The following is a 144,179-nucleotide window of genomic DNA, read 5'->3' on the forward strand; positions in this document are numbered from 1 at the left end:
GATGGTTAAAAAAACCCCTAGAGACTTCATTCACACAGGCTTCCCCCCCCCCCCTCTCCAGTACTCCCGACTGTTTCTTTCGTTTACACCTCAAGTTATTTTTCTTTATAGGGATAATCGTTTATCAGGATAAGCCCAGAGCTAAACATTTCGGAAACGAACCGGTAAGGCATCGAGAGGCGTCTCTTAGGCTCGAACGAAGTGGGTCCGGCGTAGGTGACCTGAAGAGAGGGGCTTCTTTGAAGCTGATTGACGGTTCGGAAGAGAAATCGGGTTTGGCGAGTAAGGGGCGGGACAGATAACCCGCCACCTGATTGTCCGCACCTCGGGGAAGGCTTTCCCACCAGCGCTTTGCCTGTGTTGGGACTCGCCACATCCTCCTCATTGGGCCGTTCCTCCGCTTGAGTATAAAAGCAGAGATCTGGGGATCTCCGGGGTTCCGAAAGGGAGCGGGGTCGTTTCTGCTTGCCACGAGAGACAGCGCCCAGCACGTCTGACGGCCCCAGCCAAGAAGATGGAAGCCACGCTGGGCTACTGGAATATCCGAGGGGTAAAGAATCCGCGTGGAGGGAGGCGGGGTGGCCAGCAGGACCCGACCGGCCTCGCTCCTGCCCAGGACTCGGCGCTCTCCGCCTTCGGATCGATCGAGGCCAAGAGGCTGCAGGCGGGTGGGCGAAGCCAGGCGGGCAAGAAGCGTTTTCTCGACGGCTTCGGCCATCGCTGAAAACAAAGCGGAGAACTCCGGCGGCGACGGGCCTCTTGCAGCGCGCATGCCCCCTTCGGGTTCATTCAACCACCGGTGGTAGGAGGATTGGGACCGTTTTGGTTTCCAGGTAGTTCTCGATTTACAGCCATTTGTATAGTGACCGTTCAAAGTTTCATGGGCACTGGGGAAAAAAGTGACTTATGATCGTTGTCCAGACTTACGAGGGTTGCAGCATCCCCGTGGTCACGTGATCAAAACTTTGAACACTTGGCAACCAACATATAAAACAATTGGCAGGTTGCTACTTACTTAACAACTGCAGTGACTCACTTAACCACTGTTTCAAGAAAAGTCGTAAAATGGGGCAAAATTCATTTCACAACTGTCTCACTTAGCAATGGAAATTTTGGGTGGGCTCAGTTGTGGTTATAAGTTGAGGAGTACCAGTAGTGATTAAAGGATCAGCCTAGGAATCAGGAGACCAAGAGTTCAAGTCCTGCCTTTGAGGGCAGGATGAGAAACCTTGATGGGAGGAATATCAGGAAACCTGCCTGTTTCCTTTGGCCAATCATTTGGCTTAGCTAAACCAGAGAAAATTGCTGCTGTTAGAGGCTCCTGCCGTCAGTTTCCAAACCAACCTACTTGTCTCTCTCTTCTGCTCACAGCAGTCAATTTAGGTGTCTCACTAATGAAGGTGAATATAAACGTCCCAGGATAATGTTGCAGGATCCAATCTGGGTCCAGACTAGGACCAGAGATTTTGTTTTCTGAGCTTTCGGACTCATGTTGGATGGGCTCCAGCATCAGTCCGAAAGCTCGGAAGAAAAAACCTCTGGTCCCGGTGACCGACCCAGATTGGATACTGCAATTTAGGTGTCTGTTGGAAACCTATCAGCAGCACAAGAGCAAAGCAACACATGCTGCTCCTCACTTAATACTAGAAACTAATCGAACTATTTCAATTTTTTATAAGGCTGTCTTTGGGGCAATTATGAGTACCTATGAGTACCTAGTCTTATTTACCATATTCTTTTCCCTGCAGTTGGCTCATTCCATTAGACTGCTCTTAGAGTATACCAAGACCCCCTATAAAGAGAAACGGTATGTTCTCGGTGGAAAAGGTAAGGAACTAAACAGAGGTCTTGAACTTCAAGATGGCTTGACTTAACTTTCTGGGAGAAGGATGCTGGGCTCACCAGAGTATTTTCTGAACTGGCATGTTGGCTTTTTCCAGGCTTAGAAATGTTGAGCAAATATTGGCTATGTCTTAGCAGATTTTAATTTAGCAAATTTTAAACGATTCAGCAAACACCCAAAGCAGTGCTTCCAATTTTCAAGTATTAGAATTGCTTGAAAAAACAAAAGCTACTTGGTATCGGTAACACAAATAAACTTGCCAAAGATTTACGATTTCTATTTTTTACTATTGCTGATTTAGATACACGAATAAGAACAAAATGTCTGTTAATCTGTTTCAATGGCTACTCTATAAATATTTGTTGTTTTTAAACTCTGGTTGCATATTTGTGTAAAATTGTTGTGATTGCTTCAGTGTCACTTAAATCTAGGCACAGCATAAACAAATCCTAATCCTACCAATTGCCTTTCTTGTTCCCATTAAGTTTCCACCTTACACCCAGGTCAAAAGTGGCTTAAGTCGTCATTAGCTTATCAGTATAAAAATACTATTTTCCCCTTATTTTGACAATGCCCAGTGACAAAATCACTTCATTCCCTGGGAGGCAAAGTCAAAGTTGACCCTTTCTATTGTAAAAACAGTCCACAATTGGGACCGGCAAGTCAGTCATTAAGCAAATTGGTTGCTAAGGGAAATTTTGATTGTTCTTATGATCTTACTTCAGCTTTCCTTTGCTTTAAAGACCTGTGAAGGTTGTAAATGCGAGGACTGATTGCAAGATTAAGTTTTCATCACTGTTATAACTGTGAACAATTGCTAAATGAGGATTACCTGCATGTGTGAATGCAGATGTGTTTGGGAGTTCAAGGAGAGCTTACTCACTCTTCTCTGATCCCTACCCAGCCCTCCATGACTCCACCCAGAATATCTGTCCTGCCTTTGCCCTTTCCCCAGTAACATTTTGTTTCCTGAGTTCCTTTCATATCCGTCACCAACTCCTACCCAATTTTTCTCTAGGAGGCAGAGTGTACAGTAATCTACATTATTCTCAAAATGATGATTGTGCCATCATCACAATTACTGGCCTTATTATTTGCATCCCAATATCTGATGCAACTATGTTGACTTGTAACTTGCATTTTTGTCCTTGCCCCTTTTCCCCTGCTGCAAATTCTCATGTCTTCAGGTTTTCAATAAGGTGCGGGAGACTAGAATACACCAGTCTCCATCGCACTTAGGAAAGAATATAAGGAAACATGGTGCTTATTTGCCAGTTTCCCTGTATTTGCCAGTTTCAATCATGTTCCACCTGACTTCAAATGAGAAAGTTGGTTGTCCAGGATCAAGTCAGAGTTTCATTTCTACTGGACAGAATCTAGATAGTTAGCTGTGGCTGCTGCTTTTCTATATGGTTCTTTATCTTACTGTATTTCTCTCTTGGGAGTTGCACTCTGTAAAAAACCAGTTTAGAGAAGCTTGAATCCCAAAGACAGACCCAAGCTATTCTGGCTCCAGTGATCAGATTGAGAGAGATACCTTCTGCTAATTGAAATTCATATTCTTGATTGAACATATTGAAAGGAGATAGCAGCAAAGCCAGAGAAAAAGCTTCTTGTCGTGAGTTGTACACTCACTGATCAGGGTAATAATTAGCAACATTTTGGAAGAGATATTCTTGACACAGAACCAGGATTGTCAATGGGGCAGTAGAAATTTTGCAGGCACTGATTTTCTCTGACAGTGGATGAAGTAGGTTCACCGATAAAATCATGACCCATTCATAATGGATCACTTTTCCTGCCCCCACCCCTCAAGTTGGCCCAAGAAGCTGAAATGAATGCAGAATGAGGTTTTTAGTTTCAAGCAAAGTTGACAACTTGGGATACCATAATCACTTGGTTAGGTATTATTTGTAAAGGCATCTTCCTGGGAAAATGTATAAATAATAATGACCATTGTTGGAGTAGTTGTGGGAGGGGGGTTGTTTCATTTTTAGAAAGAAATTGTATCCTGGACAAACAATGGGTGAAATCATAGTATTTAGAGGCATGCAAAAAGTACATTTAGTGCCAACTAAACAACTTATATTGTTTAAGCTGTCTATTCAATATTTGCAAAATAGCATATATAATACAAATACATATATATTGATAAGTATACAATTGTATCTTAATGTGCATATCTAAATGCTGATGACTGTTATTTAAATATAAACATAATGTATCTTACCCTAGTGGAAAACAATGAACTGAAATCAAGAGTTGGAATGCTTGGCATTGGTGAGTATAGATTGGGAACAAAAATGTTTTTTTTTTCTCACTACAGAATACAGAATAACAAAGTTGGAAAGGACCTTGGAGGTCTTCTAGTCCAACCTCCTGCTCAGGCAGGAAACCCTGTACCATTTCAGACAAACAGTTGTCCAATATCTTCTTAAAAACCTCCAGTGTTGGAGCATTCACAACTTCTGGAGGCAACTTGCTCCACTGATTAATTGTTCTAATTGTCAGGAAATTTCTCCTTAGTTCTAGGTTGCTTCTCTCCTTGATTAGTTTCCATCCATTGCTTCTTGTCCTGACCTCAGGTGCTTTGGAGAATGGACTAACTCCCTCTTGTTTGTGGCAACCCCTTAAATATTGGAACACTGCTATCCAATAAAATAGGGAATCATGCAATGTATGTCAGATGTAAAAGCAATGGGTCATTCATCGTATTTCCATATTGGAAATATCCTAATAGTTGAATTTGTCTGCCATGAAACTACAAAAGGCAGTAAAACAAAGCTTTATCCAGCTTTAATTAGTCGGGGTGGAGAGGACTTAAGTCTCATCTGCTGTAAAACGAGGACTTCAAGTTTGTCAGCAAGGGAGCAATTCTGTGTTCAAGACAACGCTAGGAATACTATTTCAGAATAGCCAGCTTCAGCCTTAGCCTCTGATTCAATAGAAATGGGAAGGATTCCATTCCCAGCATGGAATGGAAAGACCAACTGCAATCAGGACAGGCCCTCTCTGCAGTTCCAGAGCTGCTGGGATGTCCAGGAATTCAATGTGCTGGATGGAAAGGTCAGTGCTGCACACCCCAAAAAAATGAACAATTGATTTTTGGCCTTTTTCTCACAGAATGGCTTTTGTGGAGAGGAGACAGAGCAGTGTGAGAGATGTAACAATGGAATTGGGACTTGACAAATCAACCTGAAATGAGAATGACCTTTGTTGGGATCTGCCGTAATTACGTTTTGCTGTAGAGATGTCAAAACAATGTGTCATATCTCTGCTGTTGTTGCAGCCACAAAATCTTCATTTTGCCCAATCTGTTTAAATGGACTTGCATTAACCATACCTGTATCTGCTTACAGTTCCTACTATGGATATGACTGAATGGACAAGTGTGAAGGAGAAGCTGGGCTTGGACTTCCCAAATGTATGTAGCAGTTGTGGACTAGATAGCGGTACATTCCTGTGGGTTGAGAGGGGATACTCAAATTCTGTATGGAAAAAGATGAAAGGACGGGGGGGGGATATTGAGAATGCTATATGCAAAAAGAATGTCTCAGGAGAACAGAATGAATAAGAATATGAGAAATAATTGGATATTTCAGTTTAATCTCGGCAGAACCCAAAAATTATTATTCTGGCCACTGACAACACTGTGCAAATGTGTTCTATCCTATGCAATGTGTGGTTATAAAATCATGAATTCAAGCCACTCTCAGAAAATCCTCCTCTTGGTTCATTCCTAGAATTTAAGAATTGTTCAAGGGACATGTTTGGACAATGTAATAATTCATAATATCTTTGCATCTTTACTCTTCTTCTTTTTCTTTCTCCCTAGCTCCCCTATCTTATTGATGGTGACAGAAAGATTTCCCAAAGCAACGCCATCCTGCGATACATTGCACGCAAGCACAAGATGTGTAAGTGGTTCAGACTCCCCTTTGGTGTTGCTTTAAAAATGATTTTCTTCAAATAATTGCAGATCCTTAGTTTTGTAGGACCTTGTGTTGCCACAGGTGGTGAGACTGAAGAAGAAATGATCAGGATGGACATGCTTGAGAACCACCTCATGGATTTCCGTATGGGCTTTGCAAAATTGTGTTACAGTCCAGATTTTGTGAGTGTTGTGCTTTCTGTCTTCCTTCAAAATGCTATCAGACCAGGGGTAGTATTCACTTACCTTCGCTACTGGTTCGCAAATGTGAACACGCGTGCCACCTCTGCACATGCACAGGGCCTTCCACGCATGCACAGATTGTCATAAATGGGACATAATGATGTCCAGGTGGATGGCTGGAGCCTCCCACAACCGCCGCTACCGGTTCACCTGAGCTGGGTAGAACCAGCTGAATACCACCACTGTATCGGACTGTAAAAGATGCCTGAAGATGAGTTTGGGCTTTTTTGGGATGAGCGGATAGATTAATTTGATCCTCTATTCCTGGGTAGGATGGAGAGAGAAAAGTTCTGCATTAGTGATTAAGCCGAGGGAAAAGAACAACAACAAAAAAGGGAAATTGCTAAATTCAAAGTTTTACAAAGATTTAGCTAGAACCCAGCCTGTACATAATCGTCTCTTTTTGCAGGAAAAACTAAAGCCTGAATATTTGGAATTACTACCTGGGAAACTCAAGCAGTTCTCTCAATTTCTGGGGGACAGGCAGTGGTTTGCAGACAGAAAGGTATTCATGTTCTAGGCAATTTACATCAAACTATGCTATTTGGCACATTTTATTCTTCCATTTAAAAATATTTTCCCACTGTTAATTTTTCTAGCTCACCTACATAGATTTCATTGCTTATGATGCGTTAGATGTACATCAAATGCTGGACCCAAAATGCTTGGATCAGTTCCCAAATCTGAAGGAGTTCCTTCATCGCTTTGAGGTGAAATGCATTCTGCTTTATACATGAATTTCTACCAACAATTACTGAAAGTTTGCAGTAATAAAGTGAATATGATTTTCATCCCAATAAAGCCAAGGTGTGTATCTAAGAGTGCTCAAATGGCACATAAGCCAGGATCTTGGCAGCAAAGTCAGCATGCAGCAGTTTAAGGGGAGAAACTGGGAATATTTATTGGGATCTATAGAAAAATGGAGCAATTTACAATCCTCCCAGCTCTCTAATTTCCATACTCAGTAACTGTAATTGCTTTCTGACCTTACAGAAATGTCACATACAACATAATCTTAAAATCCTTGGTAGATAATTTATCCTATACAAAGTTGTTTCAAAGATTGCTACTTAATAGAATAACAGAGGTCTTCTAGTCCAACCTCCCATTCAGGCAGGAAACCCTATATCATTTCAGACAAATGGTTGTCCAATCTCTTCTTAAAAATTTCCCGTGTTGAAGCATTCACAGCTTCTGGAGGAAAGTTGTTCCACCGATTAATTGTTCTGTCAGGAAATTTCTCCTTAGTTCTAGGTTGCTTCTCTCCTTGATTAGTTTCCATCCATTGCTTCTTATCCTACCCTCAGGTGTTCTGGAGATTAGGTTGACTGCCGCTTTTGCGTGGCAACCTATGAGATATTGGAACACTGCTATCATGTCACCCCTAGTCCTTCTTTTCATTAAACTAGACATACCCAACTCCTGCAATTGTTCTTCATATGTTTTAGCCTCCAATCCCCTAGTCATCTTTGTTGCTCTTCTCTGCACTCTTTCTAGAGTCTCAGCATCTTCTCCAACAATGCATTGGAGAATTGGGGCAAGAATATTGGAAGGCATTTCTATTTCATTATTTAGCAAAAACTATATCCGGAATATAAAAGAGTATAGAGAAATAATAAAAACCGATTCAGTAGTCTCTAGTTTTAGAAGGATCTAAGGGACGTGCATAAGAGCACCAGCGTGCCTACCGTCCCTGTCCTAATGTTTCCTCTATATGTATCTATTATATGTATCCAATCCATGCTTATATATATTACCTAATACATTCTTGACAAATAAAATAAATAAATAGGTCTTAAAATTATTCAGAAGGTATAAGGCAAATGAATAAATGTGCTGAGCATGTCCTCTCTTTGTACTGAAATGTGCATGTAAATAGAACTCTGTTTTTCTGCTTCATTTTGGTTCGGTTCTGATGACATTTTTGTAAGTTGCATTAAAAAGTATTGAAAACTTTGCCAGCTTTAATTTCTTCTGCAAATGGTCAACTCCTGCAGCAATGACAGAGCCAATAGTTTCCAAGACCTTCACAGGAGTTGATAACTTCACTGAGGTTCTTAAGGTCTCAGCAGGCAACAGCATCTGGTCACTCTCACCTGGACTCAGGAGCTAAGCTGAAATGGGACTATGGATGAGGGATCTCCAGCCAGCTTCAGGCAATCTCAAGGTTGTAGGTTAAACAGGGAAGTGAAAACACTCCAAAGGCGGCATCAAAAAACATTTCTTTGCTGTTGCTAAGAAAAGGGCATGATTGTGTGACAGTCAAACTTGATTCAACATTTATTGATTGAATTGATTGAATTTATATTGCCACCTATTTGCCCATGGCGACTCAAGGTGTCTTACAGAATATAAAACCTCATTTAAAACAATAAAACTAATGAAAAGAATCAATGTGCTGAGCACATTGTAAGCCACCCTGAGTCTTCAGAGAAGGGCGGCATATAAATCAAATTTAAAAATAAAAATAAAAAATTAATATAATATAATAAAATCACCCCCACCCCTGCGACAGCAGATCACACGAGCCATTTAATGGGCTCCATCCTGCTTTGGTTCCCCAGACCCGCTGGTAGAACCAGGTCTTCAGCGCCCTCTGGAAGAGTATTAGAGTGGGGGCCATTCTAATCTCTGTGGGAATGAGAGGGAGCCACCATGGAGAAGGTCCTTCTTCTGGGTCCCACCAGGTGTATCTCCCTAGGGGATGGGACCTGCAGCATGCCCTGCCTCCCCGCTCTGATGGGTCAGATAGATGTGACCGGCAAAAGACGGTCCCTCAGATAACCTGGTCCCAAGCCATGAAGAGCTTTAAAGGTGACAACCAGCACATTGAATTGCACCTGGAAGCAAATCGGCAGCCAATGCAGCTCCTGCAAGAGAGGCGATACATGTGTACACCGAGGTCTGCACAAAACCATGCAGGCCGCTGCATTTTGCAGCAACTGGATGCTCTTCAAGGGCAGCCCCATGTAGAGTGTGTTGCAATAGTCAAGATTGGAAGTGACTAGCTCATGAGTGACTGTAGGTAGGGATTGTTGGTCCGGGAAAGGGCATAACTGGCGCACAACCCACAGTTGCGCAAAGACCCTCCTGGCCACAACCACCACCTGCTTTTACTTTTAGAGATTGTCCCAAAGCTGCTTTTTCAAGAGGCAACTGGACTTTCTGGTTTTTCCTTGAAGACATTTCAGTTCTCAAAAAGATTTGACATACCATGGCTGGCTGAGGAATTCTGGGAGTTGAAGTCCACAAGTCACAAAAGTTGCCAAGATTGGAGACATCTTCCATAATGGATGAAATAGTGGCAAAGGACCTGATCAATTTGTGTTTTCTAAAGTTATATCTCCCATATTGCAAACACGTTGCCAATTGAAAGCAAGAGAAATATAGCTTTTCAGATATTAAGCAGAAATGTGTGGTTTTGTTCTGGTTTAAGCTATTGTGCTGTGTAATGACAACACTAGGCAATGACAAATATCCTTCTTTTGGCTTTCTCGGTAGGCCTTGGAGATGATTGCTCCCTACCTGGAATCAAGTCGCTGCATCAGAAGTCCCATCTTTTGGAGTTGTGCTACGTGGAACGGCAACAAAATCTAGAAGAGACCACAGGTTTTAGGAGGGTAACAACTGGAACTGCCATATGAAGGAGGGATCTTCATTAGTCCTCCATATTTCCAAACTTGATTATGATTCTAAGGCACGTGTTCACCTAATAAAGAATATAAGAAACTGGAAAAAAAATAAGTCTGTTTCTTAATCCCTCCTTGGTCTGTTTCCCCACTTTAAATTTGGGCTCCAATGTTGCAGCAAAGGTGGTTGCTTTTTATAACATGAATAGAAAAGTTCCTTAATAAATGGTGCTTAGGTAACCAACTATGTTACTCCATGTCTTTTTCCTGAGACTCGGCTTCCTGTAATAGGGAAAAGGCAGATCAAGCTCATGAGGAGCACTTTCAATCAGAATAGAGGTGGAAGGAACCTTGGAGGTCAACTAGTCCAACCCTCTGCTCAAGTAGGAGACCCTATACCATTTCAGACAAGTGACTGTCCAGTCTTAAAAACCTCCAGTGTTGGAGCGCTCACAACTTCTGGAGGCAAGCCGTTTCACTGGTTAATTGTTCTCACTGCTAGGAAGTTTTGCCTTAATTCTAGGTTGCTTCTCTCCTTGGTCAGTTTCCATCCATTGTCTCTTGTCCTGCCCTCTGGTGCTTTGGAAAACAAGCTGAGTCTCTCCTCTTTGTGGCAGCCCCTCAAATACTGGAATACTGCTATCAAGTCCCCAGAGTCCTTCTTTTCTCTAGACTAATCTTTCATACTACTAGTTTTGATTTCCCAGCCTCTACAGTTTAATAAAAGCCATCTGTCTTCACTTATTAAGTCAGAAGCACTGAGAAAAGGAGCAAGCCTCACTCCCCACCCCACCCCCCAGCTGCCCTAGTTCTTGCAACAAAGGAAAAAGATCCTCTTCTCTCTGTGCAGAAAAGAAACAAAAAAACTAGGCAGGTCGGACAAGAGAAAGGGCATATTGACAAAGTAGCATCAATCCCACCCTGTCTGTTCTACTGAGAGATAAGAAGAAAAGAATTGGATTTGCTAGACGGGTTGAAGCGTCAGAACAAGAGGGAAGGGGGGCTCCGTTTGCCTCTTTAAGGCAGCGAATCGGGTCCCCTCCATCACAGCATGCTTCTTTTATTTTTCATTATTTTAAGCTGGGAGGTGCCAGTGTGGAAGGAGAGGCAAACCAACCAGTCTAGATGGATCAAGGAAAGCTCTGTAACCAGACACTTCCCATTCCTGCTGTAGTACTCTAATGAGGGGGGGGGCGGTGTTCACCTTGTTGGCTGGTTGTGAGAGAAAAGTTACTTCTCAATTGCTGTGCCTATTAATGGCTTTTGGAATGGACAAGTGGGTGAGCCAATCAGAAGGCAGCTGATGGGTTTGAATCTCCAGGGCTTTTATGTTCCCTCCCCTAACTGTCACAATTGACAGTATAAAAGGAGATTTTTGACTGAAAACCGTTGGTGGTCCAGAAAGCAGTTCAGAAGGCAGATCAGTTGGCAGTTAGGAGAGTTCTGTTCAGCTCTTCTGTTAGAAAACTGTGGGCAGTTTGGAAGTCAGAAGGGCAGTTCTGATGGTTTACAAGACTTTCTTCTGAGGAAGAATAGCCAGAACTAACATCGCTTAGTGCGATTACATATATATGTAAATATAAAACATTTATTGTTAACTGCTTCAGAGGCTCATTTGTTAAAGTAGATCTTAATAGAGATAAAGGTTTACGGTACATTGATTTATTTCCTACACGACACTGATGAACTGCAAGACAGTGATGGCAGCAGAGCCAGGGGAGAAAGCTAACCCCCTCACCGGTTGGTCCACTAATACCCTCAGTCTCTTCTGATTAATAACAGCCTGCAACACTGGAAAACTGGGATTCACAGTAGGATTGCTAATTTCATGACAGCAGTGGGTAGATAGTCCTTGGATTCCACAATGGGAAAACTGAGCAGGCAATTTACATTTTTTCCCCAGGGATTGAGAAATCTGAAATCTCTTCCAAAGACTATAAAATGTGCCCCCCACCACACACACTTTTTGGGGAGTGCATGTTATAAAGCTGTTTGGGATACAGCATCTGCTTCTGATGCTGGGACTACCATGGTAAATTAGATGCATAGTTGAATATGATTTATAGAGTTTACCAGCAGTTTAAGATTTAATATAGCAGAAAATATCTCCCCCACTTCCCCCTCCTCCCAACCCCAAACAATTATTTCTTCTAATTGAAGATATTTTTTCCCATAATGTCTTCTAGAATTGTCACAAACAGTTAAAATCATTTTGGTTCTTTCTTTCTCTTTCTTTCTCTTTTTCTTTCTTTCTTTCTCTTTTTCTTTCTTTCTTTCTTTCTTTCTTTCTTTCTTTCTTTCTTTCTTTCTTTCTTTCTTTTTCTTTCTTTCCCTTTCCTTTTTTCTTTCCTTTCTTCTCTCTCTCTCCCTCCCTCCCTCCCTCTTTTTTTTTTTTGCATTTTGCTTGTTCTCTTTAGTCCATGTCATATCTTTGGCTCTGTGCCAAAACATGGTGAAATAATTAACCTCACTGAAATCATGTGCCACATTGTATAAAGTGGTGAGCAGCACTTTATACTGTTCACCAACACTGCTGGCAGACTGTGTCAATGAACAAGGGGAAGGTTGCTAGAGAACTAAACACCACACCAGTTCAAAGAACTCTCTGTCTTGGCTCAGTACTCTTCAATTTCTTCATAAACAATATAGATGAGAGGAGAGATTGGGTACTCATCAAATTTGCAGATGACACCAAGCTGGCAGGAATAGCCAACACTCCAGAAGATAGGCTCAAGATACAGAAGGATCTTGACAGACTATGCCCTATCTAACAAAATAAAATTCAGTGGTGAAAAAGTTAAGGAAAACCAAACGCACGGGTATAAAATAGGTGGTACCTGGTTCAATACTGGTGACTGCAAGAGGGATCTTGGAGCCCTAGTGGAAATTCAAATATGAGTCAGCAGTAGAATCAAGATCATGTGAAGTCTTGGAAGTGTTAGGATTTGTGCAGGCCAGAGTTCTACCGTACAGACCTTTGGATTAAAAATGAAAAGATAGAACAAAGGACCAATGATTCCATTTCAGCTGCTATTAGGCAAGTAGAATCATGCGGATGTGGGAAAAATGAGATACTGTAAAAACAATTTTGAAAATACCCTTCATTTAAAGTGTCACATTAAAGATCAACACGTAGCAACTCTGATTTAGAAAATGCAGCGAAACAGTCAAGCCTGGTTAGAGCACGTCTGCAGGCTATGCAAAAGAAAAGTCAAGATAATGGCTACAATGGTGCAATTGAAGTTCTGCTTCTTTATTTTTAATGTTGCATTAAAGATATACTCCCTTTTTATAACCCTGTGGTCTATTAAATTTCGGGTAGAGTCAGGGCAAATGGATGGAGGTAAGCATTTCCTGGCTGGATGCCCTTCCTGATCCTATGTGGCCTTCACAGCGTATCATTTTTTCTTAGCACCCAAGTAGAGAAACATCTGCTGCTACCTAGGATTGAACTCTCAACTGATTGAACTCTCAAGTGGGAGTCGAGCATCTTCACCACTAGACTGCCATGGCACCAAATATACATACTGTAAACATGGATGGTATTTAAATCAGACCATGAGGGGTGCTTGGTGCTCTCTGAATTTGCTTGTTTTCTTGCAGAGGTTTCATTACCCAAGCTAGGTAGCACTGATGATGTTACCTAGTTTGGGGTAATGAAATAAATGCCTGCAAGAAAACAAGCAAGCTCGGAGAGCACCAAGGACCTTTTATGTCAACCCCGAGCTACAAATATTCTACTTTGTACTTTGTATTAGATCACAGTCACACTATCGTGGTAACTGCAGACAAATTTCAAAACCTATGATTCAGTTAGGCTTTGGACCACACTTTTCTGCTTTCAGCCTTTGCTATTTTCAATCACAAATCACGGTTAAAATAACATAAAGCAAATCTGTTTAGGGGACTGGTGAAATCCAATTTTTTTTACTACCGGTTCTGCGGGCTTGGCAGGGTAAGGATACTGCAAAATCTCCATTCCCACCCCACTCTGGGGCCAGCCAGAGGTGATATTTGCCGGTTCTCTGAACTACTCAAAATTTCTGCTACCGGTTCTCCCAACTGCTCAAAAGTACGCTGCCGGTTGTCCAGAACCTGTCAGACCCTGCTGGAATTCACCCCTGGTTTAGGGAGAGGGAAGACTGGACGGCCACTTCTGCGGATCCCGGTCTCACCTTTGACTAGACCCAAAGCGCGGGCGCCAATCGCTTGCTCTGAGTTTCGTACCGAATTCACCCCCGCTCTAAGTTCTTCTCGGTCCGCGCACTTGGACGTGGCGTTAAGCAATCATGAACAGCTTCGGGAATGTTAGAAGCGGTTGGCGCTATTTCTCATTCAGCTCTACGGCACAACCAGCAGGCCTGCAAAAAAGGGCCTCTACCGATGGCGGATCTAAGGGGACTTAAGAGGGCAACTTTTCCGAAGAGCCGTTCCAATCCCAGCCAAACTCAAATCCCAAACTCAGCAAAAAGGCGCCCTTCCGAAGGGGCCGAAAGAGCAGCTGCATGTTGCAATGGACGCTTCTGGCATTGGGCTGCCGGCACACCTCACCCACCCCCGCTGCCTGGTTTGGCAATCGAGGCGGCGCTTGATTCGTTTCTGAAGCCCCTCCCAGACGGAGTCTACCTCCTTAGGTTGCAGAGCCCCGTTTCCCGCGAAGCGAAGAGTCCGCAGTGTTAGCGAGGGAGCCGAGGAGCCGCCAGCGCCATGCCGATGATTCTGGGCTACTGGGACATTAGAGGGGTGAGTTGCTCGGGCAAAAAACCAAAGACCGAGCTGGCTTTGCTTTCCCCGCTTGCCGTGCAGGACCTGCTGCTCTCTTCTCTCGCTGCTGCCACCGGCGGGGCTCCAGGTTGGAGCCGAGGCGTGCAGGGAAAGCGGCCGCCTCTCCTGCAGGGCGCCGTTTGAAAAGACGGCGAGATTCCCGCGCCCCAGTAAGGCCTTTCTCTGCCTGCGGGCGAATGGAAGGAGAGGCGGCGTTTCCGCGGGCTTCTCCTGACCTTTCTCCGGTTCCCGGCGGGGCCATTGAAAGCCTGGCTGCTTTGCAAGACCAGCTGGGTTTGTCTTACAGGCGGGCATTTGTTTCACTGGGGGAGGGGGAGGCCTGCTTCGGTCTCCTGCGCCTGCAGACCGAGTGAGCTCGCTGCCCGAAACGAGGTTTTTTTTTCCTCTTCCAGCGGGGCCCCTTCTTTGTCTCGGGGGGAGGAGAGGGGGTGAACCCGACCTATTGAATAAAATTGGCAGTTGGATCTAAATAAACGTTGCCGGAATTGCGGTGCGGAGGGGAAGCGATGGTTCACGGTTAAAGCCAGGGGTGAAATCCAAATTTCTTCCCTACCGGTTCTGTGGCCGTGGCTTGGTGGTCATGACAAGGGGAAGGATATTGCAAAATCTCCATTCCCACCCCGCTCCAGGGGAAGGATACTTCAAAATCACCATTCCCTCCTCTCCTGGGGGAAGGATATTGCAAAATCTCCATTCCTACCCCACTCCAGGGGAAGGATACTTCAAAATCACCATTCCCTCCTCTCCTGGGGGAAGGATATTGCAAAATCTCCATTCCCACCCCACTCTGGGGCCAGCCAGAGGTAGTATTTGAACCGAACTACTCAAAATTTCCACTACCAGTTCTCCACAACCTGTCAGAACCTGCTGGATTTCACCCCTGGTTAAAGCGGATTTAACATTTTCAAGGTGGCTTTTTTACATTTCCTCCTGCCCACTTGGTTGTCATAATGAAATCAGGTGGTCATTTCCGGAGGAATCCCTCTTCTTTTTCCTGTCCCGTAGATAAAGGGGTGGGAACGTTAGAATAGAATAGAATTCTTTATTGGCCAAGTGTGATTAGACACACAAGGTGCATTCGATCTCGGTGTACATAAAAGAAAAGATACCTTTGTCAAGAATCCTAAGGTACAACACTTAATGATAGTCATAGGGAACAAATAAGCAATCGAATCATATTAGGAAACAGTCAATATAAATCTTAAGGATACCAGCAACAAGGTTACAGTCATACAGTCATAAGTGGGAGGAGATGGGTGAGAGGATTTTCAATAAGTAAGTTCAATAAATTGAATAAACAACCTTCCAGACTGCGTATTACCTCCTGCCTTCCAGGATCACAGCTTAAAGTCCAGAAGGAAATCCTTTTTTTTTTTTTTGTTCCGTTATTCACAAAAGAAAATCTGCCACCCAAGAAGGACATTTAGTGTGACTCCTGGTCCAAAAGAGTTGCATGCCCCATCTATGTGTGAATACAATGGAATTGGAAAAACGGTGACTACTATGTGTTTTAAAATGTTTGGAACAGAAATCTCACTTATTTGTACTGATGAGATTGGAGGATATATAAGCCCTTGGTCTGAACCATTGCTCCCCTTGGTTCCCCCTATAATTTTTATATTGATAAAGAAAAATAAGTTTTGTTGGAAGCATTGGAAAATATTGAAGGAGCTCAAAGAACCATGAACAGGATTTAAGTGGCAGAGTTTCCTGTTCAAGTGGCTCTTGCTTATCCAGCCTAAATGGGGGTCAGGAGTTCAGTCCCAAGGAGGAAGAAAAATTGAGAAGAAACTCGAAATAACCCTGCCTTGATTTTCCTTGGTATGAGATGGAGTAGTGAGGAACTCTTGATAGAGGCTTTCAAAGTGCCTGTCATTCTACCCAGTAAGAATAAAGAGCATTCCTGAAATATCTACTGTGTCCATTTCTTGGCCCTGTTTACCTCAACGGGCTCTCATCAGATCTCTTCGCATCTTGTGAAAAATTACCCCACCTGTCTGATGGCTGGTTTGCTTCTTTTCTTTACAGCTTGCCCATAGCATTCGATTGATGCTTGAATACACAGGAACACCTTATGAAGATAAGTTTTACAGCTGTGGAGAAGGTTTGTGTGACTTGCCAAGTTTCATTTGTACTGAAGTCCTCTCCTCCCCCTTGTTTTCTTCTGTCAATATAACTTGTTGAATGTAAATATTAGTTCAACTCTTCATTCTTCGTTTCTAGCTTTTGAGTATTCCTAAGAATGTGGGAAATGTGTTCTTGCTCTACACGAATGTATAAATGGTTAGAGTAGAAGAAAAGCAGAGTAAATTATGTAAACATTCCTTAAGTTACCTAAGGTAGAGTGGTACGCGCACAATAATTAGATGGACCTGTTCATTGAAGGCTGGGCTGTTATACAACTATTGTATTGGAACTTTTCCAGATGATCTCTTAGTGCAATGATGGATATAACCTTTTTGCCATTGCATGCCAGGAGGGGGGGGGGCGGCGGCGGGTCGCGTGCACCTGTGCCTACACCGATAATTCTATGCGCCCTGGCCTGCGCACAACCCCCCCTCTCACCCCCCTGCTTCTGGCACGTGATGGCCTGGTAGGCCCATTTTTCTTTCTTACCTGGTTCCAGATCCTCTCTATTTATCTGGGAAGAGCAAAAACAGCCTTTCTCATTCCCTCGGAGGCCCTCCAAAGGCTCTAGGAGTCTCTGGAGGCTGGGGACAGCAAAAAACGTCACTTCCTGTCCCACCGGGAATTAGGAAATGGGCCGTTTTAGGCCTTTGAGGGCCTCCAAGGGAGTGGGAAAGGCTGTTTTAGTCCTCCGCAGATGCATAGAGAGGATCTGGAGCCACGTAAGAAAGAAAAACGGGCCTCCCCCACCCCCAGCTCCTCCGGAGGCAGGAAACAGCCTGTTTCCCTACTTCTGGTGGGCCCAGAAGGCCCGAAAATCAGCTGGCCAGCATGCGCATGCACACCAGAGCTCAACTGGCATGCCCACTGATATGGCTATGCGTGCCACCTGTGGCACGCATGCCATAGGTTCGCCATCCTGGTCTTAGTGCAATATTATGGGCCTCTTTCCAAAGCCATTAACTTAAGATATTGTTCCTTTATATAACAACAGGCTCCTTATAGCCATTCATCATCTCAGGCCGCTCCCTTATTTTGGCATATGTTGCCATTAGAACTAGGTTCATCCAGACTATCATCTCATTAGGGAGACCTCTGGCTCATAATGATGTTTGGGTGCCTATCGGTAAATGATTCTAATGTACCTATCGTTTTAGCTATTTGCTGCCAAAAATCGCAGAAATTATTACATAATAATTTTGTTCAGCATTGCACATTTCAGTGCTCTTGAGTTGGCTTTAGGCAAGTCCTATGGCGTATAATAGTGTTCTTCTAATGAAAGTTCAAGTCAAGGATGTTACATAATCTTTATCACTACAATTGCAGGCTTCTAATCCAGCAGAATATCTCCATTTATCTCTGTTGATTCTTGGTCTCTCTACCTGGATACTAAGGCACTCGAAGGCCTTACCTGTTTCCCATTCCTTCTCTCTAACCTTGCTCTTTTATATTTATGCCCATGCACTGCTCTGTAAGATTTCTTCGTTTTATTTGCAAGTTACTTTCAGGTCAACCTTAGTAAAATAGGTATTAAAGATGTGGGAGAGATTTTGGTGTTAATTCTGCGATAGCTTGAGGTGCTTCCTCCCCAGTCCCAGGGCCGGATTTTCCTATAGTCTAACTAGGCTTCAGCCTAGGGCCTCAAGATCAAGAGGGGTCTACACAGTGGTGGGATTCTGCCGGTTCTAAATTGCTGGCTCGCCCCGCCCCTTGCCAATAAATAGTGGGGGCGGGGCGGGGCGAGCCAGTAATTTAACAAACGGTTCGGTGTTTTTTTAATTTATTGGCCTGGCAGCAGTGGTGGGTTGCTGCTGGCTGGCCACGCCCCCGAACCGGTCCCACTCGCTCGCCCCAGCCGCCCGACGCTCGCTCGCCCTGCCCCCTCCACCCAGTCACTCCTCACTGATCCTGTGTGGGTCCTTCCTTGCAGCTTGCCTGCCTGAAGTACTGCGCCTGCCAGGTAAGCCTGCGAGTCTTGGCCTACCTAGCTGCCCCTGGCCCCCCTCCGCCCCCACCATCCCAACCTGCCTCCCCTACTCCCTTCCCCACAGCCCGTAGCCCTGCCATGGTTCCCTGCCTTCCATGTGGCCTTCCCAGTGTCCCCAAGACCAGCTTGCGAAGGCAGGGAAGCGGGCTTGGCTCCCGGGACCACCGGGAAGTCAGGCAAGCATGGCAGGGCCACCCGGCTGTGGGGAAGAGAGCTAGCAGCTTCCTTCCTTCCCCGAAGCTCTGCCATGCTTGCCTGCCTTCCAGGCTGCCTTCCAGGTGTCCCCAGCTTGCCATCCACCCCCACCCCGCTTCCCTTTTAGCTTTCTTTAACGCACCCCGCTTCTCTCCCCAAACCTTGGGAGGCGGCGTCCTCCACGCCGCAAAGCCCTCCGAGCAGCTGCAGGAGGGGAAAAGAAAAAAAACCCCTTGGCTTTTGAAGCCTTTGAAGGTGTGTGTGTGTGTGTTTGACTGCACTGAAGTGAGCCACGTGAAGGGAGCCCGCTGGGTAACAACGCCGGCTGCGATCGCTGCTGCCTCCACCTCTGCCTCTCTCTGCCAACAGAAGTCAGAGAGGAAAAAGGAGCGTTTCTCCGCATTTCATCCCAAGTCAGCCGCCCTCACTGGAAACACGGAGAAGCGCTCAGCAAAGCAACTGCTTTTTCCCCTCCGACTTCTATGGAGGCAGAGAGAAGGAAGAGGCAGAGGTGGCAGGATCGCGTGGCTCACTTCAGCATTGCCAAACACACACACTCCTTCAAAGCCTTTTCCTTTCTCCCCCCAACTCCTGCAGCCACCTCGAGGGCTTTGGGGAGGGAAGCGGGACACGTTAAAGGCTGGCTGACGAACTCTGGGAGTTGAAGTCCACAAGACTAAAAGCTGCAAAGGTTGGTGACCCCTGCCCTAGACCACTTTAGGAGCAAAATGGTGGGTTTTGCTGGCATTTCAGGAGGAAGGGGAGGGAGGGAGGGAGGGAGGGAGGGAGAGAGAGAAATAGAAAAAGAGACAAAGGAAGAGACAAAGAAAGAAAGAAGGAAAGAGGGAGAGAGAAAGAAAAGAGAGAGACAGAGAGAGAAAGAGAAAAAGAAAGAAAGAAAAAGAGAGAGAGAGAAAAAAAGACAAAGAAAGAGGAAGGGTGAGAGAAAGAGAGAAAGAAAGAAGAAAGAGAAAGAAAGAGGAAAGAAGGGGAGAGAGAGAGAAAGAAGAGGAAGAAAGGACCACAAACCCTGGCACTGTCCTGTTTCAAAGAAGACACTTTGAAACAGGACAGCAATCTAGGGCTGGAAGGGATCTTAGAGGCCATCTAGTCTAACAAATATTTTGTTCTAGATTCTAATCTAAGAATGAGTAAAAGATTTGAAAGTGGCGCTTGCAAACGCAAGAAAAAGAAGCTACAAGAGTATGAGGCAAAGAAGCTAACACCGATTACTGCTTACGTGCATGTGCCAACTAGTACTACTCAATTGGAAGCAATGCAGCACTTTGTATGTGAGGACACAGCCGTTGCACCAACTCAAAGTGAAAATATGGAACTAATTCAAGAGCAACTTACTGAACACGAATATACAAACGAGCCACAAGAAAACAATATGAATATTCATAATTTTTTTCAGACACCTAATGAGAAACACCATGTTCAAGATGTTGCAAATTTAGATAGTGATGTCAAATATATGTCTACTGTAACAGATGTTGGCTTGTGGACAAATTTATCGCAAAATGATGTATCATATTGGGTAGAGAAGGGCCCTTCTCAAGTTCAGTAACACTATGGACCATTTTTAAATTCTAAGCGAGAATATAAGAATCAGTCCAGATTTTGTACAAAAGCAATTTTTTATTCAACAAAAGCCAATGGAGAAAAATATACCCTAGAATGGCTTGTGTACTCTCCCTCAAAAGGCCGCGTTTTTTGCTTTGTTTGTCAACTCTTTCCAAATATTGCATCTTCTGCAACAGCATTAACTTCTGAAGGGTTTAATGATTGGAAAAACCCTGCTATCATTCAAACTCATGAAAATTCAGAAAATCATAGGAATGCTATGTTAACGTACTTAACAAGAGCAAAAGGGAAAACTTTAACTTCAAAGCTAGAGGAAGAAATAAGAAAAGAGCAGCAATACTGGCGTTACGTTATAGAAAGAGTTTTTGCTGTAATTTGCACTCTTGCAGAGCGAGGCTTACCATTTAGAGGAGACAATGAAAAGTTTGGAATTCCAAATAACGGCAATTACTTTGGTCTTCTAGAACTAGTAGCAAAATTTGATCCATTTTTAAGAGATCATATCGATCGATATGGAAATACTGGCTCAGGAAAACCTTCATATCTGTCTAAAACTATATGTGAGGAAATTATTCAACTTATGGCAAATAAAGTGAAAGACACAATTGTGGCGGAAGTGAAAAAGGCTGGCTATTTTAGCTTTTCAGTAGATTCCACTCCTGACATATCTCATACTGATCAGTTGACCTTAATTATTAGATATGTGTCACCTGAAGACGGTTTGCCAACTGAGAGATTTTTAACTTTCCTTGAGCTAAAAGATCACTCAGGGGAAAGCATAGCTGATTTAGTATTTAACTATATCACTACTGAACTTGAAATTGATTTCAGAAAATGCCGAGGACAGTCTTATGATAATGCAGCCAATATGGCTGGTAGATACAATGGGTATGCAGCAAAAAATTATCGAAAAAAACAAGTTTGCAAGATTTGTTCCATGCGCTGGTCACTCTTTAAATTTAGTAGGTCGTTCAGCTGTTGATTGTTGCCTTGATGCTGTTCATTTTTTTGGTGTTGTGAACAAAGTTTATATCTTTTGTTCGTCTTCCACAAAAAGATGGGCAGTTCTGAAATCACATTTGAAACCTCATTCTAAAGTGCCTAAATATTTATCAGACACTAGGTGGGAGGCACACGGAAAAGCTACAGAAGCTATTTTAGAAAATTACAATGATATCACCGATGCACTCAATTATTTACATTCAGATAATAATACAAAGGGTGATACTAGATTGAGGGCCAGCAATCTTTTAGAGAAGATGGAAGAATTTGAATTTGTGTTTATGCTCCATTTCTGGAATCGAATACTGAGACATTTTTCAAAAGTAAATAAAATTCTTCAAAGCCCTAATATTTTACTTAGTAGTTGTGCAGATTAGTACAGGTCACTTTTGGATATTTTACGTGGAATTAGGGAAGATTTTGATGCACTTGAGCAACAAGCAAAAAACACGTTGCCAAATACTGAATATAGAACCCCCAGAAGGATAATAAGAAGTAAAAGGCAAGGGAATTACGAAAATTCATCTGACCCTGATGCCTTAGATCAGCGGTTCTCAACCTGGGGGTCGCGACCCCTTTGGGGGTCGAACGGCCATTTCCCAGGGGTCGCCAAAGCCCTCTCTCGCCCCCCCACACCTTCACTCACCCTCACCCTCTGCCGGATCGCCCGGTCGCCGTTCTTTTACCCCGCCCACTCCCAATCTATTGCTGCCTCCGGAGTCCCAGCTGATGGCTAGAGGGGAAAAAAACTTTAAATTCTTGCCGCGGGGCTTCAAAGAGCCGCCCTACTCTCAACTGTTTTGCGGAGGGCTCTGTTGCTAGCTAGCTGCAAAGAGGTAAATTCCTGGAGCAGATTTTTTCCCCCCTAGCTATGCTGAGAAAGGGAAATTGAAAGTAAGCAGGGTCTTGGCTGCAACGACAAAATGAGGCAGAGAGATTTCTTTTTCCTCACCAAAAAAGGTAGGTGCAAACTGCAAACAATGGGAAATTTAGGGCAAGAGGAGGTTCAAGATTTTAAAACACAGAAGAAAAAAGCTCTATTTAACTAGGGAATTGTAATAATTGAGATACTATTAATTGTATAATTGTATATTGTGTTGAAAGCAGAAATGGTTAAGTTGTGGTTTGGAGAAATATAGGGGGGAAATAATTTGGTTTATTATTATTGGTAAATATAATTAATTGATTTGTAAGAAATTGGATTGCATGGAAATAATTGGAATATTCATGTTCATATTGATTAATATACAAAAAAGGTAGCTATATAACTAATTGATTTATATTAAAATGTTGAATTTGTATTAAACAACTGTATTACATAATTAACCAATGTGAGGATGGATATAAAAATAGATGACAATGGGAAGGGGTATAATATAGAATAGAAGGGAAAAATTGAATTTGATTAAGATTAGAGATGAGGATGAAGGGTAATATTGGTTTTTTAAAAAATAGATGAGGAATAAATATGGTAAAAAGGAAATATAAAAATTGTAAATTTAATTGAAATGACTAAATACTGTGTTGGAAGAAATATCCTTCTGGGTTCTGCTCCAAGTGGGGAAAAAGACACTGGAAACATGGAGACTGCTTGGAAAGATGGTTTAATGGTGGACAGGATCACATGGCTTGATGGGGCCCATTGTGTTAGTTTCTGTTGCTATTGTGTTGCAAATGTCCTTTGACAAAGGATTGAGTTTCTGCCTCTGGCCCATTAACAAAGGGTGGGGGGCAGGAAGGTGGGAGTTGCTTTGTCTGTAAAATATGCTTCTCCATTTCTCATCCAGGTAGGGAAATATAATATTCTGCCTTTTTAATATTTCCCAAAATATTTCATTCTTCTAGGAAAGGGGTGGATGCTAACCTCCTACAACTGTTTAAATTTGTGAACCGGCCAAATACTCTGTTCAAAGAAAATACGTTGTATGTTTGTATGTGTGTTTCTAATTATTGCTATTTATTGCTATTTGTTCTCTTTTATTCTTTAAAGTTTAACAATTCATTCTTTATCTTAATATCTTAATATTTGTTTGGGGTTGGCTTTCTTCCCTTTCATCTTTTTTATTGTACAGCAATCTTTCTCCTCAAACCTACCACCTCTGTCTTTTCTTTCTTACTTACTTTCTCTTCCCCCCTCTTCTTCTTCTCCCTACTTCCTCTTTCTTTCTCTTTCTCCTCCTCTCTTCCTCCCTCTCCTTCACTCCTACTCTAATTTCCCTTCCCTTCCTTCATCCCTCTCTATTGCTGTATCCTTTTATGCATATGGACTACTCAGAGGGCTGAAAAAGTTATTTTTGACTGGTCCTCGCACTTTTGACCAGTCCTCGAATTTACGACTGTCCTCACATTTTACGTTTTTTGCCCTATCTTATACCATGTTGAAGAGAAGCAGTTGTGAAATGAGTGACATGGTTGTTAAGAATGCTGCACAGGCATAAATGTGAGGATGGTCATAAGTGTGAGGATCAGTCAAAAGTGTGAGGACCTGTCAGAAATGACTTTTTTCAGCCCTCTGAGTAGTCCCTATACATATAGCCATGGCCACCCGGTCACATGACCAGCTAGCCACACCCACCCAGTCACATGACCTCCAAGCCACACCCACAAAATAAGCCACGCCCACAGAACCGGTAGTAAAAAAATTTAGAACCCACCCCTGGTTGGGGGTCACCACAACATGAGGAACTGTATTAAAGGGTCGCGGCATTAGGAAGGTTGAGAACCACTGCCTTAGATGAACTCACTTCAAGAGATAAATTTAGGATTAAATCATTTATTCCTATATTAGATGCACTAGAATCAAATTTAGGAAGAAGAGCTTCTGTTTATGATGATGTAGTGAAAATATTTTCCTTTCTTGCCGATCTTACATTATCAAAGGTAGAACTTCAAAGAGGTGTTGAGCTGTTAATGCAAGAATACCCAGAAGATGTCAACCAAAATCTTACTGAAGAACTATTTCATTTCCACACATATGTGAGACAAACGCGTAAGCCTTCAAAAAATTCCACATTGTCGCATACAGACTTGTATCAAATAATATTCAAAGAAAATATTCAAGTGGCCTTCCCCAATGTGGAATCAATCTTACGGCTGTTTCTCAGTTTAATAGTCACTAATTGTACTGGAGAAAGGTCATTTTCAAGACTTAAAAATATCAAAAATCAATTAAGAAGCACAATGACCCAGAAGAGGTTGTCTTCATTGAGTATTTTGTGCATCGAAAATGAGACCCTCAGAAAAATAGATTTTGATGAACTTATAGAAGAATTCTGTGTGAAAAAGTTTAGAAAGAAATTCTTCTAATCTACTATTTCGTTTTAAATGTATACTTGGATTAAATCAGTTCTTAAATAAAATAACTATTAACATAAAATTTAATATGATACACAATTTGATATTTTCTTTTTTGTGATCTGGATTTTGTTTGAATAAAGTTCCATTTTTGGTTTAGTTTAAGACTTAAAATTCATAATAATTCATACTTAAACTTTAAATGTGAATTATTATGAAATAAATTTATCTGAATTGAATTTGGTTTAATCTTCAATGTATTGAATATATTTAATTTAATTTGATAGAAAATATGATAATTTTTATTGCTTATTTTATTTTTGTAGTCAAAGATTTTCATTTGAATTTTGTTTCTTTGTAAATGTTGTGTGTTATGTTTGATTAGTTATTGTTACAAGTACTATATATGGTGCTGAGAATAAATGTCCAAATAAGTGTTCTCAACTTTTTTTTATTTATTATCCGTGCCACATTTTTTATAAAGGTTAGTACCAATCACAACATGTTTCATTTAACATATTGATATATATCACAGTAATGATGTATTTTATTATCTCTCATGTAATTTACAAACTTAAAAATGGGAGGTGAAAGGGGCCTCATAAGTGGAATAGCCTAGGGCCTCTCTTCATCTAAATCCGGCCCTGCCCAGTCCTCATTTACAGTGTTGTTCTGACATCTTCCCACAAGTTAATAGGGAAGCCTGTGAAGCTTGTAGGGAGAAAGGGGGTCCATGGGGGGTCATATGACCACAGCAGCAGTTCTGAGCATGCTGGTAGCCACCTCATATTATATTGGCACCAAATTCTCTTCAAATAGGGCCTCTAAATCTAAGAAATAAACCACTCTAATTATTTATTGTGCCAAATATTTATGGGGTTTTCCATTTATCCACCTGGGGAGGATGATTTCTTCATGTGGCTTGATCTTGCCAAATTGTTTCCTTGAAACAACTTGTAGAATGTTACATGATGTTCTGGGGAATATTCTTGATATGAAACCAAGAATTCAGATGACCCACAGAAGTCTCACAATATATTTAACCAGGTCAACTGAAGGCTTAATGGCTGTTAACAGCATGCTAAGCTTGGCTTGCTTACCTTTCTTTTCTTTTCTTTTCTTTTCTTTTCTTATCTCTTCTCTTCTCTTTTCTTTTCTTTTCTTTTCTTTTCTTTTAATTTGATTTATATGCCGCCCTACTCCGGAGACTCAGGGCGGCTTACAATGGGCTAAGCAATACGCTAAGCAATACCTGTGTTAATCTTTGTTTTGTGATTTGATGTGTTATATAAATCTAGTCCATTTAGTTACTTTATGGTTCAGTGCAATGGACAAACTCCAAAACTTGGATTAATTCAGTAGCCAAGCTATGCTTATCATGTAACGAGTCATTAAATGGCAGAGGTAAACTTGTCAGCATTTGGTGTGGTACTTGCTAAAACTGGGTCAGGAAAAGCATTCGCATTTTGGCATTTCCTAAAATTCATTGCTTTGTCTAGTGAAAGGTAAGCAGTTTATATCTTATTTAAATTTTCTGGCTGTCTGAACTTTCTATTTCCCATATTCTACCAGCTCCAGATTATGATAAAAGTCAATGGATCAATGAAAAAGAAAAATTGGGGCTGGACTTTCCAAATGTAAGTAACTGTATGTATAATGGTTGGGAAGAATATCTTATCAATATGCTGTTTTCTATGGTATTCACATATGAGGACTTGGATACAGAGGATAGCTGAAGGACAATTAGATAGAGAGTGATCATGTGAAAACCTAACATGGCAAAGATTTGTTCTTAAGCAGTTCATTCTGTCTACTTTCCAGCTTCCATACTTAATTGATGGCAAGACCAAATTGACACAGAGTAATGCTATTCTTAGGTACATCGCACGCAAGCACCATCTTTGTAAGTATACCTGAGCTCTTTTGGAAGCTGAACTGGCTGATTAAGACATGTTTCTGCTGCCCAGTATTTCTCAACTCACTATACTATCTGCAGGCGGCAAAACTGAGGAAGAACTTACCAGAGTGGACATGCTGGAGAATCAAGTGATGGATTTCCGTATGGGCTTGGGAATGATTTGCTACAATCCTGACTTTGTGAGTTGAGTCACCTTCATTTCCATTTTCTAGTAAACCGGAATAAAGAAATATTGCCGTGTAATGGTGTACGAACTAAAGACTGGATCCAATTATAACACAGAAAACCTAGTTACTGGGTGTGTCTCTGAAGGTTTCCTGTGGCACGTGTATAAAGGTGATGTGTAAACATCTGCCAATATCTCTGTCAGTTTTCTGGGAATCAAGATGGAAAGGGTTTTTTTTTAAGGGCTATTGCCTGTATTCAGGCATTAACGAATTTGGAAAAGTCTACATGTGAAACTTCCAGATATGAACCTCCCAGTTCATGATGTTGATCTCTGCACACACTTCCATGTTAAACTTAGATATCTGCTGATATTTGAAATCAATATGTGAATATCTGCAATGGGGAATTGTGTTGTGTGTTTGCATAATGCTCCAAATAATAAACATGTCAACTAGCTCTCTCAAAGTTAAAATGCTAAGGAATTTTCGTTCACTTTTCAGTAGAATTGCTGTAGAGATATGAGTTATGTTTGCTGGTCATACTTGCTGCTCACATTGCACATATTGCTATAGTGGTTGGACTGGAAGGAATACATTTTATGTGATCCAAAGGTACTGTCAAATAGTTCAGTATTGCTGTAATGCCATCAGAACGTAAGGAGTAACTTTGGCTTCCTCTGATGACTCTTGGATGGAGCATGTCAAATTCCATAACTGTTGGGTAGAAACAAGCAACGTTCTCAATTCCGTTTTGTCTACTTGCTTGTTTTGCAGGAGAAACTCAAGCCTGGATATCTGGAGCAGTTACCAGGGAAACTGAAACTTTTCTCCCAGTTTTTGGGAGATAGAAAGTGGTTTGCCGGGGATAAGGTACATGCATAGCCATACCTGGGTTTCTTTGGGCAGGTCTGATCTTTTTGGTGACTCACTATTTATTTTTCCTCCCAGATCACATTTGTAGACTTTCTCGTGTATGATGTACTTGATCAAAACCGCATGCTTGAACCCAAGTGCCTTGATCAATTCAAGAATCTTCAAGATTTTCTGACCCGTTTTGAGGTTAGCTTTGGCTTCATGAAATTTGCTGGCTTTGTGGATCTTGTGACTTAGTTTACTGGGTTTTGGCAGGAACTGACAGATTAACCCACAGCATTTATCAGTTGGCTAGATTGAGGCCCAAATTGGCACGGGCAGAAATATATGAAAAATACTATCCTTATATTATGGACTACTGTCCCTTTAGTATATGAAACAAGCACCAGAAGGCTTGGTGGTAAATTCCCTTCCATACTTTTATTTGACGTACATTTTCCTATGAACTGGTTGCTAAGAGTGCAAGGATTTTAAAGTCTACTACCAAGTGGTAAATTTGTAATTGGTATACATGTAAAGTAAAACAGACTACCATAATTGAATGATTTCAGAAGGTGCAGGTGGGAAATCTACTGACTGTGTAAATGCAGCTTTTTTTTTAGCTGCCCCCAAGCCCCTCCCTAAGACTGGATTTAAAATAATGAGTAACTATAAAAACCTGAAAGTTTCCCCTCCAATTCTGAGTGGAAAGCAAAATATAGTTGGCACTAAATCTAGCAGCCATTTGCTAACTCAGAGTTCCCCAAGCTTTCTGCCTTTGTGGGGGCAGGGGAGAAGGGATGTGTGCAGCTCCATTTGGCATGCAGGTGTGCATGCTCAACCTCTGCTCACACAAGTGGGGATGCGCTCGTGCTCATCCTCCACTTCTGTGGCCCCGGGGGCTGGGGACCCCTGCCCTAACTGGGTTTTAGACTTCATCCCCATCATCTTTCCCAACTAGGCATGGCAGCAGAGTTTGAAGGGAAAAGGTATGTGGAGGGTACTCCATTAATGTGGTTTCATCTAGAACAGGGATCTCCAAGCTTGGCAACTTTAAGACTTGTGGCTTTGTTGGCTGAGGAACTCTGAGAGTTGAAGTCCACAAGTCTTAAAGTTGCCAAGGTTGGAGACCCCGATCTAGAATGTATTTTTTAGTGTAGAAGAAATGTGTGTGGTTGCCCTGATGGTGGGTTTATTGGGTGGTTGGTAGGAGTATGCCTCCTTGAGCTTTTGGCTTACTAACAACTTCTCTCAGTCTCCTAAATATTTCTTTTGTCTGCATCCTCAGGCCCTGGAGAAAATTGCTGCTTACATGAGTTCCAGCCGCTTTATGAAAACTCCAATTAACAATAAGATGGCCAAATGGTGTAACAAGAAAGCATAAAGAAAAAAAACTTGGTTGCTGGATGAGATATCTCCCCCTTTTTCCCCGTTCTTCTCTTAGGTGGAGTTGATAAGAAAAAGAATGGTGTTTCTGTAGAATTGTGACATTTAGGTATTTGGAAGGCAGCGGTGCTCAATAAAGTATCTTGGAATTACTTTGTAATGTTGTCCTGTTTGTTACACTATCACATGAATAGTCTCTGGTAGTCTCTCACACCTCCTGTTTTATCCCTGTGTTTTAATGTAATTCACATGAATGTGCCTTTGTGAAGAAGTGCTTCATGCTGTGCTCAAAGCTGATTGGCTGTTGACCTTTGGCTAAAATGAGAACAGCAGAGAAGAAATATAAAAGGCTACTAATTTTATTTTCCATTACATATGAGAAATATTTAAATAAGATGGATTAAACAAAATAATAAGTTAGAAGAACACTAGCAGCCTCTGAAAACTGTATTCTGATTTACTTAAAGTGTGTTCCTGAAAATTGAATCATGAAATCAACTGTCCAATATTTTTTGCAAACCCAAAATTTACAAGCTGTCAAATCCTGGGAATAATTTCACATGAATACACATGCACAATTTGGAATTAATCGAACCATAATTACTTTCATAGAAGGGAAGTTCATTGATTATTTTTTAAACAATCACTTCATTTTTCTGCCCAACTTCTCTCTAACGTGTTCTAGCATGAATCAGTGAAAATACTTCTAAACTGACAAATGGAGAAATTAAAGTAAACTTGATATACTCATATTCATAATACACTCATAAAATGGTATATTTCAACCAGTAAATACATTGAATCATCTTCTTCATTTCTAATCCAGAAGTGTGAAAGAGCATCAGAAGGAATGAACAATCTGACTCTTCTATTTCCAAGCAAAATGCACTTGTCCTAAACTATGTTTGTACATAATGATGAAAGTTGGAAAGTAGGTGAATAGTCTTAAGACATTATGAGGAGGCACAATGGTTAGAATGCAGTACTACTTCTGACGGCTGGCTGCCTGCAGTTTGGCAGTTCGATTCTCATCAGGCTCAAGGTTGATTCAGCCTTCCTTCCGAGGTCTGCTGGAGCCTTTTCATTAAGTGGATAATCTGCCAATCCTTGGGAAAAGATCAATAATTGTTTTCAGAATATATTAATCTGTGTCTTAACTACAAATTTGGGGATGGAATACCTATTAATACAGTATAATATAGTCTTTTTACACTTTTAATCTTTTGTCCCCTGCTCCAATTATCCTCACTTGGAGAAGACAGAGTATTTCCAAATCAGATTCATTATTCAGAACATCCTGGCTACCTCAAAGTTATCTTTTCAAAGTTCTAAAATCTAAAGGATCCATTTAAGATTCTATCCTTCACAAATATTTCCTTGATTTAGTATCTTTTCACAGTCAAATATAGATGAGGTGGTCGATGATAAGGCCGGGCTGCAAGAATCAATGGCCCCTCTAAATGTCCCTATTCTGAAAGCCATAGCCCAATAATAGAAGAGTGTGTCACCACTGTAATAACAGTCATTTACAGATGTTCCTGAGATCATTCAAAAATGGTAAGCATGTTACTTGCTACAGCATTTACAGAAGTATCTTAAAGCCCTCTTGAAGGCTATTCTTAAACACAGCAATTACAAACTAACTGGAAAATTAGTGGACTGAAGATTACCATGCAACTAATAACATTTTCAGTGAGTTGTGCCATTGATGCAGTGATGATCTCTTCAAAATAGATGATGGAATGGGTTGGGAGATCTGCAAAAGCTAATGCTGAGTACCATTACTGTGAAAAGAAGAACTACACACTTTTTGGGGAGCGTATGTTATAAAGCTGTTTGGGATACAGCATCTGCTTCTGATGCTGGGACTACCATGGTAAATTAGATGCATAGTTGAATATGATTTATAGAGTTTACCAGCAGTTTAAGATTTAATATAGCAGAAAGTATCTCCCCCACTTCCCCCTCCTCCCAGCCCCAAACAATTATTTCTTCTAATTTAAGATATTTTTTCCTATGTTGTCTTCTAGAATTGTCACAGTTAAAATCATTTTTGGTTTTCTTTCTTTCTTTCCTTTCTTTTTTCCTTTCCTTTTCTTTTCTCAATGGTGCAATTGAAGTTCTGCTTCTTTATTTTTAATGTTGCATTAAAGATATACTCCCTTTTTATAACCCTGTAGTCTATTAAATTCGGGATAGAGTCAGGGCAAGTGGATGGAGGTAAGCATTTCTTGGCTGGATGCCCTTCCTGATCCTATGTGGCCTTCACAGCGTATCATTTTTTCTTAGCACCCAAGTAGAGAAACATCTGCTGCTACCTAGGATTGAACTCTCAACTGATTGAACTCTCAAGTGGGAGTCGAGCATCTTCACCACTAGACTGCCTGGCACTAAATATACATACTGTAAACATGGATGGTATTTAAATCAGACCATGAGGGGTGCTTGGTGCTCTCTGAATTTGCTTGTTTTCTTGCAGAGGTTTCATTACCCAAACTAGGTAGCACTGATGATGTTACCTAGTTTGGGGTAATGAAATAAATGCCTGCAAGAAAACAAGCAAGCTCGGAGAGCACCAAGGACCCTTTATGTCAACCCCAAGCTACAAATATTCTACTTTGTACTTTGTATTAGATCACAGTCACACTATCGTGGTAACTGCAGACAAATTTCAAAACCTATGATTCAGTTAGGCTTCAGATCACACTTTTCTGCTTTCAGCCTTTGCTATTTTCAATCACAAATCACGGTTAAAATAACATAAAGCAAATCTGTTTAGGGGACTGGTGAAATCCAATTTTTTTTACTACCGGTTCTGCGGGCTTGGCAGGGTAAGGATACTGCAAAATCTCCATTCCCACCCCACTCTGGGGCCAGCCAGAGGTGATATTTGCCGGTTCTCTGAACTACTCAAAATTTCTGCTACCGGTTCTCCCAACTGCTCAAAAGTACGCTGCCGGTTGTCCAGAACCTGTCAGACCCTGCTGGAATTCACCCCTGGTTTAGGGAGAGGGAAGATTGGACGGCCACTTCTGCGGATCCCGGTCTCACCTTTGACTAGACCCAAAGCGCGGGCGCCAATCGCTTGCTCTGAGTTTCGTACCGAATTCACCCCCGCTCTAAGTTCTTCTCGGTCCGCGCACTTGGACGTGGCGTTAAGCAATCATGAACAGCTTCGGGAATGTTAGAAGCGGTTGGCGCTATTTCTCATTCAGCTCTACGGCACAACCAGCAGGCCTGCAAAAAAGGGCCTCTACCGATGGCGGATCTAAGGGGACTTAAGAGGGCAACTTTTCCGAAGAGCCGTTCCAATCCCAGCCAAACTCAAATCCCAAACTCAGCAAAAAGGCGCCCTTCCGAAGGGGCCGAAAGAGCAGCTGCATGTTGCAATGGACGCTTCTGGCATTGGGCTGCCGGCACACCTCACCCCCCCACCCACCCCCGCTGCCTGGTTTGGCAATCGAGGCGGCGCTTGATTCGTTTCTGAAGCCCCTCCCAGACGGAGTCTACCTCCTTAGGTTGCAGAGCCCCGTTTCCCGCGAAGCGAAGAGTCCGCAGCGTTAGCAAGGGAGCCGAGGAGCCGCCAGCGCCATGCCGATGATTCTGGGCTACTGGGACATTAGAGGGGTGAGTTGCTCGGGCAAAAAACCAAAGACCGAGCTGGCTTTGCTTTCCCCGCTTGCCGTGCAGGACCTGCTGCTCTCTTCTCTCGCTGCTGCCACCGGCGGGGCTCCAGGTTGGAGCCGAGGCGTGCAGGGAAAGCGGCCGCCTCTCCTGCAGGGCGCCGTTTGAAAAGACGGCGAGATTCCCGCGCCCCAGTAAGGCCTTTCTCTGCCTGCGGGCGAATGGAAGGAGAGGCGGCGTTTCCGCGGGCTTCTCCTGACCTTTCTCCGGTTCCCGGCGGGGCCATTGAAAGCCTGGCTGCTTTGCAAGACCAGCTGGGTTTGTCTTACAGGCGGGCATTTGTTTCACTGGGGGAGGGGGAGGCCTGCTTCGGTCTCCTGCGCCTGCAGACCGAGTGAGCTCGCTGCCCGAAACGAGGTTTTTTTTTCCTCTTCCAGCGGGGCCCCTTCTTTGTCTCCGGGAGAGGAGAGGGGGTGAACCCGACCTATTGAATAAAATTGGCAGTTGGATCTAAATAAACGTTGCCGGAATTGCGGTGCGGAGGGGAAGCGATGGTTCACGGTTAAAGCCACGGGTGAAATCCAAATTTCTTCCCTACCGGTTCTGTGGCCGTGGCTTGGTGGTCATGGCAGGGGAAGGATATTGCAAAATCTCCATTCCCACCCCACTCTGGGACCAGCCAGAGTGGTATTTGTCGGTTCTCCGACCTACTCAAAATTTCCACTACCGGTTCTCCACAACCTGTCAGAACCTGCTGGATTTCACCCCTGGTTAAAGCGGATTTAACATTTTCAAGGTGGCTTTTTTACATTTCCTCCTGCCCACTTGGTTCTCATAATGAAATCAGGTGGTCATTCCCGGAGGAATCCCTCTTCTTTTTCCTGTCCCGTAGATAAAGGGGTGGGAACGTTAGAATAGAATTCTTTATTGGCCAAGTGTGATTAGACACACAAGGTGCATACGATCTTGGAGAAAAGATATGTTTGTCAAGAATCCTAAGGTACAATACTTAATGATAGTCATAGGGAACAAATAAGCAATCAAATCATAATAGGAAACAGTCAATATAAATCTTAAGGATACAGGCAACAAGGTTACAGTCATAAGTGGAAGGAAATGGGTGAACTTACAATAAGTAAGTTCAATAAATTGAATAAAGAACCTTCTAGACTGCGTATTACCTGCTGCCTTTCAAGATCACAGCTTATAGTCCAGTAGGAAATCCTTTTTTTTTTTTGTTCCATTATTCACAAAAGAAAATCCACCACCCAAGAAGGACATTTAGTGTGGCTCCTGGCCCAAAAGAGTTGCATGCCCCATCTATGTGTGAATACAATGGAATTGGAAAAACGGTGACTACTATGTGTTTTAAAATGTTTGGAACAGAAATCTCACTTATTTGTGCTGATGAAATTGGAGGATATATAAACCCTCTGTCTGAACCATTGCTCCCCTTGGTTCCCCCTATAATTTTTATATTGATAAAGAAAAATAAGTTTTGTTGGAAGCATTGGAAAATATTGAAGGAGCTCAAAGAACCATGAACAGGATTTAAGTGGCAGAGTTTCCTGTTCAAGTGGCTCTTGCTTATCCAGCCTAAATGGGGGTCAGGAGTTCAGTCCCAGGGAGGAAGAAAAATTGAGAAGAAACTTGAAATAACCCTGCCTTGATTTTCCTTGGTATGAGATGGAGTAGTGAGGAACTCTTGATAGAGGCTTTCAAAGTGCCTGTCATTCTACCCAGTAAGAATAAAGAGCATTCCTGAAATATCTACTGTGTCCATTTCTTGGCCCTGTTTACCTCAACGGGCTCTCATCAGATCTCTTCGCATCTTGTGAAAAATTACCCCACCTGTCTGATGGCTGGTTTGCTTCTTTTCTTTACAGCTTGCCCATAGCATTCGATTGATGCTTGAATACACAGGAACACCTTATGAAGATAAGTTTTACAGCTGTGGAGAAGGTTTGTGTGACTTGCCAAGTTTCATTTGTACTGAAGTCCTCTCCTCCCCCTTGTTTTCTTCTGTCAATATAACTTGTTGAATGTAAATATTAGCTCAACTCTTCATTCTTCGTTTCTAGCTTTTGAGTATTCCTAAGAATGTGGGAAATGTGTTCTTGCTCTACATGAATGCATAAATGGTTAGAAGAAAAGCAGAGTAAATTATATAAACATTCCTTAAGTTACCTAAAGTAGAGTGGTGTGCGCACAATAATTAGATGGAGGTGTTCATTGAAGGCTGGGCTGTTATACAACTGTTGTATTGGAACTTTTCCACACGTGCCTACACCGATAATTCTATGCGCCCTGCCTTCCGCGCAACCCCCCCCTCACCCCCTTGCTCCTGGCACGTGATGGCCTGGTAGGCCCATTTTTCTTTGTTACCTGGTTCCAGATCTCTATTTATCTGGGAAGAGCGAAAACAGCCTTTCTCATTCCCTGGGAGGCAATCCAAAGGCTCTAGGAGTCTCTGGAGGCTGGGGACAGCAAAAAAGTCACTTCCTGTCCCACTGGGAATTGGGAAATTGGCCATTTTAGGCCTTTGGAGGGCCTCCGAGGGAGTGGGAAAGGCTGCTTTCGCCCTCCGCAGATGCATAGAGAGAATCTGGAGCCAGGTAAGAAAGAATAACAGACCTCCCCCACCCCCAGCCCCTCCGGAGGCAGGAAACAGCCTGTTTCCCTACTTCTGGTGGGCCCAGAAGGCCCGAAAATCAGCTGGCCAGCATGCGCATGCGCACCAGAGCTCAACTGGCATGCCCACTGATATGGCTATGCGTGCCACCTGTGGCACGCGTACCATAGGTTCACCATCCTGGTCTTAGTGCAATATTATGGGCCTCTTTCCAAAGCCATTATCTTAAGATATTGTTCCTTTATATAACAACAGGCTCCTTATAGCCATTCATCATCTCAGGCCGCTCACTTATTTTGGCATACGTTGCCCTTAGAACTAGGTTCATCCAGACTATCATCTCATTAGGGAGACCTCTGGCTCATAATGATGTTTGGGTGCCTATCAGTAAATGATTCTAATGTACCTATCGTTTTAGCTATTTGCTGCCAAAAATCGCAGAAATTATTACATAATAATTTTGTTCAGCATTGCACATTTCAGTGCTCTTGAGTTGGCTTTAGGCAAGTCCTATGGCGTATAATAGTGTTCTTCTAATGAAAGTTCAAGTCAAGGATGTTACATAATCTTTAGCACTACAATTGCAGGTTTCTAATCCAGTAGAATATGTTCATTTATCTCTGTTGATTCTTGGTCTCTCTACCTGGATACTAAGGCACTCGAAGGCCTTACCTGTTTCCCATTCCTTCTCTCTAACCTTGCTCTTTTATATTTATGCCCATGCACTGCTCTGTAAGATTTCTTCATTTTATTTGCAAGTTACTTTCAGGTCAACTTTAGTAAAATAGGTATTAAAGATGTGGGAGAGATTTTGGTGTTAATTCTGCGATAGCTTGAGGTGCTCCCTCCCCAGTCCTCATTTACAGTGTTCTTCTGACACCTTCCCACAAGTTAATAGGGAAGCCTGGGAAGCTTGTAGGGAGAAAGGGATTCCATGGGGGTCATATGACCACAGCAGCAGTTCTGAGCATGCTGGTAGCCACCTCATATTATATTGGCACCAAATTCTCTTCAAATAGGGCCTCTAAATCTAAGAAATAAACCACTCTATTTATTGTGCCAAATATTTATGGGGTTTTCCATTTATCCACCTGGGGAGGATGATTTCTTCATGTGGCTTGATCTTGCCAAATTGTTTCCTTGAAACAACTTGTAGAATGTTACATGATGTTCTGGGGAATATTCTTGATATGAAACCAAGAATTCAGATGACCCACAGAAGTCTCACAATATACACTGCTCAAAAAAATAAAGGGAACACAAGCAGAAGACATCCGAGATCTGAATAAATGAAATAGCCTTATTAAATACTTTGTTCATTACATACAGTACTTTTGTGTTCCCTTTAGTTGTTTGAGCAGTGTATAAACTACTGTATGTAAAGAACAAAGTATTTAATAAGGCTATTTCATTCATTCAGATCTCGGATGTCTTCTGCTTGTGTTCCCTTTATTTTTTTGAGCAGTATATTTAACCAGGTCAACTGAAGGCTTAATGGCTGTTAACAGCATGCTAAGCTTGGCTTGCTTACCTCTGTTAATCTTTGTTTTGTGATTTGATGTGTTATATAAATCTAGTCCATTTAGTTACTTTATGGTTCAGTGCAATGGACAAACTCCAAAACTTGGATTAATTCGGTAGCCAAGCTATGCTTATCATGTAACGAGTCATTAAATGGCAGAGGTAAACTTGTCAGCATTTGGTGTGGTACTTGCTATAACTGGGTCAGGAAAAGCATTCGCATTTTGGCATTTCCTAAAATTCATTGCTTTGTCTAGTGAAAGGTAAGCAGTTTATATCTTATTTAAATTTTCTGGCTGTCTGAACTTTCTATCTCCCATATTCTACCAGCTCCAGATTATGATAAAAGTCAATGGATCAATGAAAAAGAAAAATTGGGGCTGGACTTTCCAAATGTAAGTAACTGTATGCATAATGGTTGGGAAGAATATCTTCTCAATATGCTGTTTTCTATGGTATTCACATATGAGGACTTGGATACAGAGGATAGCTGAAGGACTATTAGATAGAGAGCGATCATGTGAAAGCCTAACATAGCAAAGATTTTTTCTTTAGCAGTTCATTCTGTCTACTTTCCAGCTTCCATACTTAATTGATGGCAAGATCAAATTGACACAGAGTAATGCTATTCTCAGGTACATCGCACGCAAGCACCATCTTTGTAAGTATACCTGAGCTCTTTTGGAAGCTGAACTGGCTGATTAAGACATGTTTCTGGTGCCCAGTATTTCTCATCTCTCTATACTATCTGCAGGCGGCAAAACTGAGGAAGAACTTACCAGAGTGGACATGCTGGAGAATCAAGTGATGGATTTCCGTATGGGCTTGGGGATGATTTGCTACAATCCTGACTTTGTGAGTTGAGTCACCTTCATTTCCATTTTCTAGTAAACCGGAATAAAGAAATGTTGCCGTGTAATGCTGTACAAACTAAAGACTGGATCCAATTATAACACAGAAAACATATTTACTCGGTGTGTCTTTGAAGGTTTCCTGTGGCAAGTGTATAAAAGTGATGTGTAAGCATCTGCCAATATCTCTGTCAGTTTTCTGGAAATCAAGATGGCGAGGGTTTTTTTAAGGGCTATTGCCTGTATTCAGGCATTAACAAATTTGGAAAAGTCTACATGTGAAACCTCCAGATATGAACCTCCCAGTTCATGATGTTGATCTCTGCACACACTTCCATGTTAAACTTAGATACCTGCTGATATTTGAAATCAATATGTGAATATCTGCAATGGGGAATTGTGTTGTGTGTTTGCATAATGCTCCAAATAGTAAACATGTCAACTAGCTCTCTCAAAGTTAAAATGCAAAGGAATTTTCATTCACTTTTCAGTAAAATTGCTGTAGAGATATGAGTTATGTTTGCTGTTCATACTTGCTGCTCACATTGCACATATTGCTATAGTGGTTGGACTGGAAGGAATACATTTTATGTGATCCAAAGGTACTGTCAAATAATTCAGTATTGCTGTAATGCCATCAGAACATAAGGAGTAACTTTGGCATCCTCTGATGACTCTTGCATGGAGCATTTCAAATTCCATAACTGTTGGGTAGAAACAAGCAATGTTTTCAATTCCGTTTTGTCTACTTGCTTTTTTTGCAGGAGAAACTCAAACCTGGATATTTGGAGCAGTTACCAGGGAAACTGAAACTTTTCTCCCAGTTTTTGGGAGATAGAAAGTGGTTTGCTGGGGATAAGGTATATGCATAACCATACCTGGGTATCTTTGGGCAGGTCTGATCTTTTTGGTGACTCACTATTGATTTTTTCCCCCCAGATCACATTTGTAGACTTTCTCGTGTATGATGTACTTGATCAAAACCGCATGCTTGAACCCAAGTGCCTTGATCAATTCAAGAATCTTCAAGATTTTCTGACCCGTTTTGAGGTTAGCTTTGGCTTCATGAAATTTGCTGGCTTTGTGGATCTTGTGACTTAGTTTACTGGGTTTTGGCAGGAACTGACAGATTAACCCACAGTATTTATCTGTTGGCTAGATTGAGGCCCAAATTGGCATGGGCAGAAATATATGAAAAATACTATCCTTATATTATGGACTACTGTCCCTTTAGTATATGAAACAAGCACCAGAAGGCTTGGTGGTAAATTCCCTTCCATACTTTTATTTGACGTACATTTTCCTATGAACTGGTTGCTAAGAGTGCAAGGATTTTAAAGTCTACTACCAAGTGGTAAACTTGTAATTGGTATACATGTAAAGTAAAACAGATTACCATAATTGAATGATTTCAGAAGGTGCAGGTGGGAAATCTACTGACTGTGTAAATGCAGCTTTTCTTTTAGCTGCCCCCAAGCCCCTCCCCAAGACTGGATTTAAAATAATGAGTAACTATAAAAACCTGAAAGTTTCCCCTCCAATTCTGAGTGGAAAGCAAAATATAGTTGGCACTAAATCTAGCAGCCATTTGCTAACTCAGAGTTCCCCAAGCTTTCTGGCTTTGTGGGGGCAGGGGAGAAGGGATGTGTGCAGCTCCATTTGGCATGCAGGTGTGCATGCTCAACCTCTGCTCGCACAAGTGGGGATGCGCTCGTGCTCATCCTCCGCTTCTGTGGCCCCGGGGGCTGGGGACCCCTGCCCTAACTGGGTTTTAGACTTCATCCCCATCATCTTTCCCAACTAGGCATGGCAGCAGAGTTTGAAGGGAAAAGGTATGTGGAGGGTACTCCATTAATATGGTTTCATCTAGAACAGGGATCTCCAAGCTTGGCAACTTTAAGACTTGTGGCTTTGTTGGCTGAGCAACTTTAGTATTTGAAGTCCACAAGTCTTAAAGTTGCCAAGGTTGGAGACCCCGATCTAGAATGTATTTTTTAGTGCAGAAGAAATGTGTGTGGTTGCCCTGATGGTGGGTTTATTGGGTGGTTGGTAGGAGTATGCCTCCTTGAGCTTTTGGCTTACTAACAACTTCTCTCAGTCTCCTAAATATTTCTTTTGTCTGCATCCTCAGGCCCTGGAGAAAATTGCTGCTTACATGAGTTCCAGCCGCTTTATGAAAACTCCAATTAACAATAAGATGGCCAAATGGGGTAACAAGAAAGCATAAAGAAAAAAAAAACTTGGTTGCTGGATGAGATATCTCCCCCTTTTTCCCCGTTCTTCTCTTGGGTGGAGTTGATAAGAAAAAGAATGGCGTTTCTGTAGAATTGTGACATTTAGGTATTTGGAAGGCAGCGGTGCTCAATAAAGTATCTTGGAATTACTTTGTAATGTTGTCCTGTTTGTTACACTATCATATGAATAGTCTCTGGTAGTCTCTCACACCTCCTGTTTTATCCCTGTGTTTTAATGTAATTCACATGAATGTGCCTTTGTGAAGAAGTGCTTCATGCTGTGCTCAAAGCTGATTGGCTGTTGACCTTTGGCTAAAATGAGAACAGCAGAGAAGAAATATAAAAGGCTACTAATTTTATTTTCCATTACATATGAGAAATATTTAAATAAGATGGATTAAACAAAATAATAAGTTAGAAGAACACTAGCAGCCTCTGAAAACTGTATTCTGATTTACTTAAAGTGTGTTCCTGAAAATTGAATCATGAAGTCAACTGTCCAATATTTTTTGCAAACCCAAAATTTACAAGCTGTCAAATCCTGGGAATAATTTCACATGAATACACATGCACAATTTGGAATTAATCGAACCATAATTACTTTCATAGAAGGGAAGTTCATTGATTATTTTTTAAACAATCACTTCATTTTTCTGCCCAACTTCTCTCTAACATGTTCTAGCATGAATCAGTGAAAATACTTCTAAACTGACAAATGGAGAAATTAAAGTAAACTTGATATACTCATATTCATAATACACTCATAAAATGGTATATTTCAACCAGTAAATACATTGAATCATCATCTTCATTTCTAATCCAGAAGTGTGAAAGCATCAGAAGGAATGAACAATCTGACTCTTCTATTTCCAAGCAAAATGCACTTGTCCTAAACTATGTTTGTACATAATGATGAAAGTTGGAAAGTAGGTGAATAGTCTTAAGACATTATGAGGAGGCACAGTGGTTAGAATGCAGTACTACTTCTGACGGCTGGCTGCCTGCAGTTTGGCAGTTCGATTCTCATCAGGCTCAAGGTTGATTCAGCCTTCCTTCCGAGGTCTGCTGGAGCCTTTTCATTAAGTGGATAATCTGCCAATCCTTGGGAAAAGATCAATTATTGTTTTCAGAATATATTAATCTGTGTCTTAACTACAAATTTGGGGATGGAATACCTATTAATACAGTATAATATAGTCTTTTTACACTTTTAATCTTTTGTCCCCTGCTCCAATTATCCTCACTTGGAGAAGACAGAGTATTTCCAAATCGGATTCATTATTCAGAACATCCTGGCTACCTCAAAGTTATCTTTTCAAAGTTCTAAAATCTAAAGGATCCATTTAAGATTCTATCCTTCACAAATATTTCCTTGATTTAGTATCTTTTCACAGTCAAATATAGATGAGGTGGTCGATGATAAGGCCGGGCTGCAAGAATCAATGGCCCCTCTAAATGTCCCTATTCTGAAAGCCATAGCCCAATAATAGAAGAGTGTGTCACCACTGTAATAACAGTCATTTACAGATGTTCCTGAGATCATTCAAAAATGGTAAGCATGTTACTTGCTACAGCATTTACAGAAGTATCTTAAAGCCCTCTTGAAGGCTATTCTTAAACACAGCAATTACAAACTAACTGGAAAATTAGTGGACTGAAGATTACCATGCAACTAATAACATTTTCAGTGAGTTGTGCCATTGATGCAGTGATGATCTCTTCAAAATAGATGATGGAATGGGTTGGGAGATCTGCAAAAGCTAATGCTGAGTACCATTACTGTGAAAAGAAGAACTACACACTTTTTGGGGAGCGTATGTTATAAAGCTGTTTGGGATACAGCATCTGCTTCTGATGCTGGGACTACCATGGTAAATTAGATGCATAGTTGAATATGATTTATAGAGTTTACCAGCAGTTTAAGATTTAATTTAGCAGAAAGTATCTCCCCCACTTCCCCCTCCTCCCAACCCCAAACAATTATTTCTTCTAATTTAAGATATTTTTTCCTATGTTGTCTTCTAGAATTGTCACAGTTAAAATCATTTTTGGTTTTCTTTCTTTCTTTCCTTTCTTTTTTCCTTTCCTTTTCTCAATGGTGCAATTGAAGTTCTGCTTCTTTATTTTTAATGTTGCATTAAAGATATACTCCCTTTTTATAACCCTGTAGTCTATTAAATTCGGGATAGAGTCAGGGCAAGTGGATGGAGGTAAGCATTTCTTGGCTGGATGCCCTTCCTGATCCTATGTGGCCTTCACAGCGTATCATTTTTTCTTAGCACCTAAGTAGAGAAACATCTGCTGCTACCTAGGATTGAACTCTCAACTGATTGAACTCTCAAGTGGGAGTTGAGCATCTTCACCACTAGACTGCCATGGCACCAAATATACATACTGTAAACATGGATGGTATTTAAATCAGACCATGAGGGGTGCTTGGTGCTCTCTGAATTTGCTTGTTTTCTTGCAGAGGTTTCATTACCCAAACTAGGTAGCACTGATGATGTTACCTAGTTTGGGGTAATGAAATAAATGCCTGCAAGAAAACAAGCAAGCTCGGAGAGCACCAAGGACCCTTTATGTCAACCCTGAGCTACAAATATTCTACTTTGTACTTTGTATTAGATCACAGTCACACTATCGTAACTGCAGACAAATTTCAAAACCTATGATTCAGTTAGGCTTTGGACCATACTTTTCTGCTTTCAGCCTTTGCTATTTTCAGCCACAAATCACGGTTAAAATAACATAAAGCAAATCTGTTTAAGGAAGTGGTGAAATCCAATTTTTTTTACTACCGGTTCTGTGGGCGTGACAGGGGAAGGATACTGCAAAATCTCCATTCCCACCCCACTCTGGGGCCAGCCAGAGGTGGTATTTGCCGGTTCTCTGAACTACTCAAAATTTCTGCTACAGGTTCTCCCAACTGCTCAAATGTACGCTACCGGTTCTCCAGAACCTGTCAGACCCTGCTGGAATTCACCCCTGGTTTAGGGAGAGGGAAGATTGGACGGCCACTTCTGCGGATCCCGGTCTCACCTTTGACTAGACCCAAAGCGCGGGCGCCAATCGCTTGCTCTGAGTTTCGTACCGAATTCACCCCCGCTCTAAGTTCTTCTCGGTCCCCGCACTTGGACGTGGCGTTAAGCAATCATTAACAGCTTCGGGAATGTTAGAAGCGGTTGGCGCTATTTCTCATTCAGCTCTACGGCACAACCAGCAGGCCTGCAAAAAAGGGCCTCTACCGATGGCGGATCTAAGGGGACTTAAGAGGGCAACTTTTCAGAAGAGCCGTTCCAATCCCAGCCAAACTCAAATCCCAAACTCAGCAAAAAGGCGCCCTTCCGAAGGGGCCGAAAGAGCAGCTGCATGTTGCAATGGACGCTTCTGGCATTGGGCTGCCGGCACACCTCACCCCCCCACCCACCCCCGCTGCCTGGTTTGGCAATCGAGGCGGCGCTTGATTCGTTTCTGAAGCCCCTCCCAGACGGAGTCTACCTCCTTAGGTTGCAGAGCCCCGTTTCCCGCGAAGCGAAGAGTCCGCAGCGTTAGCAAGGGAGCCGAGGAGCCGCCAGCGCCATGCCGATGATTCTGGGCTACTGGGACATTAGAGGGGTGAGTTGCTCGGGCAAAAAACCAAAGACCGAGCTGGCTTTGCTTTCCCCGCTTGCCGTGCAGGACCTGCTGCTCTCTTCTCTCGCTGCTGCCACCGGCGGGGCTCCAGGTTGGAGCCGAGGCGTGCAGGGAAAGCGGCCGCCTCTCCTGCAGGGCGCCGTTTGAAAAGACGGCGAGATTCCCGCGCCCCAGTAAGGCCTTTCTCTGCCTGCGGGCGAATGGAAGGAGAGGCGGCGTTTCCGCGGGCTTCTCCTGACCTTTCTCCGGTTCCCGGCGGGGGCATTGAAAGCCTGGCTGCTTTGCAAGACCAGCTGGGTTTGTCTTACAGGCGGGCATTTGTTTCACTGGGGGAGGGGGAGGCCTGCTTCGGTCTCCTGCGCCTGCAGACCGAGTGAGCTCGCTGCCCGAAACGAGGTTTTTTTTTTCTCTTCCAGCGGGGCCCCTTCTTTGTCTCGGGGGGAGGAGAGGGGGTGAACCCGACCTATTGAATAAAATTGGCAGTTGGATCTAAATAAACGTTGCCGGAATTGCGGTGCGGAGGGGAAGCGATGGTTCACGGTTAAAGCCAGGGGTGAAATCCAAATTTCTTCCCTACCGGTTCTGTGGCCGTGGCTTGGTGGTCATGACAAGGGGAAGGATATTGCAAAATCTCCATTCCCACCCCGCTCCAGGGGAAGGATACTTCAAAATCACCATTCCCTCCTCTCCTGGGGGAAGGATATTGCAAAATCTCCATTCCCACCCCACTCTGGGGCCAGCCAGAGGTGGTATTTGAACCGAACTACTCAAAATTTCCACTACCAGTTCTCCACAACCTGTCAGAACCTGCTGGATTTCACCCCTGGTTAAAGCGGATTTAACATTTTCAAGGTGGCTTTTTTACATTTCCTCCTGCCCACTTGGTTCTCATAATGAAATCAGGTGGTCATTCCCGGAGGAATCCCTCTTCTTTTTCCTGTCCCGTAGATAAAGGGGTGGGAACAATAGAATAGAATAGAATTCTTTATTGGCCAAGTGTGATTAGACACACAAGGTGCATTCGATCTTGGTGTACATAAAAGAAAAGATACCTTTGTCAAGAATCCTAAGGTACAACACTTAATAATAGTCATAGGGAACAAATAAGCAATCAAATCATATTAGGAAACAGTCAATATAAATCTTAAGGATACCAGCAACAAGGTTACAGTCATAAGTGGAAGGAGATGGGTGAACTTACAATAAGTAAGTTCAATAAATTGAATAAAGAACCTTCTAGACTGCGTATTACCTGCTGCCTTTCAAGATCACAGGTTATAGTCCAATAGGAAATCTTTTTTTTTTTTGTTCCATTATTCACAAAAGAAAATCCACCACCCAAGAAGGACATTTAGTGTGGCTCCTGGCCCAAAAGAGTTGCATGCCCCATCTATGTGTGAATACAATGGAACTGGAAAAATGGTGACTACTATGTGTTTTAAAATGTTTGAAACAGAAATCTCACTTATTTGTGCTGATGAAATTGGAGGATATATAAACCCTCTGTCTGAACCATTGCTCCCCTTGGTTCCCCCTATAATTTTTATATTGATAAAGAAAAATAAGTTTTGTTGGAAGCATTGGAAAATATTGAAGGAGCTCAAAGAACCATGAACAGGATTTAAGTGGCAGAGTTTCCTGTTCAAGTGGCTCTTGCTTATCCAGCCTAAATGGGGGTCAGGAGTTCAGTCCCAAGGAGGAAGAAAAATTGAGAAGAAACTCGAAATAACCCTGCCTTGATTTTCCTTGGTATGAGATGGAGTAGTGAGGAACTCTTGATAGAGGCTTTCAAAGTGCCTGTCATTCTACGCAGTAAGAATAAAGAGCATTCCTGAAATATCTACTGTGTCCATTTCTTGGCCCTGTTTACCTCAACGGGCTCTCGTCAGATCTCTTCGCATCTTGTGAAAAATTACCTCACCTGTCTGATGGCTGGTTTGCTTCTTTTCTTTACAGCTTGCCCATAGCATTCGATTGATGCTTGAATACACAGGAACACCTTATGAAGATAAGTTTTACAGCTGTGGAGAAGGTTTGTGTGACTTGCCAAGTTTCATTTGTACTGAAGTCCTCTCCTCCCCCTTGTTTTCTTCTGTCAATATAACTTGTTGAATGTAAATATTAGCTCAACTCTTCATTCAAAAGAAACACACTTCGTTTCTAGCTTTTGAGTATTCCCAAGAATGTGAGAAATTGTTCTTGCTCTACACGAATGTATAAACGGTTAGAGTAGAAGAAAAGCAGAGTAAATTATGTAAACATTCCTTAAGTTACCTAAGGTAGAGTGGTGCACGCACAATAATTAGATGGACCTGTTCATTGAAGCCTGGGCTGTTATACAACTGTTGTATTGGAACTTTTCCAGATGATCTCTTAGTGCAATGATGGATAACCTTTTTGCCATTGCGTGCCAGGAGAGGGGGGGCAGCGGCGGGTCGCGTGCACACATGCCTACACCGATAATTCTATGCGCCCTGCCCTGCGCGCAACCCCCGCTCTCACCCTCCCGGCTCCTGGCACATGATGGCCTGGTAGGCCCATTTTTCTTTCTTACCTGGTTCCAGATCCTCTCTATTTATCTGGGAAGAGCGAAAACAGCCTTTCTCGTTCCCTCGGAGGCCCTCCAAAGGCTCTAGGAGTCTCTGGAGGCTGGGGACAGCAAAAAAGTCACTTCCTGTCCCACCGGGAATTGGGAAATGGGCCGTTTTAGGCCTTTGAGGGCCTCCGAGGGAGTGGGAAAGGCTGTTTTCGCCTTCCGCAGATTCATAGAGAGGATCTGGAGCCAGGTAAGAAAGAAAAATGGGCCTCCCCCACCCCCAGCTCCTCTGGAGGCAGGTAACAGCCTGTTTCCCTTCTTCTGGTAGGGAAATCAGCTGGCCAGCATGCGCATGCACACCAGAGCTCAACTGGCATGCCCACTGATATGGCTATGCGTGCCACCTGTGGCACGCGTGCCATAGGTTCACCATCACGGTCTTAGTGCAATATTATGGGCCTCTTTCCAAAGCCATTAACTTAAGATATTTTTCCTTTATATAACAACAGGCTCCTTATAGCCATTCATCATCTCAGGCCACTCACTTATTTTGGCATACGTTGCCATTAGAACTAGGTTCATCCAGACTATCATCTCATTAGGGAGACCTCTGGCTCATAATGATGTTTGGGTGCCTATCAGTAAATGATTCTAATATACCTATCGTTTTAGCTATTTGCTGCCAAAAATCACAGAAATTATTACATAATAATTTTGTTCAGCATTGCACATTTCAGTGCTCTTGAGTTGGCTTTAGGCAAGTCTTATGGAGTATAATAGTGTTCTTCTAATGAAAGTTCAAGTCAAGGATGTTACATAATCTTTAGCACTACAATTGCAGGTTTCTAATCCAGTAGAATATTTTCATTTATCTCTGTTGATTCTTGGTCTCTCTACCTGGATACTAAGGCACTCGAAGGCCTTACCTGTTTCCCATTCCTTCTCTCTAACCTTGCTCTTTTATATTTATGCCCATGCACTGCTCTGTAAGATTTCTTAGTTTTATTTGCAAGTTACTTTCAGGTCAACTTTAGTAAAATAGGTATTAAAGATGTGGGAGAGATTTTGGTGTTAATTCTGCGATAGCTTGAGGTGCTCCCTCCCCAGTCCTCAGTTACAGTGTTCTTCTGACACCTTCCCACAAGTTAATAGGGAAGCCTGGGAAGCTTGTAGGGAGAAAGGGATTCCATGGGGGTCATATGACCACAGCAGCAGTTCTGAGCATGCTGGTAGCCACCTCATATTATATTGGCACCAAATTCTCTTCAAATAGGGCCTCTAAATCTAAGAAATAAACCACTCTATTTATTGTGCCAAATATTTATGGGGTTTTCCATTTATCCACCTGGGGAGGATGATTTCTTCATGTGGCTTGATCTTGCCAAATTGTTTCCTTGAAACAACTTGTAGAATGTTACATGATGTTCTGGGAAATATTCTTGATATGAAACCAAGAATTCAGATGACCCACAGAAGTCTCACAGTATACACTGCTCAAAAAAATAAAGGGAACACAAGCAGAAGACATCCGAGATCTGAATAAATGAAATAGCCTTATTAAATACTTTGTTCATTACATACAGTACTTTTGTGTTCCCTTTAGTTGTTTGAGCAGTGTATAAACTACTGTATGTAAAGAACAAAGTATTTAATAAGGCTATTTCATTCATTCAGATCTCGGATGTCTTCTGCTTCTGTTCCCTTTATTTTTTTGAGCAGTATATTTAACCAGGTCAACTGAAGGCTTAATGGCTGTTAACAGCATGCTAAGCTTGGCTTGCTTACCTCTGTTAATCTTTGTTTTGTGATTTGATGTGTTATATAAATCTAGTCCATTTAGTTACTTTATGGTTCAGTGCAATGGACAAACTCCAAAACTTGGATTAATTCGGTAGCCAAGCTATGCTTATCATGTAACGAGTCATTAAATGGCAGAGGTAAACTTGTCAGCATTTGGTGTGGTACTTGCTATAACTGGGTCAGGAAAAGCATTCGCATTTTGGCATTTCCTAAAACTGATTGCTTTGTCTAGTGAAAGGTAAGCAGTTTATATCTTATTTAAATTTTCTGGCTGTCTGAACTTTCTATCTCCCATATTCTACCAGCTCCAGATTATGATAAAAGTCAATGGATCAATGAAAAAGAAAAATTGGGGCTGGACTTTCCAAATGTAAGTAACTGTATGCATAATGGTTGGGAAGAATATCTTATCAATAAGCTGTTTTCTATGGTATTCACATATGAGGACTTGGATAAAGAGGATAGCTGAAGGACTATTAGATAGAGAGCGATCATGTGAAAGCCTAACATAGCAAAGATTTTTTCTTTAGCAGTTCATTCTGTCTACTTTCCAGCTTCCATACTTAATTGATGGCAAGACCAAATTGACACAGAGTAATGCTATTCTCAGGTACATCGCACGCAAGCACCATCTTTGTAAGTATACCTGAGCTCTTTTGGAAGCTGAACTGGCTGATTAAGACATGTTTCTGATGCCCAATATTTCTCATCTCTCTGTACTATCTGCAGGCGGGAAAACTGAGGAAGAACTTACCAGAGTGGACATGCTGGAGAATCAAGTGATGGATTTCCGTATGGGCTTGGTGATGATTTGCTACAATCCTGACTTTGTGAGTTGAATCACCTTCATTTCCATTTTCTAGTAAACCGGAATAAAGAAATATTGCCGTGTAATGGTGTACGAACTAAAGACTGGATCCAATTATAACACAGAAACCGTATTTACTTGGTGTGTCTTTGAAGGTTTCCTGTGGCAAGTGTATAAAAGTGATGTGTAAGCATCTGCCAATATCTCTGTCAGTTTTCTGGGAATCAAGATGGAGAGGGTTTTTTTAAGGGCTATTGCCTGTATTCAGGCATTAACAAATTTGGAAAAGTCTACATGTGAAACCTCCAGATATGAACCTCCCAGTTCATGATGTTGATCTCTGCACACACTTCCATGTTAAACTTAGATATCTGCTGATATTTGAAATCAATATGTGAATATCTGCAATGGGGAATTGTGTTGTGTGTTTGCATAAGGCTCCAAATAATAAACATGTCAACTAGCTCTCTCAAAGTTAAAATGCAAAGGAATTTTCGTTCACTTTTCAGTAGAATTGCTGTAGAGATATGAGTTATGTTTGCTGGTCATACTTGCTGCTCACATTGCACATATTGCTATAGTGGTTGGACTGGAAGGAATACGTTTTATGTGATCCAAAGGTACTGTCAAATAGTTCAGTACTGCTGTAATGCCATCAGAACATAAAGAGTAATTTTGGCTTCATCTGATGGCTCTTGGATGGAGCATGTCAAATTCCATAACTGTTGGGTAGAAACAAGCAACGTTCTCAATTCCATTTTGTCTACTTGCTTGTTTTGCAGGAGAAACTCAAGCCTGGATATTTGGAGCAGTTACCAGGGAAACTGAAACTTTTCTCCCAGTTTTTGGGAGATAGAAAGTGGTTTGCCGGGGATAAGGTACATGCATAGCCATACCTGGGTTTCTTTGGGCAGGTCTGATCTTTTTGGTGACTCACTATTTATTTTTCCCCCCAGATCACATTTGTAGACTTTCTCATGTATGATGTACTTGATCAAAACCGCATGCTTGAACCCAAGTGCCTTGATCAATTCAAGAATCTTCAAGATTTTCTGACCCGTTTTGAGGTTAGCTTTGGCTTCATGAAATTTGCTGGCTTTGTGGATCTTGTGACTTAGTTTACTGGGTTTTGGCAGGAACTGACAGATTAACCCACAGCATTTATCTGTTTGCTAGATTGAGGCCCAAATTGGCATGGGCAGAAATATATGGAAAATACTATCCTTATGGTATGTTCCTTTAGTATATGAAACAAGCACCAGAAGGCTTGGTGGTAAATTCCCTTCCATACTTTTATTTGACATACATTTTCCTATGATGAACTGGTTGCTAACAGTGCAAGGATTTTAAAGTCTACTACCAACAGTGCAAGGATTTTAAAGTTTGCTACCAAGCAAAGCTGGCTGAGCAACTCTAGTATTTGAAGTCCACAAGTCTTAAAGTTGCCAAGGTTGGAGACCCCGATCTAGAATGTATTTTTCAGTGTAGAAGAAATGTGTGTGGTTGCCCTGATGGTGGGTTTATTGGGTGGTTGGTAGGAGTATGCCTCCTTGAGCTTTTGGCTTACCAACAACTTCTCTCAGTCTCCTAAATATTTCTTTTGTCTGCATCCTCAGGCCCTGGAGAAAATTGCTGCTTACATGAGTTCCAGCCGCTTTATGAAAACTCCAATTAACAATAAGATGGCCAAATGGTGTAACAAGAAAGCATAAAGAAAAAAAAACTTTGTTGCTGGATGAGATATTTCCCCCTTTTTCTCCATTCTTGTCTTAGGTGGAGTTGATAAGAAAAAGAATGGTGTTTCTGTAGAATTGTGATGTTTAGGTATTTGGAAGGCAGCAGTGCTCAATAAAGTATCTTGGAATTACTTTGTAATGTTGTCCTGTTTGTTACACTATCACATACTTTTGACTTGTAGTCTCTCACACCTCCTGTTTTATCCCTGTGTTTTAATGTAATTCACATGAATGTGCCTTTATCTATGAAGAACTGCTTTCATGTGTGCTCAAAGCTGATTGGCTGTTGACCTTTGGCTAAAATGAGAACAGCAGAGAAGAAATATAAAAGGCTACTAATTTTATTTTCCATTACATATGAGAAATATTTAAATAAAATGGATTAAACAAAATAATAAGTTAGAAGAACACTAGCAGCCTCTGAAAACTGTATTCTGATTTACTTAAAGTGTGTTCCTGAAAAGTGAATCACTTGCAAACCCAAAATTTACAAGCTGTCAAATCCTGGGAATAATCTCACATGAATACACATGCACAATTTGGAATTAATTGAAACATAATTACTTTCATAGAAGGGAAGTTCATTGATTATTTTTTAAACAATCACTTCATTTTTCTGCCCGACTTCTCTCTAACGTGTTCTAGCATGAATCAGTGAAAGTATTTCTAACTGACAAATGGAGAAATTAAAGTAAACCTGATATACTCATATTCATAATACACTCATAAAATGGTATATTTCAACCAGTAAATACATTGAATCATTTTCTTCATTTCTAATCCAGAAGTGTGAAAGAGCATCAGAAGGAATGAACAATCTGACTCCTCTATTTCCAAGCCCAATGTCCTAAACTATGTTTGTACATAATGATGAAAGTTGGAAAGTAGGTCAATACTCTTAAGACATTATGAGGAGGCACAGTGATTAGAATGCAGTACTACTTCTGCTGACGACTGGCTGCCTGCGGTTTGGCAGTTCGATTCTCACCAGGCTCAAGGTTGACTCAGCCTTCCCTCCTTCCGAGGTCAGTAAAATGACCCAGATTGTTGGGAGCAATATGCTGACCGTAAACCGCTTGGAAAGAGTAAAGCACTGCAAAGCGGTATATAAGTCTAAGTGGAGGTGCTATTGCTATTATCCAAAAAGAATCTGCTTATCTGCGTGTAGCACTCAAATGGTTGGGGTGAGGATGAAAATAATGGTCTGGCTTGCTGGAGCGTTTTCATTAAGTGGATGCCATCTGCCAATCCTTGGGAAAAGATCAATTATTGTTTTAAGAATGTATTAATCTGTGTCTTAACTACAAATCTGGGGATGGAATACCTATTAATACAGTATAATATAGTCTTTTTACACTTTTAATCTTTTGTCCCCTGCTCCAATTATCCTCACTTGGAGAAGATAACAGTATTTCCAAATCAGATTCATTATTCAGAACATCCTGGCTACCTCAAAGTTATCTTTTCAAAGTTCTAAAATCTAAAGGATCCATTTAAGATTCTATCCTTCACAAATATTTCCTTGATTTAGTATCTTTTCACAGTCAAAAATTGATGAGGTGGTCGATGATAAGGCCGGGCTGCAAGAATCAATGGCCCCTCTAAATGTCCCTATTCTGAAAGCCATAGCCCAATAATAGAAGAGTGTGTCACCAATGTAATAACAGTCATTTACAGATGTTCCTGAGATCATTCAAAAATGGTAAGCATGTTACTTGCTACAGCATTTACAGAAGCATCTTAAAGCCCTCTTGAAGGCTATTCTTAAACACAGCAATTACAAACTAACTGGAAAATTAGTGGACTGAAGATTACCATGCAACTAATAACATTTTCAGTGAGTTGTGCCATTGATGCAGTGATGATCTCTTCAAAATAGATGGTGGAATGGGTTGGGAGATCTGCAAAAGCTAATGCTGAGGACCATTACTGTGAAAAGAAGCACAGAGATTAAACCCTAATTTAAACTAGCAATTTTAAAAAAATTACACAGACTTCATGGAAAATTATGATGGGGTACGTTTAATTTCATCTTGGTATTATGCGAGTTCAGAATTCACTATTCTGCAATTCCCCAACCTGTGGGGAATTCTGGCTTAAGTCATATCCCTTGAAGAGCTCAGGATCATGTACTGTATGGAAGTAAATATACTTTTATCCTCATAGCAATATTGTAGTGGGGTGCATAATAATAGAGGCTAATGTAAGGCCATTTAGTATCACTTTTTTCCCCAAGATAAATAGTTGACCTGGAAGAATACTATATATGCTGCTTCATCAGAACAATGAAAGTGTTACCTTCGAAGAAACGTTAAGATCGTAGAGCACATTTTTGTGCTACAATTATTTAGATAGAAGTATCCTTGACAGGAAGTACAATAGCAACCCCGTTAGAAAATACTTAAGATTAGATTCAAGCTGCCTCACTTCTCTTCTTTTTAATAGTCATTCTCTTGCAACAATCTGCTCATAAAACATTGCCAGCAGAATATTACTCTTCGTTCCCTTGTGCTTATTGGGCAATTTTCCTTCACAATACTATCACATGAGTTTATGATATTAAGAGTAAGATGCCGGGAAATGAGTGGTAAAAATGACCCAGTGTTAAATTATGCATTTGGTGTGACTATCTCATGATTTGCATGTAGGAATACATTTATAACAACTGAGCCTTGTTCTTTTAAATTACACAACCAGATTTCCTTATCGACGAAATAAATTGCTAATTGATCATATCTTCCTTAGCTAAATAAGAAAAAACAAGGAGTAAAGAGTAACCTATAGGTAGAGTGATTCCAAATCATCTTTGTAGCCATCTTTGAATGGTTAAACCAAACTTCTTTACCCTGTTTCTGTTTATGAAGTTTTAAGTAAAATAAAAAATAAAAAACCTATCAGCTTTCTGCAGCACCATTCCCTACTGGCCATTTGCAAGTCCTGAAGATATGCTTGCATTCCTGGGCACAGGCTCTTGATTGTTGTTAATATGGTTATTTTAATTGCTGCTTGTTTAGTTTTTATCATAGGTGTTGGCAAAGTACTTATTGTTAAGGCACACCTCTCTTTCAATTCCCCACCACCACCACCAAAATGCTCCCAGAAAGAGTCCATTGGCAGAAGGTCTCATCTGCCAAATCCCTGGTGGGCTTCAGAGGCCAATTCCTTTATGAATGGACATCTCCTGCCCACAATATTGATCAGATAAAAATCCAAAACAGTCCTGACAACTAATGTTTTAGTTGTTCCTTCATTCAGTGGTGTTATTGAAAAAGAGTGGGAGACTAAATTCCAGTACGAAGCTACATTGACAATATGGTAGCATTGGTGGTGGGTTGCTCCTGGTTTGCCCTGGTTTGCCCACCCGCCCAGACGTCATCAAAAACGCTCTGTGCATGTGCAGAAGTGCCACGCACTCGCAAAGCGCATGTGTGCACCTGCACGCTACCAATAGCGAACCAGTAGTGCTGTGATTTGAATCCCACTACTGAGTAGCATACTGTATCTTTCAGCAGATATGCTGAGATTGATTCGATGATCAAGTTTTAGACATTCTCTTACCTACAGTGGGGATTTAACTCCTCTAAGCATTGAAAATACTTTTCTTCCCTCTTCTGGGCAGGCCATTTTCAGTTCTTCTTGGCTCATCGACAGTAGCTGTCTACCATTTAAGATGCCAAGGGATTTAACTGTGCTGTTGAAACAACCAAAAGATACATACATAGTGAAATGAGTCACTCTTGAGGAAGACTGAAGAAGAAAGCAGGGTTGGACCTGATTCTATAGACTGTATTTTGTTTATTGGGCCATGTTACAGTGCATCCTTTTTATTGTTGTTGAAAATGAACAATCTGGGTTTCTTAACCATTCTGTGTAGGTAGAGTTGAAAATTGCTGCATGACTGAGAACTGGAATATGGCCCTTCTAGTTCTGACACTTAATCTGTGAGTTTGTTGTGCTTGACTGTAAATGTGGAATCTGGTCTTTCCTGTATAAGTTAGCATTATTGTATTCTATTTAGTTTCTGTTAAACTATCAGCACCTAGAATTATATCTCTAACTTGACATCTTTGGGTCATAGTGTTAGTATGATTGCTGAGATTAATAGCTGCAGTACACCTGCATGAAAGTTAAGTGTCAAGGGACTAAACAGAGTTGAAAGTGAAGAAGGAGTTTACTACTCTACACAACTCTTCATCTCACGGACATCAAGTATTAGAACAACCAAATCAATCATGACCAGAATCAGATTTATTGGACTAGTTATTAAAGTGACACCTACATCTTGGAAAAACCTTTTGTCCTGAGCCAAACTGTGACTTCTGCTGGTGAGGAACTTGGCTGGACATCAGTGAAACCTGTTGAAACCTATATACAGAGATAACAGGAACAAGATGATTCAGAGGAAAAAAGGATATTCATTGCTCAAACTTCTAAAGGCCTACCTATTTAGAAGTAAGTGTAATTACAGCAAATAAGTCGCAACAACTGAGCTTGATCTCAATCTTATTTTCTAATAAGTGGCTACAAATTTGAGGAACTGAAATTTCCCTTCTATCAGTCAATCAGAATAGAGCTGGAAGAGACTTGGAGGTCTTCTAGTCCAACCCCCTGTCGTATACCATTTCAGACAAGTGACTGTCCAGTCCCTTCTTAAAAACCTCCAGTGATGAAGCACCTACAACTTCTGACAGCAAGCTGTTCCACTGGTTAATTGTCCTTTCAGTTCTACAGTAGTTCTCAGTGGGTGGTGTATGTGAAAATATAACTAATATAAATTTACAGTAATCTCAAATATTTAAGTGCTGCTGCTAGAAGCTTCAAGTGTATTGTCTATATTTAGCATAAGTCAGTTCTATACTTACACATTGGTACAGCAGATTGAGAATGTCTGCTTGTACTAAATTACCAATTTAAATCCTCAGTTTTAATTCCAAAAAACCTATACAGTTGGGATGAGACTTCTTGCTATTCCTCCTCCATGAATTTGCAGCTAACTTTATGACACAATCAGAATTCAGGATAATTCATAAACTGGATATTAAGAAGTGTTCAGTATATGGGCTTCCAATGAGATATAGCCAACGAGAGCTATTCTGTCTGAAGAAAACAGCTGATTCCAACAGAATATGCAGAGATGCCCACTTTCCCAGAGAACATATCCTTTTTCTGATTTTGTATCACATTGTCAGTAGAGATCTGCTCCCTAGATATGCCTCAATTTTACACAGCAGGGGAGAAGTGATTATGTGAAATAACACCTAGCATAAAGCATCTGTCTCTGCAATGCCACATGACACAAAAGAAAATGGTACCCACTTGCTCTGGATTGTGTTCATTAGATGTCTGATTCTTAGATTCCAGAATATTATTAGGAATATAACCTTTCTCCCCCGTGGCATTTCTGGCAAGCCACCATCTTTTTCTTTGGTCCAAAATCTAAAAAATAGTAGAGTTCAATTTAACAGAATAACAGAGTTGGAAGGGATCTTGGAGGTCTTCTAAGTTCAACCCCCTGTTCAGGCAGGAAACCCTATACCACTTCAGACAAATGGTTGTCCAATCTCTTCTTAAAAACCTCCAGTGTTGGAGCATTCACAACTTCTGGAAGCAAGTTGTTCCACTGATTAATTGTTCTGTCAGAAAATTTCTCCTTAATTCTAGGTTGCTTCTCTCCTTGATTAGTTTCCACCCATTGCTTCTTGTCCTGCCTTCAGGTGCTTTGCAGAATAGCTTGACTCCCTCTTCTTTATGGCAACCCCTTAGATATTGGAACACTGCTATCATGTCACTCCTAGTCCTTCTTTTCATTAAACTAGACATACTCAATTCCAGCAACTGTTCTTTATATGTTTTAGCCTCCAGTCCCCTCATCAACTTTATTGTTCTTCTCCATACTCTATCTACAGTCTCTTTTTTCTATCATGGCAACCAAAACTGGACCAGTGATCTTACCAAGGCATTATAGAGTAGTATTGATATGTCACGTAATCTTGATTCTATCCTTCTGATAATGCAGCCTAGTACTGTGTTGGCTTTTTGGGCAGCTGCCACACACTGCTGGCTCATATTTAAGTAATTGTCCACTAGGACTCCTCTCACAATTACTACTATTGATCCACCTATACTATAGCTATGCATTTGGTTTTTCTTGCCTAAATGCAGAACATTAGTTTTTTCACCATTAAATTTCATTTTGTTAGCTAGGGCCCAATGTTCAAGTCTGTCAAGATCCTTCTATATCTTAAGCCTATCTTCAGGAGTATTGGCTATTCCTGCCAGTTTGGTATTGTCTGCAATTTTGATGAGTTCCCCATCTATTCCTTCATCTACATCATTGATGAAGAAGATATGAGGAATTGATGAAGAAGACATGAGATATAAAAGAATATATTTATTTATTTATTTATTGGTTCGATATATATGCCGCCCTTCTCCGGAGACTCAGGACAGCTTACAATGCGTTAAGCAATAGCCTTCATACTTTTGTATATCCCTGCTTAGTAGGGCTTTTAGCCCCCACCTAAGCGGTGTTCTTTTTTATACAAAGTCAGCTTATTGCCCCCAAATCCGGGTCCTCATTTTACCTACCTCGGAAGGATGGAAGGCTGAGTCAACCTTGAGCCCGGTGAGATTCGAACTTGCAGTAATTGCAGGCAGCTGGCAGCTAAGTGCTATTTAACAGCGCTTTAGTCCACTGCTCCACCAGGCTCCTTAAACGTATGGATATAACGTATGTTCTTCATCAATGTATCATTGATGAAAAATATATGAGATAACTTTTGATAGTTTAAGGAACCCAATACTGAATCTTATTAAAAAGAAAAGTGTTCAAAGTCTAGCCTTGTGGAATGTAGAAAAAATGAGCCCAGTATTGTTATTATTATTGTTGGAAAGTGTTGTTTAAGAATGCCAGGCACCATTTCTTGTTTTGGTTTTTTTTTAAATTACATGTTTTTATTGTACTGTTGTTGTACTATTGTACTGTTCTTGCTGTGGGGTGGGTGGCCGGATATGTTTTCCAAATAAATACATAAATAAAGATGATTCCTGTGCCATTAATAGAAGTTCAGAATAACTAATGTGACCACCAAGTTTCATGATGCATGGCAATAAACGTTAAAAAAATGTTTTAGGGAAACTGTTGGGAAAAGATTATGAAGAAAAGAATTTGGGTAAAAGGTATCCTAAGGTCTACAGAAATCCACATAACTTAAAGTTACAGATTTGAAAATCTACACTGTTCCCTTCATGTTCTAGCTCAAGAGCCTATGATAATCATTTGCAGCATTGATGACTTCTAGACAAAGATGGCTATTTCAGTCCTCAGTCTTGATTTTATGTAATGATGTGAACTAGCTAGATGCACTATTTTCTATTAAGAATTATTATTATTAGAACTATCTTCTCCTTTTTGGATTTTTTTTTTTTGTGGTCTTTTATACAGCTTAGAAGAAAATATTTTGGTATAATTTGCTCCCTTTCCTAGTCATGATTGGGCTGCAGTTGCTTTGATGGTGTTTATGTAAAGAAGCAAGATAACTTTTGATCCCATACAGGAGCTTTGGTGGTGAAGAGCACTGTACTTGCCAAGAGACAAGCACTGTACTTGCTATCTACTAAAGGAACAGATTTTCAGTCTTACCTCTAATAGGTCTCCTTTTCTTACAGTGAGCTCTTGGGAATTCCGTGCATGGAAATCAGATATGGCTTGCATGAGTTGTGGAGGATTGGAAGCCCTGAAAAGGAAATGAATCTGCTTTTGAGAACAAAAGTCTGGGAGATGAGCAGCCTGTTCTTCCTTCTTCCTTGTTTCTGTAAAAGACTCCCTTGAAAAGAGTTTGCCTCCTTGTCTCTACATGGCCAGATCCCTTGTGATGCAGTGTCTACTAGATTCTGTCAAATGTGGGCAAAACCCCTCAGCTGGGGTTGGCCTTTACAGGATTTGAGTAACGTGACTCCCACTTCCCAAAGTCAACACATCTGGCAGCTGAGAATATTATGGATCTCTTATGCACTAAAACAGCTCTAGCAATAGGGTTCTGATACTTAGGATCCTATTTCTTCCTTTTGTTCTGATTTATGCCAATTTCAAAGATGTAATCATGTTAATTTGTTGTAGCAAAAGCCACAACATGGCATGTTAAAGATGAACATGCTGATAAATACGTAAAAAAAAAATTGAAAGATAATTTCAATAAAAGTCAAAAGTATTGTGTCTTGTTCTGTTTTTGTGGTATTTTTGTCCTTAAATATTTTAAACAACTGTAAACCACCCAGAGTTGCTGGGAGCTGAGTAACATATATATATATATATATTTACTTATTTATTTATTTATTTATTTAATTTATTATTATTGGTCACGCAATCTTCTCCTCCTCTTAGTCCTCCCAGAATACCCTTGTCAGAATTTTAGCTACTCTTTAATTCTTGTATTTCTGCCAGTGTAACTTGAGTAGGATGTAATTTCTAGAGTGAATTTGCATGGAATGTAATTTCTAGAGTGAATTTGATGCAGGGAAATTCTATGTGTCTGCCATTTTCTATTAGAGTCAAAATAATTTCTATGTGGTCACATACGTAAGTTTCATTCCCCAGGAATATTTCCTGTATATCCACTAAAAAGTCTGGTAAGAAAACATACCCATCTGAGGAATTATTCTGGGTTCCATTTGCCTACAAGAAAATAATACAGTTTACTTTAAGTGAAATTAATCATAGGTACACATTAAACAATGTTTTAATAAATGAATGGCTTCAAACGTATGTAACGACAATAGTTGTGATATTTGCTTACATAATTGAACTATATAGGAATCCACTATATTGTTAGTAGCAATAAAATTTTATCTGCTAGAGAATTGCATCTTAGTAATGCATTGTATGTGATAGCAGACTTTGAATTTTGATGGTATAGTAAGCTTTTTCTTTGGAATTGCTAATTGACCTACTGCTTTGCAAATTATGGCAGCCTGGTTCTCTCCAAATATGTTGGAGTTCAGCTCCCATAAGGCTTAGGCAGCAATAATTGTGCTGCATCCATGAGTATTCATCCCAAGATACTGGGAGTTGCAGTTCTCCTTATCTGTAGGCACCAAGTACAGAACAGCTGAGCTGTACAGATGGGCAGAAATATAATGATCATTTGATACATGAGTATTGCCATGAGAATTAACATTGCCCTTGAACAATATATGAAACTGTAAAAAATCTGACTATTTGTGATGAATTTGTGCTGACTTTGTAGAGAGCAGGCAAGATACTGCTTTTGCTTTAGAAGCTCATGGCCAGGCACCTGCTCTCCATAATGTGGCTCTCTATTACTTCTGCTCTGCCTGTGGTTGCCTGCCATTCAGGAGTGACTCACCTGAGCCATATTGTTGGATCTCCAAGTAGACCTGGGAGGCATCCATCCATCTGAAAATGTGGGCATATAGGGAGGGAAGGATTGTCCCTTTGGAAATTCTTCCCTGTGAGTAAGAAGACAACTTATTGAGTAATAAAAATTGGGATCAAGCTACAATAGATCCAGATCATCAAGGTGTTTCCTTCAGAATTTGTGTTACAAATCCATTTGAATGACAGGGTTACTGAAAATTATACACTGAACAAAATGAAGTCTTAGCAGGGATTAACAGGGATTTCAATGAAGAAGAATCCTGCTAGATTTGACTCAAAGTCCATGTTGCTATCTTTGGCAGTGGCTTTGCATGATGCAATGGCTCTGGCTATAGTACATTATGCAATGGCTGGTATTCTCGTTTGACCTAGTTTCTTACCACATTATACTGTAGAAGCAAACGTATTGCACAAGGTTTGACAACTCTTACCTAGTCTTATTCCAAGCAGTTCCCAAATTCCTCCAAATAGTCTGGTCATCATATTTCAAGGAGCGCCTGAGCAAGTTAATAGCTGCAGGCGTCAGCAACGGTAAGACTACTGTAGAGGCCAAGTTTATCCAGGGACACCTGGATAAAATCTGAGGAGTGAGAATACATGTTATTCAGGGAATACAACATGACAATTAATCAAGCCTTCGAGGAACAGAAATACTTGCAAGTGGAAGTCACAGGTTTATTGTTACACTTTCTTATGACCCAGGTTTTATTCACTGAATGCTTCCAAATAGAGCTAAAGTTCTTATTGCTTAACGTTCAGAAGGCAAAGTATAGCTATGTTTTTTTTCTGTATATTGGAATTGTGTTTAGGAAAGGGTGAAAAAAAGGGTAAAAAATGCAGTATGGTTAGAAATGGAGCATGAAGTTATCTGGATTATTTCCTGTATTCCATGAACGAGGCAGAGCAATTGCTTAATCCACACCCTCCCTGGAACCATCTACATAGACATGTTAAAGTGATTTCCACTTGTGTCTTTTTTTGTCTTTAGAGCAGGGGTGTCAAACTCAAGGCCCACAGGCCAGATCCAGCCCATAGGATGCTTAGATCTGGCCCATGGGGCCGCTCTGGATACAGCGAAGGACTGGCCCATGGTGCCTCTACCAGTGAAAACGGAGCTGGGCTGTGGGGTCCTGGTGCCCTGGGAGCTTGAGGGTCAGGCTGGGCACTTGCCCTTTGCTACCTAGGGCTCTGGACAGCCTGTGCCACTGTCTGGGGGGTGGCCTGAGAGGGACGGCGAGGCTCCTCTGGAGGACAAGGGTTTGGCCCTCTCCCTGGTCTCACCTTCCTCCGCTGGAGACAATGGGTCCCCCCAGCCCTGCTAGAGGCACCCCTGACATGAATGATGCCCATGCCCACCTGCCCCCCGAGGTCAAACACAACTCTGATGCAGCCCTGAAACTCAGCCCTGAGTTTGGGAGGGAGTTTGACACCCCTTCTTTAGAGATTTCTAATGTGTCAGGAAATTTATTCTCATCTGGCCTTCGATAACAGCTGCTTCCCATTTGTCATCTGTAGAAAATGAGGTATAAACAATGCTGGGAAACATGCAGGACACTTGCATTTTGATCCTGAATATTAAAAAATGTGATTGCTAGAGCATAGAAAACACCTATCAGAATTCTGGAATGCCTAATTGATTTAGGGAAAAAATATCTCTCTCTCATGGTAACTACAGTCCGATACTATGTGCACAAAGATGGAAAAACACAGAAATACCCACAATGAAGGAGTCGACTGTGAAGATGGTACAACTTGCAGAAATGACAAAATTGAATTGTTTGATTAATAACATAGGCAATAACTATGTTTACAAAAGATTGAAAACTTGTAATGGACTTTGTAGTTCCTTTTATGAAAGGATCTATATTATATAATACTAAAGGGGGGAAGTGGTAAAAAAATGTTTGCAATTGCTGTGAAGAAGATTAGAAGCTGCTTCTTAAATTTTCCCTTTTTTCCTTCTTTTCTTTATCTGTACTGTTCCTAGCACTTTATTTTATTTCTTCTACTTTTCTTCTATATATTTTTCTTGTTTATCTTTTAATGAAGTAAAAACTTTCAATAAAACTATATAAGAAAAAAATGCTCTCTATTTACAAATGAATCTTTTAAAAAAAGACAGTCATCAGAAACCTCTGGAATTTCTTGCCTGACTGCTATACTCACAGTTCTTAGAGTGGAGAAGATGAGGGTGACCAATTCAGGAGCACTTGGCTGTTGTATGGTTTGGTCAAGATTCCCCTGCAAAAAAACAAGTACAGTCCCATAATTATTATTTCTATTTTTAAAAACCAATTCACAGATTGAAGAAGGAGGAAAGTAAACCATTAACTAGACCACATTAGGTTATGGAGTTATTTTTGTACTTCAAGATAGTGTTGACTCCAGCAACTGCCTAGATTACTTCCTGCAATTTTCTTGGCAAAAGTTTGGAAGTAGTTTGCCATCACCTTCTACCTTGAGGGTATGGAGGGGAGAGAAAGAGAGAGGGGAGGGGAGGGAGAGAGGCCCAAGATGATGGGTGAACTGATGATTAATTAATTTATTTATGAATTCTAAGGTAGGACTAGAATTCATGGTCTCCCAGTTTCTACTTTTAATGCCTTAATCACTACACCACCTAATGTTCTTATTAGGTAAATTTAAGTAAAGGATGGCACTAAATCAACTTTTCAAAACTTGATACTTTCCAAGTGGCTATATAGGCTGGGAATTCTGGGAACCTTGAGAAGGAAGGTGGGCTAGGTTTGATTAGAATCTGGGCAAGGAACCTACAATGACTTGCCCTGGTGTTGGTAAAGAGTTTGACCCTCTAATAATCCTATTGAACTTGCTTATTCAGTTAATGCTTAGTTCCTTTCTCAAAGAAAAACAAGTAGGGTGGATTAAAAATTAAACTGGGCGTGGGAAGCACATTTTCAACTGATACTTGGCTCTGGCCAGGACTCTGATTCTTGTAAAAAGAAGAAGGCAGGCCTTATCCTGGTTCTTGGCTGGAGAGCGACTTAGTTACATATTGTGCTATGCCATCACATATTTTGGTTTAACACTGCAGTTCTCAACAGTTTTCTCCCTATCTGTAGCCCTCTCCCAGCCTTGTTTTCATCCTATCAACACCCCCCCGACCCCCCAAACCAGGTCCCATTACTGAATACAGACAAGGGACAGTTACCGATGTATTTTCTGGTATATACTGTATAAGACAGAACTGCAGTAAACATACTTTACTTTTCTATGGCCCCACCAGCCGCCACCCCATTACACGTTTTTTATCCGTGGCCTCCTTAAAATATACTAGGGTGCCCACGGGAATCCCACGATCCTCGGTTGAGAACTGTGGTTTAACAAACAGTATGAACATAGGTTATAAATCAGGGTCTGTTGTGTACTTGTGTAAACACAACCAATTATGATACATTTAACAAACCATCAGTAAGCAAAACAAAATGGGTGATATATGTGCAGCTAGTAATTACTGGGAACTTGGTCACCTTTCCCCATCATCAATAACACAATTTCAATTATTAGTTGGGAAGGGATGCCGGATGTTGGTCCAGGGAACCAAGAGCCAATGGGGACTGCTTCTTTCCTCTCTTTCTAGCAAGGCCATCAGGAAAGAAAAATGAACTTCCCCTTCCTTCACTAGAAGAAAATGCTGTTTTCAAGTGCTGTTCTTCTTGGTTCATTTTTCAGCTCTTTTTCCTCCACTCCCCTTTCTTTATGGGAACTGTTCCGAAAGCTCAGTTAACATGAAGATTAGGCTTATACAACATATTAACCCATAATTAACTGCACAATGACTATCAAATTAATTTTATTTCTTGCTCAACACACTGAACCGTTAATAAAACATACCAGCTAGATTTGGACAACAAACTAAAACAATTTCAGGTTAGTCTAGTGTATGTCACAGATCTAACTATAGTATTGTTACCAGTATTTTTTTTTCTCCTTCCATTTTTTTAGCAGTAGAAACATAATACTATATGGATTAACAAAGAAAGGGAGAAATCTTATTCTTATCCCTTCTGTTCATTTCTCGGGACCAGATTCTTGCATTCAGCCATTTTAGCTGTCTATGAGAAAAAAATGAAACAGGTAGAATGGGATAATTCAGATGTGAACAATCAAAACAGGAAAGAATATTGATGCCCCAACTTTGCGGAAGAACACAACTGTGGTAGTTATGAAATAAAGAAATAGGAGAAAATGGCAGGAGATAAAGATCAGATCACATTTAGGGTCTTAAGATCAAACTAAAGAAGGTTTAAAAAAATAATCAGAAAATTAATTTAGTGGGTAGCTTTTTACAATAGATAAGAGACTGGGGAATTGCTCTGTTTATGGATCATAGGAAAGGTTGAAAGATAATGTTTAGGAGCCTTTACTCTTTTCCCAAAATGATCCCAACCCAGATTGTTCCAGTTGTTTTCACTGGGAAGTAATTCTAGTGATGCATGTTGGGAGATGGGGAAAGCTTCTGTTCCAAATTGATTACCAGTCTGGACTACTTTCCCCATCCTGTTTATCAGGTCTATTCAAGTTTGCAAGCATAGCTTTCCGATAAAGCATAGCCTTTATTTGGCCCTCCGATAAAGTCAGATCTGTATCATTTGTGCATCATGCTTGAAAGCATAAATGTGCATAGAATTTTAATTGCGATTTAATTGAGGCTTTCTTTGGGAAACAATTCTCATCTGAAAAGCTGGATTAAATACCAACAAGCACATACAGTACAGTTCGATACTCTATACAATTACATCTGGTGAATATATAGGTACATTTACAATCCTCCTCTAGTTTCCTAATGTCTTATCTGACTACCATAATTTTTCAGCTGCTTAAAATATTCCTACATTAATAATCCCACAGTGGCAATAAACAGCTACAACTAAACAGAATGGAGCTCTTTGTGCTGCTGCCCTAGATATTTTGTGTTGCGGAATTCATGAAGAGTTCTTTTCATAAGAAATGTAGCCAACTGTATTGGCAATAGAGAAATTTCTGCCAAGGTCAAACCAGTTGCAAACCTACCAGCAAATTGAAACTGTACTTGATCTTCTGGAAGCAGTCTCCAAACTCAGATTCCGAGGGTAATGCTGCCAAACCAGAGAGAAACATTAGTAAACTGATGCAGAAGATAGAAGAAAATAAGATTATAGGCAGGTATCTCCACATGCAGGAGATTCAAGATTTACAAAGAGAGAGAGAGAGAGAGAGAGAGAGAGAGAGAGAGAGAGAGAGAGAGAGAGAGAGAGAGAGAGAGAGAGAGAGAGAGAGAGCGCACATTTGCACCCAGTTATGTCAAAATAATCAGAACATAACGTTAAATAAACTAATTTAATTCCAACTTTCTTGCTTAGTTAAAAGGCAGTCTAAATTTGAAGATTTCATGTGGGATGAGATCAGTGAAATATATAAAGCATACTTTTTTATACGCAAGAAAACTATATGAAAACCTAAGATATGCCATTCCAGCATTGAGAGACATGAAGTCATAGGATTTAAATTGTATGGATCTAGACAGTATGTTATAATCTGGATATTCTTTGTGGACCTTTTGATAAAAAAAATGAATTTATGTTTATGGTTTTGAAAATTAGATACGATACATTATTTACTAAGAGTCAGGATATAATGAGAGAGAGAGAGAGATCTGTTTATAATTGTACTTATAAGTGTTATACAAACATGCAAGCCTCTTTATATTTTAGTTTTTTCTTTCATTTTTTTTCTTTTTCTCTTTTGCTTTATTTCAGTTTGTATTCGTCTTATTCTTGTGTTTAAAATTTTCAATAAAATCATATAATAGATTGTATGGATCTAGAACACAATCTATTCAAATGTGAAACTGATGATCTAACAAAAATAGAACTTATCATTAAAATGTGTCTCCATAACAGAGGATTGGTGAACAGTCAATGGAACACCAATGTCTTATAAGTGAACTAGGAAATCTTAAATGATGATGGGCTACACAAAAAAAGTGATCATGGATTATATAATAATATTCAAGAAATTGAAAAACCAAACAGGCTGTATATAGCTCCAAAAGGATATAAATAGAGAGAACTGGTGATAATAGGGGACATGAATTTCAGTGTAGGCAAACACACATCTTAGTTGGCTCTTAAGTTGGCTCTTAAACCTTCTCTAATGTGAGATGACTAGGATTTACCAGGCAAAAGAGTTTGAGATTGTGGTAGAAAATCAAAACCATGAGTGAGTGAATGAATGAATGAATGAATGTATATCTGTAGAGATTCTCAATCATCCAGGTTTTCAGGAGGCAACTGGATTTTCTTGTCTTTTCTTTGAAGATGTTTCACTTCTCATCCAAGAAGCTTCTTCAGCTCTAACTGAATGGTGGGGAATGGAAGGATTTATATTCCTTGCAGACAGCTGGTCATTTGCATCCTTTTTATCCAAGTGCTTCAACGACCCTCTAAAAGGGTGCAAATGACTAGCTGTCTGCAAGGAATATAAATCCTTCCACGCCCCACTAGCCTGTCAGAGCTGAAGAAGCTTCTTGGATGAGAAGTAAAACATCTTCAAAAGAAAAAAACAAGAAAGTCCAGTTGCCTCCTGAAAAAGCACCTTTGGAATGAATGGATGAATGAATGAGGCAAAATCTATGATTAAGGAAGGAACTGAATTTCTAGGATTGTAATGTCTTAGGACCGTGATGGCAAACCTATGGCACATGTGCCAGAGGCGGCACGGAGTGCCCTCTCTGATGGCACGCGAGCCATCACCCTAGTTCAGCTCTCCTGCTGGCCAGCTGGCCTTTGGGTCTCTGCCGCGAATGCGCAGGGGGCGGGGTGTGTGCAGGGGGGCCATGCACACATGCACAGGGGGTGCATACGGGGGCACGTGCATATGTTGGGGGGCAGGGTGCATGCGCGGGGCTACATGCGCATTGCATTTTGGGGGTTCGGGCATGCAGGTGCGCATTGGGCACTCAGTCCAGAAAAGGTTAGCTATCATTGTCCTAGGAGTTAGGTAATTCAGTAAAAATGATTGGCAGTAGAATTGTTCCTGACTAAATGTATATCCTATTCAAATGTTCAATGCCCATTGTGAACTTCAGAGTAGACAGTTTTTAGCATGTCTCATATTGCTTGTTCCTTTGTATCGTTTTTCTCTTGTTCAGAATACTCTGAAAAAAGACTGTTTGTTAAGGCAGTTCAGTTCAGAGACTTGAGTCAAAGAAAGTTTGAATTAGAATCAGTTTATGTTTCCCCCCCTCCGCCTCTATTTTCCATGAGACCATGGAAATTTAGAAGTTTACAATTGCCTACTTGCTCTGCTGCTTTGGCGGTGTTACCTTGATCGTTATCACTTTCCTTTCCTTTTTTCTTTTTCTTTTTCTTCTTGTCACTCAGGGTGCCGTTCTTTTGTACTTTTCCTGCAAATGATTCTATATCATCCAGAACATGGTTCAGGATCTCCTGCTCGCAACAGAGGAACAAGAATCCAAATCCAATACTGTATTTATTGAAAGCTTTTTGGGGAAAATCACTGACAGTGTACATTTTTCTTGCCATTCAGAGCAGTGGTGAATTGCTAGCGGTTCACTCCGAATTGGGCAAACCGGTAGTGGCGGTGGCGGGAGGCTCCGCCCACCCGCCCTGATGCTTTTGTGCATGCACAGAAGTGTTGCACATGTGCAGAAGTGTCATGTGCATGGGCAAGCACGCGTGTGCCCACGAGCGAACTGGTAGCGACGGATTTTGAAACCCAGCCCTGATTCAGAGATTTAGCAGTTAGGTCATGCTTTCAATTTGATAATGGTTTAATTTACTTCACTTGGTTCCTTGTCTAGATCTGGGAAAAAACACTAATTAAGAAGTGAAATTAATTAGCTGTACAAAGACATCTTCTCTCATTTACATGTTATTAATCTCCAGATCAATAAGGTATCTCTTATTCTGGCTTGTAATCCTGGCTTCTAGCTAAATATCTTCCTTTACTATAGTTCTTTATCAGGGGTGGGTTCTACATTTTTTTACTACCGGTTCTGTGGGCGTGGCTTGTTTTGTGGGCATGGCTTGATGGTCATGTGACAATTCTTTAGGATTTAGCAGAGGTACTGGTCTACCAGGCTTTTAACTGTTTGCAGAGCTGTACTGGTCTACTCATTTGTTTTTGGAGGCACCGGTCTACCACCACACTGCCTTTTAACACTGATCAGCTGTAGGCCGGCACTTTGAAGCCCCGCGGCAATAATTTAAAAAGTTTTTTTTCTTCTAGCCAATCAGCTGGGACTCAATAGATTGGGGGTGGGGCCAAATAAAAGGTAAGAATAACGCAGGGGGGCAGGGGGGGCAGAACCGGTTCGGTGGCGTCATATCGTCACCACTACCGGCTCGGTGGAACTGGGCGGAACCGGGAGGAACCCACCACTGTTCTTTTCTATCCTTCCAGACAATTTCTAGAATCTCTTGTCACACTTTCATAGAAGTGGTGCTTCATGATTATAATCTCTGTTCATAAAAATATTTAAACTCAGACTTTGTACCAACAACAATAGTTCTTATACTCAAACAGGCGATTTCTAATTGGGGTTGAACTAAAATTCACATACTCTCCAGACAATATGGTTAACCTAAGGAGTTGGGTATTTCTAATCCCAAATAAATTGGAAAATATCTTCTCTTATACACTGTACAAACTAGGGTATGCAGTTTTCTTGCCCTACCTGTTTAGATAACAATATCCTGCTGCCCAGTTCCTACCCTCTAGAGACACGACAGGGAAATATGTTTTATGTGGGGCCAGCAGAGATAAGATATCCAGGAAGAATGGAGTACTTACAATTTCTATAGATTTATCCTGCGACATCGGGGAGAGTCTAGGATCCTCTTGATGTGTTTCATACTTCTGCTGCTGGTCAAATTGCTGTTCAGCTTCTACAATGTTCAATAATCAATGTGTCTACAATGTGTCAATAATGCCCCAGCTAGCTAACTTTCTATTTCAACTCCTTGCCCCAAATCAGGGGTGAAATCCAGCAGGTTCTGACAGGTTCTGGAGAACCAGTAGCGGAAACTTTGAGCAGTTCGGAGAACCAGCAAATACCACCTCTGGCTGGCCCCAGAGTGGGGTGGGAATGGAGATTTTGCAATATCCTTCCCCCAGGAGTAGGGAGGGAATGGGGATTTTGCAGTATCCTTTCCCTGCAGTGGGGTGGGAATGGAGATTTTTCAGTATCCTTCCCCTGCCACGCCCACCAAGCCACGCCACGCCCACCAAGCCACACCCACAGAACCAGTAGTAAAAAAATTTGGATTTCACCACTGCCCCAAATGTGTGTACCCCAGTTGCTTCTAAAAAGGATACCAAGGGGTAAAAGAGACAGCTGTTATCATATAATGAATGTATATCACTTAACCCTGGCTGTCTTATAATAGAAGCTGTGAAAATCCATTCCTAGCCACTGCTACTAAATTTTGGCTTCTAGATCCTAGGCTCAATCTAGAAACATACCCAGATTGCACTCTTGAATGTTTTTTTATCTAAATTTCCATTCCCTGACTTGCTTTTTGACTGAATAGAAGCATCTTTTTCTGCATTAAGCTTGAATCTAATTGTCCTTATCTTACCCATAACTGACAATGGGTTTCAACAGCTTCCCTGGTGTTTTGTTTTTTTTAAAAAAAGGAAATACATTACTGGAAGCTATCAGTTTACTGGTGACACTAAATCTGATCTTTCCAGAACAGTTATCCCAATATTTCCATGCATATATTGAAAAGCAGTGGGAGATAAGATAGAATATTGAGGAAAACTACAAGCAAATAGTTGTTGAGCAAGAGTTCCGAAACTTGAAGCAATAGACTACAGTTCTACTGTATTCACCACTCAGAGCATCCAAAATTGGAAACAGTCCAAGAATAATTCAAGCCTATTATACACCTATCCCATGTAAATAATCTAATTCTCTCCTTTGGTCATATTTCCATGTGCTGTATATTATGGCAATAAACACTCCCTCCCTTCATCTTTTTATTTTATTTAGCATGCATGTCTTCCATTAGTAGGTAACATTCCAGCAAAAAGGAATTATACAGTTACCATTGAATTCCGTGTAGCGTTGCTCCATGTCCCAAGGAGAATCATGAGGAATTAGTTTGGTGTTGCCAATGTGAGGTGCTCTATTTTGCCGATTCAACATGTTCTCCAAGTTCACTCTAAATTATAATAATAAACCTACATCACCATCATCATGTCTTGAGGTAACCAATAAAGCATCTGCAATCGAAATATAATATTGCAGATGTCCAACTTTTCTGTTACCTGAGCATATCATGATTCTGACATTCGGTTCTCCATTCCTCAATAGCTTTCTGTATTTTGGTTTTCAACAAGTCAGCCTAAAAGAAAGAAGAAGCAGTTTTCAGGTTTCTCTGGATTCAGACCTTCCAGCTTTAAACTGGAATGGCTACTGTTATTGTCTGTTACAAATTGTTGTCCGCCACTATGAGTGTAAAAAAGATGGTGAGACTCTAGAAAACATAAAGAGAAGAGCAAAAAAGATGATTAGGGGACGGAAGGCTAAAACATATAAAGAAAGGTTTGCTAGAATTGGGTATGTCTAGTTTAATGAAAGAAAGGACTAAGTGTTCCAATAACTAAAGGGATTGCCACAAAGAAGAGGGAGTAGTCAACCTATTCCCCAAAGCACCTGAAAGCAGGACAAGAAGCAATGGATGGAAGCTAATCAAGGAGAAAAGCAACCTAGAACTAAGGAGAAATTTCCTGAGAGAACAATTAACCAGTGGAACAACTTGCCTTCAGAAGTTGTGGATACTCCAACACTGGAAGTTTTTAAGAAGAGATTGGACAACCATTTGTCTGAATGTTTTCCTATACCATTTCTTTCACAGAAATGAGCAGAGGGTTGGACTAGAAAACCTCCAAGGTCTCTTCCAACTCTATTATTCTGTTATTCTGTACTATCCTATGACAATAGAAGCACTGCAGAATGTTTCCTTTGGCTAACCTTTTGATAATTATATGGGAAGTAGGACTCATACTGGAGCAAATTATTTCCCACTCCTATAAGATAATAAGGAACTAATTTCTTTTTGCTATTCACCTTATGTTAAACACTAGGAAGAGAGTATGCAGTAGGATTTGGACTATGGAAGGTTACCCACATGTTTATTAAAATCTGACAATCAGTGTCTTGCTGCCAGACGAGAACAATTTCCTAACTCTCCTAGTGCCATAGGTCCAAATGAGATTTGTTAGGACTCCTATATTTTAAGCAAAGATGTCAATTTCAGATATATTACATGTGATTATGGATTTCAGAGGAACCTGCAGTTTGTCTCTAGGCCATCTTCAAATCTGTCCCCTCCAAATTAAAAAGATGCTGTATTTACCCCAATCTGCTCGCATTGAAAGAGCAAGATACTAGTTTTCTGCTGGTTCAGTTCTTTCACAGAAATAGCCAAGATGGAGTTGTAAATACAACAGTTAAGGATGGAGACCCAATCCTGGATATCTTCCAAGGGATAGCAGTCCAGCTCTTCCTGTAGGCAGAAAAACCAAACACACAGGATGTAGCAGAAAGGACCATGTTGCCACCTTCCAGGTCCAAAGAAAAGGACACAACTTTCTATGCCAACAATCCATGAGGAACATGAGTATACAGTAGTTCTTTGCCATTCCTTGGCATTTTAAATGTCTTATTTAATAGCAGTATCATGGCTACTGTTCAGATATTTAGTCTCAGTTGTCCCAGGTACCCATCCCAGCTTGTAAGAAAATATGGCAATGCAAATTGGGTGTGAAATAAAGTATACAGAAGCTCCATTTACCTCAGCCTCTATGTCCGTCAGCAACAATTTGTTCTCCTTGATCTGCAAAAGCATGTCTTGGCCCCACACTTGGCTTTGGGCATCCATCATTTTGAGTCGCTCAATACAATTCTCTACATTGTTGATTTCTTTGCCATCAATAGTACAAGTCAAAAGGTGCTGTGGATAAAATATGGACTTTGGTTCTTTAGTGCATAATCTGAGTGTACATATAACTGTTGTGAAAAGATCAGTGTATAAGAGAAACTAGGACCGTGATGGTGAACCTATGGCACATGTGCCACAGGTGGCACATGGAGCCATATCTGTGGGCACGCAAGCGTTGCCCTAGCTTAGCTCCAGCATATGCTGGGCAGCTGATTTTCGGGCCTTTGGGGCCCATCAGAATTCAGGAAATGGGCCGTTTTCAGCCTCTGGAGGGCCTCCGGGGTGTGTGGGGAAGGCCGTTTTTGCCTTCCCCAGGCTCCAAGAAAGCCTCTGGAGCCTGGGGAGGGTGAAAAACAGGCCTACTGGTAACCTTTTTGCCATTGCGTGCCAAAAGAGGGGTCGTGCACGCATGCACAGGGGCGGGGGGCATTGAATTATGTGTGTGAGCACGTTCGCCTGCAACCCCCATGCTCCCCCCTACTTTTGGCACGTGACGGCAAAAAGGTTAGCCATCACTGCACTAGGAAATACTGTAGGGAAGGGCCTACAGTACTAGGAAGTGCTGCATGTAGAGCATATGCTATTAACTTAAGTTGGTTCAGTATAATAAACAGCAACATTTTTCAAATGATTAATTTATGGTGGGAATTTTGTTCAACAGAGGCAATGTATAACTCATTAAACTAGGTAGACAATCATTGATTACATAATCATTTAATATTTACAAGTAATTTAGAGTTGTTATATTACTGTAAGAAAGAATGACAAAAGATTAAACATTAAAGGTAGGGAAATTAATATGTCAACTACAGAAAAACACTTCTAAATTTATCTGATTAAAATTCAGGTGATCAATCAGTTAAATATTAACTGATATAGGCTTCTAATGCTGAAATTCGGAATAACTTTCTGTCAGAAGAATAGGCCCCAGTCTCTTGCAGATGTTCAGACTAATGTGTGCAAGGAGAAATGAGTTCCCACCTGTGGCTGTATGCATGCAACATGCTTAGTCAGGCTAATTACATGTAGCTGCATTCATCCAACATGAAGCTCAAATGGGGGTGGGTGGGATTGAATAGCATGGTGTGAAAACCAAGGCTGTTTGGTTAGTTTGGGATTCAGTACATTATTCAAAGAAAATAGAATAGGTCAGTCATCAAATTAAGCTTGTTGTGTGAATACAGCCAATAATAGGCTTTGCTCTAATTTATTTTCATCTGGATGTTAGAAGGCAACCTCTGAGTATACAGTCCTTCCAGGGGTGGGTTCTAAATTTTTTTACTACCGGTTCTGTGGGCATGGCTTATTTTGTGGGTGTGGCTTGGAGGTCATGTGACTAGGTGGGCGTGGCTAGCTGGTCAGAGTCATTTCTGGAAGGTCCTCGCACTTACGACCAGTCCTCACACTTACGACCCAACTCATTTGTTTGCTTTTAACACTGATCAGCTGGAGGACAGCACTTTGAAGCCCCTTGGCAAGAGTTTAAACAGTTTTTTTCCCTCTAGTCATCAGCTGGGATTAAGGAGGCAGCAATAGATTGGGGGTGGGACCAAATAAAAGGTAAGAATAACATGGGGGTGGGGAGGGCGGGGGGGGAGAACCGGTTCAGTGACATCATATCGTCACCGCTACTGGCTCGGCCGAACCGGACCGAACCGGGAGGAACCCACCACTGAATCCTTCACTTCTAACTATTTGTTTAGTAACTGAAGTTACGATAGGACTCAAAAAAGTGACATGCAGTCAGTTTTTACACTTATGATCATCACAGTGTCCCTGCAGTCACATGATCAGAATTTGGCTGCTTGGTGATCACCATGTATTTAGAAAAGTTGCAATGTCCTGGGATCATGTGATCACCATTCACAACATTCCCAGGGGACTTCCAACAGGCAAAGTCAATGGGAAAAGATGGATTCACTTAACAACCGCATGATTTACTTAACAACCATTGAGATTTGCTTAATGACTGTGGCCTAAAAGGTCATAAAATAGGGCCCAACTCACTTAACGTTTGCAACAGAAGTTTCTGTCTCAATTGGGGTTGTAAGTTGACGACTACCTATATAATGAAGGTTGTAAACTTACTAATTTATGAATGAATGGTAAATTAAAAATGTAAACATTAAGGATGTTATTTAATGCTGAGTTTCTGTTCTTCCCCACTTTGTAAAACCATTTGAACGCCTTTAAGAGGTTAGGACCAAAGAACTGGTAAAGATAAAGTCATCCTGCATGGGAAGCACAGGATTATGGAATAAGACAAAATCTTGTCAAGCATCATATTTAACTCTATGTGCAATGCAGGAAGTCTAGAATCAGAGCATTTTGAACCAATGGCCAGGTAATCTCCTCTTCAGGAAGATCAATACAAAAGGACCCAAAATTCTTTCATTGAGCAATGGATGAGGTTTACGTAGAACAGGGATGTCAAACTTGATTTCATTGAGGGCCGGATCAGGGGAAGAGTGGGTGTGGCCAGGGTGGACGTGGCCAGCTCAACGTCACTTGTGTCAAGGCCACCTGTGGTGGTCCAAGCACTCTGCCAGAGAAAACGGGCTCTTGAGCTCTGTTTTTGGCTGCGACGGCCTCCTGTAAACCTCTGCCAGTGAAAACAGAGCTCAGGAGGACCTGCGTGCAGCCCTCCCAAGTTCCGTTTTCCTTGATACAGGCACCACAGGCCGGTTCTTTGCTGTTTCCAGGGCAGCCTCGTGGGCCAGATCTAAGCACCCTACGGGCCGGATCTGGCCCCCGGGCCTTAAGTTTGACACCCCTGACGTAGAGCAAAACTGATAAGTGCACCCATCTTCTGCAAATGAGAAGAATGGCAGGGACCTTTCTGGGCTTCCAAAGATTTTTCCTACCTCCACCCGATGCCGGAAGTCACACTCAGCCTTCATTATAGTGCTACTGTACTCCTTCCTTTGATCTGTGAGGGGAAAAAAGGCAGAATTCAACTCCAGTTTTTGCTTTAAGTATTCATTAGGATGGCAATCAGATCGCAGTTTGTAGTGGGTACCACTAAGGTGACCAATCGTCCTCCTTTAGGGAGGACAGTCCTTCTTTTGTAAGTTCTGTCCTCTCTCAAAAAGTGTCCTCCTACATGTCCTCCTTTTCGATATTTGAAGACTAATCTGTAAATCTCCGTATTCGATCAATGCCAATCCGATCCGTTGCATGTGATCGGATGTATTTGTATTTGACATTGTTGCAATATTTTTAGGATCAGACTCAATAATAATAATGAGAGTTAGAGGTTCAAATATATTTCTCTTTAATTAGAGTAGGCATTCTATATTCACTGAATATTTACAGATAGAAGCAAGGAAAATGGCGAAGGTGGCTCCTTATATATACAAAGGGTGGAGCCAAGAGTGGGAGTGGTGAATTATGAATACATTAAGAAACAAAGAATAAGTTAACCCCTGATATCCCATATATACATTATTTACACATTAGGGAATAAGGCATTTACATCTGACAAATCCCCCTCTAAATGCCGGTTCGCTATACAACACCAATTGCATTCAGATTCAGGACAATATAATACATACAATTTGGAAGTTAAGTATTTGTGCTGTTTGGAAGGTAAAGGCTTCGTCAATATGTCAGCTAATTGTTCAGAAGTATCGCAATGCACTGCTTTGATAAATCCATCTTGGGACAATTGTCTCACATGCTTAAATTTTATATCTATATGCCTGGATCTTTGTCCAATGGCATCGGATCTAGATATTTCAATGGCCGCTTTATTGTCTTCATGCATAACAAAAGGTAAAGCAGGTTTTTTCCAAACATCTGAAATCAAATCATTAAACCATACAAGGTTATTTGCAGCTTTGGATAAACAAACATATTCTGCTTCTGTGGTTGAAGTGGCTACCAATTCTTGTTTACCAGTGTACCAGTAAACTGGACAGTCATTTAACAGGAAAATATAACCAGAAGTACTTTTTCTGCATGATGTATCTCCAGCCCAATCCGCATCTGCGTAACATGTAAGTCTTGGTTCTTTGTTATCACTAGGCTCTAATACTAGACAAAAGTCTAATGTACTTTTCAGATATCTTAAAATTCTTTTGACAGCTTCCCAGTGATACATTGTTGGTTTACTAACGTGCCTTGATAATAAATTGAGTGGTAATGCAATATCTGGCCTGGTCCAATTAGATATATAAAGAAGTGAACCTATGACTGATCTATAAAATGTATTATCCTTGAATTCAGGGGAAGATTCATCAGCATTTCTAAGGAAATCAGTTTGCATAGGAGTGTCACAGGGTTTGGCGTTGTTTAAATTACATTTGTTTAAAAGTTCAATAATCTTATCTTTCTGAGTAAGTTTGAAACCCCTTCTAGTTTTGTTAATTTGTACACCAAGGTATTTGTTTACTTTACCTAGAGATTTCAATGAGAAGTGTTCATTTAACTTATTTACAAAGATTTCTCTTCTCTCTCTGTGTTTTCCTATATATAAAATATCATCTACGTAAATCAATACAAACTCAACGTGATCATCACTCTTTTTGACAAAGAAACAATTATCAGCAGTGGTAGCGTTGAAATCCATGGTTTTAAGTACTTTTACCAAGCAATCGTACCATCTTTTGCCAGATTGCTTTAATCCGTATAAACTCTTGTTCAATAGCCAAATATCATTTTTATTAGTGTATTGACTGTGAGGTGCTCTTACGTATATTTCCTTATCTAGTTTTGCGTGTAGGTACGCAGTCTGTATGTCATATTGAAATACATCAAGATTGAGTGTGGATGCTACTACTAGAGCTGTTTTAACACTCTCTGTTCTTACTGTGGGGGAGTATGTGTCAGTATAGTCCTCCGGATATTTTTGTGCATAACCTTGTGCAACCAATCTAGCTTTGTATAAGGTATTGCCTCCTTTAATCATTACAGTGCCTACATTTGTTTTATTCTTCTCTAAAGTTGCTTTTCCCTTTGAGAAAACTATATTGATGTCAGAATCTCTGCTTAATTTTATGACACTTAGTATGTTATGAGGTATTTCTGGTATTAACAATACCCCCTCTATTTTTCCTAGACCAGGCAAGTTCACATTCCCTCTGCCTAGTACTTGAACTTTTTCTTGATTAGCTACCTTTATTACAAACTTATCTTCTGTAAATGAAGACAATATATTTTTGTTATTGGTGGTGTGATTAGTTGCTCCAGAATCAATAAGCCAATTATTGTTTTTATTTGGTTGCGTTTTGGTGTTATCTTGTTTATTTAGTCCATTCAGTGAACCAGATTTTCTCTCTTTTGAATTTTCTCTGCCCCCTCTATTTTCTCTGTAATTTGGTGGGCTTCTATATTTATGTCTATCTGTGGAAGACTGTCTATAATTGTATTTATTCCTATATTCTGACCTATGTCTTTCCTTTGGAATTTTGGAGCAATCTCTTCTATTGTGTTCTCTGGACCCACAGCTGTGGCATTTAAAAGTTTCATTATATTTTTCTTGGAAAGCTACCTTCCTAAAAGTTTTGTGTTCTGTGTAATTGCTATAACGATTTTTTCTTGAATTGTCTTCTGCTATCAATTTGTTAGACAAACTTTCTATTGACAAATATCCTAGATTGATGGTGTCTAAGTGTGACATAAAACTATCCCATGATGAATCAAGTGAGTTGATAATAACACTTTTCATTGTTTGATCTGAAATCACTTCCCCCCTCAAATGCAGCTCAGCTCTTATTTTGTTTAAAGATATTAAATGCTCACTTATGGAAACCCCTGGTTTTACTCTGGAAGAAAAGAAGTCCTTAGACATTCTTGTGGTGGTAGCTACACTATCGCTGTGAAACAAATTAAACATGCATTGAATTATTTCTGAAACAGTTAGATTTGGTTTGATGCTATGATACATTGCAGGAGACACGCTAGATATTATTAAGAAAAATGCCTTATGGTGTAAACAATCTATTTTTAAAGTCCAAGGTCTTCTTGGGGGACTAGTGATAAAGAATAGTAAATTTTCTTTCATAAAGACAACCTGGAGCTGTTGATACCATTCTTGTAAATTAATGCCATCAACTCTAAGTTTTGGGAAGTCACTGGGTAAATTACCCACATTATTTTGTCCATTACTTACAACCTGAGGCAGTCCGTGGTCTCGCAAGTGTAGAAAATTGCAAAACGGCATGGGAATGCTCGCAACGAGTCTGCGCGGTTCTCTGGCCAGTTCAAGTCTTTCCGGACCGTCTACGTAGTTTCGCACATGCGCGTTGTTCATTTCTTCTTCGACGTCGTCGTGGAAGGTTCTCTCTATTGCAGCTCGCTCGCTCCGTTCCTCTTCAGACGAGTCGGTCTCTGGCTCGGTCTTAGGAGTTCTGATGGCGGCGACTGTTCTTCTCTTTCTTTTGGGTGCGTTGGCACTTGCTTCGGTCTGCGGTGTAGGGCGGAATCGACATGGCTCTCTGGGCTCGGGCGTCGTCGTTCTCGAAGTCAGGATGGGAGCGTGCAGGTCTTGAGGTATCGGCTTGTTTGCTTGCTTCTTCGCTGGCGCTTTGGAAATCTTTAATTTTGGCCCGAATGCAGCAAAAAGCGTCTTCATTGCTGACTTTACTTGGGATTTCGTTAAGTCGTTTTCATTTTCTGATTCTGACTCTTCCGAAGAGTTTGAATCCTCCTTTTCACTTTCGTTGTCTGATAACGTTTTTCGCGCCAGAAATTTTGAACTGAGCATTTTGATTGGCTCTGCTTCGCTCACTTTGGAGGCTTGTTGAAACCAAGATGGCTGCCATTCAAAATTTCGCGCGGGATCACATCTTTTCTTTTTCATAATGACTTTTTCTGTAGTCATATCACTCACAGTTTTTTGGTCTTTGGGTTTCTCTTTAGCGATGTTTTTCTCTCTCGCTGCTCCGCTGTTCTTCAGCATTTCTTGGAGGTTCGCGATGAGGCTTTCATCATTCTTCTGGCTTTTTAAAATCTTCAGTATCTCTGACCTGAGTTCGTTATTTTCTATTTCGATTTCCTCCTGGCCATCATTTTCATTTATTAGTTCTTCTTCTTCAGTAGTGTATTCTTCGGATTCTCTCGAAATCGCGTTTGTGGATTCGTTGATTATTTCTTGTTCAGTTTCTATTTCTTTGCTGTAGGCCCTTGTGTTGGGCCTGTCTTTCTTAGACATTTTTATTTATTTATTGAGTCAATTAACCATCCTCTGCTACCAGTTTGTTGCAATATTTTTAGGATCAGACTCAATAATAATAATGAGAGTTAGAGGTTCAAATATATTTCTCTTTAATTAGAGTAGGCATTCTATATTCACTGAATATTTACAGATAGAAGCAAGGAAAATGGCGAAGGTGGCTCCTTATATATACAAAGGGTGGAGCCAAGAGTGGGAGTGGTGAATTATGAATACATTAAGAAACAAAGAATAAGTTAACCCCTGATATCCCATATATACATTATTTACACATTAGGGAATAAGGCATTTACATCTGACAGACATGATGATTCATTAAGGCTGTATGTTGAGACACGATTATGAGATGCATGTGCTCCGCACAGGAGAATTGTTTTGAGAGAGTGCCCCGTGTGCAAGTGGCTTTGTTTACTTCTTACCGAAACATGACATGGCACACACGCACATGTCCTCCTTCTTATTGTAAAAAAGTTGATCACCTTAGTACCACACAAATGATAACCCAAAACCTCAGAGAAAGTTTATGTCCTGGAGGGCAGGGGAAGGCAGGAGTTGGCTCCACTGATCTTGGATTGTCCAGGACTGCTTTATGTGCCAATTAGAGGGAATTAATAAGGGGAGGGGGTTGTTTCTCTTTACATCAGAGAAGATAACAGAAGGAAGGGAAGCCTACACTTCTCTAAACTATTTTATGCCTAAGGGTCAGCTGATATTCTTCTCTCTGATACAGAGTGAGAAAGCACATGGCACAGGGCCTGGTTACTTGACGGATCGCCTATCTCCCATATTATTTTCCTGGCAGCTCTGATTTGACTAGGTTGGCATGCTTTGGGTACCTTTGATTAAACAACGCCATCTATTGGGAACTCAGAAGCACAGCTTCTCTGATGCAGCACCTGCTCTGTGGAGGGAGGTTGCCCTGAGAGATTCAAATGTTCCCACCCACCCTCAATAGTGGTGCTTCAAAGACCTATGTTCCCACACCTTTGGCGAAGATTGGCATCTCTTTTCTTCCATCTCTTTGTCCCTATTTGGGTTTGCTTTCTCTGCCACATTTCTTCCTTTTTGTGTTGTTATTTTTGTGATATTTCCTTATTTTTAAATGTTTTCAACAATTTGCATACCATCCAGAATCAGATTTTGTAGTTGGGCAGCATATCAATAATAATTAAAAAAACACCTGAGCAAGTCATTACATACACAGCTGGAATAATAGACTAGATTCAAGCAGAACTAAAAGTCTGGGATAGCCACGCCAGAAAAATAATGACAATGAATCATGCCCTTCATCCATGAAGCAATGTTGACAGACTTTATTTACCAAGGAGCATAAGTGGGCATGGAATATTGTCCAGATGGTATCAGAGGGTTGAAGAAATAAAAAGGACATTGGAAGAATATCTGATGGACAGTGAAGACGATGCACTGAAGCTAGCATACAATAGAGGGTTACCGAGTACTGAATAGATAAAACTGGCCTACAAGAAATACCAAATAAAGAATAGAAAAGAGACATGGCAAGGCAAAGTATTATTAAAAATAGCAGACAAAGCAGATAACAACAAGACCTGACAATGGCTAAGAGCAAGAAAGTTGAAGAAAGAGACAGAGGGACTAATTCTGGCTGCACAAGACCAGGCCTTAAGAAGATAAACATATAAAGGCAGAATGGTGAAGACAGCAACAGACAGCAAATGCCGCCTCTGTAAAGAAGCTGAAGAAATAGTGAGCCACCTAGTTAGCTGCTGCAAGAAGATCACATAGACTGACTACAAACAATGCCATGATCGAGTAGCAACAATGAAACAGTGGAATATCTGCAAGAAATACCATTTGCCTGCAAGCAAGAACTGGTGGGACCACAAAATAGATAAAGTAGTACAAAATGTGACTTTAGAATTCAAGCAGACAAGTACCTGCCACATAATACCCAAACTTAACAATGGTTCATTAAAAAAAGGGGGAGGGAACCCATCTGGATAGTGAATGTTGCAGTACCTGGAGACAGTAGAAGAGAAGAGAAAGAACTGGAGAAAATCATGACATACAAAGATATGCAAATAGAAGTGGAACAACAGTGGCAAAATATAGCAAAAATAGTAATAGAAGCATTGGGTGCAATCTGGGGCAAGACATGAACACCATCAGCATTGACAAATCATCCTTAGTCAATTGCAAAAGGCAACTTTCCTTGGAACAGCTTACATCCTGTGACAATACCTTTAATAATCAAGCAATATCTGCCTATCCCAGGTCCTAGGGAAGGATTTGATAGGTGGATAAAAATACCAGATCCAATCTAAACAACTGCTTGACAGTGTGATAATCATCATCATCATCATCATCATCATCATCATCATCATCATCATCATCATCATCAATCAATCATCATCATCATCTGGTTCCCTCTAGGCTATTTCTCGGCATAAAAGAAATATACTCCTACATAAGAAAGTAAACAATGTGTAGATGGTAGCTACAACTGCATTTTTGCTCCTCTGATAAAAAAAAGTTATTTTAGGCCCCTGGGATAGGATTCCCTTTGAATGATCTGGAAAGAGGAGAGCAGGCTATCCTTACGGTAAATGGCTTTGCCACTTGGCCTGGACATGCTGTTGGCTCTGCTGAAATCGGTCCCAGTGTCACTGTGGAGAAAAGAAAACAAGGCACATGGATTTAATTTTTTTTTAAAGGTCTTCTATTCACTTATATTCCCTTATATCTCAGTTATTCCTCCCCACCCCCTCTGTTACTACTGAATCAGGAATTTTAGTAAGTTCCAATAATAAAAATTCATGATTCTGGACAAAATGAAATGATCTGCTCTTTGAGATGCAGTGTGAGCTAAATTTCACTTAAAATGTTCAGAATCCAAATCTTTTTGATAAAGACTTTTGACAAAGACTTTCTAGATAGAATCTGTGTCTAGATTAGAGACTATTTTGTTGTGGCAAATTCTCAATAAGATTGAAATATATAGGAATAAAGGTTTAAAATTTACATTAGTCTATAACCGTGATGGCGAACCTATGGCACACATGCCACAGGTAGCACGCGGAGCCATATCGGTAGGCACGCAAGCATTGCCCTAGCTCAGCTCTGGCATGCATGCGCATGCTCGCCAGCTGATTTTCAGGCCTTCTGGGCCCACTGGAAGTCAGGAAACTGGCTTTTTTCAGTCTCTCTGGAGGGCCTCCTGGGGGGGGGAGGCCATTTTCATCTTCCCCAGGCTCCTAGAATGGCTCTGGAGCCTGGAGAGGGTGAAAAACGGGCCTACCGGGCCCACTGGGCCAAAAGCTGGGGGAACTTGGGGGGTCGTGTGTTCATAAGCGGGGTGGGTGGGGCGCATTGAATCATGTGTGTGGGCACGCACGCACGCACGCGACCCCCCCACGTTCCCCCCGCTTTTGGCACGCGACGGCAAAAAGATTAGCCATCACTGGTCTATAATTTAAAAGAAAATTTCTATAAAATGATATATCGCTGGTATTTAACTCCAGATAAGTTGCCAAGAATGTATAAAGACATTTCAAATGAATGTTGGAAATGTAAATGTAAAGAAGGGACTTTTTATCATTTATGGTTTTCGTGTGATAAAGCAAAGAAATATTGGAGTAGGATTCATATTTTAATACAGAAAATTCTTAAAGGGAATATAAAGAGAAAACCAGAAACTTTTCTTTCGGCTTTAATGAAAAAAGACCTGGGGGAAAAATTCGGAACTTTGATGTTATATATGTTGATGGAAGCAAGGCTTCTTTATGCACAGAAATAGAAGGTCACCTCAATCCCCACAATGGGTGGGTGGATGGCTGCAAAAACAGATGGAGTTAGCTACATTGACTGTTTTGATCAAGGAAAAAAGTACACTTTTATTTCTACTTGGAAACCATTTCTGGACTTTGTGCTTGAGGTGGGGAAAAAAATGAAACTTTGATTTTAGGTTTTACTGATTAGATAGATTTGTTGTTATAGAAATGGCTAGTTAATACAATTATGTAAAAGTAAAAAGTTGAGGTCTGATGTTAATGCCTTGTTCTACTGCACCAAAGAGAGCCTGAAGTCAATACTATCTATCTATCTATCTATCTATCTATCTATCTATCTATCTATCTATCTATCTATCTATCTATCTTAAAGTGACCAGATTTTAACATTGGTAAAGAGGGACATTGTGGGCGTGGCTTATTTTGTGGGCGTGGCTAGCTGGTCATGTGACTGGGTGGGCGTGGCTAGCTGGTCATGTGACCGGGTGGCCATGGCTATGTGTATAGGGTAAGGTGAACAGATTTTAACATTGGTAAGAAGGACACCATTGTGGGCGTGACTTATTGTGTGGGCGTGGCTTGGAGGCCATGTGACTGGGTGGGCGTGGCTAGCTGGTCATGTGACCGGGTGGCCATGGCTATGTGTATAGGGACTACTCAGAGGGCTGAAAAGTCATTTCTGACAGGTCCTCACACTTTTGACTGGTCCTCACACTTATGACCATCCTCACATTTATGCCCGTGCAGTATTCTTAACAACCATGTCACTCATTTCACAACTGCTTCTCTTCACCATGATGACAAGATAGGGCAAAAATGTAAAATGTGAGGACAGTCGTAAGTTTGAGGACTGGACAAAAGTGCGAGGATCAATCAAAAATAACTTTTTCAGCCCTCTGAGTAGTCCATATGCACAAAAGGACTAACCAGAGGGCTGAAAAAAGTCATTTCTGACAGGTCCTCGCACTTTTGACTGGTCCTCACACTTATGACCATCCTCACATTTATGCCCATGCAGCATCCTTAACAACCATGTCACTCATTTCACAACTGCTTCTCTTCACCATGGTGATAAGATAGGGCAAAAAACATAAAATGTGAAGACAGTCGTAAGTTCGATGACTGGTCAAAAGTGCGAGGACCAGTCAAAAATAACTTTTTCAGCCCTCTGAGTAGTCCATATGCACAAAAGGACTAACCAGAGGGCTGAAAAAAGTCATTTCTGACAGGTCCTCGCACTTTTGACTGGTCCTCACACTTATGACCATCCTCACATTTATGCCCATGCAGCATCCTTAACAACCATGTCACTCATTTCACAACTGCTTCTCTTCACCATGGTGATAAGATAGGGCAAAAAACATAAAATGTGAAGACAGTCGTAAGTTCGATGACTGGTCAAAAGTGCGAGGACCAGTCAAAAATAACTTTTTCAGCCCTCTGAGTAGTCCATATGCATAAAAGGATACAGCAATAGAGAGGGATGAAGGAAGGGAAGGGAAATTAGAGTAGGAGTGAGGGTAAGAGGGGGAGGAAGAGAGGAGAAGGAGAAAGGAAGAGGAAGTAGGGAGGAGAAGAAGAGGGGGGGAAGAGAAAGTAAGAAGGAAAGAAAAGAGAGAGGTGGTAGGTTTGAGGAGAAAGATTGCTGTACAATAAAAAAGATGAAAGGGAAGAAAGCCAACCCCAAACAAATATAAAGATATTAAGATAAAGAATGAATTGTTAAACTTTAAAGAATAAAAGAGAACAAATATGAATAAATAGCAATAATTAGAAACACACATACAAACATACAATGTATTTTCTTTGAACAGAGTATTTGGCTAGTTCACAAATTTAAACAGTGTTTAGTCATTTCAATTTAATTTACAATTTCTATATTTCCTTTTTGCCATATTTATTCCTCATCTATTTTTTTAAAAAAACAATATTACCCTTCATCCTCATCTCTAATCTTAATCAAATTCAATTTTTCCCTTCTATTCTATATTATACCCCTTCCCATTGTCATCTATTTTTATATCCATCCTCACATTGTTTAATTATGTAATTATGTAATACAGTTGTTTAATACAAATTCAACATTTTAATATAAATCAATTAGTTATAAAACTATCTTTTTTGTATATTAATCAATATGAACATGAATATTCCAATTATTTCCATGCAATCCAATTTCTTACAAATCAATTAATTATATTTACCAATAATAATAAACCAAATAATTTCCCCCATATATTCCTCTGAACCACAACTTAAACATTTCTGCTTTCAACACAATATACAATTAATAGTATCTCAATTCAATTATTACAATTCCCTAGTTATATACAGCTTTTTTTTCTTTTGTGTTTTAAAATCTTGAACTCTCCTCCTAAATTTCCCATTGTTTGCAGTTTTTCACCTACCTTTTTTGGGGAGGAAAAATAAAAATAAAAATAAATCTCTCTCTGCCTCATTTTGTCACGTTCCACCAAAGATCCTGGTTTCGGTTTCGTTTCTGCAGCTTAGCTAGGGGAAAAAAAAACTGCTTCAGGAACTCTTTACACTGATTGCCTGTAGGGCGGCCCTTTGAAGCCCCGGGCAAGAGTTTAAACAGTTTTTTTTTCTTCTAGCCATCAGCTGGGGCTCAAGAGGCAGCGGGACTGAGGAGGCAGAATGAAAAATCGGGACTTTTTTGAAACGCCGCGGGACGCGGGACAAATTGCTAAAAAGCGGGACTGTCCCGCCAAAAGCGGGACGTCTGGTCACCTTAATCTATCTATCTATCTATCTATCTATCTATCTATCTATCTATCTATCTATCTATCTATCTATCTATCTATCTATCTATCTATCTATTGGTTCGATTTAATGCCGCCCTTCTCCGGAGACTCAGGGTGGCTTACAATGCATTTTAAGTAATAGCCTTCATACTTTTGTATATACCTGCTTAGTAGGGCTTTCGCCCCCCCCCCAAGCGGTGTTCTTTTTTTATACAAAGTCAGTTTATTGCCCCCACAATCCGGGTCCTCATTTTACCTACCTCGGAAGGATGGAAGGCTGAGTCAACCTTGAGCCTGGTGAGATTTGAACTCGCAGTAATTGCAGGCATCTGGCAGCTAAGTGCTACTTAACAGCACTTTAGTCTGCTGCACCACTAAGGCTCTATTTCCCCTTTTTCTTGCTCTTTCCCTTTTCCCTTCCCTATTTCCCCAACTATTTACTTTTGTATTTTCTTTGTATGCTATATTATAAACTAATAAACATGTTAAAAGAAAGATTTAAATATATAGACTTACTCGTAGTTAGCACCATTCCTATAGCTGAAGCGATCTTCCATTTTGAATTCAGATTTTACAGTCTTGTTCACCAGCCAAAGTTTCTAGCACAGATGGATAGTCATATAAACTGGATTAATAAGTAAATATTCAAGACTTGCATTGTAGAAATCATTTCTGCTATTGTGACTGAAGCATTATATTTCTTCTCAACATTCTAAATAGCCAGACCTTAATCTAAATTTAATTCTAACTCTAAAAAAATAGTACTTTTTCAGGAAATTTGGTAGCACGGTCAATTCATCTGACCTAGTCTTGATCATTAATCTGACTGGTAGCAGGATTCATGTTCCCAAACTTTCGGGCGTACAGCCTGAATTTTAATTAGAGATGCCAGAGACTGATTCCAGGACTTCCTGTATGCGAAACCTGTTATTCCTACCAAACTAAAAAACACAAAATAGTCATTCCCTTTAATAGGGGGGGAAAAAACCCATCACAGAATTTGTTTTACCTGCAAATAATTTTAAAGCCTTTTTCCTTGTACGTACTTTAGTACTGGTGCATCTCTTTCCATGGCCATCAATGTTATTACATTTTTCCTTTCTACCTGAGATCTTTCACCCTTCTTAAATTACTGTAAAGAATAAAATTAGTGTAAGATAAAGACACCCTCCAGTTGAGTAGTTGGCTTTCTTCTCTGTGTTCTGTAGAGCCTTCTTGTAGGACTTTTAAAATGCTTTTAAAAAATTCCTAATCTGGTCAATAGACCTGGAATTCCCAGGTGGTCTCTCCTTCCAATTATTAATCTAAGCAACCTGCCTTAACCAAGATTAGCCAAGATCCATTAAAGGTTATTGAAAAGACCAACATTCTTTGAGGTTGGGTTTGGCTCTACTTACGAAGAAGTGAACTTGAGAAATCAGTGCTCTTATTCCATCAAGAGTGGAGTGGAATAGGATTTAATAAAGCAGCTTACCTTCTGAATTGTTGTGGTAACAGATGGTTTGATAGAACAAACACAGGATTTCCCTCTGCTAAGCACAGAATCAGGAAAAAGACCACAGAAAGAGTTGTATCTGTGCCTGGAATATGGTTTCAAGTTCAGACTTTGCCCCTCTGCTCAAAGGAAGATTAATACACAGAATAAAGAGAAGTATTCAGAGAGCGAGAGAGCAAATAATAGGCATTGAAGTTTCAGTGCTGCATGACGCAGGAGTCACACCCTGCCCTTTGATCTCTTCTCTGCATAGATAAATCATCCATCTCCTTGTGTGCTGAACCTACCAGAGCTACTGGAGAGCAGCATGGCTTAAAAAGGAGGTAAAAATGTATACAAACTGACAAAAGTAAGAAAAAGAAAAGAAAAAAAGTCAAAGAGACAGCCAAAAGCACAAGAAAGGGAAAAGTAGAAGAAAAATAGAAAAGAAGAACGATACAAAGAAGTAGCTTCCTATCTTTTTTACAGCAGTTATACGTGCAATTATAAATTTCCCTTTTACTCTATGATTACCATATACTCTTGTCTTTCTATAATCCATCCTGTTTAATCACCAAAACCATAAATCATAAATTCATATTTTTCTAATTCATGCACAATATCTATAAGGGGTTTCCTGTCAGCAATAAACATAAATATTCTTTTGTCTCTCGTCAAAGAGGTCAATTTAGCCATTTTAGCAAGTTCCATCTTTTTCATCAACCATTCCTCCATTGTGGGTAATGTTGAATTTCCCCCTTTTTGTGCATAAAACCATCTTGCTACGATGGGCACTTTTCTTGAGGCAGTGGGGTTTGAGTCCTCATGTTAAGCTGAGTTGTGGGGTTAAGATGCCGTTCAAATGAATTTCTCCCTGAACTCCTTTGATCTGATCCTTGGACTGGTGTGGGAGTATCCTGATTTGTGGTTAACCATTACACCTGCAATGGCTTATTGGCTGACAACCATAAATCATTGTGAGCATATTGCACCTGTCTTGCAGATCCTTTATTGATTGCTGTTGGGCTCAAACTATTAGCCTAAGTTATAAAGCACCATATGGCTTGGCCTCTAGCTACTTCTTACGAGTACATTGTCAATTAAGCATGCCATGTCATGATAAACTTATGGCAAAAATTGTGTCACCCGAAGGAGAACTGTTCCAGGAAACTGGAACAGTTAAGCACAGCTTTAAGCTTTCTTAACTGCGGGCTGAATATGAGATGTAGGCAATGTCATTGGGATGTGTCAAATAAAAACTTATCACTGCATGCTTGTGCTGCAGTTAAGAGGATTCAAATATGAGCCAATAATGTTTCCCAGAGTTATCCAACCCTTGTTATAGTGGTGAAATCTGAATCGGTTTACTACTGGTTTGCTGGCTGCGTATGCGCAGTGCACGCCAAAAGGAGGCATGCGGTAAATAGAACAGCATGCGAGGGGGGGGGTGATCAGCTGTGGTGCACAATATTTTTTTTTACTTTTAAGTCCACCGGCCAGTCCACCGGCCGGTCCACTAGCCACCGGCCAGTATGCTCGCACAGAGAGGGCCTCCTCAGGGTGCCGTCCGCCAGACAGTGTCGGCTGGCGACCCCCAGGGGGAGAGCCTTTTCTCTGGAGGCGCCTGCCCTCTGGAACAACCTCCCCCCAGAGATACGTACAATACCAGACCTCTGGACTTTTCGTCGGGCCTGAAAACTTATTTATTTCACCTAGCTGGGCTGGCTTGATCCCATAGCTTTGGTTAATTTTAATTGATTTTAATTGGGTGTTTTAAATTGCGGCCAAAAATATTTAATTATTTTTAAACTGTTTTTAAATTTTGTGTGTTCTGTTTTATTCTGGCTGTTCACCGCCCTGAGTCCTGCAGGAGAAGGGCGGTATACAAATTAAAACAATAATAAAATAGTAAAAGCATTGCTTTTAAAAGTAAAAAAAGAGCTTCTGACGCTGCTCAGCTGGGATCGTCAGAGGCTTTTTTTAACCTTTTAAAAGCATTTTTTCTACAACCTCTTCGGCCAAAGAGGTTGTAAAAAAAATGCTTTTAGAAGGCTCTGACGATCCCAGCTGAGCCGCACAATCATCAAAGACTTTTTTTTTTACTTTTAAAAGCATTTTTTCGGCCGAAGAGGTAGAAAAAATGCTTTTAAAAATAATAATAAAAAAGCCTCTGATGATTGCGCAGCTCAGCTGGACATGGGGGGGTGGGGGCGCAGGGATTTTTGCTCTGAACCACCCACTGCCATCGCTACCGGATCAAGTGATATGGTCTGAACCGGGAGCATTTCACCCCTGCCTTGTTATGTGAAAAATAACAGGTGTGAGGATAAGCTTTATATTTTTTCAGTGATGACTGGGTCATGCTGTATTCCACAACAGTAGAAGTACTTAAGCTTTTATTCTAAAGTGGTAAAAAAATAACCATATAACATGAGACAGCAATTAAAGAATATTAAAACAAGACACCAATTAAGCATATTTTAAAATACAGTAAGTCAAGAAGACTTTATATTCTTTCTGACAGACGGGGGACCCTAAAGAGATGACGGCAGGTGGATTCTTTCAAAGGCAGCAAATGTGCAGCACTCATTCAGTTAGGTCTACATCTAATCCCAGGGGGATTTCTGATTATTTTATTAAGCCCAGTTGCTTTTTAATGGTTTAATCTCAGTTGATTACTGGTGGCAATGGGCCACCTCAAAGTTGAGGAGCATCTGTTTCTCGAGGTTAATTGGAATTGAAGATGAGAAAGATCATCCTACTTACACAGGTATCCCACCAGAGACTATGTAGAACAAAGTAAAATATATGTGTGAGTTAAGGTTACTGGAGATGCACAGGATTAGGTAGCAAGAAGGTCCTAATTCTGTATGACTCCAAGATGTCCTGGATCAGTCCAAACAGAAATTGACTGGTAATGGTAATGGGCTGTTTTGAGAGGGGGACTGCATGGTGCAACTCAGCTGTTACTTGAGCAGCTACTAAGCACAGCTTAGCCTGTTTCTAACAAGAATCTGACAATCAGCTCCAAGGAGCAGTGGCTGATTTAATAAATGGCTAGAGCAGAGATCAGCAATCTGTGGCTCTGGAGCCGCGTGTGGCTCTTTCACCTCTCTGCTGCGGCTCCCTGTCACTCAAATATGCATCACAACCGCCAATGTGCAACACCTGCCAGGATGCGATATATTGAGCTTTTCAACCCCTGGTAGGCCAACCATGGATAAATCCAAAAAAAGAAAAGTTTCAGAAGAAAACAGAACATTTAACTGAACTACATATGCTAGTTTTGTGGCTGCTCAAGAAATAGTCAGGCACAGGAATGATTTTGTGGCTCCTGGTGTTTTCTTTTCTGTGGGAAACTGGTCCAAATGGCTCTTTGAGTGTTTAAGATTGCAGACCCCTGGGCTAGAGTGATGGATTTAACCAACTGTTAAAATTTGGAAGTGTTTTATCTTTAAATGCAGATATGTGTGACACTTGTGCAAAACGAGTAAAACTTTTGACAGATGCCTAAACCTGCTGGTACACTCATCTCTTTGGGCCCCAGCTGGAGTTTTCCTATAATCTGATGATACATGGAGAGAGAAAAATAAGTTTGGGAGTATCCTCAATCCTCATTTTTAATGTATCCTGTACACCAGGGGTGTCAAACTCAAGGCCTGTGGGCTGGATCTGGCCTGTGGGGTGCTTAGATCTGGCCAGTGGGGCTGCCCTGGGAAACAGTGAAGAACTGGCCCTCAGTCCCTCTGCCAGCAAAAACACATCTTGGGAGGGCTGTATGCGGCCCTCTCAAGTTCCATTTTCGTCTGTGATGGCCTCCTGCAACCCTCTGCCAGCGAAAATGGAGCTCTATGGCCCTTCCGAGCTCAGATTATGCTGGCGCCCCCAACCCGAGTGATATTGAGTTGGCCATGCCCACCCTGACCACACCCACCCGGCCCCTGAGGTCAAACACAACCAGTAGTGAAATCCAATTTTTTTTACTACCGGTTCTGTGGGCGTGGCTTGGTGGGGGTGGTATGGCTTGGTGGGCGTGGCATGGGAAGGAAACTGCAAAATCTCCATTCCCACCCTACTCCAGGGGAAGGATACTGCAAAATCTCCATTCCCAACCTATTCTGGGGAAGGATACTGCAAAATCTCCATTCCCACCCCACTCCAGGGGAACGATACTGCAAAATCTCCATTCCCATCCTACTCCAGGGGAAGGATACTGCAAAATCTCCATTCCCACCCCATTCCAGGGGAAGGATACTGCAAAATCTCCATTCCCACCCTACTCCAGGGGAAAGATACTGCAAAATCTCCATTCTCTCCCCACTCTGAGGCCAGCCAGAGGTGATATTTGCTGGTTCTCCGAACTGCTCAAAATTTCCCTCCTGTTCTCCAGAACCTGTCAGAACCTGCTGGATTTCACCCCTGAACACATTCCTGATATGGCCCTCAATGAAATCGAGTTTAACACCCCAGCTGTGCACAGTAAATAAGGATGGCGCCATTTGCTGGCATCAAGCTTCTGGCAGGATAAGGATCATCAGAACTCAGCAAATATTATGCTGATAGAATTGATTGTAGGATGAAAGACTGGGAGGCCTTTAGACTCAATTATGAGAAAGAAGTCTTAGTAGCTATAGCTATCTACAAACACAGGTAGACTTTGACTTACAACAGTTCGTTTAGTGACTTATCAACTGCAGTGATTCACTTAATAAACTGTGGCAAGAAAGATCATAAAATGAGGCAAAACTCACTTAATAAATGTCTCACTTAACAACAGAAATTTCAGGCTCAATTGTGGTCGTACGTTGAGAATTACCTGTAGAACGCTTTCACACAGTATCCGTTTTCATTTCTCAACTCTAGCAACACATCTGGAAATTTACTACTTTCACTCTTTCTGATCTCAGAATGCTGAGAAGAAGAAAGGAATACAATGAGGCAATCAGTGCTCCTGTTGACCAATATGAGAATGTAAAACATTAAAAAAAAATGCTTGGCAGCTCCTGAAGTTAAAAAAACAAAACTTTTACTATCCCTCTAAGCAGAAAGTCAGATGCTTTCCAAGAAGAGAAAGCCTAAGGGGGAAAAACATGTCTCTGCTTGGACAGCCTGCCTATCAGGATAGGATGGAATCAATATACATTTCCTTTTATGTAGATCCACCTGGAGGACAATTCCTGTAGTGCAAAAAATTCAGCAAATTTTCTCCTTTAGATTTTATGGACGGGTAGAAGTTGACAAGGGCAATAATGACTTTGAGTAAAGTTTCCCACTCCAGGAAAAGCAGCAGCTTGCGCACAAGTAGTTGTGCAAAGGCTTTCATTACCAGAATCTCCAGGAGCAGTGAGACCAGCAGTCCAGTTTTGTCTGGAAAAGAGATATTCCATTTAGAGTCAAATATAATCTATCTTGGTCTCAATTGCCACACAATCCAAATACACATTCTCTGTGTAGCATTCAATTTATAGCTGTTTTCCTCCTTCTGACCCTCAGAGCCTCCAAAAACTATGTCATGACCTCCACTCCATTTTTTTTTAAATTTGATTTATATGCCGCCCTTCTCCGAAGACTCAGGGCGGCTTACAATGTGCTCAGCAATAGCCTTCATCCTTTTTGTATATTTATACAAAGTCAGCTTATTGCCCCCACAACTGGGTCCTCAATTTACCTACCTTAGAAAGGATGGAAGGCTGAGTCAACCTTGAGCCTTGGCGAGATTCGAACCCTGCAGTAATTGCAGGCAGCTGGTCTTAATAACCAGCTTAATAACAGGGTGCCTTAAACCCCTGTACTACCAAGGCTCTTTCTCATCTGACGCAGAGTAGAGAGATATATCATTTGCATATTATCTTCTTGTGCTGATGAATAACGTCTCCACTTCATGGAGCAATTAAACAATAAGGAAGATGTCAGAGTTCCTTGCAAAAATCAAATCCAGAAGCACACACAGATAACTGATTCAGCTGGATTCATTAACTTCTTTATATACACAATAATATATGAAGTAAGTTTAAATACCAATAGCAGATTCACAGTTTCATTTCAGCAGAGCAGATAGCATGCACAGACTGCTTGGTTTCAGTTTCTGTTCTCTGCACAGAATCAGAAGCTGCAGACTAAGACACGCCCTGACTCCAGTCTGCCTCAGCTCCCAATTGGCTGACTTAGTTGCTATGTCTATTCATTGGCTGAGCTTGTTACCATGTCTTCCCAGTCATGAATATTCTAACAGAACACAAGACTAAGTCTTGCAGTGGGCAAATCTTGATCTCTCCTCACCCACCAATAACAAATGGAACTGGCCTCCTGGATTGTCTATAATGGCACTCCAACTACCTTCTCAGCAACCTTCCCTGAAAAAGGAAAAGTTGGAAATCAGCTGGAACAGTTCATCTTCACTGAAAATAATAGTAGATTAATTTCTGGAAATAGCTCTTATTATTACTCCTTGTTTGGGGGTACAACCTTTTTTTGGCTGAGAGTGTAGTGTTGCCATGGTGCCTTCTAGGAAGAGAAGTATGCCTGCACAGTAACTATGGATACTCATTCCTACAATCCCTTTGGATGCTTTAATCAAGACACAGACCATCATAACTAGTGATTCTTAAAAATAATAATTATTGCATTTATTTTGCAACATTTGGACAAGTAACAGGTCTTAGCTTCTGTTTCCACCCAAAAACATCAGTAAAGACTATTCAATTCCCAAGGGCCTGGTGGCTCAGCAGACTGATAGCATTGTGATTAACACCAGCTGTCTGCAATTACTGTAAGTCCGAATCTCACCAGGCTCAAGGTTGACTCAGCCTTCCATCCTTTCTAAGGTAGGTAAATTGAGGACCCAGTTTGTGGGGGCAATAAGCTGACTTTGTATAAATATACAAAAGTATGAAGGCTATTCCTTAACGCATTGTAAGCTGCCCTGAGTCTCCGGAGAAGGGCAGCATATAAATCAAATTAAAAAAAAAAATTCACTCTTTGGAGCTAATTTTCTGCATGACTTAATGGATTTATGTTTAATTCAATTATAGCCTTGGATAGGTGGTGTTTTGTTTTGTTTTTTGTTGCTTCACTTTTCTTCTGAGTAGTCACCTTTCTGGAGGAAGGATAAAGTATAAATTAAATAAATTAATAGGGTTTTCCCCTATTTGTTACACCCTTTCCATTATAACGCTTCAGTTACAATTGCCCTGTGCTAGGATTGGTTAGTGTGCAGAATCTTGCTAATTCTCATTTACTCTATAAAGATTTGTCATAGGTCCTCTTATCATCTTTCATTTCAAAAGTCAGATAATGTATTGCCCTGAAAAATCTTTTCTCTTGATGCTTTAGAGATCAACAAAGGTTTTGTTATTTGGTTCCAGTTACAATATTTCATTTTAATTGGCCTGTTTCAAGATGCCTTATTATGGTAGGAAGAATGTTTGCTACTTTTTACAAAGCATAATGTCAGCCATTTGGAAGCCATATTTGGCCGAAAGCTCCAATGCTGCCACCTTCTCTATGTGTGGGAAAGTAGGAGGGGGGATTTAGGAGAGGGGGTTAGTAGACATAATAGCATTCTTCCTGTTGGTCAAGGCCAGGGCGATCCAGCATCTGGAGAAGGAGTGGTCAGGGGGCTGGATCGAGATGGAGCAGATGTTGATTGGAGCATGTGACCGACTGGGTGGAAAAGAGGACAGTTTTGGGAGCTTTGACTTACTGAAGGAAAACCCGGGCTTTTCAGATTCGGGTTTCCCCAGATGTGCCAGTTTGCCTATTCTAGTAAAGAGAACTTTGGAAAATGCTGGCTTCCGCGTCTTTACTTGGAGTTGGGATTTTTTTCCTCTGGAACGCTGACACATAAAATTAATGAGCAACTTAAAGGGGTATCCTGGAAATACTGAATAGACTTTTTTTTTTTTTTACAAGAAACCAGTATGATTAGAATCAGTGCATTTTAGCCCCTTGATTGTTCCAGGAGTGAATGCAATTTTAATCAATTTTACACCATTTTCACACCTAATTCTTCCTTCCAGAATACTCTGAATTTCCTAGTAATGCAGCAAAAAGCACAAGAAACAAGAGCTATGCAGTATATACTACTGTATTTATTTATTTCTTTATATTTATGTGCTGTGCATCTTGCTGTCCATATTTTATTCACTCTGGAAGTTGCCTGACTCCAGCCAGTCTGTAGAAGTTAAAAGATAACACAGCAATCCTGACAGATATTCAGTGGGAAGGATAACAAAACATATTCCCTGTATTCACAAATTATGTAATGCACAAAAATGCACAAAGATTTGATGTTATCCTCACACAGTATCCTCGGCCACAAACCATGTAATCCCATTATGCTTTGCCAAGTATGTTGCCATGTTCATCAATCACAAGAAGTTGCCATCAGATTAGCTGTGCATGAAAGCCACCAATTAACATCTAAATCCTATATACAGGACTGGTGAGGAGGCAAATAAAGATTTTATGCAAATACAATATGACATTACGGGACAAACCTATACCTGACTGACATACTTGGAGTCAAGATGCATCCTTTGCACGATGTGGTCATGAAACACATGCCATCGTTTTGACATTCTCACAGCTTTTGTCATGGGCTCCTGACTGCTGAGAGATACATTTCTTACAGAAGCAGATCAGGGGTAGATTCTATTTACCTTTACTATCGGTTTGCAATGGGAGTGTGCGCTTGTGCGAGTGAAGCACAAGCACGCGCCTGCTTTTGCTCATGTGCAAAAGCTTCTGCGCATGGGCAGATCGTACCTCATGACCTCCTTTACTACCAGTTCGCAAGAACTGGACAGAACCGGGAGCAACACACCCCTGAAGCATATCCCAGCAACATCAAGAGCAAGTGATTATTTATATATTTATATATAACAAGGCATATATGACTTAATCTTGAACTTTGAATATAGTCTTTTCATGTAACTCTGTATGCCAGAGATGTGAAAGCCTAGTTTATGGCATTGGATCTATAATAGGCTATTTACAATATAAAAAGTTTACAGATATGATGTGGTGAACATGCATAATGCAATGACCCTGAAACACTATCCTTGCTGTTCCACAACAGAGTATTAGAGTTTACAATATAATTTTAGTAAACTGCAAAACTGACTCAGAGATATTCTTAAATTTGGCAAGGATATAAAATAGAGCCTTTCGTCTTCCCTACCTGCAAGCTCTTTTGCTAGAAAAATGCTTATCCCACTGGTTGTTTCATTTCTCCTTACAGTCTAAAAATAAGGTATATGAATAAATTATAATTTGTTTGATCCACTGTTTAACACCTTGGGGTGTTGTTGTATATTTATTTTATTTATTCTCTTTTCTACTTAAAAAGTACTCAAAGTTATTGATAACAACAATACCTTAGGGCCGTGATGGTGATCCTATGGGATGGGTTCCAGAGGTGGCACGCAGCGCCCTCTCTGATGGCACGTGAGCCGTTGCCCCAGTTCAGCATGTTCGCATGCCTCCTGCCAGCCAACTGATCTTCAGGTCTCTGCTGTGCATGCGCGGGTCCCCATGCGCGCATGCATGGGGGTGATTGGGGGATGTGAGGGGTGCGTGTGTGAATGCGTGGGGGTGGGGTGCATGTGGGAGCCACACGCACATGCGCGGGGGCGTGGGGCATGCAGGGGGCGTGCAGACATGCATGGGGTGGCAGGGCACATGGATGGGGGCCATGCACACATTGCATTTTGGGGGTTTGGGTGCGCACGAATGCACACGCTTTGGGCACTCGCTCCAGAAAAGGTTAGCCATCATTGCCTTAGGGTACGAGACACATAGGATTTTGTTACCTGGATTCTGGTTTATTCTGGACATTTATTTACTAATGGAATTTAATTATTTCCTCAAGTCAGATCTGGCATACAAACACTATTTATTCCTGCTTCTACTATACAGTAATTAGATTTAGAAACTCTGACATCTTAATCCCTGTACAGTTTATTTTGTCAAGGTTGGGATTGTTCAATAATGCAGCTCCATGTAAACATGCTTGCAAAGCACTATACTTTGCAAAGGGATTTTTCAAAAGGAATCAGAAATAACTTTTTAAATACTAAACCAGCAGCCATAAAATCCTCATATCATACTGGATCAGGATTTATTTGGATAACATGCCAACTCCCAATCAAGGTACCTTATGTCTTTCTTAGCACACTGTCTAAACCCACCGAATGTTAATTTAATAGCTTCCATGATGAATGAAAGATGAGATTTAAGGTCAAAAGTAAAGTCAAACCAAGTCTCTGCTCAAAAGGAAAAGCAGGAGAACCCGTCTTTTCTACAAACAGCCAGCAGGGGGCCCTATTTGCCAGTTTGCACTCAAATGAATTACTAACAAATTCCACTTACTGTACTAGGCTGTCCTTCCTTGGAGTCTAGGAACAGCTGCTATACTGTAGGTACACACAATTCACATAGAATAGAATACATAGAATTCTTTATTGGCCAAGTGTGATTGGACACACAAGGAATTTGTCTTCGGTGCATAAGTCTCAGTGTACATAAAAGATATAAGTGATAAATCGTGATCATAGTCATCATAAATACATTCATCATGAATCATAAGATACAACACTTAATGATAGTCATAGGATACTAATAAGCAATTAACATAAATCATACCAGGAACTAATAAACAATATAAATCGTAAAGATACGATTGCAATAAAGTTATATTGTAGTCATAAATAGAAAAGGAAATAATAGGTAATAGGAAGGATGAGAAGAATAATAGTAATACAGTCTTAGTAAATAGTTTGACAGTGTTGTGGAAGACATTGTTATCAGGAAGACATCTGGGCAAATTCTTTGTGACAGATTACTAGAAAAATGCATAGAAATGAAGCATACTGCATTAATGCTGCTATCAGTATGCTGTTAACTGTGTGCCTCATTTCCAAGTATCCAGGCCAGCATGACAATGTCATCTGGCAGCCCCCAGGAGGAGAGCTTTCTCTGTGGGGGCACCTGCCTTTTGGAACGAGCTGCCCCCAGAGATACGAAGGATCCCGGATCTACGCACCTTCCGCCGTGCCCTCAAAACTTTTCTATTCCAGCAAGCCGGGCTGGTGTAGCTCTTTTAATTGTTTTTAATTCGTCTTTTAAAAAAAGGTTTTTTTAAATTAAATATAGGCCAAATCTGTTTAATTTACTTTTAAATTGTTTTAAATTTTATATTTTTATGTTCTTATCTTTGGCTGTACACCGCCCTGAGTCCTTCGGGAGAAGGGCGGTATATAAATTTAAATAAATGAAATGAAATGAAAAATGAAATGAAAATTATCCAACACTTTCAGATTGGATTCCGCCTCGGTGTTTTTTGCCCCAACTAGCTGCTTTAGTGCCTGGCTGGAAACATTTCCCCAAATGTGAAAAAACTGATGAACACCACTTAGTGGGAGTCAAAATCTGAGGAATGGGGGATTGTGGTATGGAGGACTTAACCACCAGCTCTTAATTGTGGTCCTGTTTCAGACTGAAGATCCTGCACTTGCTAGTTGCACAAGAAAAATGCTTTTATTAATGTAAATATTTTTTTAAAAAGAAAATATCAAATGTATTTTCTGTACCAAATTCCTGGTTATTTATTTATTTATTTATTTATTGGTTCGATTTATATGCCGCCCTTCTCCGGAGACTCAGGGCGGTTTACAATGCGTTAAGCAATATTAAGTTATATTGTGACTGTTGCAATATTTTCAGGATCAGACTCAATAAAGATAATAGGAGTTAGAGCTTTAAATATATTTCTTTTTAATTATGATAGGCATTCTATATTCACCGAATATTCAAGGTAGAAGCAACGAGAATGGTGAGGGTGGCTCCTTATATATACAAGGGGTGGAGCTAGGAATGAGAGTGGTAAGTTATGAATACATTAAAGTCCAAAGAATAAGTTAACCTCTGATGTTCCATATATACATTATTTACACATTGGAGAATAAGGCATTTACATCTGACAAATCCCCCTCTAAATGCCGGTTCGTTACACAACACCAATTACATTCTGATTCAGGACAATATAATACATATAATTTAGAAGTTAAATATTTGTGTTGTTTAGAAGGTAAGGGTTTTGTTAATATGTCAGCTAATTGTTCAGAAGTATCGCAATGTATTGCTTTAATGAATCCGTCTTGAGACAGTTGTCTCACATGCTTAAACTTTATATCAATATGCCTGGACCTTTGTCCAATTGCATCGGATCTGGATATTTCAATGGCCGCTTTATTGTCTTCATGCATAATAAATGGTAAGGTGGGTTTCTTCCAAACATCAGTGATCAGATCATTGAACCATACAAGGTTATTTGCAGCTTTGGACAAACAAACATATTCCGCTTCTGTAGTAGAAGTGGCTACTAGTTCTTGTTTACCAGTATACCAGTAAACTGGACAATCATTCAATAGAAAAACATAACCAGAAGTACTCTTTCTGCATGATGTATCACCAGCCCAATCTGCATCAGCATAACAAGTAATTTTTGGTTCTCTGTCATTATTGGGTTCCAACATTAAACAAAAATCTAATGTACCCTTCAGATATCTTAGAATTCTTTTGACAGCTTCCCAATGATACAAGGTTGGTTTACTAACATATCTTGACAATAGATTGAGAGGTAATGCAATATCTGGCCTAGTCCAATTAGATATATAAAGGAGTGAACCTATAACTGATCTGTAAAATGTGTTGTCTTTAAACTCAGGGGAAGATTCATCAGTGTTTCTAAGAAAATCAGTTTGCATAGGGGTGTCACAGGTTTTAGCATTATTTAAGTTACATTTGTTTAGGAGTTCGATGATTTTATCTTTCTGTGTAAGTTTGAATCCCCTTTTAGTTTTGTTAATTTGCACACCAAGGTATTTATTCACTTTACCCAGAGATTTCAGTGAGAAGTGTTCATTTAACTTATTTACAAAGATTTCCCTGCTCTCTTTATGCTTTCCAATGTATAAAATATCGTCCACGTAAATTAATACAAATTCAATATGATCATTACTCTTTTTTACAAAGAAACAGTTATCAGCAGTGGTGGCGTTGAAATCCATGGTCTTAAGTACTTTTACCAAGCAATCGTACCATCTTTTGCCGGATTGCTTTAATCCGTACAGACTCTTATTTAATAACCAAATTTCGTTCTTATTAGTGTATTGACTGTGTGGTGCTCTTACATATATTTCCTTATCTAATTTTGCATGTAAGTATGCGGTCTGTATGTCATATTGGAATACGTCCAGATTGAGTGCAGATGCTACTACAAGGGCTGTTTTGACACTCTCTGTTCTCACTGTGGGTGAATATGTATCAGTATAGTCTTCTGGATATTTTTGTGCATAGCCTTGTGCAACTAGTCTAGCCTTGTATAAGGTATTGCCTCCTTCTAAGTTCTTAATTTTATAAATCCACCTGGTACCTATAATTGTTTTATCCTTAGGTGCGATCGCAGGTGTGAATACATTTAATCCTTGTAAACTTTCCATCTCTTTTTCCATAGCTAGTTCCCATTTTTCTCTTTCTTCATGTGGAAGTTTCAATACTTCTTCATATGTATTAGGTGTTATTTGTTCTCCATTCATATGCATTATGTAATCTTTGTATTTATTTGGTATTTGGTTTCTATTGTTTCTAATAGTTCTTTCAGGCTTGCTATGGTTATCATGCAAATATCTAGCTTCCTTTTTTGTTAATGTGTCTGTCTTTATTTTATGCTGACTATTAGTCCAAGTTTTGGTTTTGTTCTTACTTTTGTTAATATTTTGATTTTCTGTTGTTCCTTCCTCGCAAGATATCGTATCTTTACATTTATTAGGAAATATTTCATTAAGGTGCAATTTTGACCAATTGGCCTGTTCATGGAACACAGCTGTTCTGGATACTATAAATTTGTTATTACTATCAATAAATCTGTATCCTTTGGTTCCAGTTTCGTATCCCATGAATCTTAATCTCCTGGATACGTTTTCTCCCTTTCTCCTCAATTGTTTAGGTATGTGTACGTCTGCAGTGACTCCAAATATGTGCATGTGTGATAATTTGGGTTTTCTATTGTACATCACCTCATATGGTGTCTTATTCACAATACTGGACCAGGTTCTATTTTGAGTGTAATTCGAATAATGTAATGCCTCTGACCAAAATTGTTTGCCTAAACCAGCATCCTCTAATGTGCACCTAATCATGGTTTGTAGTGTGGAATTTTTCCTCTCTGCAACTCCATTTTGAAATGCAGAAAAAGGATTGGACGTGAAATGTAACATTCCTCTATCCTTTAACCATTGGGAGAATTCTTTAGACATGAACTCACATCCCCTATCTGTCATAATTTGCTTTATTCTGATATTATGTTGTGTTTCTATACGTTTGTAGAATTCCTTAAATTTCTGAAATGTTTCATCCTTGTGCTTTAATGTGTAAACAAAACCATATCGGCTGTAGTCATCCACTATTGTTAGGAAGTAACGTTTTCTATAGGTAATTGAGGGACTTAATGGACCAACTAAGTCCATATGTACCAAATCAAAAATATTGTTAGTTGATCTGTTAGATTTTTTTGGTCTGGGACTGGTTTTTAGTTTGGTGGACTTACATACTGAGCATTCCAAATAATTTTCACAATTTTTTATTTTGACACCTTCTGCGTGTTCAGTCATTTTTTGTACTACAGGAAAGCTTGCATGTCCTAACTTCCTGTGTAAGATGTGAGCACACTCATCATGAATTGGTTTACCTATTTTTGGTTTCTTTTCCTTGTATGTATTTTTGTGATCATGAGTTATGCTACACTCATCATTGTCACTGTTACTGACATTTTCATTATCTGCTTCAATACAATCTTCCATATTTGAATCAATGTTATGTAAACATCTTTCTTTAGTTATCAGATAGGGTAGACCTCCTTTTATCATTACAGTACCTACATTTGTTTTGTTCTTTTCTATAGTTGCTTTCCCCTTTGAGAAAACTATATTGATATCAGATTCTCTGCTTAATTTTATGGCACTTAGTATGTTGTGAGGTATTTCTGGGATTAATAATACCCCCTCTATTTTCCCTAGACCAGGCAAGGTCACATTTCCTTTGCCTAGTACTTGAACCTTTTCTTGATTAGCTACCTTTATCACAAACTTATCTTCTATAAATGAAGATAATATACTTTTGTTGTTGGTGGTGTGATTTGTTGCACCAGAATCAATAAGCCAATTGTTATTCTCATCCTGCTGTGTTCTGGTGCTGTCTTGTTTATTTAGCCCATTCAGTGACCCAGATTTTCTCTCTTTTGAATTTTCTCTACCCCCTCTACCTTCTTTGTAATTTGGTGGGCTTCTATATTTGTGTCTATCTGTGGAAGATTGTCTGTAATTATATTTGCTCCTATATTCTGGTCTATGTCTCTCTCTTGAGACTTTGGGGCAGTCTCTTCTACTATGTTCCCTGGATCCACAATTGTAGCATCTAAAGGCCTCATTATGTTTATCTTGAAAGACTACTTTCCTAAAAGGTTTGTGGTCTGTTTGGTTACTGGATCGATTTTTTCTTGAATTGTCTTCTGCTATCAATTTGTTAGATAGACTTTCTATGGATAAATATCCCAAATTAATGGTATCTAAGTGTGACATAAAGCTATCCCATGATGGATCAAGTGAATTGATAATAACACTTTTCATTGTTTGATCTGAAATCACTTCCCCCCTCAATTGTAGCTCAGCTCTTATTTTGTTTAGATTTATCAAATGCTCACTTATAGAAACCCCTGGTTTTACTCTAGAGGAAAAGAAATCCTTAGACATTCTTGTGGTTGTAGCTACGCTATCGCTGTGAAATAGATTAAACATGCATTGAATTATTTCTGATACAGTTAGGTTTGGTTTGATGCTATGATACATTGCAGGAGACACGCTAGATATTATTATGAAAAATGCTCTATGATGTAAACAATCTATTTTTAAAGTCCAAGGTCTTCTTGGAGGGCTAGTTATAAAGAATAGTAAATTTTCTTTCATGAAAATAACCTGAAGCTGTTGATACCACTCTTGTAAATTAATGCCATCAATTCTAAGTTTTGGGAAGTCACTGGGTAAGTTACCTACATTATTCTGTCCATTACTTACAACCTGGGGCAGTCCGTGATCTCTCAAGTGCAGGAAATTACAGAACGGCATTGGGATGCTTGCAATGAGTCTGCGCGGTTCTCTGGCCAGTTCAAGTCCTTCTGGGTCGTCTACGTAGTTTCGCACATGCGCGTTGCTCATTTCTTCTTTGGTGGCGTCGTGGAAGGTTCTCTCCCTTTCAGCTCTCTCGATCCGCTCCTCCTCAGATGAGTCGGTCTCTGGCTCGGTTTTTGGGGTTCTGGTGGTGGTGACGGTTCTTTTCTTCTTTTTGTGTGCGTTGGTATTCGATTTTGTCTGTGGTGTAGGGCGAAATCGGCATGGCTCTCTGGGCTCGGGCGTCGTCGCTTTCGAAGTCAGGATGGGAGCGTGCAGGTCTTGAGTCGCCGGTTTGATTTCTTGCTTCTTCGTAGATGTCTTGGTAATTTTCAGTCTTGGCCCAAAAGCAGCAAAAAGCGTTTTCATTGCTGATTTTACTTGAGATTTTGTTAAATCGTCTTCACTTTCTGATTTTGGATCATCTGAAGAGTTTGAGACTTCTTTCTCACTTTCTTCGTCTGATAGTGTTTTTCGCGCCAGAAATTTTGAACTGAGCGTTTTGATTGGCTCTGCTCCATTCTCTTTTGAAGTTCGTTGAAACCAAGATGGCTGCCATTCAAAATTTCGCGCGGGATCACATCTTTTCTTTTTAACAACTATTTTCTCAGTAGTCATCTCACTTACGATTTTTTGATCTTTGGGTTTTTCTTTAATGACGTTTTTCTCTCTCGCTGCTCCGCTGTTCTTCAGCATCTCCTGGAGGTCCGCGATGAGACTTTCATCATTCTTTTGGCTTTTTAGTATCTTTAATATCTCTGACCTGAGTTCGTTATTTTCTATTTCGATTTCTTTCTGGTCATTATTTTCACTCATTAGTTCTTCTTCTTCAGTGATGTATTCTTCGGATTCTCTCGAAATCGCATTGGTGGATTCGTTGATCATCTCTTGATCAGTTTCTATTTCTTTGCTGTAGGCCCTGGTGTTGGGCCTATCTTTCTTGGACATTTTTAATTACTTATTGAGTCAATTAACCATCCTCTGCTACCAGCTTGTTGCAATATTTTCAGGATCAGACTCAATAAAGATAATAGGAGTTAGAGCTTTAAATATATTTCTTTTTAATTATGATAGGCATTCTATATTCACCGAATATTCAAGGTAGAAGCGACGAGAATGGTGAGGGTGGCTCCTTATATATACAAGGGGTGGAGCTAGGAATGAGAGTGGTAAGTTATGAATACATTAAAGTCCAAAGAATAAGTTAACCTCTGATGTTCCATATATACATTATTTACACATTGGAGAATAAGGCATTTACATCTGACAGTGACCTTAGTGGGAGACAATGGATTAAAGCCAGATTGCTCTCCTCACAGTACTTCTATTTACGTAAATATATACACAATCTCCCCCCCCACACACATACACAACTAGAGATTTCATTACATCTCTAGTTGTTTGAATTGTGTCTTCTTTAGCTTAGCTTTTAAGGCTACTAAATGGAGTGGATTATATCTAGCAGTAGACAAAATTAAGTACCAGCTACCAAAACTCTCTTTAGCTATAAAGTAGCACTATATGTGGGAGTAAAAAAAGACTTTGATGATTCAAAGAGAAAGGAACAAATCTAAAATGCTCCACTTTCCTAAAAGTCTCGTTCTGGTACTTCCAATCAACATCTTAAAAATAGTAATGGAATAGATGACTGGAAGTAGTTTAGTTACGCAAAACTCAGCTCATTTCTAACTTTTTAGATCTCCTCCATCACGTCCTCCCACTCCCACTCCTCCTCCTCCTCCTCCTCCTCTTTTTTCCCATCACAACAAGCTTGTGAGATGGACTGAGCACACTATGACCATAGTTAGACAGGATGTTTCACATCCAGCTGAAAGGTTGCAAGAATGATTGAGCAGCTCTTCTGATCTCATACAATACAATCAGGTCTCTTGTCTCTTCTTATCTTTTTTCCTATCTTTCTTCCCCTATTTTTCTCGATGAGCACTATACAAATTATTTCCCATGTTTCCTGACCAGACATAGGCACTGCCTTCCATGGCTCCATCAGAGCAAGGAGAAGTATCTGCTGCTCCTGGGCTTCCCTTCCCTTTCAGAAAGGGCTTCCAGCTTTTGTCAAATGTCAAGGCTGGCTTGAAGGAGCCAATCTGATGGTCCTGTCTAAATATATATCATTTAGGCGCTTATTTAGATGCCAAAAATATTCTGGGCTTCCTCTTTAGCTAAGTACTTTTGCTGATCGCATCTAGGCAAGGCTGGGATAACTGGTAAATCTAGGCTAAAAGGAATGCGGAAATATTTTTCAGGGAAGGTTAAAGCTATTTGCTTTGTCCTTCATAAGATTAGATCAAATATTGTGCACCAATGGTGCAAAACAGGGGTGAAATACTCCCGGTTCAGACCGGATCAGGTGATCCAGTAGCGATTTTGGCAGGTGGTTCGGAGAACCGGTAGCGATGGCGGCATGAGGCTCCGCCCACCCACCCGGATGTTGTTACTTCCTGCTTTTAAAAGGTTAAAAGAAGGCGCTGACGATCGTGCGCCACAGCTGTGATCGTCAGAGCCTTTTTTAAAACCTTTTAAAAGCATTTTTTTACAACCTATTCACCCAAATAGGTTGTAAAAAAATGCTTTTAAAAATTAAAAAAAAAGTTGGCCACACCCACCCAGTCACATTACCCCCACCACCAAGCCACGCCCACAGAACCAGTAGTAACAAATTTTACATTTCACCACTGGTGCAAAATAAAGCCTTTCCAAAATCATTGGAAGCAGTATTCTTCTGAAATAATTCTTTGAGCTCTTTTATGCTGAAATAGAGATAGATCATCATGGGTAAAATCTACGCATGTGGTCAAAAATGACTTGATGGCACATAATCAGATGGCACACAAAACAACAGTGTATTACTTCAAAATGATTGGAATAAAATAGCAATGACATGATGCTTTAATAATACCTCCTTGGAGTCAATGAATAATGGCCATACCTAACTCCTGATACTATCATGAGATGTTCAGTCCCACTTAAGCCAGATTTAAACATGTTCTACTGGGTTCAAGCATCATGTACTAATTGTCATGGGGTTACCATAATATAGACATCTCCTGAAGGGTTTAGATAGGACAACTCACTATAGCCAGCTCACCACAGCCAACTCACCAAGGCCAACTTGCCACAGGACAATTGATTGCAGGACAAGAGTTACACTAATATTGAAGAAATGGTGGAACAGAATCATTAAAGAAAGGATGCCAAAGGAGGGACAAAATGAAATGTGAATGACAAAAATTAAAATCATTTCAAAAATCATTTTAAATAATTAAATTGAATTATTGAATTGCTCCATAGTGAGTTGTCCCATTCCGCTGTCTGAATCCTCTACTCAGATTAACAAAAAACTAATCACACATTTGTGTGTTTAAGGAGAAAGCTGCAAAATCAGGTTGCTCCAGCACAGTACAGGCCATTAACTCTTTCTTGAAGATAGAAGGCACCATATCATCATCATCTAATTACCATTTCACTGGGAAGGTCACCTCCACTCGCCCTTTCCTGCTACACATCGAAAGTGCTGTTTTCTGACTTGTGCTGCCTCAAGTCAGAGGCTGTCGAGTTCATTTGCTGCACTTCACTTCATGGGAGGCAAACATCTCCACTCCAGCTGGGTGCTGTGCACTGGGAATTCCCCTCTGGCCAGGAATTCTGCTCTCCTGCTTTTATTACAAGTTCACCTTGGCCAAAACGAGATAATAACATAATTTCTCTGCTCTGTTTTTGTTCTTCATTTCCTTATATGTTTATTTCCTCCTCCCTTCGGCCACTGGAATTTATATTCGCTTTCCTTATTATTTCTTTTCTTATTCATTTATACAGTGTATATATAGGGATTGTTTTTGTAAAATATACATTTTAATAATATTTTACATATTATTAAAATGTATATTTTAATACTTATTCTTGCTTAGACCTGAATTCCTTGTGTTGGGTCTTGTGTGTTTCTCCCTCACTGTATAATCCTTTGCATTTCAAATTGTAGTTTTATTCTTCAGTGATCTTTTTATACTGTTTTGTTTTATGCTGGAATTTGGTCACAGTAAATATTTAGCTGTTGTACAAGTTCATTGGAAGTCCAGTGAAAATCTGGACATCCCTCTTCCCAAAATAAATTAGAATAGAATAGAATAGAATAACAGAGTTGGAAGGGACCTTGGAGGTCTTCTAGTCCAACCCCCTGCCCAGGCAGGAAACCCTACACCACTTCAGACAAATGGTTATCCAACATCTTCCTAAAAATTTCCAGTGTTGGAGCATTCACAACTTCTGCAGGCAAGTTGTTCCACTTATTAATTGTTCTAACTGTCAGGAAATTTCTCCTTAGTTCTAAATTGCTTCTCTCCTTGATTAGTTTCCACCCATTGCTTCTTGTTCTACCTCAGGTGCTTTGAAGAATAGTTTGACTCCCTCTTCTTTGTGGCAACCCCTGAGATATTGGCACACTGCTATCATGTCTCCCATAGTCCTTCTCATCAAACTAGACATACCCAATTCCTGCAACCGTTCCTCATATGTTTTAGCCTCCAGTCCCCCAATCATCTTTGTTGCTCTTCTCTGCACTCTTTCTAGAGTCTCAACATCTTTTTTACATCGTGGCGACCAAAACTGAATGCAATATTCCAAGTGTGGCCTTACCAAGTGGTATTAATGCTTCACGTAATCTTGATTCTATCCCTCTGTTTATGCACTCCAGAACTGTGCAGGCGTTTTTGGCAGCTGCTGCACACTGCTGGCTCATATCTAAATGGTTGTCCACTAGGACTCCAAGATCCCTCTCAGTTACTACTATTGAGCTACTATTAAGTTCATTGATAGAAGAATAAATTGATGGGCCTCTATGTGGTTTGTTTTTTTAAAGCATTTGAAGTTGACCAGAATTTTGCTTCTTTTCTCCTTCTTGCCCAAACGACAGGGAAAAAAATGGTAAAGCTATTTTTTAAAAAAAATATTAAAATTTGTGCTGGAGAGGAAAATCCATCTAGCAGGAGCCATGGTTAAACACAACTAAACAATAATCAGAAGTCTGATAGCATCTTTTCAGATTAACAAGTTTTATTCAAAGGCATAAGCTTTTGTGAGCTACAGAACAACTCGTTCTATTAAAGGCAGTCCATCATATCTGATGAAGTGAGCTGTATCTTACAAAAGCTTATAGCTCCTAATAAAACTTGTTAGTCTGAAAAGGTGCTATCAGACTCCAGATTTTTTGGCTGCCAAAGACATTGTCTTCCTACAATGTTTACAACCCAAATAAATGATCAATCCATTGCTGTGATCAAAGCAAAACAAGAGAGATGAAAATCAGAAAAGAGATGTTTTAAAAGCAGCCTTTATTTCTAACTAATGTATACACCAGGTTGAAACCAGCAGAAGACTGAGGAACAAAAATTAGGGGTTTTCAGCTCTTTAGTTTGATCTTAACTGGCAAATAGCTTAAAGGAATGCCAGCCCTATAAAACTGGCTTGCATCAGTGTCGGTTGGAATCCACATTTAAAACGAAATAAAAATCAGTATTTTGTGAATTCTGTTATATGTACTGCACATATAACTATTAATTAGTTACAATAATACAATAACAATAATAACTAGGCAAATTTATTTTATTTATTTAGTGTATGGCAAATACATGGACTTGTAGTGTTTCAAATGTTAATGTCCAGTCCACCCAGCCATTCAAGGACAGCGTTGTCTATGTTGAAAAAATCAGACATTGGGCCGGTGTAAACTCTTGATGGACATTTGGACACAATGTGATGGATATTTTGTTGAAGAGCACCACAGTCACACTGAGGGATAGAGACAGGACCCCACTTAAACAATGAGACCTGGCAGACACCATGTTGGGTACGGATCCTGTTCAGAGTTGACCAATGCTGGCAAGGAAGGTCAAAACCTGGCACCTTTTGTGTAGGATCATCTATGTAACTGCTTGTATCTGGACGTTCAGCAGCCCATTTGGCTTTCCACTGTGTGTTGATGTCAAAGTTGTTAAGACAGATGTTGAGCGAGTGCCAGAGAGGGCTTCCTGGATTTAAGCCTGCCAATTGATAGATGAGGAAGATCAGTGTGCATAGGAAGAAGTGGATGTCTCATAATTTTGTTGTACTCCTTCACTAAGGCTTCCTGCCTTCATACACCTGATGGTGCAATGTGACTCAAGAGTGGGAGCCAGCAAGTAGGAGTAGATTTTATGCAGCTGCTTATGATCCTCATTGTATCATTTAGTCTAGCATCGATCTTGCTAGTGTGGCAGCTATTAAGTCAAACAGGGGCACAGTATTCAGCTGTGGAGTAGACCAACTCTAGTGCTGATATTCTGAGAGTAGAGGCCAACAAATAACCAACAAACTAGACAAATAATCAGCAAACAGTACAGAAATCAGCCTGTGAAAGCATTGATAAAATGGATATTTGGTAATCTGTACTCTTAGTCAATTTGATTTGGAAATAATACAGTTGGAAATAAGCCAAGTCTCAAGGAGGTTCCTCTCAATGGTTAGTGCCAGCTTGCAAGAAAGTACATTTAATTAGAGAAAGAGGAGAAGGGAAGATTTTCTGACACTTCCAACTAACCCATCTCTTCCCCTGCATTATTGTGTTTGACTCTACAAAAAATCATTCATTCTGATCACAAATTCCAAAAAAGATGTTTAATTTGGCCCTCAGTTACATTTTTTAAATTTAATGGTTACTTTTGATTCATGAAATTACTTTGCCTTAATCATGTATCTGACGCCTTCCTAAATATTTGGGATGACTGTGGTTTTACAACTGCAGAAACAATAGAGCATGTAAACTTTTACTTTAACTTGACTGACAGTTGGGATACTGTGAGGAACCAGTCAAAGGCTAATGAATAGGTATCTAATAAGCTCATGATCACTGCTCAGCAGCATCCAGCTACTGATTTTACTTCCAAAAATAGAAAGAATTAAAAAAAAATTCACAGAAGAGAAGTTCATCAGACTGATCGTCACAATGCAATACTGACCTGATAATATATGATTACTATAATATATCTCCCCCCACACTTTATTTTTCCCTCCTCCCGCTCCCGCTACAAAACGTCCTTCAGCCTTTCCTATCCTAATCATTTTGGAGGAAGGAAACACAAGATAAATCATCTGTTTTTCTCTTGGTGTGAATAACAGTTGCATTCTCTCTCTCTTTCCTCTTCTCCTCTTCTAAATTTTGTACTGCAAAGTATTGCAATTATTTTCTAAATTTTCAATTTGAGAAACTGAATAAGCCTGCAATTTCTGTTGCTGATTAGAAACATACTGTGTGGCTAGCTAGCTAGCTATTTACCAGGAATAATTTCCTAGGTTTTCCTGGCCCAGGGGAAAAAATAGGATTTTATATCTTTTCTGAACTTACCTTCTCTTGTGAGTCAGTTCCATTACTAAGTGATAGTATATACCTAATTTGGTTCTGAATTATACTTCTGATCTATGTTAATACTTAATCCAATTTTATTATTGTTAAATCATACTGTCAGCTTTCCCTTTTTTGAGATCAAAACTAAATTTGTACTATTGACTTAGGTATAGTTTGGTTCCAATTTGTGTAAATGCAGCCATTGTGGTATGTAAAACATAAACCATAATTAAACAAAACATAGCTTACTATGGTGAGTGAACCCAACGAAAGATCTGCCTTACTAGTGGAAGGACTGCATTGCCTCAAAAAAGACTTTTCTGATTATGTCGGTCACAAAATTGAGACATGGATGATTGTTACACTAAAGCCTGACTAGATATCTGTCAGGGAAAGGTGGAGGACGTCAACACTTCTACCCCATCTGGATTTGACTACCTTCCTCTTTGAATGCTGACTGGGCTCAGGCCAGCTGCCAAGAATCACAACCACAGTGGATTATGGGTTTGGGAAATATCTTGCTCTGACCCAGCAGGAAATGGCAAGAAGATTATAAGGTTGCCACTAAAGTATAAAACAAGAAAGGTATGAAGTATGAAGAAACAGCATCCTGCAATATTACTTCAAACTGTAAAATCTATACAATTCAATATCAGTGTTGACTTCAGTTTACCACTTGCACCCCATGGCACACTGAAAAGTTGTGAAATATCCTTTGGAGAAAGTTTTCAGTAAGCCGAGTATTGCAACAGGCATGGTGCCTAGTACACAAAGTTTTACCAGAAGTCACTAGGCTGAGTTATGTGATTAACTGGATTCCTTCTAATGTTATGAGCCTATGGGTTGAGTATTCAGAGTGGTTACTGTATAAAAATGTGGCTGAGGTTCCATGGAGGCTAGAAAAAATATGAAACACTTATGAGCTTTTGGGCATTTTAGGGCATACATGGCATTTGTGCCAATCTGTTGTCAGTTCCATCCCATTGTGCTCCATTTAGCAGCTGATATCTTTGGAGCTTTCTGCTGGAGCTGACAGACAAACGTATCTATTAATCTACTTTTAGTACTACTGGTTAGTTTACAATCCTCATAAAAGCCTCCCAGCTGGATTTTCCATGTATATTCTTTCTTTTTTTATGTGTCAAGAGAGGCTATAGTGCAACCTACCACTCTGGCTACGATTTTTGGGAAAAGCTCCAAAGTGATGGCTGAATAACAGCTTTTTTATTTTGTTTGTGGTACTCCCCGCTGGTTTTTGGTATTCTGAGATCAACAGGAGCAATGCATATCACCCAGCCAACTTTAAAAGATTTGGGGTGTGCATGTATGTTCTCTTGGCCATTACATGAAGGTTCTATCATTATATTTTTCTAGGAGTGGGGAAAATTCCTATGGGGAACTCCTTTTCTATGGGGAAAATGCTATGGTCAACACAAAAAGTTATATGTATATTCTTGAGTAGAATATTGGGTCAAAGAAATGGCTTGCTCGTCCTGTGGACATTAATACGTATACCGATAAAAGAGTGAAATTTCACTTTGATATTTTAACTCAGGTTTTGAGAAAGATCCAGGCAGATAGGGAGGAGGGATCAAGCGGGGAATTAGCCTTGAACTTTACACGTGTGGATCTGATCACTTGCATCTGAGACCAGGCTTCCTCATCTGTTGACTTTTAGACATGTGGAGATTGCTGGTCCCCACACTGCAATCAAATCAGGGAAGCAGAGAGGGAGCATATTTTATTAGAGACCATATCACTGAGCATTCATGGAATGGAAACCCCATTCTTAGGAGAGGATGTAGAGAAATAACCAAAAATTGAGAGATAAATGCTTCTAGTTCGGGAAAAGAAACTGGAGGTTTCTAGATCTTTGATTACAAGACCTGATTATGAGATTGCAGTCAAGGTCTGAGAATAAGTAATTATTGTTATGAGTCAGACTTTTTTGTTTAGCTTTTAGTAGTATGATTATTATCTATACAGGTGCTATACTGTAGATGACAGATAGACTGTTCATCCTACCCTATTTAGATCATCTCAACTAACTTAGAAAAAAATGAGGTCCTACTCATTTTATCCTGAGGCAAGTGGCTATTTCTTATAGCTGGAATAAGGACTTTTAAAAGCCAAAATAAGCAAAAAATACCAGGATAACCAGGATAGGTTTTAAGACAGGCTTAGATTCAAAATTACATTTCAATGTTAGTATTATTCTATTATTCTAAGAGAATATCAGGATTAAAAAAATGGAGCCACCACCTTCAAACACGGAGAGTCTTTCTCATGCTCTAAATCATCAGGAACTGGAGGTAGAGATTTTCAGAACAGATGAGGAGGTCTTCATGTAGGTACATACATCGTTCATACATGGTACATATATTGCTCTTGAAATTAAATGTAAAGCCCTGCTACATGAACAGCTTAGTATTTCAATTGTGAGAGATGTTTTATACACATAAAACACTTATACACACCAGTGTTAAGATGTAGCATGCTCAATGCTTTATCATCAGTTATACAATCTACTTTAATTTTCTTTCTAGAAAAATCATGGTTTCAGTAATCTTAACCCCCTTATAACAGAACAGAGAGGTAGTGAATTTAGAGTAGTTGCTCATAATCAATTTATGTGAGTCACAGTTTATGTGAGTCACATCATTTCTCCAAAGTATCCCAAATTCTAAGGTTTGGCCCTTTGCCTGTCCACAAGTCACACATATGTTTAGTAAATATGAACAATTATCATCGTAGAACTCTTTGGTGTGCTGCAATTAGAAACCCTGCCTGGTTGAGATGCTTTCTAATGACTCATGTGAGGACACTTACAGGCTAACTCTGAGTATTTGCACTACTTTAGTTTCTAGACACTCATTCTATTTGAAGGTTTGGCTTTTCTTAATGAATCCCAGGCTGCTGAAGTTTTCTCTAACTCCTTTAAAAGATAGTCAGTGATTCAATCACTTGAGACTATGATAGAATTGTAGGCTTCCTTACTGAAGCTATTTAATCCGGATTGTACATTTATTTCTTAATGTTGGGGATAACTGTGCACATGCCTTTATATAACCATATTTTTATTCTACACACACACACAACACACACACACACAATTAGAGCTAGCAATAATATTTTTTCTTTTAAAACATGGGAGAGAAACAGCATTGATAGATGTGGTGAGATCTGGATGAGAGGAAGACTACCGTTCTTGTCCTATTGCATTTTCAGGGGACTTCGATGCCATCACTCACACTGTCCTTCAAGGTCATTTGTGAGAGATGGGAGTCAGGGGCACCATGTTGAACGGTTCCACTCTTTCTTGAGCAGGTGATTCCAGATAGTAATTATGTGGAACAAGAGGTCAGACCACCAGGTATTCCGTTTGGGGTGCTCAATCCTGTCCCTCACAGCTACTTGAAATTATCATCAATATGTAGATGATATCCGACTATGTATCTCCATCAGGGATGGGTTCTACTTACCTTTATTACCGATTTGCATCATGCCCCCGCAGATCAACTTTGATGACGTTCGGGTCAGTGGGCGGAGCCTCCCACCGGTTTTACTACCGGTTCTTGCGAACTGGTCCGAACCGGGGGCAACCCACCACTATTCTCCATGCTGAGGTAGAGGGTAGATGCAGTGGAATTCCTGATCTGTTCTTTGGACACTATGAGGGATTGGATAGGGAGAAACAGGCTCAGATTCAATCTGAGCAAGACAGAATGGCTGAGAATTCACAACCCGAGTGATTCTAGGATAAAACTTAGTTTGATTCTGGATGGGGTTGTACTTTCTCTGAAAGGCATTTATTGGACTCACAGCTCTTGTTGAAAGAGGCTATAACTAAGAACATCTTTGCCATTTCTATCAGCATACCGTATTTTTCGGCATATAAGATGCTCCAGACTATAAGACGCACCTACCTTTTTTGGTGAGGAAAACAAGAAAAAGAAATCTGCCTCTGCCTCCCAGCAATTTTATCTCATTGCAGCAAACAGCAAACAGCCTGCTTTATTTTCATTTTTGTTTTCAGCATAGCTTGATTATCAACTTGTGCTAATTAGGCTGTGCTGAAGCTGAAACCAGCTGTTTCTTCTTGCTGCTTGCTGCAAGGAGGTAAACTGCTGGGAGGCAGAAGCCAAAGGGTGGGGGGCAGTGGGTGAGCGGGGCTACATTCGGTGTATAAGACATACCTAAATTTTCACCCTCTTTTAGGGGGGAAACAGGTGCTTCTTATACTCCAAAAAATACGGTAATATTCACTGATGCTCTTTTCAGCCCTCAATTGGAGTACTATAATCCTCTCTACATGGAGTTGTTCATGCAGACCATCTGGAAACTTCAACTGGTACAGAATGCAATTGTTTTTCTCTTAATGAGTCAGGCCTACTTTTGTCATATTATGCTTCTGCCAGTTTGTATGTTAGTCAATTTCAGAGGCAAATAAAAAAAAGCTCCTTTGCCACTCAAGTCCAAGAACTAGTAGCCAAAGATGAAACAGGTCTTATAAACCAAAACTTATAGGAAGTTTTTGCAAAACAGTAACTTTTACAGCCATACATAATCTACCCAGTCCTTTAAACGATTTGTAAAATATTAGCCTGATTGTCACCATTTTACATCCCACACTACTGAGGTGTATGATACTTACAAACGAAGTATGGAATGTTTATAAAACTGGGGATCTTGTGCTGGACAGCTCCACTTGGTGATCAAATTGGTAAAGATCAAAGAAAAATTAAATGGAAGATGAGTTGTATGTTATATAGAAGTTTATTACTAATTTTCTCTGTATTTTTTTATCTCTTCCCTGTAAAAAGGCCAACATTCAGTAATGATATATTCAGTTACAATTAAATATGGAGACATGTTTATTTGAATTTCTGCAAACCCTTCTAACTCTATGATTCTATAAATATATACAGATCCATATCAGATCCATATCCATATCCATACATACAATATTAGTACCATTAACAAGCCATACTAAACTCCCTAAACTATTCCTAAATTAGAAAGAGTTAAGTCATGTGTGTCTCAGTTTTTCGTGATCAAGAACACACACACACACACACACACACACACACACACACACACACACACACACACACCTGCCAGTAGTTAACAGTTGGGTGACATATCAGGAAAAGAACTCTGAATGGAGCAATAATTGCCTTTATATTCCCAATAGTATATAAACGTACACATCATAAACTAGAATTTATGAACAGTTAATCATATCCTAATTTATAGAGGATATTGGCCAGTTTCCAAAAAAATGGAAAAATTATTGTTCAGGCCCACGGAAAGATTTCTGATGGAAAGATAGATAGACAAACAGGCAGATAAACATTTCTGATGAGATTCATATTCTACCCTTCCAATGAATTTTCATAATTCAAGGCAATTAATCAAAGTCATAACACTGTTAGCTGAAAACAATAAAACAAAGACAGACACAGCAAATACCAATTCAGTAAGAGTTTGCTGTATAAATAAGTCTACAGTATTGTGCGTGCACACATAAGAGCTATTAATGGATAATGCATTCTCGCTCCATCTTCAAATCAATAAATCTCTTACAGAAAAATTGCTGTCAAGATTTGACCACATAAGGTAAGTAATACAGCAATGAAATGTTTCTGAAGTGGTCCCCACTGACATGCAACCAAGATCGTTTTTCCATTCCATCACAGTGAAATCTTTTACATATACTTGAGTTCTACAAACCACAGATATACTCGCCAAGTTTTGCTGGCACTGGGGATACAGAAAAGAAAGCTAGATTATTACAGGCCTTACTGCATTTGCATTATCTATAATGAAGTGTAAGGTACAAGTGGAACAATAGTTTGGTTTATTTATTTATTTATTTATTTATTTATTTATTTATTTATTTATTCATTCATTCATTCATTCATTCATTCATTCATTCATTCATTCATTCATTCATTCATTCATTTATTTAACCAATTTATATAGCCTCCCATCCCTCCCCATCACACAAACAAGTGACTCTGGGCAATGTAGAACAGAACTTAAAACACTTAATAAATACATTAAGAAATATAAAAACCAAAACAAAGAAAAACAGATAAAGGGATTTAAAAATAGTGGAACCACCTCACTAGTTCAACGGCCCCTGGGTCTCCAGGCCTGCTTCTATAAGCTTAAAATTGACAAGGCCAGCCTTAGGTTCCCTCTGACTGCCCACTTTTGTGTCAAATGTGCCAATGCATTGAAACACAAATGTTTGAGCCCATGCAATTCAAATGGAAATGGAACATTAGTGGATCATCCATACTTGTAATTTTTAAGGCAGGGATGTTTCAGGATGGGGAAAATGTACTCCCCCACCCCACCCCAAACAAAAGCTTCCAGAATCCTTCTCACATTCTTGGTGGCAATTTATAAGAAAGAGAACAGCTGTTTGAACACGTCCTTGGCCATAAATGAGGCATCTGTCAAATCCAAAAAATCAGAATCCTCGTGAGAATTATATTAATTTGTTGGTGCTTCGTTTGTTTTTTTTCTTCCCTTTGCGTTGCTTGCATTAGCTCACATTATAAATTTGCAGTGATTGGAACATAGATGCAAAAATAAACATGATTTTCTCCTGTGGTTTACCCTCTGTTAAAAACATTTACTTATAGATGTGGAAGAGAGTGAAAAACAAATCTAAAATAATTCATTGGCTGTCAGATCAAAATGTAGATCCTGAATGTGTTTGAACCTGCACACTTAGCTTCCATCTTACGCACTGACTCAGACTTCCTGTACAGCATACCTTTTCCAACAATGCCATTGAGAAGGAAGATTCGAAGATCAGTTCTTCTACCAGTATTTCAAATCCATTTCTTTCTTTTTTTTCATTTTTCAAGACAAATTATTCCAGTTACAGAATTGCTGCACTATATTTTTTTAAAAGTATTGCTGTCAGTCTAATTTTGCATACATTCAAGAATATGATTTTTGAATTTTAGTATGAGATTTTGTCTCTCATTCCACCCATTGCCTTTTCCTTGGGGAACAATAGTTTCAACAGAAATATTTAGGAACTTGCAGAAACTGGTGCATTTTCTCAGACCCACTACAGGATCTTTCTTTTATCTGGGAAGTTTGTCAGGCTTTTGATAAAAGCCAGCAGAGTGACCTTGGGGGCCAATCACAGGGTCGTTGTTGCTGGGAATATAGGTGGATGAAAGCATATTAGGTATGTCTGCCGCCTTGAGTTATCAAAAATAATAAAGGCAGGATAAAAAATAAAACAAAAATACATATCTTTTCAGCATTATCTGGATCAGGTGCGAAAGCTTCTTTAACAGCAAACTATGGACAGGTTTGTTTTCGATGTAAAGTGAGACACTCTCACTGTCTGTCTCTGTAAATTACAACACACACACGTATGTGTATTGTATAATCTCATCTCTAGTCATACATGCTGCCGTTGTTGACTCTTAATCACAGGCATTGAGGCTCTTTTATTCAAATTCATCTCATTTACAGCATCCAGAATAGCTTTTTAGATGACCAGTAGCCTTCCCTGTGTCTCTATGCTCGTAAAAACTGGTTCTGGATACCACTTCACAGGGATTTCTCCACCTGAGGAGCCCAGGCAATGCTGAAGAGGTGACATTTGATCAGAAACAGATGCCGTTGCCACATCCCAGACCTTTGCATTAAGGAAGTAGCTGGGCCACATCCAGTTAAGTTTAACCACTGGCATGTCCCATAGTGTCCCGCAGACTCTCTGTCAGCAAAGCCAATATCCGCCCTAACGTCAATGAGGTGAAGTGTGAGGCTGTGGTTACCCAAACCTGCAGTCTAATTGCTAAGGTCTGGAAACATCCAGTGAAAACAGTGACTCCTAAGGACTGTGAGATGGCTCATTTCTGACAATTCACCGTTTCACAATCAGGAATGGAGGGGGGAGACCGGGTAGGGGGGCATATTTTTATAAACCAGATACCTCTCTGCAACCGTCTCCTGTGAAATTCAAGCCTACCGTTACTGTTTACATAAAGAAACAAAACCAAGAAAAAGGGATGCAGTAGATTGTAGGGAGGGAGACCTATTTATTTTTCTCCTACTCAGATTTCAAGATCTAATCATATATGTCTACTTTTGTGAACGATGGTAAATATGCTTGTCCCGGGATAATGTTGCAGGATCCATTCTGAGAATAAAAGTTCTTTCTTTTCTAAGTGCTGGAGCTTATCATTAGGGAACTTCTCTCTTTCCAGAATGTGTCATATTCTGACGATGAGTTCCAGCATGAGCCCCAAAGCTTGGAAGAACAAATCTTTGGTCTCGGTGACTGACTCATATTGGATCCTGCATGTCTACTTTCTTTGTCTTTCTCTTCTTCTCCCATCCTTTAGGATCTCTGTCTGGTAGCTCTTGAACACCCTTGTATAATAAGAGTCTGTGACTAAGAAAAAGGCAGAGGTTTGACCTTTGCACTTAGCTACAATGGCATGTGTATTGGATCCAAACCAAGGGAGAACCCATGCGTTAACTAATTTAAGCCATACGATATTTGATAGAAGACATGTTATCAATCTTAATTATGGATTCAAATAGCAAAGTTAATAAGCATAATAGTATTTAGCTTCTTCATTCACAGTTGGGTATAGCAATAAAAAATGCAGATTGTATCAATAAATGTTTTAGGTTGATTACTAAGATTGATTAGCAATGTTGATGCCCTGAAAGGGCCCCTCCTCTCCTGTTTCTGGGGGAAATCCAGACTGGGAACTTAGAGTTTTTTTGTCTTGAGGAATTTAATTGTTACCCTTAACCTATGAGTCATATCTTGACCTCCCTTTCACGCTTTTTGCTCCTCCAGAGCTTCCTCAGTACATTTCTTCAATCCCTGCTTCTGTTCTGGGATCTCTTACTCTGAACACATTTCCTGCTTTCAAGTATTCAGTGAAATGACCAAGAGATTCAGTGGTGTTTGCTATGCTGGGTTGTGTTTTGAAACAGTCATTACAAAAGTGACCATTGAAGAACGCTTCTTGGGTCATTTGTTTTAAATGTCATGTGAGGAGGAAAACTTACTTACAAGCACCAAGGCTTTCTCTTGCTTTCAAAATGCATGGAATTAGATCTGGTTTTTATTTATTTATTTATTTTTACTTTGGATAAAATCCAAATGCTGTTTATTTCCTTATATGCTCTAAATCACTAATTCTCTTTCCTTCAGCAAATGTTAATTAGGGAGTCAGGGTAAAAGAAGGAATGTTACCAGCAATTTTATGCAGCTGCATCAAGAATCAGAGCTTCAGCACTACAAATGATAAAGTGATTGACATTCCTGGTTTGTTCGGTTTTTTTGGTCTCCCATAAAAGGTAATAATCAGAGAGAGGTTCTGTTCTGATTAGGTCTGCAGCCTCAGTAAACATTTCATTTAAAAACAAGGTCATCTGAGTCATTTTCTCCGTCAATATATCTCAGCATTCATAACGTAAGAACTTTCATAATATTAAGGTGACCAACTTTTTTACAATGAGAAGGAGGACACAAATAAATTGAAGAAAAAAAATATTCCTTATTCAATTTATCGTTGAAATGGCATTTCCTCTTTTTTGATTTTGCCATCCCTAAATGAAATTTAAAATTAAAAATAAAATATAGAGCTACGCGAACGATGCAGGCACATTCATTATGAATAAATAAAATTAATTATTAAAACTGAAAACAATAACATAAGCAAATAAACTTGTAAATAAAATTATATATATTTGGAAATTATTATTTAGGTAATGAATTAATAAAACGTGAATGATTGTGCTCACCTGTCTATGATTGAATATTCACTGAGAAAGAAGTGAGTCTAATGTGTGCGTATGTGCCATGTCGTGTTTCGGTAAGAAGTAAACAAAGCCACTTGCGCACGGCGCACTCTCTCAAAACAATTCTCCTGTGCGGACCGCATGCGTCTCATAATTGCGTCTTGCCGCACTGTACCAAGCCTTGATGAATCATCGTGTCAAATACAAATATGTCACATCACACGCAATGGATCATCTCGGCATCGATTGAATATGGAGATTTACACATTAGTCTTCAGATATCGAAAAGGAGGACATGTAGGACAGGGGTGAAATCCAGCAGGTTCTGACAGGTTCTGGAGAACTGGTAGTGGAAATTTTGAGCAGTTCGGAGAACCGGTAGCAGAAATTTTGAGTAGTTCAGAGAACTGGTAAATACCACCTCTGGCTGGCCCCAGAGTGGGATGGGAATGAAGATTTTGCAATATCCTTCCCCCCGGAGTGGGGAGGGAATGGAGATTTTGCAGTATTCTTCCCTGTCACGCCCACCAAGCCACGCCCACAGAACCAGTAGTAAAAAAAATTGGATTTCACCACTGATGTAGGAGGACACTTTTCGAGAGAGGACAGAATTTACAAAAGAAGAACTGTTCTCCCTAAAGGAGAACAATTGGTCACCTTAATAATATTACAATCTTGTTCACATTCATTTGTTCTATTCTATACCTTCAATACTGTTAATAGGGACATTTTGAGGGAGATGGAGTGTCAAAAAGTCAAAATGCTGGTTACATGCAAGGTAGAGGAAGCCCTTCAGTGACATGGTTGCGGCCTCCATCTTGTTTTTTTGCTCCTCCCTGAAGACACCTCTGGGCAAATATTATGAACAAGACAGGGAAATAAATAAAAACTGAATAGAGATTAAAAGGGAGGAATATCAAATAAGTAGCATAATGAAGGAATCTAATTACCCTTGTGGGAGGGGGACACCTAATTTTAAGGACCGTCAAGATTGCAGTGAAAATGGATGGGGAGCTTGTGTGTGGCTGACAGTTAAGGTTATTAGAATTGAAATTCAGAAGATCACAGTACCACCCCTAGTTTCCCTTGAACCAAAGCTACAATAATTTCTTGTATGGGGTTTGGCAAATCATCTTTACAAAGCTATGGAACTAGTGCTCTGCTCATTTGGTTCTTTTGAACATTTATTATGATTAGCTGCGGTGGCGCAGTGGTTAGAGTGCAGTACTGCAGGCTGCTTCTGCTGATCACTGGCTGCCAGCAGTTTGGCAGATCAAATCTCACCAAGCTCAAGGTTGACTCAGCCTTCCATCCTTCCGAGGTGGGTAAAATGAAGATCCGGATTGTTGGGGGCAATAAGCTGACTCTGTAAACCACTTAGAGAGGGCTGTAAAGAACTGTGAAGCAGTATATGAGTCTAAGTGCTATTGCTATTAATCTAAATTTTAATCAATATAAATAGCCCCAGCAGACTCCCTGATATGAAACGTAGGGACAAGCTCACCGCTATGCAATCAGAAACTGTTAGCTTGAGTAAGAGAACAAACGTACCTCCAAGTGTGATTGCAGGGCTCCAAAATAAATGCATAGTTGCAGCTCCACTGCTACTAGAAGTGAGCAAGGTAGGACTTCTGTTGTAACTTGGCAAAGACCACACTTTTATTTATTTATTATTTATTAGTTCAATTTATATGCTGTCCTCCTCCAAAGACTCAGGGCGGTTTACAATGCACTTATAGCAATCGCCTTCATTCTTTTGTATATACCTGCTTATTAGGGCTTTTGGCCCCCCCATAAGCGGTGTTTCTACAAAGTCAGCTTATTGCCCCCACAATCCGGGTCCTCAATTTACCTACCTTGGAAGGATGGAAGGCTGAGTCAACCTTGAGCCTGGTGAGATTTGAACTCGCACTAATTGCAGGCAGCTGGCAGCTAAGTGCTACATAACAGCACTTAGTCCACTGCACCACCAAGGCTCTTTTAAAGCAGTCAAAGCACACTCCTTTTTTAGATGAGGTAGAAAAGTTGTATTTCTTCTAGATAATGCCTTCTCTCCTTCATTAAAAAAAATTACATGCTCCAAACAAACACCTTTGTCATCCAATTTGTGATGAATGACACCATTCTCCACCCCTTTCATCTCATAAAACCAGTTGTTCAAGTTTTGCTTTGCTTTTAACCATTCTTTATTCCTTGTGTAAACTTCCTTACTGGCAGAGAAGCAAAATCTAGAAGAAGAGGGAAAGTTTTCTCAGGCTATTGCTTGAAAATGGAGCTTTTATTTTTTGGGTGGAACATTTGTTTACTCTGGAAATGGCCTTTTCTCATTCTTAGAAAGATGTATTTAACCTACTGTCTTAAATTCTGCACACGAGAGAAATAGGCAAACCTTTTACCCCACTTGCACCTAATTGTAGCAGAAATATTTTTCCCTCTTATTTATCCGAAATGGATGATTGCCAAACTTGGAAAATAAACCCAAAATTTTCAAGCTCAGCTGAACATGGATGTGGTTGCTGCTTCTACACTAAAAATCTAAGTCAGGAACTTACATGACAGGGACTCAAGTGGAATAAGATATTTCTCTTTGTCCATATGTAGCTGGACAAAGACTGTTGACATCAGAGGAGGAAACTTTGCTTCCTCCAAGGTCAGTTTATTCTGAGATTGACCTCAGAAAAGTGACAAAGGAAGCATAGCAGGGTGGGTTGGTTGAGGATCTGCTGAATGCAAATAATTGTGTCCTTGGCTATGATACTTCTTCCAAATTCCTTCCTTCCACTCTACTACTAACAGGATGGTACAATCATTAGCCAGTGTTGCCCTCTATATGAACAATTATATATACAAGTCCAGTTATTGTCTTCACTGTTGTTTCTACAACCATTCTTTTTTTTTGCTAAAGGAAACTAGACAAAGCCACAACTCCCAAACTCTAAAAGCCCAGTGTCTGCATACAGAGTTTTTGCCTATCTGTCGGGTTTTAATCACTGAAGTGAACAGAGTTGTATCTGAAGCCAGAAGAAGCCAGGTTGGTTTCCAGTGGTCTGCATTGCTTCTTGTTGCAGGCCATTGGTATCCATTGTTTAGTATGTCTTCTGTTAAATTGGGTGAATGAGGACGCAGCAAGCCAGGCAGTGAGTGACAACAGCTCTGTTTATTAGGGTGAGAACCCAGCAACTGACCTAGGGAAACAGCTCCCTTTATATACCTTGCAGCTGTGGTGGTCAGCCAATCAGTTGAGGGTCAGTTAATTCAAACTGCCCGCCAAACAAACCCATTTACATAACATCTTCCAATTGTGATCAGTTGTTCTCCAGTCCAGCAATCCCCAATCTTTCCAGCTTTGTAGACTGGTGGGGGGAGGGGGAGGAAGAGGTAATGATTAAGTGTGAGCACTGGATAAGCATGCATGCGCAGCTCAGTGGTAGGATTCAAATAATTTAACAACTGGTTCTCTGCCCTAATGATTTCTTCCAACAACCAGTTCACCAAACTGCTCAGAAAGTTAACAACCGGTTCTCCCGAAGTGGTGCGAACTGGCTGAATCCCACCACTGGCGCAGCTCCATTTGTGCACGTGGCGGGCATACACGCCTGCCCACTCACACAAATGGAGCTGCACACGAGCGTGCCCACTGCTCGTGTAAATGGAGCTGCACACACGCTGCTTCTGCAGGCCAGTTCCAAATGGGCCAAGGCCCAGTAGTGGGTCACATTTTGGGGATTGGGGACCCCGCTCCAGTCCATAATTAACTACCATATTCATAATGTGTCTGTTTTGAATAAAAGCCTTTCTAAATATTGGAATCCTCTGCATCTAGAAAGTACTATTCCGAATCCTATGAAACATTCTAGTATTTTTTTAAAAAAAACTTTGCTTTTGCAATAATTGATTTTTAGAATATGAATTATATCTACTCGTAACCATTTCAGTCACCCTTTCTCTCTTCTCACCATATCTGAAGTCATCCTTAACTATTCAGGTGTTAAAGTAGCATTTCTCCCACAAGCAAAGAACAAGCCACTATAATTTTACTGTAGATACAATTTGATACACTTCACTGACCACTGGCATGGTCAAGTGACTCTTAGGATATGGCATTTTCCAGCAACTTTTGGCCGCCTTAGACTAGTGATGGCACAGTGGTTAGAATGCAGTATTGCAGGCAAATTCTGCTGATTGCCAGGAGTTTGATTCTCACCAGCTCAAGGTTGACTCGGCTTTCCATCCTTTCAGGGTTGGTAAAATGAGGACCCAGATTGTTGGGGCAATATGCTGACTCTCTAAACTTCTTAGAGAGGGCTGTAAAGAACTATGAAGCAATATATATGTCTAAGTGCTAATGTTATTGCTAGTGCAACCCAGTGGTGGGTTACCTCCAGTTCGCACTGGTTCTATACAACCGGTAGTAAAACCGGAGGGAGGCCCTGCTCACCGACCCCGATGTCACCAAAACGCTTCTGTGCATGCGCAGAAGCGCAAGCAAGCAAAGCGAGCACACGTGTGCAGCTCCGCTGCAAACCGATAGTAAAGGTAAGTAGAACCCACTCCTGGTGCAACCATGCCCCCTCCCCTCCCTTCTGTGATATAGTTATCCTCCAGAACCCTTCTGCTTACTTTTCAAATTGATCTTTCCTTCTATATTCAGATCAGCTTGGTGAGTAGAATCACCCAAGCAGCAGTTCAGGGGTGAAATTCAAAATTTTTCCCTACCGGTTATATGGGCGTGGCTTGGTGGGCGTGACTGGGGAAGGATGTTGCAAAATCTCCGTTCCCACCCCACTCTGGGGCCAGCCAGAGGTGGTATTTGCCGGTTCTCTGAACTACTCAAAATTTCTGCTACTGGTTCTCCAGAACCTGTTAGAACCTGCTGGGTTTCACTCCTGCAGCAGCTGACCAGTAATGGAAGGAGACATGAACTGCACCATGAAGCTGAAGAAAAAGAACTTTCTCTGCTACTCAGTGGCACAACACGGCCCAATAGTGGCCCAATACCTGCCACATGAGCCATGGTGGCACAGTGGTTAGAGTGCAGTACTACAGGTTACTTCTGTTGACTGCTGGCTGCCAGCAGTTTGGCAGATCAAATCTTACCAGGCTCAAGGTTGACTCAGCCTTCCATCCTTCCGAGGTGGGTAAATTGAGGACCCAGATTGTTGGGGGCAATATGCTGACTCTGTAAACCGCTTCAAGGGGGCTGTAAAGCACTAAGGAGCAGTATATAAGTCTAAGTGCTATTGCTATTGCTACGCTAATCCAACTGTTTGAAAATGATCTTCCTTATTTGAAAAGAGTGCTAAGCTCATATTTTTAAACAGTCTAACTGTTTAGGATTCCATCTTCCAGCTGCAAGCTAGAAGAGAAGCAATCTGGACTGGCTGGGAAAAGCAAAATCTATGCCAGTTTATTTTTCTGATGGCTTAGATAGAGGGAGAGCATTTTAACTGAGCCATGAAGAAGGTGGCCCTTGGGTGCTTAAGGCGTTTAATTATAATCATAATCCAAGAAGTCATGATAAAACCTTCCAAATCATATGAATGCTATGCAGGGAAATGGTGTAGATATCTCTGATATCAGAGACCAAGGTGATTTCTTTATGGGAGAGCAACATTTCAATTGTACTCTTTTGCAAGAACACATCTGCATCTTGGCACACACACATCTGTTTCTAATAACTTTGTTTGGCTGGAAATCCCCAGTTCAGGATATAGTTCATTGAGCTAATGTGGGTTGTTTCTTTGATGGCATGGAAAAAGTAGACCTTATCAAGTCACTTATCATGCAAACTATTCCAAGCCATCTGTTTTGGACTAGTGGTTTTTGAGGGCCCATCAAGAAATTGATGACACAGTCTATCATTTTAATCAAACAAAATTTCTGTACAGTTTCAACCAGCCATGAAGAATATTATACAAGTATCAGTCATCAGAACACACACACACACTTCCACTCTCTTTGTCCCTCTAAGCCAAAATGTGGGCTGGGAAAATGCAGTCAGAAGAGCTTTTCTGCAGCCACAAACAATTGGCCTCTGGAACATTTGGAGGGCATAAACAGTACTGGCATTCTGTTGGAAAGGGCTCAATAATAGTTGCAAAAGTGAAAGCAAAACACCCAATTTTTGTTCTATTCAGTTTATTCCATTGTCCCAGATCTGCAGATTCAGAGAGTTTAGCAGAAATTTTTCAGTTTCTAGGAAATGGGTGAGTGGTGTTTCAACAGTAGCAGCCAGTTTCATAATTTTTCTATTTGGGAATTAAGGGAGGAAAGTGCCTAAATAAATTCTGAATTAAGATTTTCGCTGTTCTTGAGTGGGGGACAAAAATGGGACGCTTTTGTTTCCTCAGTTATTTTAACATTAAAATTTATAACACAGATATACAACGCTATCGAGAGTAATTATCGTCTTTGTTGCAGGGTCTCTTTCCAGTTCTTAGAAAACCTCAAAATACATGAAATACTATTTCGTAGGACTTTTATATACATAGTATATACACTTACCATCAAACGGTTTTCTGGATTCCCATGATATCCCAAACTTTTATAACATGCTGAATCTAACCATATAGGTGGTGTTCACATACAGGTAGTCCTCAACTTATAACAGTTCATTTAGTGACCATTCAAAGTTACCACGGTGCTAAAAAAAAGTGAGTTTTTCGCACTTGTGACTGTTGCAGCATCCTCATGGTGACATGATCAAAATTCAGATGCTTGGCAACTGATTCATATTTATGACGGTTGCAATTGTCCTGGGGTCGTGTGATCAGCGTTTGCGACCTTCTGACAAGCAAAGTCAATGGGGAAGCCAGATTCACTTAACAACCATGTTACTAACTTAACAGCTGCAGTGATTCACTTAACAACTTTGGCAAGGAAGGTCGTAAAATGGGGGCAAAACTCAGTTAACAAATGTTTCACTTAGCAACCTAAATTTTAGGCTCAATTGTGGTTGTAACTTGAGGGCTACCTATAATGAATTAGGCGAAAATGAGACTTTACAGTCCAATAGAACATTTGAATACAAATAAAGATTTTCAGCTGATAGCTGAACTGACTTGGATTTGGAGAATTCCTCCTCAGTGTTTCTCCCTGCCATATTCCTTTATTATCCGGAATACCCTTCCATTCCACTTCTCTCTAATGCAGCAAGCAAATTCCTCCTCTTAATCTCATATTGTTTCCCCTAGATTAACATCAGACATCAATCAAACAAGAAAACAAAACTCTAATCAAAGAACCACCAAGATGAAAGCTGCAATCCTGGTAGGGCAAATGTATATAAACTGGGAACAAACTCCACATTCATTAGCACCTGATTATGTTATCTAGTTAGAAAACGGAAGTTTGCAAGCCCAACAACCAAGGTCAGACAACACCAAGGACTCCACATTTAACCCTGAGCCACAAATGTTCTCTTCTATTGATAGTATGCAATTGAATATTTTTGGCCATTCTGTCTGAGTTCAGAGGGTCAATCGGTGGTCAAACTCTCTTCTGGGCAAACAACCCCCAGCCTTGCTGTAACTGCTGCCAATACCTTCCAGGGGAATATTTTCATTGTACTCTCTTACAAGTTTCATTCTGAGCCAAAAGGCCACTATTTAACAAAAGGATCAGGCTTGTTCATTTAATACCTACCTATGCACAGTCACTCATGCCCTCGTCACCTCTCGTCTGGACTATTGTAACGCTCTCTACATGGGGCTCCCCTTGAGGTGCACTTGGAGGCTCCAACTGGCGCAGAGTGCGGCTGCGCGAGTGGGAGCGACGTGGAGTTCCCATGTAACACCTCTTCTGCGTGAGCTGCACTGGCTCCCGGTGGTCTTCCGGGTGCGCTTCAAGGTTTTGGTTATCACCTTTAAAGCACTCCATGGCTTAGGACCTGGTTATCTACAGGACCGCCTGCTACCACCAATAGCCTCCCACCGGCCAGTACACTCCCATAGAGAGGGGCTCCTCCGGGTGCCGTCGGCCAAACAATGTTGACTGGCAGCCCCTAGGGGGAGAGCCTTCTCTGTGGGGGCACCTACGATGTGGAACGAGCTCCCCCCGGAGATACAGAGGATCCCGGATCTGCGCACCTTCCGTCGCGCGCTCAAGACTTTCTTATTTCATCAAGCTGGCCTAGCCTAAATCTCCCCTTTTAAATGTAAATTTTAATTTGTTTTAAATTATTGGGTATTTTAAATTTGTCTCAGCCAAATTATTTAATTCATTTTTATTCTATTTTAAATTTTTGTATTTATGTGTTTTATTCTGTGGCTGTTCACCGCCCTGAGTCCTTCGGGAGTAGGGCGGTATAGAAATCCAATAAAATAAATAAATAAATAAATAAATAAATAAATAAATAAATAAATAAATAAATAAATATATAAATAAATAAATAAATAAATAAATAAATAAATAAATAAATAAATAAATAAATAAATAAATAAATAAACTGTAGATGAATTCTAGGAGAAAAGGAATATGTACTGGAGTCCTAAAGCAAAGATTGGAGAAGAATATGGCTTCAGGCGGGGTTTCCTTTCACAGGTCCACCCTTACAAAACTGGTAGTGTTATTAGGAAAAGGGCAGAAATTCAAATTACTGGATCTTCTAGTCCCATCACTAGGTTAGTAACCCTTTTTGAGTAGTTCCTTCTTGAGATATGCTGTTAGGTGGGGATGAAAAATTTGTTTAGTTTAGGTCTAAATTTGAATTTGCTTCATTTTGCATTTTCAAACCAATACATCTGAATCAAAATCTAGCTATTATTAGAAATGTACAAATGTTCTTTGAATTTTGCATTGCAATTTTGCAGAGTAGAGTTGCCTGTACAAAATGCTCAAATGCATGAAAATAGAAGGAAATGTAACAAGTAGGCAAAATTATAAGCAAAAATGCACTAGTCTAGTGCAAAAAACCTTTGGTCCAAAGTTAAAAAGTACTGAAAATGTAATTCCAAATATTAAAAAGACAACCAAACCAAACTGATATAACTGCAAAATTGAAAATGTGGGGCTGTTTTGCTCATTGCCGCTATTACTTGATGAAGAATTGAAACAGAAAATAAGTGAAGTAGAACTTCTTGCAGTCATTTGAGTAGAAACATTTACAAAAAAAAAAAGTTCTCCTGTTACTGTTTGGGAGGGTTATTTCCGTCTCTATCAGTTGGATGTTTAGCCCTCCCCAGCTAGATGTTCTCCATCCTTTTCATATAGTAAAAAGAGAGCAGAAGGCCGCTTTGTACATTTTTAAAAGGAGTAATGAAAGTCTTCATCTGAGAGGAAGGCAGGACTAAGCCCAGAAAATCTGATAACCTTCATTTTTGTTGAACTTCAACTTCAGTAATGCCCAGCTAGAATGACTGTAAATCAAGGCAGAAAATGAGATAAAAGAAAATCTATAGGCTTGTGCCGGTCTTCTCTGATAGGTGATATTTTCTTTCAGTCAGGTGGAAGATAGGATTATTACTTCACTTCCATCGGTGCTTTCCAATCCGTGTAATTTTGCACAGGAATGCATTGCCGCTAAACTGTGGGAACCAAGGACATGAACTTGATGGTTTGTTATTTGTGGTATGGCAGCAGTTAAGCCAGTGTATTTCCCACCACTAACCTTGACAGCTTCCTGTTTCCCATTCTGTCCCTGTCAGCATTTCCCACCAAGTTCCTCCATAGCCAAAATCCACATAAAATAATTAGTCTAGCTTTGTGGTGGGCCAGAGTTGACCTTTATTCCCCAAGAGGCCATTATTTACAAGGTATTCCTCAGAGCAATCTGGTATTACTTTACCTCCCTGCCCTTTGTCATTCTCAGGGCTTGGACACCCTCTCTGCTACAGTCAGGCCTTGAGAGTTAGGACTGTATGGAAGGATGACTTTAGCAAGGCTTCGGGGGGCATGTCCTGCTGTTATCAGATTTGATGGGCTTAGTCCAGCCTTCTTCTCAGATGAAGACTTTTTCCAGAGAGACCATTACAAATTGGGGAGAGCCTTCTCTGTGGGGGCCCGGCCCTATGGAATGAACTGCCCCCGGACATACGAAGGATCCCCGACCTCCGTGCCTTCCGTCGCGCTCTGAAGACCCTATTATTCCAGCAAGCTGGACTGACAGGATAAAGGTTTTTTAAATTGGGTTTTGATAGGGGTTTTAAAATGATCTTAGTTGGATGTTTTAAATTTGGCCAAATGATTGAATTATTTTAATAAGCTTTTAATTTTTGTTGTACATTGTTTTTACCATGGCTGTTCACCGCCCTGAGTCCCTCAGGAGAAGGGTTGTATACAAATATAATAAACTAACTAACTAACTAATTAACTAACAAATTCTGTCATCACAAATGCTCACTAGAAATGATGGGATATACATTCTGAACAGTGTAAGTAAGGGGACCACTGTTTTTTAAATAACTGTTCTACTTTATACAACATTACCAGCTCTATGATATATAGAAATAGAGGTCAGTGAAGCTGGGGCTAATTGAAGGAGAACTAATTCATTTATTAAACTTTGCAACAAGCTGGTGTAAGAACAGTAGAGGAGTAGAACAATAAACAATAGCTGTAGCTGAAACAATTTGTATTCCTCAGATGAAGACTTGCAGGAAGCCATTCTATTATTTTTGTATCTTACATTTTCTATTTTTCTTTCCCCCATCCCATCTTTTGCTAGTACTTATGGTAAATACTTCCATTTTATACTTTGTGGGCATGTAGCAAATTTGCAACAGGAAATTACCTTGTGCTACTCCCACTCTATATTGGTAGCATATTCCAGATTGGGGTCCTGTGTCTGATTTTTCTCATTTTAAGAATGGGGTTGGGTTTTTTTACACAGTATCAAATGGCACATGATACTTACACCAAATTAAAAGTTCTAAGATGCACATCATTATTATCTGTAACTATCTAGTACAACTCTTTACAGACAAATCACAAGGGAATACTGGATCCATATTTCCAGGGTGTATTAAGAATAAACATCAGCAAGGAATGATCCCATATGCAATTATGACAGAAGAAAAGTGATTACAGTGAAGATTTCATAGGAGTACATTTAGGACACCTGACTCTGCCACTGTTTCTGCTCCCTGATTTTTCAAAAGCAGTTTGGAGATAAATTATTTTCATAGTTACCACTCTCAAAATGCATATAGAACAACATGGTACAATTCTTCCTTTTAATTGCACAAAGAACAACATTCTTGTCAGTGTCCTGGTATTCCATCCATTTCTTTATTCCATTTTGGGTGGGTAAGGGATTGGGTTAGGGTTAGAGGAGATGCAGTGTCAACACTACTGTTCCCTCATTGCCTTTTTAATAGCCTGTGTTGAAAATATCATGTTGGCATAAAATTCTGCTAGGGCAGCTAACAGTAAGTGTGGGAAAATGCCCTGCACACAAAATCAGTGGCATTTCAGGTTGTGAATTAAAATATCCCCTTTTGGGGAATTCTGAATGCTCTACAGCAGTGTTTCTCAACCAACTTTAAAATGTGTGGACTTCAACTCCCAGAAGCATGCTGGCTGGGGAATTATGGGAGTTGAAACCCACACATCTTAAAGTTGCTCATATTGAGACAAAGTACTCTACAACTCAAAAATACTTTGGCCACATAATGAGAAGAAAGGACTTACTGGAGATGAACCTAATGTTGGGAAAGATTGAGGGCAAAAGAAGGGGATGACAGAGAATGAGGTGGCTGGATGGAGTCACCGAAGCAGTCGGCGTGAGCTTAAATGGACTCCAGAGGATGGTAGAAGACAGGAAGGTCTGGAGGAATGTTGTCCATGGGGTCACGATGGATTGGACATGATTTCACAACGAACAACAACAACAACAACTCTACAACTCAATCAGAAAACAAGTGATGAATAAAATAGACCAGCTTTGCTGGCTGAGGAATACTGGGAGTTGAAGTCCACAAGTCTTAAAGATTGAAGACCCCTGAAATAGACAACACAAATGATGGCATGAGGTTAAATAAATTGGACAAAGAGATGTACAGCTACCTTAGAGCAGTGCAACAAGGTATCCATTTTGTCAGGGACAAAAAGTCACAGTATATATTTTGAGGAAATGATGAAAAAGGGGGTTGGTTAAATTTTAGTACTGTTTTCTCTTTTCTTTGGATGTTACCACATTATTTTTGTCCTGTGTCTATAAAAACTGAGTGGTTTTAGTCAATCTTATCACAGCAGAAGATGGAACAGTGTGGTCACCCCACAGATGTCCCCTGTTCTTATTCTGAATGGCTTCAGGTCATTATGACACATCTTGATCGACACAAGGCCAATAAAGTGAACTAGACTCCCAGAATTTAAGGCAGAAAAGAGTTATGGTTGGCTTGCTTGTAAGCTTATATTTATCACTTGTAAGGATTTGAAGGGACCTAGAGTGTTAAGAAAACAGCTATAAATTTCTCAACCCTCCTTATTTGTTTCAAAGATTTTTCCATAATCATTATATCTACCCTTAAAAACACACTAGGACATGATACTTCTAGTTAGAAAGTAAAATTTACTTCAAGTTGAACTTGGTTCCTGATGATAGTATGGAAAATAATTTGGCATCATTTTATTCTTTTTTTTAGATTAAACTTTTTATAGATTAAACTTTCTAGTTTAATCTATGGACCTGGAATTCCCTGGTGCCTCTCCATTCAAATGTGACCATGTTTAGCTTCCAAACCCAGGCAGAAATTGTCAACTGCTGAGAAAAAACACTATATGAACTTGTCCCAAATAGTTAAAATATAAAAGGAAAACTGCAGAGAGCATACACCAGTTTCATGAAAGGAATAGGTTTGCATCACTAATGCACTAAACCTGTTGAATTTCTGCTTATCATTTAGGAATTAAAGTTAACAGCTCTCGTCAGGGAAAAAGAAATTGTCTGAAGCTAAAGCTATTTGCCAATGGGCTTTCACTAGTGCTACCAGATTGGGCACACAAAAATATTCCTGACCACTAGATGGCAAAAAATAATTTTCTCTCATTGCTGTCACTTAGTGCTTATTCAGATAATTGCAGACTAATTCTGCAATTATCTGTATCTGTAGTTTCACTAACTTGTTTACTGTACAGTACTGTACAGCACCTCTATAACAGAGGTGGGTTTCAGCATGTTCTGACCAGTTCTGGAGAACCAGTAGCGGAAATTCTGAGTAGTTCGGAGAACCGGTAAATACCACCTCTCACTGGCCCTGCCCCCATCTATTCTCTGCCTCCCAAGTCCCATTTGATTGGGAGGAAATGGGGATTTTGCAGTATCCTTCCCCTGGAGTGAGGTGGGAATGTAGATTTTATAGTATCCTTCCCCTGCCATGCCCACCAAGCCACGCCGCAGAACCGGTAGTAAAAATTTTTGAAACCCTCCACAGCTCTATAACTGTCTGGTTTGGTTCTGCAACCCAACAAGACAGACACAGACTTCAGAGGATAATTAGAAATGCAGAAAAAACAATTACTACCAACCTGCCTTCCATTGAGGACCTGTATACTGCATGAGTCAAAAAGAGGGCTGTGAAAATATTTACAGGCCCCTCGCATCCTGGACATAAATTGTTTCAACTCGTACCCTCAAAACTATGCTATAGAGCACTGCACACCAGAATAACTAGACACAAGAACAGTTTTTCCCCGAACGCCATCACTCTGCTAAACAAATAATTCTCTCAACACTGTCAACTATTCACTAAGTCTGCATTACTATTACTATTAATCTTCTCATTGTTCCTATCACCCATCTCCTCCCACTTATGACTGTATGACTGTAACTTTGTTGCTGTATCCTTATGATTTATACTGATTGTTTCCTAGTATGATTTGATTTTCCATCCAACCTGTTGTTCTGTCCCCCGTCCTCACACAGACAAATGCAATATCAAACACGCCTGCCAATAATTTATTGTATAAACAGATGAGAGTTCTGGCAGTTAACTGTAAAACGCCTGAAAAGTCCAATTAGTACTCCCAAAAAGCAGGAGAGGCCTTATCTGCAGTCCATTTCCAGAGCGACAAATTATCCACAAGAGTTTAATCCAAAATATATCTGAGCCGAAGTGCAGGATTCACGATGTGACTCTTTAGAGTTTAAACTTTTGTCCGTCACAAAGCCTGCCGAGCAACCCTTTTATCCCTTGTGGGGCGTGGTTCAGTGACTCAGCTCAATCCCTGGCCCTCCCACGCCTCTTCCTTTGTTGCCACCCTTCTCCCTCCGACGCTGCCTGGGATCAAGCCAGGATTCATCATTATCACTCTCTATCAATGGGTGCTCGGAAATGCCTTCCTCCTGGCCCATCCCAGGCTGTTCCTCCTGGCCTTCGGATGGAGCCTGAGACATTGCCAGAGAGGAGGGTCCTGGAGAGGGAGGCCTTGTCAGTTCCTCCCCCTCACCTTCTGAGTCCTCTTCCTCCATGAGGACAGGCTCGGGAGTCGGAGTCAAAACACCTGTTCAGATAAGACTGATATTTCCAAATTTCAATTACAGTATTCAAATAAATAGAAAACTAGAAATGATCCAACAGGAAATATATACAAACCAGAGCAAAAATGGTCCAGGATGAAAGATGTGCCAACCGGATGAGCAAGAGACAACTCACCAAACAGATTACTGTACAATAGTTTCATATTCCAAAAATGTAGACCAAGGTTCCGTAGACAGACAGAAGTGTGGCAGTGAGAGATCCAGGCAATGGAAACACAGCCATGCCAAGGAATAGATATGTTATTGGCCTAAGCCCTGCAGCTGGTGATGCATCCAAACAAAATCACTTTGAAGGATCTCTGTTGATCTGCAGGCAGCTGGGATTGCCTTTTGGCATGCCTGCCTAGCTGTTATTTCTGGAAGCTGCCCTGAAAGGAGATGAGATTGGGGGATGGGAAATAAAAATGAAATTGTCCAACAGCTGCTCCAGCAGTTTGGAGGGATATCAACAAACTGAAACAAATTCAGAGGAAGGCTGTGGTGGAATGTAATCTGGATTCCCAGGGAGCGGGGCTACTTTCTAGAGGACAATGTGGCAGTGAAGTTTGAAAAGTTTGGTACCCAGGAAGAGGGTCAAGACAGTGCCTCTCTAGCAGTTCATAGAGTATATATATTCTTATGCAGATAGATATTCTAGTCTGGCAAGATTCTGTCTATAGATGAAGAACAATTAAAAAAATTACTATAAAGTAACTCCATGTATACTTGTTTATTCTTGGGGCCTGACAAGGGTAAACCAAGATGAGCAAGATAATTGGAAACCAAGCACAGTAAGAATAACTAAAGAATTGGGTATCTTTAGCCTATAGAAGAGAAGACTGAAGGGAGAGAGATAATGCTATAGAGGAGATAGTAAACCTACTCTCTATCACTCCAGAGGACAAGACCAGCATTGAGTTGACACTACACAGAAGTAGATTCAGGTTAGATATTAAAAGGAATCTCCTGACAATAAGAGATATCTATCAGTGGAATAGGCTGAGTTATAAAGTATTATGTTCTCTTCAGACAGAAGCTGGATACCCTTCTCTATGAAATTATTAAAGAAATCTGGCTCTGAGCAGAAAGTTGGAGTAGATGACATTTCAGGTCATTTCCAACATAATAATTCTAAGGAACTTTATTTTTGTCTCATGTTTTCATGTCATTTGGAAACATTTTCTAAATATATTAATCATAGGAATTGTCAGATGGAAAAAATTACTCCAAAAAAAGATTTTTAGATTTTTGTATTACTGCCAAACTTTTCTTCTTTTTACAGAATCTAGTAGCAATTTATGTTCAGCCACCATGCTACAGTGCTCAGTTACCAAAATTTGCAGTAGCAAGACACTCCTGTATGAACAATGTTGAACGACAAAATCTTAGTTTTACCTTATTTTAATTCTTAAATTCTTGAAGATTTCTATCTTTAGGATATTGTGAATGAAGATGGAAAACAAAAATAATAATGGCATGAAAAAGGACAACAATCAAGACAAATAAATGTAACAGTAGGTAAAGTATTTTAATTCATGGCCCAGTAAGCATCACTCTGAACACCTTATACAGTTCAGTAAGTGAGACTTTCAGTGTAGGCAGTGTTGCTGTGGGCAATTTGGGATGCCATATGGGTGAACTGCTACTGTGTGAACTGGGTTTCATTGATATTCATGAACCTTCACATTATACAGAATTCTTTATTGTGAAGCTTGCACATCAAAAAGTATACTTTGGAAGTAGAGCAGAAAAACATGCCCCAGAGTTGCTTTGACAGCATGGGAGTGATTAATAGAAAGGGACAAGGTCTGTCTGTCCTCCAGAAATAGTTGCCTACCAGTTCTGGTGACATGGCAACTGTGTACTTTGGATAAATCTTCTTTGAGAAGGATTTACTTTCAGTTTTAAGTAGATGCCAAATAATTTGTCCTATATCTTTAATTAGTCTCTGCCCAGTCCTGGAACAAATCTTGAATTTAGAGAGAATCTGAATGATTTTGGCTAGATATTTGTTTAGGTTTACTCAGAAGCAGGATGCCTGCCATTGACTTGCTCTATTCCAGATTCAGAGTTCTTCGCTAAAGTGGTAACTGTTTAGGAACTTAGAGTGCAATTGCTCTATTTTTATGCTGATACCCTTAAAATAAAATGTTACGGTGCTTCCTGGCATTTTAAAATATCTGTTGGGGAGTTAAAAGAAGAAGTGCTAGAAAGAACTTGGGAAAGTTAAATTACTTGCTCACCTTATTGTTTTGAAGCTCTCATTCTGAAAATTGTAAGACTTTTTGTCTTGTTTTTTTCTACAAGCATGCCTTAAAGTACCATATTTTGGTCATCAGCTTTAAAGCCCTTTTTGGCATGGATCCAGTGTATCTGAAGAACCATCTCATCCTGATGGGACTAGCTCACCCCACTTGTTCCAGTGAAAAAGGCCTACTTTGGATCCTCTTTGGCCAAAGAATTTTGGCTGGCAGACTCCGGGAGAAGAACCTTTTCTGCTGTGGCCCCTGCCCTCTGGAATATTCTGTTGGAGGTGAGATCTTCTCCTACACTCCTGGCCTTCAAGAAGAGCCTGACAGGAGCCTGCTATATTGGGAGTAGATAGAGAAGAGCCCCACCCCAGGCCATCCAAAATCTTGGTTTTTAGCTTGTCTATTCAATTTTTCTAATTTTAATTGTTTTCTAATTCTTTTTAAAAAAACTTTTTATTACATTGTAAGTTGCCCAGAGTCATTGTAAAAGTGAGCTTGGGTGGTATAGAAATTTAATAAATAAATGCTCTTTTATGGAAATGAAGACGGATATGTTATATTGCTCTTCATTCTCTCCCTCTGGTGTACATTTCCAACCCATTCATGGAAAATATATTTCTTATTTGCCACTATTATTTCCATTTTCTTTCCCCCTCAATCTACTTCCTCGAAGCCCTATTTATCTATTTGCATTTGCATGCTTTCAAATTGCTAGGTGGGCAGAAGCTGGTGCAAGTAAGGGAGCTGACCTCATCCCATGGCGCTGGGGTCTCAAACTTGGGCTATCAGCTTGCCAGCTGACAAGCTCAGTGTCTTCAACTGCTAAGCCATCATGCCCCTCTTTCTAAAGGTCTCTTAAATTTAAGCTTTTGTCCTAAGTGTAATGCAATCACCACCCTATCTCACATGACTGATTTAGACCAGAAGCAGCAGGGGAAAAAAACCCAGTCCTTTTGAGATTGTACCAGAAACCACATTAATTAATATAGCATTTCATTTAAAAAGAATATAAAAATGAAAAGTTTATCATAAGTATAGATAAAAAATTGAGGGTATAACTCAGTGGGATTAAAGCAGCTTCCAGGGTTTGAGGTTTTTTTCCCAGACAAATATTTTGTTAGGAAGAATCCTAGACTTGGTTTTCAGGATTATAGATGTAGCCATTTTATGATTTAAGGAAAAGGTAGATGGAATGATTAAAAAAATCATTCACCTGAACAGCTGTATATCAAATGATATCGCTACTCAGGATTCTGCTGAAACAAGTAACAGTGTGATTATCAGAAAGTTTTGCAAGCAGCTGTGCATTGGCAAAGCTTATCTCTTGCTATTAGTGCCATCAATTTGGTGTCCTTGAAAGCAGTATTTGTCCCTTTTAAGAGGCCATCAGTAAATCCAGCTTTGCTATGGAGGAAAAGGCACTGTTCTTATACAAAAGCCATTGCTAAGAAAAAACTGGGAATACTACTTTCTCAAGTATAGATGTAAAGAATGGCAGCCTGTGCATGGAGGAATAATTTATACAAGCTATAGGTGAGCTGAATTATGTTGAGTTTATAGATTCTTGTATTATGCTGAAATAATCAAAATATTATTATTATTATTATTATTATTATTATTATTATTATTATTATTATTATTGTTGTTGTTGTTGTTGTTGTTGTTATTGTTATTATTGTTATTGTTATTGTTATTGTTATTATTATTTGAATTGAATAATTAATTTATTGAATTGAATAATGAATAATGAAATATTTCAACATAATTAAAATAGGTTGAAATATTTCTAGCAAGTAGAGTAAATTTAGCAAAATGCTTTTTCTCAGCAAGTCTTTAGGTCTTCTACAACTCTGTGAATGATGGAAACATAACTTTCTTCATTAGGCTTTTTCAGCTAATGCAGTGCAGCAAAACAAGTTGCATTGTTTCCCATTTAGTTCTCTTTCAGTTTGATAACAAGGAATTTGCTTCCTAAGTTTCTTTCAAAGGAGAAGAAAACGTAAGTGAAATTCTCCTGAGTGTGGTATTCTTGTTCTTAGCTATAAAATAGGATGGGTGCAGATGTCTTTCATTGTACAACCATTTATCTGTTCAGCAACCCTCCCTGCTTTGGCTTCCCATGCTCCAGTTAAATCCCAAGTGGAAATATGTCATGGGGCTTAGGACAACCTAAGACATTTCAGAGGCCTTTGTGACAAAACACAGTAATGCCAACAAGAGAATTCTCTGCCCCTTCCAATTTCTCAGGTCCCTTGAAAAAAAGTTCATTTCCTAAATAGTTGTTGTTGTTGTTAGTTGCGAAGTCATGTCCGACCCATCGTGACCCCATGGACAACGTTCCTCTAGGCCTTCCTGTCCTCCACCATCCTCTGGAGTCCATTTAAGCTCATGCCTACTGTTTCAGTGACTCCATCCAGCTATCTCGTTCTCTGTCATCCCCTTCTTCTTTTGCCCTCCATCTTTCCCAGCATTAGGCTCTTCTCCAGTGAGTCCTTCCTTCTCATTAGGTGGCCAAAGTATTTGAGTTTTATCTTCAGGATCTGGCCTTCTAAAGAGCAGTCAGGGTTGATCTCCTCTAGGACTGACCGGTTTGATTGCTTTGCAGTCCAAGGGACTCGTAGGAGTCTTCTCCAGCATAGTTCAAAGTCCTAAATAGTAGAAAACTTTAAAGAATGTTACAAAGCGGATCTTGGCACAGCATAAATTTAAACCATACATGCAAGAGTGCCTGCAAGAGAAAGAGAATGTGGAGAGAAGATTTGATAGTAGAAATCTTAAATCTATATTTTAAAACTGGAAAAAAAAAAGCTTTACAGCTTCAAGCCAGCACTACTGCTTACAAAATCAGTACAAATTAGGTACAGTAGATGGAGCCATTTCCCTTTATAGACCCTGCCCCTTGCTGACACCTGCCCAGTGCTCTTCTGGGCAGGACCGACTATGACTTTTCCAAACAGCAGACAGGGAGGAGAACAGCACTGAAGGCACAGCCCCAGTGATCTACTTAACCCACCTCCTTTAAGACTTGCAGCATTTATGCCTATTCTTCTGGCAATTGGTAGGGTAGGGGATTTTCCTGGAAAGATGAAAAACAGCCCACAGTTTTTCTCACCACAATAGCACAAGAAAGGGGGTATCAGCCATGTTGAAGTTGAAATGGCCTCATAATAGGTGCAAAAACCACAAAGTGAAGAGGAGTAGAAAATTACAGTAGGCGTGTATGACCTTTGGTGTATTCTTTCAAAGCTGCTGCCCATGTTATCATTTCTGATGGGAAATAATAAGACGCCTGAGGGAAACAGCATGACAATAACGGTAGGGGCTTCATTGTGTCTTAAAAATTGACAAATGCATTATGAAGTGAGTCCATCTTCATCAAGCTAAGGACCTGTAAGAATGAACTGTATTTTATAATCCCCAGACAGCAAAGATTGTACTATAGGGTCTGTGGATTATAGGTTCACACACACACACACACACACACACGCACACACACACACACACATATAGAGAGAGAGGTTCACATATATATGGGTTGTAATCCAGCACAGGTGAAGGGAGTCGGGTTGGGAAATGGCATGCATTTCTATGGATTAGATTTTCCATTATCAGCTTTGATACAGTAAAGCTAAACAGGGTTTGAAACCTTTTGACTTACACCAAGATGCTAATACCCAGCCAGTGCAGAACCTGGAGTGTTCAGGTCATGTGTGCATGTCAGCATATCATATACACCAATAAACAGGAGACTGAATTCTGGACTATTTGAAGCTTCTAGGTAGTTTTAAAACAGCCCTACATAGAGTACGTTGCAGTTATCTATACCAGTGTCACTGCTGAGAAATTCTTCCATTCAGGAAGGTTGCATGTGGAAGTTGGACAAGAATATTGCAATCATCCATCCATGATTCCAGGACGACACTCAAGTCATAAACTTGCTTCTTCATGGGCAGTGCCATCTATCAAGATACATCTGTAGACATCAGCGACCCACAATAGACAGACCGCTAAGTTAGAGTTCACTTTCATCCTATTTCCTCACCACCCAGGCCCTCCAGACTTTGGGTCAAGATTATCTATGCCAGGGGTGTCAAACTTGTGACGTCATGTTGTTGTCACGTGATGTATCATGACTTCCCCCCCCCTTCGCTAAAACGGGGGTGGGCATGGCCAGTGCATGACTCACCTGGCCTGTGGGCCGTGAGTTTGACATCCCTGATCTATGCTATGACCCATTGTAGTGATGTACAGTTGAGAATCATCGACATACTGTTCATACCAAATTCCAAACTGTCAAATGACCTCTTCCAGTAGCTTTATATAATGTAGCTGTTAAAAAGTAGGAGAAAGAGACCCAAGCTTTGTGTCACACTGCAAAGAAAGGCAGCCACCTAACTGATCTTTTCTCCTCCATTATTACTGAGTGAAACCCGTCATTGAAAAGGAGTGGAAGCATTGCAAAACAGTTTTCCCAATCTTTAGCCACTGCGTTTGATCAAGAAGAATTCCATGATCAAAGGTATCAAAAGCTGCTGGGTCACCCAGAATTACAAGAGGGGATGCAGTTAACAACAAAGGTTATAGTAAAAATGATCAAATCAGGAAAACAATGCCATCTCCATCTCAGGCCTAGTGTCTGAATGCTAAATTAAAAAGTTTCAGTTCATCTATTTCCTCTAGTATGTCTTGAAGCTGGGTAGTCTCCGTGGTCGCAACAATCTTCCTCAAAAAATGCAGAGAATGTGGATGAGTTCAGGGAGAAAGGGGGTAGACTACTGCTTCTTTCAAATGCGCTGGCAACACTTCTTCCCATAGGCAGTCACTGACCACCTGTTAGAATCAATCTATCATCACTCCTCTAACTTCAGAAGCCAGGAGCCAAGGATCAAGCGCCAGGGACAAGTGGCCAGGAACAAGCAAGTGAACACCGTATCCAATTCATCTGAGTTCATAGGCCAGGACTGGACCCAAATAACAAAGCTAGGCCTTGCCCTAACCACCCCAATGGACTCTGGCCATGAAGAGTTGAAACTTATGCAAATTTGACTGATTTTGTCTGCAAAATGCTATGTGAAATGCTCACATCAGGCAGATCTACAGGTAATCTACAAGTAGCATGACAACTGTTTGTCAAAGCAATTAGGAGGAGAGCTAAATATATTTTGCTTCCCAAATTGCTAAAGAGGGTGCTCAAACCTGAGCTTCCAACACTGCATTTATCTCTTTGCTTCTTGTTTTCTCAGAGGTTCTCCAGTAACCAAAGAACTGTCAGAGGCTTGTCAACAGGAAAGTTTCTTAGGAACAATGACATCAAGTTCCCATGTCACCACTGAGTGCCAAATTGCCTGCAAGTTCACTACAAGTTCACCCCCCAAATACCTGCTGGAGATTGTCCAGATTCACAAGGGTCAGGTCTATTTGCTTGCCTGTACAAATTTCTCCAGAGTAGGAAGTGGGAAGAATATTGAAAATTCCTACTGCCCCCTTTAGATTACTGCCTTTCTGTTTTGAACAGACAAAAGGGAAGTCTAACAAGGCCCCACTTAAATGTGTTGGGACCAAGACTACCTGGACTATGACTATGCTATTTAGTATACTGTCTATGGTGTAAGCCGCCCAGAGTCCTTGGAGAGTGGGCGGCATAGAAATATGAATTAAAAAAAAAAAAAAGAATAAGCTCATAATTACCTATTGGAACCAGGCTGAGACCAGGAAGATTGAAAGCACCCAATCCCAAAAGAAGAACTGCACACCAGCAGCAACCTTATATACAACCGCCATTAATACAATACTGAAGATTTTTTTAAAAAAAATCAAGTTGTCAACAACCTAATTGAGTTCCATTCAGTAGACCACTCAGTTCCTTTTCATCTCTTGCTTAAATTCAGTGCCCAATCTTTCCAACATAGGGGGTACTTGCCAGTGCAAGGGTCCATTTAATGACTCTGACAGACTGCCCACTACATGAAAATCTCTGACAGAGTTCATTCACTTAGCTTTATTCTACTACAGCCTTCCTTCTTTTGTTTATACTGTCCTGCAAATTATGTAAAACCTTGATACTACAACTAGAGGTGGGTTTCAGCAGGTTCTGACCAGTTCTGGAGAACCGGTGGTGGAAATTTTGAGTAGTTCGGAGAACCAGTAGTAAAAATTCTGACTGGTCCACCCCTATCTATTCTCTGCCTCCCAAGTCCCAGCTGATTGGGAGAAAATGGGATTGGGAAGGGAATGGAGATTTTACAGTATCCTTCCCTTGGAGTGGGGTGGGAATGGAGATTTTACAGTATCCTTCCCCGCCACACCCACCAAGCCACGCCCACCAAGCCATGCCACGCCCACCAAGCCACACCCACAGAACCAATAGTAAAACAATTTGAAACCCACCACTGACTACAATATAATCAGTATGGATTATGTTCTATAGAGAATCATAAGAAAAGAAAAAAGAAGAAAATAAGGCAGGATCCTATTCCCAAGAAATTTATAGTGAGGGAATGAGTGAGAAAATGCCAAATGGAATAATTATACATCTCCAGATACATTTGTTTTCTTTTCGAGTGAAAATATTGCTTTCCTCTACTAAAAGAACAGTATGCTGATTTTCTTTAATGGAATCATTACATTACATTACAATAACAAAGAACACTACAATACAAAAACTCCAATGTGTAGGGAGTGAGGACAGACATCGTGAAGAATTCAAGGATTTTTCACTCTCTCATTTACTCCTCTAATTTTCATAGCATTGTTATGAGATGATCTGAATATAAAGTTTATTTGATTGTCCAGTGATGACACCTCTTAAAATTTGACAACGGATCCATTCCTGTGTTTCAACAGCTATAGACTGAACCAATTATTCAGGTGATTTACATATTAGGGCCAACAGTTCCCTGTTTGAGGACTATACTGTTTTCCAATGCACTCAAGACTAATATATTTAGTCATAATCAATCTCTGGATATGGAATTTGCAGTGGAGATGGTAGTAGGGAGGTAGCGTCTTTTTTATGGCTCAGGTAACAAAATCTCTTACTCAGTTTTTCAGCTTCAAAAGGAATTAGAATAATAAAATGGCCCAAGAAGATAGTGGCGGTGAAGATGAGCAATCTTTCTTCCCTCACTAGCAGTGAAAAGGAAATTAATGAGTGTACATAGCAGTCTGTAACAAACCATG

At 40.3% G+C, this 144,179-nt stretch overlaps 5 protein-coding genes and 2 long non-coding RNA genes across 7 annotated transcripts; 4 read left to right on the forward strand and 3 right to left on the reverse strand.

Moving 5' to 3' along the window:
- Positions 1–339: 339 nt before the first annotated feature.
- LOC117664053 (glutathione S-transferase 2-like) lies at positions 340–9,758 on the forward strand. The gene is made up of 9 exons (XM_034414784.3): positions 340–550; positions 1,749–1,827; positions 4,079–4,123; positions 5,203–5,267; positions 5,679–5,760; positions 5,857–5,957; positions 6,427–6,522; positions 6,617–6,727; positions 9,519–9,758. The coding sequence occupies exons 1-9, from the start codon at positions 515–517 to the stop codon at positions 9,612–9,614; spliced, it is 711 nt and encodes a 236-aa protein (XP_034270675.2). The 5' UTR covers positions 340–514; the 3' UTR covers positions 9,615–9,758.
- Positions 9,759–11,947: 2,189 nt separating this feature from the next.
- Positions 11,948–13,954, reverse strand: LOC148114587 (uncharacterized). The gene is made up of 2 exons (XR_015733066.1): positions 13,822–13,954; positions 11,948–12,621 (listed from the first exon to the last, which is right to left on the reverse strand). It is a non-coding gene; the product is annotated as an uncharacterized LOC148114587 (long non-coding RNA).
- Positions 13,955–14,194: 240 nt separating this feature from the next.
- LOC148114588 (glutathione S-transferase Mu 1-like) lies at positions 14,195–29,098 on the forward strand. The gene is made up of 8 exons (XM_087889605.1): positions 14,195–14,389; positions 16,460–16,535; positions 26,196–26,260; positions 26,445–26,526; positions 26,620–26,720; positions 27,483–27,578; positions 27,657–27,767; positions 28,849–29,098. Exons 1-8 carry the CDS (start codon positions 14,354–14,356, stop codon positions 28,942–28,944), a joined length of 663 nt encoding a protein of 220 aa, XP_087745731.1. The 5' UTR covers positions 14,195–14,353; the 3' UTR covers positions 28,945–29,098.
- A 191-nt stretch (positions 29,099–29,289) lies between these two features.
- Positions 29,290–32,152, reverse strand: LOC148114589 (uncharacterized). Its single transcript, XR_015733067.1, has 2 exons — positions 31,998–32,152; positions 29,290–30,052 (listed from the first exon to the last, which is right to left on the reverse strand). It is a non-coding gene; the product is annotated as an uncharacterized LOC148114589 (long non-coding RNA).
- Positions 32,153–32,433: 281 nt separating this feature from the next.
- LOC117658833 (glutathione S-transferase Mu 1-like) lies at positions 32,434–39,957 on the forward strand. Its single transcript, XM_087889606.1, has 8 exons — positions 32,434–32,573; positions 34,457–34,532; positions 37,054–37,118; positions 37,303–37,384; positions 37,478–37,578; positions 38,339–38,434; positions 38,514–38,624; positions 39,706–39,957. The coding sequence occupies exons 1-8, from the start codon at positions 32,538–32,540 to the stop codon at positions 39,799–39,801; spliced, it is 663 nt and encodes a 220-aa protein (XP_087745732.1). The 5' UTR covers positions 32,434–32,537; the 3' UTR covers positions 39,802–39,957.
- A 3,392-nt stretch (positions 39,958–43,349) lies between these two features.
- Positions 43,350–50,452, forward strand: LOC148114590 (glutathione S-transferase Mu 1-like). The gene is made up of 8 exons (XM_087889603.1): positions 43,350–43,423; positions 45,398–45,473; positions 48,083–48,147; positions 48,332–48,413; positions 48,507–48,607; positions 49,368–49,463; positions 49,542–49,652; positions 50,202–50,452. Exons 1-8 carry the CDS (start codon positions 43,388–43,390, stop codon positions 50,295–50,297), a joined length of 663 nt encoding a protein of 220 aa, XP_087745729.1. The 5' UTR covers positions 43,350–43,387; the 3' UTR covers positions 50,298–50,452.
- A 194-nt stretch (positions 50,453–50,646) lies between these two features.
- Positions 50,647–87,037, reverse strand: EPS8L3 (EPS8 signaling adaptor L3). The gene is made up of 20 exons (XM_034414785.3): positions 86,874–87,037; positions 85,916–85,998; positions 81,448–81,512; positions 74,558–74,622; positions 71,547–71,705; positions 71,109–71,258; positions 70,018–70,094; positions 69,796–69,911; positions 68,536–68,630; positions 67,046–67,169; positions 64,753–64,817; positions 61,885–61,959; positions 60,150–60,298; positions 59,687–59,789; positions 58,964–58,995; positions 57,964–58,057; positions 55,638–55,757; positions 54,601–54,686; positions 53,880–54,012; positions 50,647–52,250 (listed from the first exon to the last, which is right to left on the reverse strand). Exons 2-19 carry the CDS (start codon positions 85,954–85,956, stop codon positions 53,880–53,882), a joined length of 1,749 nt encoding a protein of 582 aa, XP_034270676.2. The 5' UTR covers positions 85,957–85,998; positions 86,874–87,037; the 3' UTR covers positions 50,647–52,250.
- Positions 87,038–144,179: the final 57,142 nt, after the last annotated feature.

This window comes from Pantherophis guttatus, chromosome 3 (genome assembly GCF_059756535.1).
Source record: "Pantherophis guttatus breed Tessera chromosome 3, ASM5975653v1, whole genome shotgun sequence".
Taxonomy (NCBI): Eukaryota; Metazoa; Chordata; class Lepidosauria; order Squamata; family Colubridae; genus Pantherophis; species Pantherophis guttatus.

What these genes read in the sequence shown, in the direction of transcription:
- LOC117664053 (XM_034414784.3), top strand. Translation starts at nt 515, where the DNA reads ATGGAAGCCACGCTGGGCTACTGGAATATCCGAGGG. An exon ending in TGGGCTTGGACTTCCCAAAT is followed by an intron (nt 5,268 to 5,678) that starts GTATGTAGCAGT and finishes CTTTCTCCCTAG; the next exon opens with CTCCCCTATCTTATTGATGG. An exon ending in TGCACGCAAGCACAAGATGT is followed by an intron (nt 5,761 to 5,856) that starts GTAAGTGGTTCA and finishes GTGTTGCCACAG; the next exon opens with GTGGTGAGACTGAAGAAGAA.
- LOC148114588 (XM_087889605.1), top strand. Translation starts at nt 14,354, where the DNA reads ATGCCGATGATTCTGGGCTACTGGGACATTAGAGGG. An exon ending in TGGGGCTGGACTTTCCAAAT is followed by an intron (nt 26,261 to 26,444) that starts GTAAGTAACTGT and finishes TCTACTTTCCAG; the next exon opens with CTTCCATACTTAATTGATGG. An exon ending in AGTGGTTTGCCGGGGATAAG is followed by an intron (nt 27,579 to 27,656) that starts GTACATGCATAG and finishes TTTTCCTCCCAG; the next exon opens with ATCACATTTGTAGACTTTCT.
- LOC117658833 (XM_087889606.1), top strand. Translation starts at nt 32,538, where the DNA reads ATGCCGATGATTCTGGGCTACTGGGACATTAGAGGG. An exon ending in GTTTTACAGCTGTGGAGAAG is followed by an intron (nt 34,533 to 37,053) that starts GTTTGTGTGACT and finishes ATATTCTACCAG; the next exon opens with CTCCAGATTATGATAAAAGT. An exon ending in CGCACGCAAGCACCATCTTT is followed by an intron (nt 37,385 to 37,477) that starts GTAAGTATACCT and finishes TACTATCTGCAG; the next exon opens with GCGGCAAAACTGAGGAAGAA.
- LOC148114590 (XM_087889603.1), top strand. Translation starts at nt 43,388, where the DNA reads ATGCCGATGATTCTGGGCTACTGGGACATTAGAGGG. An exon ending in GTTTTACAGCTGTGGAGAAG is followed by an intron (nt 45,474 to 48,082) that starts GTTTGTGTGACT and finishes ATATTCTACCAG; the next exon opens with CTCCAGATTATGATAAAAGT. An exon ending in CGCACGCAAGCACCATCTTT is followed by an intron (nt 48,414 to 48,506) that starts GTAAGTATACCT and finishes TACTATCTGCAG; the next exon opens with GCGGGAAAACTGAGGAAGAA.
- EPS8L3 (XM_034414785.3), bottom strand. Translation starts at nt 85,956, where the DNA reads ATGGAAGATCGCTTCAGCTATAGGAATGGTGCTAACTACGA. An exon ending in CAGAATCATGATATGCTCAG is followed by an intron (nt 69,912 to 70,017) that starts GTAACAGAAAAG and finishes ATTATAATTTAG; the next exon opens with AGTGAACTTGGAGAACATGT. An exon ending in AGTACAGTTTCAATTTGCTG is followed by an intron (nt 61,960 to 64,752) that starts GTAGGTTTGCAA and finishes GTTTTTTTGCAG; the next exon opens with GGGAATCTTGACCAAACCAT.